This window comes from Strongylocentrotus purpuratus, unplaced genomic scaffold (genome assembly GCF_000002235.5).
Source record: "Strongylocentrotus purpuratus isolate Spur 01 unplaced genomic scaffold, Spur_5.0 spur5_scaffold_15, whole genome shotgun sequence".
Lineage (NCBI taxonomy): Eukaryota > Metazoa > Echinodermata > Echinoidea > Camarodonta > Strongylocentrotidae > Strongylocentrotus > Strongylocentrotus purpuratus.
The window spans coordinates 12366663-12510841 of record NW_022145600.1 but is presented as its reverse complement, the minus strand read 5'-3'; the positions used below and the strand labels follow the sequence as shown (position 1 = coordinate 12510841).

The window sequence follows — 144179 nt, the reverse complement described above, 5'->3', positions numbered from 1 at the left end:
ATCTTGAACCGAACAAGTTAATATCAGTGAAGCACAGTGGTCATGTGGATAAGACTTCGCTTCACAATGTAGATGTACTCGGTTCGATTCCCGGCTATGCCTTTCTACCTTGAGTTTTTTTTTTCATCTCTTTTTTTGTTTAGGAGACACCACTTCCTCCTCAACAAAGGAGTACAAGTAGTTCATCAGCATATTTTTTTTAGTCATTAACATCAGAAAGTCTTAACATCTTGAACCGAACAAGTTAATATCAGTGAAGCACAGTGGTCATGTGGATAAGACATCGCTCCACAATGCAGATGTACTCGGTTCGATTCCCGGCTATGCCTTTTACCTCGCGTTTTTTTTCATCTCTTTATTTGTTTAAGGGACACCCCCACCTCCTCAACAAAGGAGTACAAGTATAGTTCATCAGCATATTTTTTTTAGTCATTAACATCAGAAAGTCTTAACATCTTGAACCGAACAAGTTAATATCAGTGAAGGACAGTGGTCATGTGGATAAGACATCGCTTCACAATGTAGATGTACTCGGTTCGATTCCCGGCTATGCCTATCTACCTTGAGTTTTTTTTTTCATCTCTTTTTTTGTTGAGGAGACACCACCTCCTCCTCAACAAAGGAGTACAAGTAGTTCATCAGCATATTTTTTTTAGTCATTAACATCAGAAAGTCTTAACATCTTGAACCGAACAAGTTAATATCAGTGAAGCACAGTGGTCATGTGGATAAGACTTCGCTTCACAATGTAGATGTACTCGGTTCGATTCCGGGCTATGCCTTTCTACCTTGAGTTTTTTTTTCATCTCTTTTTTTGTTTAGGAGACACCACCTCCTCCTCAACAAAGGTGTACAAGTAGTTCATCAGCATATTTTTTTTAGTTATTAACATCAGAAAGTCTTAACATCTTGAACCGAACAAGTTAATATCAGTGAAGGACAGATGTCATGTGGATAAGATATCGCTTCACAATGCAGATGTACTCGGTTCGATTCCCGGCTATGCCTTTCTACCTCGTGTTTTTTAATAATTTTTTTTCCTTCATATTGATTGTCCTTTTCTTTTTTTGTTTAGGGGACACCCCCTCTTCCTCAACAAAGGAGTAAAATTAGTTCATCAGCATATTTGTTTTAGTTATTAACATCAGAAAGTCTTAACATCTTGAACCGAACAAGTTAATATCAGTGAAGGACAGTGGTCATGTGGATAAGACATCGCTTCACAATGTAGATGTACTCGGTTCGATTCCCGGCTATGCCTATCTACCTTGAGTTTTTTTTTTCATCTCTTTTTTTGTTGAGGAGACACCACCTCCTCCTCAACAAAGGAGTACAAGTAGTTCATCAGCATATTTTTTTTAGTCATTAACATCAGAAAGTCTTAACATCTTGAACCGAACAAGTTAATATCAGTGAAGGACAGTGGTCATGTGGATAAGACATCGCTTCACAATGTAGAATGATGTACTCGGTTCGATTCCCGGCTATGCCTATCTACCTTGAGTTTTTTTTTTCATCTCTTTTTTTGTTGAGGAGACACCACCTCCTCCTCAACAAAGGAGTACAAGTAGTTCATCAGCATATTTTTTTTAGTCATTAACATCAGAAAGTCTTAACATCTTGAACCGAACAAGTTAATATCAGTGAAGGACAGTGGTCATGTGGATAAGACATCGCTTCACAATGTAGATGTACTCGGTTCGATTCCCGGCTATGCCTATCTACCTTGAGTTTTTTTTTTCATCTCTTTTTTTGTTGAGGAGACACCACCTCCTCCTCAACAAAGGAGTACAAGTAGTTCATCAGCATATTTTTTTTAGTCATTAACATCAGAAAGTCTTAACATCTTGAACCGAACAAGTTAATATCAGTGAAGCACAGTGGTCATGTGGATAAGACTTCGCTTCACAATGTAGATGTACTCGGTTCGATTCCCGGCTATGCCTTTCTACCTTGAGTTTTTTTTTTCATCTCTTTTTTTGTTTAGGAGACACCACTTCCTCCTCAACAAAGGAGTACAAGTAGTTCATCAGCATATTTTTTTTAGTCATTAACATCAGAAAGTCTTAACATCTTGAACCGAACAAGTTAATATCAGTGAAGCACAGTGGTAATGTGGATAAGACATCGCTCCACAATGCAGATGTACTCGGTTCGATTCCCGGCTATGCCTTTTACCTCGCGTTTTTTTTCATCTCTTTATTTGTTTAAGGGACACCCCCACCTCCTCAACAAAGGAGTACAAGTATAGTTCATCAGCATATTTTTTTTAGTCATTAACATCAGAAAGTCTTAACATCTTGAACCGAACAAGTTAATATCAGTGAAGGACAGTGGTCATGTGGATAAGACATCGCTTCACAATGTAGATGTACTCGGTTCGATTCCCGGCTATGCCTATCTACCTTGAGTTTTTTTTTCATCTCTTTTTTTGTTGAGGAGACACCACCTCCTCCTCAACAAAGGAGTACAAGTAGTTCATCAGCATATTTTTTTTAGTCATTAACATCAGAAAGTCTTAACATCTTGAACCGAACAAGTTAATATCAGTGAAGCACAGTGGTCATGTGGATAAGACTTCGCTTCACAATGTAGATGTACTCGGTTCGATTCCGGGCTATGCCTTTCTACCTTGAGTTTTTTTTTCATCTCTTTTTTTGTTTAGGAGACACCACCTCCTCCTCAACAAAGGTGTACAAGTAGTTCATCAGCATATTTTTTTTAGTTATTAACATCAGAAAGTCTTAACATCTTGAACCGAACAAGTTAATATCAGTGAAGGACAGATGTCATGTGGATAAGATATCGCTTCACAATGCAGATGTACTCGGTTCGATTCCCGGCTATGCCTTTCTACCTCGTGTTTTTTAATCATTTTTTTCCTTCATATTGATTGTCCTTTTCTTTTTTTGTTTAGGGGACACCCCCTCTTCCTCAACAAAGGAGTAAAATTAGTTCATCAGCATATTTGTTTTAGTTATTAACATCAGAAAGTCTTAACATCTTGAACCGAACAAGTTAATATCAGTGAAGGACAGTGGTCATGTGGATAAGACATCGCTTCACAATGCAGATGTACTCGGTTCGATTCCCGGCTGTGCCTTTTTACCTCGCGTTTTTTTTTCCATCTCTTTTTTTGTTTAAGGGATACCCCCACCTCCTCAACAAAGGAGTACAAGTAGTTCATTAGCATATTTTTTATAGTCATTAACATCAGAAAGTGTTAACATCTTGAACCGAACAAGTTAATATCAGTGAAGCACAGTGGTCATGTGGATAAGACATCGCTTCACAATGTAGATGTAGTCGGTTCGATTCCCGGCTATGCCTTTTTACCTCGCGTTTTTTTTTTTCCATCTCTTTTTTGTTTAAGGGATACCCCCACCTCCTCAACAAAGGAGTACAAGTAGTTCATCAGCATATTTGTTTTAGTTATTAACATCAGAAAGTCTTAACATCTTGAACCGAACAATTAAATATCAGTGAAGCACAGTGGTCATGTGGATAAGATATCGCTTCACAATGCAGATGTACTCGGTTCGATTCCCGGCTATGCCTTTCTACCTCGTGTTTTTTAATCATTTTTTTCCTTCATATTGATTGTCCTTTTCTTTTTTTGTTTAGGGGACACCCCCTCTTCCTCAACAAAGGAGTAAAATTAGTTTATCAGCATATTTTTTAAAGTCATTAACATCAGAAAGTGTTAAGATCTTGAACCGAACAAGTTAATATCAGTGAAGCACAGTGGTCATGTGGATAAGACATCGCTTCACAATGTAGATGTACTCGGTTCGATTCCCGGCTATGCCTTTCTACCTTGAGTTTTTTTTTTTCATCTCTTTTTTTGTTTAGGAGACACTACCTCCTCCTCAACAAAGGAGTACAAGTAGTTCATCAGCATATTTTTTTTAGTCATTAACATCAGAAAGTCTTAACATCTTGTACCGAACAAGTTAATATCAGTGAAGCACAGTGATTATGTGGATAAGATATCGCTTCACAATGCAGATGTACTCGGTTCGATTCCCGGCTATGCCTTTTTACCTCGCGTTTTTTTTTTTTTAAGGGATACCCCCACCTCCTCAACAAAGGAGTACAAGTAGTTCATCAGCATATTTGTTTAAGTTATTAACATCAGAAAGTCTTAACATCTTGAACCGAACAAGTTAATATCAGTGAAGGACAGTGGTCATGTGGATAAGACATCGCTTCACAATGCAGATGTACTCGGTTCGATTCCCGGCTATGCCTTTCTACCTCGTGTTTTTTAAACATTTTTTTCCTTCATATTGATTGTCCTTTTCTTTTTTTTGTTTAGGGGACACACCCTCTTCCTCAACAAAGGAGTAAAATTAGTTCATCAGCATATTTTTTTTAGTCATTAACATCAGAAAGTGTTAACATCTTGAACCGAACAAGTTAATATCAGTGAAGCACAGTGGTCATGTGGATAAGACATCGCTTCACAATGCAGATATACTCGGTTCGATTCCCGGCTGTGCCTTTTTACCTCGCGTTTTGTTTTCATCTCTTTTTTGTTTAAGGGATACCCCCACCTCCTCAACAAAGGAGTACAAGTAGTTCATTAGCATATTTTTTATAGTCATTAACATCAGAAAGTGTTAACATCTTGAACCGAACAAGTTAATATCAGTGAAGCACAGTGGTCATGTGGATAAGACATCGCTTCACAATGTAGATGTAGTCGGTTCGATTCCCGGCTATGCCTTTTTACCTCGCGTTTTTTTTTTCCATCTCTTTTTTTGTTTAAGGGATACCCCCACCTCCTATTGGCGACAATAGTCAAATCACTGACTAATCGCCAATAACTCAAAACACAACAACAACAACAACAACAAAGGAGTACAAGTAGTTCATCAGCATATTTGTTTTAGTTATTAACATCAGAAAGTCTTAACATCTTGAACCGAACAATTAAATATCAGTGAAGCACAGTGGTCATGTGGATAAGATATCGCTTCACAATGCAGATGTACTCGGTTCGATTCCCGGCTATGCCTTTCTACCTCGTGTTTTTTAATCATTTTTTTCCTTCATATTGATTGTCCTTTTCTTTTTTTGTTTAGGGGACACCCCCTCTTCCTCAACAAAGGAGTAAAATTAGTTTATCAGCATATTTTTTAAAGTCATTAACATCAGAAAGTGTTAAGATCTTGAACCGAACAAGTTAATATCAGTGAAGCACAGTGATCATGTGGATAAGATATCGCTTCACAATGCAGATGTACTCGGTTCGATTCCCGGCTATGCCTTTTTACCTCGCGTTTTTTTTTTTTAAGGGATACCCCCACCTCCTCAACAAAGGAGTACAAGTAGTTCATCAGCATATTTGTTTAAGTTATTAACATCAGAAAGTCTTAACATCTTGAACCGAACAAGTTAATATCAGTGAAGGACAGTGGTCATGTGGATAAGACATCGCTTCACAATGCAGATGTACTCGGTTCGATTCCCGGCTATGCCTTTCTACCTCGTGTTTTTTAAACATTTTTTTCCTTCATATTGATTGTCCTTTTCTTTTTTTGTTTAGGGGACACACCCTCTTCCTCAACAAAGGAGTAAAATTAGTTCATCAGCATATTTTTTTTAGTCATTAACATCAGAAAGTGTTAACATCTTGAACCGAACAAGTTAATATCAGTGAAGCACAGTGGTCATGTGGATAAGACATCGCTTCACAATGCAGATATACTCGGTTCGATTCCCGGCTGTGCCTTTTTACCTCGCGTTTTTTTTTCATCTCTTTTTTTGTTTAAGGGATACCCCCACCTCCTCAACAAAGGAGTACAAGTAGTTCATTAGCATATTTTTTATAGTCATTAACATCAGAAAGTGTTAACATCTTGAACCGAACAAGTTATTATCAGTGAAGCACAGTGGTCATGTGGATAAGACATCGCTTCACAATGTAGATGTACTCGGTTCGATTCCCGGCTATGCCTTTCTACCTTGAGTTTTTTTTTTCATCTCTTTTTTTGTTTAGGAGACACCACTTCCTCCTCAACAAAGGAGTACAAGTAGTTCATCAGCATATTTTTTTTAGTCATTAACATCAGAAAGTCTTAACATCTTGAACCGAACAAGTTAATATCAGTGAAGCACAGTGGTCATGTGGATAAGACATCGCTCCACAATGCAGATGTACTCGGTTCGATTCCCGGCTATGCCTTTTACCTCGCGTTTTTTTCATCTCTTTATTTGTTTAAGGGACACCCCCACCTCCTCAACAAAGGAGTACAAGTATAGTTCATCAGCATATTTTTTTTAGTCATTAACATCAGAAAGTCTTAACATCTTGAACCGAACAAGTTAATATCAGTGAAGGACAGTGGTCATGTGGATAAGACATCGCTTCACAATGTAGATGTACTCGGTTCGATTCCCGGCTATGCCTATCTACCTTGAGTTTTTTTTTTCATCTCTTTTTTTGTTTAGGAGACACCACCTCCTCCTCAACAAAGGAGTACAAGTAGTTCATCAGCATATTTTGTTTAGTCATTAACATCAGAAAGTCTTAACATCTTGAACCGAACAAGTTAATATCAGTGAAGCACAGTGGTCATGTGGATAAGACTTCGCTTCACAATGTAGATGTACTCGGTTCGATTCCCGGCTATGCCTTTCTACCTTGAGTTTTTTTTTCATCTCTTTTTTTGTTTAGGAGACACCACCTCCTCCTCAACAAAGGTGTACAAGTAGTTCATCAGCATATTTTTTTTAGTTATTAACATCAGAAAGTCTTAACATCTTGAACCGAACAAGTTAATATCAGTGAAGGACAGATGTCATGTGGATAAGATATCGCTTCACAATGCAGATGTACTCGGTTCGATTCCCGGCTATGCCTTTCTACCTCGTGTTTTTTAATCATTTTTTTTCTTCATATTGATTGTCCCTTTCTTTTTTTGTTTAGGGGACACCCCCTCTTCCTCAACAAAGGAGTAAAATTAGTTCATCAGCATATTTTTTAAAGTCATTAACATCAGAAAGTGTTAAGATCTTGAACCGAACAAGTTAATATCAGTGAAGCACAGTGGTCATGTGGATAAGACATCGCTTCACAATGCAGATGTACTCGGTTCCATTCCCGGCTATGCCTTTTTACCTCGCGTTTTTTTTTTCATCTCTTTTTTTGTTTAAGGGATACCCCCACCTCCTCAACAAAGGAGTACAAGTAGTTCATCAGCATATTTTTTTAGTTATTAACATCAGAAAGTCTTAACATCTTGTACCGAACAAGTTAATATCAGTGAAGCACAGTGATCATGTGGATAAGATATCGCTTCACAATGCAGATGTACTCGGTTCGATTCCCGGCTATGCCTTTTTACCTCGCGTTTTTTTTTTTTTTAAGGGATACCCCCACCTCCTCAACAAAGGAGTACAAGTAGTTCATCAGCATATTTGTTTAAGTTATTAACATCAGAAAGTCTTAACATCTTGAACCGAACAAGTTAATATCAGTGAAGGACAGTGGTCATGTGGATAAGACATCGCTTCACAATGCAGATGTACTCGGTTCGATTCCCGGCTATGCCTTTCTACCTCGTGTTTTTTAAACATTTTTTTCCTTCATATTGATTGTCCTTTTCTTTTTTTGTTTAGGGGACACACCCTCTTCCTCAACAAAGGAGTAAAATTAGTTCATCAGCATATTTTTTTTAGTCATTAACATCAGAAAGTGTTAACATCTTGAACCGAACAAGTTAATATCAGTGAAGCACAGTGGTCATGTGGATAAGACATCGCTTCACAATGCAGATATACTCGGTTCGATTCCCGGCTGTGCCTTTTTACCTCGCGTTTTTTTTTCATCTCTTTTTTTGTTTAAGGGATACCCCCACCTCCTCAACAAAGGAGTACAAGTAGTTCATTAGCATATTTTTTATAGTCATTAACATCAGAAAGTGTTAACATCTTGAACCGAACAAGTTATTATCAGTGAAGCACAGTGGTCATGTGGATAAGACATCGCTTCACAATGTAGATGTACTCGGTTCGATTCCCGGCTATGCCTTTCTACCTTGAGTTTTTTTTTTCACCTCTTTTTTTGTTTAGGAGACACCACTTCCTCCTCAACAAAGGAGTACAAGTAGTTCATCAGCATATTTTTTTTAGTCATTAACATCAGAAAGTCTTAACATCTTGAACCGAACAAGTTAATATCAGTGAAGCACAGTGGTCATGTGGATAAGACATCGCTCCACAATGCAGATGTACTCGGTTCGATTCCCGGCTATGCCTTTTACCTCGCGTTTTTTTCATCTCTTTATTTGTTTAAGGGACACCCCCACCTCCTCAACAAAGGAGTACAAGTATAGTTCATCAGCATATTTTTTTTAGTCATTAACATCAGAAAGTCTTAACATCTTGAACCGAACAAGTTAATATCAGTGAAGGACAGTGGTCATGTGGATAAGACATCGCTTCACAATGTAGATGTACTCGGTTCGATTCCCGGCTATGCCTATCTACCTTGAGTTTTTTTTTTCATCTCTTTTTTTGTTGAGGAGACACCACCTCCTCCTCAACAAAGGAGTACAAGTAGTTCATCAGCATATTTTTTTTAGTCATTAACATCAGAAAGTCTTAACATCTTGAACCGAACAAGTTAATATCAGTGAAGCACAGTGGTCATGTGGATAAGACTTCGCTTCACAATGTAGATGTACTCGGTTCGATTCCCGGCTATGCCTTTCTACCTTGAGTTTTTTTTTTCATCTCTTTTTTTGTTTAGGAGACACCACTTCCTCCTCAACAAAGGAGTACAAGTAGTTCATCAGCATATTTTTTTTAGTCATTAACATCAGAAAGTCTTAACATCTTGAACCGAACAAGTTAATATCAGTGAAGCACAGTGGTCATGTGGATAAGACATCGCTCCACAATGCAGATGTACTCGGTTCGATTCCCGGCTATGCCTTTTACCTCGCGTTTTTTTCATCTCTTTATTTGTTTAAGGGACACCCCCACCTCCTCAACAAAGGAGTACAAGTATAGTTCATCAGCATATTTTTTTTAGTCATTAACATCAGAAAGTCTTAACATCTTGAACCGAACAAGTTAATATCAGTGAAGGACAGTGGTCATGTGGATAAGACATCGCTTCACAATGTAGATGTACTCGGTTCGATTCCCGGCTATGCCTATCTACCTTGAGTTTTTTTTTTCATCTCTTTTTTTGTTGAGGAGACACCACCTCCTCCTCAACAAAGGAGTACAAGTAGTTCATCAGCATATTTTTTTTAGTCATTAACATCAGAAAGTCTTAACATCTTGAACCGAACAAGTTAATATCAGTGAAGCACAGTGGTCATGTGGATAAGACTTCGCTTCACAATGTAGATGTACTCGGTTCGATTCCGGGCTATGCCTTTCTACCTTGAGTTTTTTTTTTCATCTCTTTTTTTGTTTAGGAGACACCACCTCCTCCTCAACAAAGGTGTACAAGTAGTTCATCAGCATATTTTTTTTAGTTATTAACATCAGAAAGTCTTAACATCTTGAACCGAACAAGTTAATATCAGTGAAGGACAGATGTCATGTGGATAAGATATCGCTTCACAATGCAGATGTACTCGGTTCGATTCCCGGCTATGCCTTTCTACCTCGTGTTTTTTAATAATTTTTTTCCTTCATATTGATTGTCCTTTTCTTTTTTTGTTTAGGGGACACCCCCTCTTCCTCAACAAAGGAGTAAAATTAGTTCATCAGCATATTTGTTTTAGTTATTAACATCAGAAAGTCTTAACATCTTGAACCGAACAAGTTAATATCAGTGAAGGACAGTGGTCATGTGGATAAGACATCGCTTCACAATGTAGATGTACTCGGTTCGATTCCCGGCTATGCCTATCTACCTTGAGTTTTTTTTTTCATCTCTTTTTTTGTTGAGGAGACACCACCTCCTCCTCAACAAAGGAGTACAAGTAGTTCATCAGCATATTTTTTTTAGTCATTAACATCAGAAAGTCTTAACATCTTGAACCGAACAAGTTAATATCAGTGAAGGACAGTGGTCATGTGGATAAGACATCGCTTCACAATGTAGAATGATGTACTCGGTTCGATTCCCGGCTATGCCTATCTACCTTGAGTTTTTTTTTTCATCTCTTTTTTTGTTGAGGAGACACCACCTCCTCCTCAACAAAGGAGTACAAGTAGTTCATCAGCATATTTTTTTTAGTCATTAACATCAGAAAGTCTTAACATCTTGAACCGAACAAGTTAATATCAGTGAAGGACAGTGGTCATGTGGATAAGACATCGCTTCACAATGTAGATGTACTCGGTTCGATTCCCGGCTATGCCTATCTACCTTGAGTTTTTTTTTTCATCTCTTTTTTTGTTGAGGAGACACCACCTCCTCCTCAACAAAGGAGTACAAGTAGTTCATCAGCATATTTTTTTTAGTCATTAACATCAGAAAGTCTTAACATCTTGAACCGAACAAGTTAATATCAGTGAAGCACAGTGGTCATGTGGATAAGACTTCGCTTCACAATGTAGATGTACTCGGTTCGATTCCCGGCTATGCCTTTCTACCTTGAGTTTTTTTTTTCATCTCTTTTTTTGTTTAGGAGACACCACTTCCTCCTCAACAAAGGAGTACAAGTAGTTCATCAGCATATTTTTTTTAGTCATTAACATCAGAAAGTCTTAACATCTTGAACCGAACAAGTTAATATCAGTGAAGCACAGTGGTAATGTGGATAAGACATCGCTCCACAATGCAGATGTACTCGGTTCGATTCCCGGCTATGCCTTTTACCTCGCGTTTTTTTTCATCTCTTTATTTGTTTAAGGGACACCCCCACCTCCTCAACAAAGGAGTACAAGTATAGTTCATCAGCATATTTTTTTTAGTCATTAACATCAGAAAGTCTTAACATCTTGAACCGAACAAGTTAATATCAGTGAAGGACAGTGGTCATGTGGATAAGACATCGCTTCACAATGTAGATGTACTCGGTTCGATTCCCGGCTATGCCTATCTACCTTGAGTTTTTTTTTTCATCTCTTTTTTTGTTGAGGAGACACCACCTCCTCCTCAACAAAGGAGTACAAGTAGTTCATCAGCATATTTTTTTTAGTCATTAACATCAGAAAGTCTTAACATCTTGAACCGAACAAGTTAATATCAGTGAAGCACAGTGGTCATGTGGATAAGACTTCGCTTCACAATGTAGATGTACTCGGTTCGATTCCGGGCTATGCCTTTCTACCTTGAGTTTTTTTTTCATCTCTTTTTTTGTTTAGGAGACACCACCTCCTCCTCAACAAAGGTGTACAAGTAGTTCATCAGCATATTTTTTTTAGTTATTAACATCAGAAAGTCTTAACATCTTGAACCGAACAAGTTAATATCAGTGAAGGACAGATGTCATGTGGATAAGATATCGCTTCACAATGCAGATGTACTCGGTTCGATTCCCGGCTATGCCTTTCTACCTCGTGTTTTTTAATCATTTTTTTCCTTCATATTGATTGTCCTTTTCTTTTTTTGTTTAGGGGACACCCCCTCTTCCTCAACAAAGGAGTAAAATTAGTTCATCAGCATATTTGTTTTAGTTATTAACATCAGAAAGTCTTAACATCTTGAACCGAACAAGTTAATATCAGTGAAGGACAGTGGTCATGTGGATAAGACATCGCTTCACAATGCAGATGTACTCGGTTCGATTCCCGGCTGTGCCTTTTTACCTCGCGTTTTTTTTTCCATCTCTTTTTTTGTTTAAGGGATACCCCCACCTCCTCAACAAAGGAGTACAAGTAGTTCATTAGCATATTTTTTATAGTCATTAACATCAGAAAGTGTTAACATCTTGAACCGAACAAGTTAATATCAGTGAAGCACAGTGGTCATGTGGATAAGACATCGCTTCACAATGTAGATGTAGTCGGTTCGATTCCCGGCTATGCCTTTTTACCTCGCGTTTTTTTTTTCCATCTCTTTTTTGTTTAAGGGATACCCCCACCTCCTCAACAAAGGAGTACAAGTAGTTCATCAGCATATTTGTTTTAGTTATTAACATCAGAAAGTCTTAACATCTTGAACCGAACAATTAAATATCAGTGAAGCACAGTGGTCATGTGGATAAGATATCGCTTCACAATGCAGATGTACTCGGTTCGATTCCCGGCTATGCCTTTCTACCTCGTGTTTTTTAATCATTTTTTTCCTTCATATTGATTGTCCTTTTCTTTTTTTGTTTAGGGGACACCCCCTCTTCCTCAACAAAGGAGTAAAATTAGTTTATCAGCATATTTTTTAAAGTCATTAACATCAGAAAGTGTTAAGATCTTGAACCGAACAAGTTAATATCAGTGAAGCACAGTGGTCATGTGGATAAGACATCGCTTCACAATGTAGATGTACTCGGTTCGATTCCCGGCTATGCCTTTCTACCTTGAGTTTTTTTTTTTCATCTCTTTTTTTGTTTAGGAGACACTACCTCCTCCTCAACAAAGGAGTACAAGTAGTTCATCAGCATATTTTTTTTAGTCATTAACATCAGAAAGTCTTAACATCTTGTACCGAACAAGTTAATATCAGTGAAGCACAGTGATTATGTGGATAAGATATCGCTTCACAATGCAGATGTACTCGGTTCGATTCCCGGCTATGCCTTTTTACCTCGCGTTTTTTTTTTTTTTAAGGGATACCCCCACCTCCTCAACAAAGGAGTACAAGTAGTTCATCAGCATATTTGTTTAAGTTATTAACATCAGAAAGTCTTAACATCTTGAACCGAACAAGTTAATATCAGTGAAGGACAGTGGTCATGTGGATAAGACATCGCTTCACAATGCAGATGTACTCGGTTCGATTCCCGGCTATGCCTTTCTACCTCGTGTTTTTTAAACATTTTTTTCCTTCATATTGATTGTCCTTTTCTTTTTTTTGTTTAGGGGACACACCCTCTTCCTCAACAAAGGAGTAAAATTAGTTCATCAGCATATTTTTTTTAGTCATTAACATCAGAAAGTGTTAACATCTTGAACCGAACAAGTTAATATCAGTGAAGCACAGTGGTCATGTGGATAAGACATCGCTTCACAATGCAGATATACTCGGTTCGATTCCCGGCTGTGCCTTTTTACCTCGCGTTTTGTTTTCATCTCTTTTTTTGTTTAAGGGATACCCCCACCTCCTCAACAAAGGAGTACAAGTAGTTCATTAGCATATTTTTTATAGTCATTAACATCAGAAAGTGTTAACATCTTGAACCGAACAAGTTAATATCAGTGAAGCACAGTGGTCATGTGGATAAGACATCGCTTCACAATGTAGATGTAGTCGGTTCGATTCCCGGCTATGCCTTTTTACCTCGCGTTTTTTTTTTCCATCTCTTTTTTTGTTTAAGGGATACCCCCACCTCCTATTGGCGACAATAGTCAAATCACTGACTAATCGCCAATAACTCAAAACACAACAACAACAACAACAACAAAGGAGTACAAGTAGTTCATCAGCATATTTGTTTTAGTTATTAACATCAGAAAGTCTTAACATCTTGAACCGAACAATTAAATATCAGTGAAGCACAGTGGTCATGTGGATAAGATATCGCTTCACAATGCAGATGTACTCGGTTCGATTCCCGGCTATGCCTTTCTACCTCGTGTTTTTTAATCATTTTTTTCCTTCATATTGATTGTCCTTTTCTTTTTTTGTTTAGGGGACACCCCCTCTTCCTCAACAAAGGAGTAAAATTAGTTTATCAGCATATTTTTTAAAGTCATTAACATCAGAAAGTGTTAAGATCTTGAACCGAACAAGTTAATATCAGTGAAGCACAGTGATCATGTGGATAAGATATCGCTTCACAATGCAGATGTACTCGGTTCGATTCCCGGCTATGCCTTTTTACCTCGCGTTTTTTTTTTTTAAGGGATACCCCCACCTCCTCAACAAAGGAGTACAAGTAGTTCATCAGCATATTTGTTTAAGTTATTAACATCAGAAAGTCTTAACATCTTGAACCGAACAAGTTAATATCAGTGAAGGACAGTGGTCATGTGGATAAGACATCGCTTCACAATGCAGATGTACTCGGTTCGATTCCCGGCTATGCCTTTCTACCTCGTGTTTTTTAAACATTTTTTTCCTTCATATTGATTGTCCTTTTCTTTTTTTGTTTAGGGGACACACCCTCTTCCTCAACAAAGGAGTAAAATTAGTTCATCAGCATATTTTTTTTAGTCATTAACATCAGAAAGTGTTAACATCTTGAACCGAACAAGTTAATATCAGTGAAGCACAGTGGTCATGTGGATAAGACATCGCTTCACAATGCAGATATACTCGGTTCGATTCCCGGCTGTGCCTTTTTACCTCGCGTTTTTTTTTCATCTCTTTTTTTGTTTAAGGGATACCCCCACCTCCTCAACAAAGGAGTACAAGTAGTTCATTAGCATATTTTTTATAGTCATTAACATCAGAAAGTGTTAACATCTTGAACCGAACAAGTTATTATCAGTGAAGCACAGTGGTCATGTGGATAAGACATCGCTTCACAATGTAGATGTACTCGGTTCGATTCCCGGCTATGCCTTTCTACCTTGAGTTTTTTTTTTCATCTCTTTTTTTGTTTAGGAGACACCACTTCCTCCTCAACAAAGGAGTACAAGTAGTTCATCAGCATATTTTTTTTAGTCATTAACATCAGAAAGTCTTAACATCTTGAACCGAACAAGTTAATATCAGTGAAGCACAGTGGTCATGTGGATAAGACATCGCTCCACAATGCAGATGTACTCGGTTCGATTCCCGGCTATGCCTTTTACCTCGCGTTTTTTTCATCTCTTTATTTGTTTAAGGGACACCCCCACCTCCTCAACAAAGGAGTACAAGTATAGTTCATCAGCATATTTTTTTTAGTCATTAACATCAGAAAGTCTTAACATCTTGAACCGAACAAGTTAATATCAGTGAAGGACAGTGGTCATGTGGATAAGACATCGCTTCACAATGTAGATGTACTCGGTTCGATTCCCGGCTATGCCTATCTACCTTGAGTTTTTTTTTTCATCTCTTTTTTTGTTTAGGAGACACCACCTCCTCCTCAACAAAGGAGTACAAGTAGTTCATCAGCATATTTTGTTTAGTCATTAACATCAGAAAGTCTTAACATCTTGAACCGAACAAGTTAATATCAGTGAAGCACAGTGGTCATGTGGATAAGACTTCGCTTCACAATGTAGATGTACTCGGTTCGATTCCCGGCTATGCCTTTCTACCTTGAGTTTTTTTTTCATCTCTTTTTTTGTTTAGGAGACACCACCTCCTCCTCAACAAAGGTGTACAAGTAGTTCATCAGCATATTTTTTTTAGTTATTAACATCAGAAAGTCTTAACATCTTGAACCGAACAAGTTAATATCAGTGAAGGACAGATGTCATGTGGATAAGATATCGCTTCACAATGCAGATGTACTCGGTTCGATTCCCGGCTATGCCTTTCTACCTCGTGTTTTTTAATCATTTTTTTTCTTCATATTGATTGTCCCTTTCTTTTTTTGTTTAGGGGACACCCCCTCTTCCTCAACAAAGGAGTAAAATTAGTTCATCAGCATATTTTTTAAAGTCATTAACATCAGAAAGTGTTAAGATCTTGAACCGAAAAAGTTAATATCAGTGAAGCACAGTGGTCATGTGGATAAGACATCGCTTCACAATGCAGATGTACTCGGTTCCATTCCCGGCTATGCCTTTTTACCTCGCGTTTTTTTTTTCATCTCTTTTTTTGTTTAAGGGATACCCCCACCTCCTCAACAAAGGAGTACAAGTAGTTCATCAGCATATTTGTTTTAGTTATTAACATCAGAAAGTCTTAACATCTTGTACCGAACAAGTTAATATCAGTGAAGCACAGTGATCATGTGGATAAGATATCGCTTCACAATGCAGATGTACTCGGTTCGATTCCCGGCTATGCCTTTTTACCTCGCGTTTTTTTTTTTTTAAGGGATACCCCCACCTCCTCAACAAAGGAGTACAAGTAGTTCATCAGCATATTTGTTTAAGTTATTAACATCAGAAAGTCTTAACATCTTGAACCGAACAAGTTAATATCAGTGAAGGACAGTGGTCATGTGGATAAGACATCGCTTCACAATGCAGATGTACTCGGTTCGATTCCCGGCTATGCCTTTCTACCTCGTGTTTTTTAAACATTTTTTTCCTTCATATTGATTGTCCTTTTCTTTTTTTGTTTAGGGGACACACCCTCTTCCTCAACAAAGGAGTAAAATTAGTTCATCAGCATATTTTTTTTAGTCATTAACATCAGAAAGTGTTAACATCTTGAACCGAACAAGTTAATATCAGTGAAGCACAGTGGTCATGTGGATAAGACATCGCTTCACAATGCAGATATACTCGGTTCGATTCCCGGCTGTGCCTTTTTACCTCGCGTTTTTTTTTCATCTCTTTTTTTGTTTAAGGGATACCCCCACCTCCTCAACAAAGGAGTACAAGTAGTTCATTAGCATATTTTTTATAGTCATTAACATCAGAAAGTGTTAACATCTTGAACCGAACAAGTTATTATCAGTGAAGCACAGTGGTCATGTGGATAAGACATCGCTTCACAATGTAGATGTACTCGGTTCGATTCCCGGCTATGCCTTTCTACCTTGAGTTTTTTTTTTCACCTCTTTTTTTGTTTAGGAGACACCACTTCCTCCTCAACAAAGGAGTACAAGTAGTTCATCAGCATATTTTTTTTAGTCATTAACATCAGAAAGTCTTAACATCTTGAACCGAACAAGTTAATATCAGTGAAGCACAGTGGTCATGTGGATAAGACATCGCTCCACAATGCAGATGTACTCGGTTCGATTCCCGGCTATGCCTTTTACCTCGCGTTTTTTTCATCTCTTTATTTGTTTAAGGGACACCCCCACCTCCTCAACAAAGGAGTACAAGTATAGTTCATCAGCATATTTTTTTTAGTCATTAACATCAGAAAGTCTTAACATCTTGAACCGAACAAGTTAATATCAGTGAAGGACAGTGGTCATGTGGATAAGACATCGCTTCACAATGTAGATGTACTCGGTTCGATTCCCGGCTATGCCTATCTACCTTGAGTTTTTTTTTTCATCTCTTTTTTTGTTGAGGAGACACCACCTCCTCCTCAACAAAGGAGTACAAGTAGTTCATCAGCATATTTTTTTTAGTCATTAACATCAGAAAGTCTTAACATCTTGAACCGAACAAGTTAATATCAGTGAAGCACAGTGGTCATGTGGATAAGACTTCGCTTCACAATGTAGATGTACTCGGTTCGATTCCCGGCTATGCCTTTCTACCTTGAGTTTTTTTTTCATCTCTTTTTTTGTTTAGGAGACACCACCTCCTCCTCAAGAAAGGTGTACAAGTAGTTCATCAGCATATTTTTTTTAGTTATTAACATCAGAAAGTCTTAACATCTTGAACCGAACAAGTTAATATCAGTGAAGGACAGATGTCATGTGGATAAGATATCGCTTCACAATGCAGATGTACTCGGTTCGATTCCCGGCTATGCCTTTCTACCTCGTGTTTTTTAATCATTTTTTTTCTTCATATTGATTGTCCCTTTCTTTTTTTGTTTAGGGGACACCCCCTCTTCCTCAACAAAGGAGTAAAATTAGTTCATCAGCATATTTTTTAAAGTCATTAACATCAGAAAGTGTTAAGATCTTGAACCGAACAAGTTAATATCAGTGAAGCACAGTGGTCATGTGGATAAGACATCGCTTCACAATGCAGATGTACTCGGTTCCATTCCCGGCTATGCCTTTTTACCTCGCGTTTTTTTTTTCATCTCTTTTTTTGTTTAAGGGATACCCCCACCTCCTCAACAAAGGAGTACAAGTAGTTCATCAGCATATTTGTTTTAGTTATTAACATCAGAAAGTCTTAACATCTTGAACCGAACAATTAAATATCAGTGAAGCACAGTGGTCATGTGGATAAGATATCGCTTCACAATGCAGATGTACTCGGTTCGATTCCCGGCTATGCCTTTCTACCTCGTGTTTTTTAATCATTTTTTTCCTTCATATTGATTGTCTTTTTCTTTTTTTGTTTAGGGGACACCCCCTCTTCCTCAACAAAGGAGTAAAATTAGTTTATCAGCATATTTTTTTTAGTCATTAACATCAGAAAGTCTTAACATCTTGTACCGAACAAGTTAATATCAGTGAAGCACAGTGGTCATGTGGATAAGATATCGCTTCACAATGCAGATGTACTCGGTTCGATTCCCCGCTATGCCTTTTTACCTCGCGTTTTTTTTTTTTAAGGGATACCCCCACCTCCTCAACAAAGGAGTACAAGTAGTTCATCAGCATATTTGTTTTAGTTATTAACATCAGAAAGTCTTAATATCTTGAACCGAACAAGTTAATATCAGTGAAGGACAGTGGTCATGTGGATAAGACATCGCTTCACAATGCAGATGTACTCGGTTCGATTCCCGGCTATGCCTTTCTACCTCGTGTTTTTTAATCATTTTTTTCCTTCATATTGATTGTCCTTTTCTTTTTATGTTTAGGGGACACCCCCTCTTCCTCAACAAAGGAGTAAAATTTGTTCATCAGCATATTTTTTTTAGTCATTAACATCAGAAAGTCTTAACATCTTGAACCGAACAAGTTAATATCAGTGAAGCACAGTGGTCATGTGGATAAGACATCGCTTCACAATGCAGATGTACTCGGTTCGATTCCCGGCTATGCCTTTTTACCTCGCGTTTTTTTTTCATCTCTTTTTTTGTTTAAGGGATACCCCCACCTCCTCAACAAAGGAGTACAAGTAGTTCATCAGCATATTTTTTTTAGTCATTAACATCAGAAAGTCTTAACATCTTGAACCGAACAAGTTAATATCAGTGAAGCACAGTGGTCATGTGGATAAGATATCGCTTCACAATGCAGATGTACTCGGTTCGATTCCCGGCTATGCCTTTTTACCTAGCGTTTTTTTTTTATCTCTTTTTTTGTTTAAGGGATACCCCCACCTCCTCAACAAAGGAGTACAAGTAGTTCATCGGCATATTTGTTTTAGTTATTAACATCAGAAAGTCTTAACATCTTGAACCGAACAAGTTAATATCAGTGAAGGACAGTGGTCATGTGGATAAGACATCGCTTCACAATGCAGATGTACTCGGTTCGATTCCCGGCTATGCCTTTCTACCTCGTGTTTTTTAATCATTTTTTTCCTTCATATTGATTGTCCTTTTCTTTTTTTGTTTAGGGGACACCCCCTCTTCCTCAACAAAGGAGTAAAATTAGTTTATCAGCATATTTTTTAAAGTCATTAACATCAGAAAGTGTTAAGATCTTTAACCGAACAAGTTAATATCAGTGAAGCACAGTGGTCATGTGGATAAGACATCGCTTCACAATGCAGATGTACTCGGTTCGATTCCCGGCTGTGCCTTTTTACCTCGCGTTTTGTTTTCATCTCTTTTTTTTGTTTAAGGGACCCCCCTCCTCCTCAACAAAGGAGTACAAGTAGTTCATTAGCATATTTTTTTATAGTCATTAACATCAGAAAGTCTTAACATCTTGAACCGAACAAGTTAATATCAGTGAAGGACAGTGGTCATGTGGATAAGACATCGCTTCACAATGCAGATGTACTCGGTTCGATTCCCGGCTATGCCTTTCTACCTCGTGTTTTTTAAACATTTTTTTCCTTCATATTGATTGTCCTTTTCTTTTTTTGTTTAGGGGACACACCCTCTTCCTCAACAAAGGAGTAAAATTAGTTCATCAGCATATTTTTTTTAGTCATTAACATCAGAAAGTGTTAACATCTTGAACCGAACAAGTTAATATCAGTGAAGCACAGTGGTCATGTGGATAAGACATCGCTTCACAATGCAGATATACTCGGTTCGATTCCCGGCTGTGCCTTTTTACCTCGCGTTTTTTTTTCATCTCTTTTTTTGTTTAAGGGATACCCCCACCTCCTCAACAAAGGAGTACAAGTAGTTCATTAGCATATTTTTTATAGTCATTAACATCAGAAAGTGTTAACATCTTGAACCGAACAAGTTATTATCAGTGAAGCACAGTGGTCATGTGGATAAGACATCGCTTCACAATGTAGATGTACTCGGTTCGATTCCCGGCTATGCCTTTCTACCTTGAGTTTTTTTTTTCATCTCTTTTTTTGTTTAGGAGACACCACTTCCTCCTCAACAAAGGAGTACAAGTAGTTCATCAGCATATTTTTTTTAGTCATTAACATCAGAAAGTCTTAACATCTTGAACCGAACAAGTTAATATCAGTGAAGCACAGTGGTCATGTGGATAAGACATCGCTCCACAATGCAGATGTACTCGGTTCGATTCCCGGCTATGCCTTTTACCTCGCGTTTTTTTCATCTCTTTATTTGTTTAAGGGACACCCCCACCTCCTCAACAAAGGAGTACAAGTATAGTTCATCAGCATATTTTTTTTTAGTCATTAACATCAGAAAGTCTTAACATCTTGAACCGAACAAGTTAATATCAGTGAAGGACAGTGGTCATGTGGATAAGACATCGCTTCACAATGTAGATGTACTCGGTTCGATTCCCGGCTATGCCTATCTACCTTGAGTTTTTTTTTTTCATCTCTTTTTTTGTTGAGGAGACACCACCTCCTCCTCAACAAAGGAGTACAAGTAGTTCATCAGCATATTTTTTTTAGTCATTAACATCAGAAAGTCTTAACATCTTGAACCGAACAAGTTAATATTAGTGAAGCACAGTGGTCATGTGGATAAGACTTCGCTTCACAATGTAGATGTACTCGGTTCGATTCCCGGCTATGCCTTTCTACCTTGAGTTTTTTTTTCATCTCTTTTTTTGTTTAGGAGACACCACCTCCTCCTCAACAAAGGTGTACAAGTAGTTCATCAGCATATTTTTTTTAGTTATTAACATCAGAAAGTCTTAACATCTTGAACCGAACAAGTTAATATCAGTGAAGGACAGATGTCATGTGGATAAGATATCGCTTCACAATGCAGATGTACTCGGTTCGATTCCCGGCTATGCCTTTCTACCTCGTGTTTTTTAATCATTTTTTTTCTTCATATTGATTGTCCCTTTCTTTTTTTGTTTAGGGGACACCCCCTCTTCCTCAACAAAGGAGTAAAATTAGTTCATCAGCATATTTTTTAAAGTCATTAACATCAGAAAGTGTTAAGATCTTGAACCGAACAAGTTAATATCAGTGAAGCACAGTGGTCATGTGGATAAGACATCGCTTCACAATGCAGATGTACTCGGTTCCATTCCCGGCTATGCCTTTTTACCTCGCGTTTTTTTTTTCATCTCTTTTTTTGTTTAAGGGATACCCCCACCTCCTCAACAAAGGAGTACAAGTAGTTCATCAGCATATTTGTTTTAGTTATTAACATCAGAAAGTCTTAACATCTTGAACCGAACAATTAAATATCAGTGAAGCACAGTGGTCATGTGGATAAGATATCGCTTCACAATGCAGATGTACTCGGTTCGATTCCCCGCTATGCCTTTTTACCTCGCGTTTTTTTTTTTTAAGGGATACCCCCACCTCCTCAACAAAGGAGTACAAGTAGTTCATCAGCATATTTGTTTTAGTTATTAACATCAGAAAGTCTTAATATCTTGAACCGAACAAGTTATTATCAGTGAAGCACAGTGGTCATGTGGATAAGACATCGCTTCACAATGTAGATGTACTCGGTTCGATTCCCGGCTATGCCTTTCTACCTTGAGTTTTTTTTTTCATCTCTTTTTTTGTTTAGGAGACACCACTTCCTCCTCAACAAAGGAGTACAAGTAGTTCATCAGCATATTTTTTTTAGTCATTAACATCAGAAAGTCTTAACATCTTGAACCGAACAAGTTAATATCAGTGAAGCACAGTGGTCATGTGGATAAGACATCGCTCCACAATGCAGATGTACTCGGTTCGATTCCCGGCTATGCCTTTTACCTCGCGTTTTTTTCATCTCTTTATTTGTTTAAGGGACACCCCCACCTCCTCAACAAAGGAGTACAAGTATAGTTCATCAGCATATTTTTTTTTAGTCATTAACATCAGAAAGTCTTAACATCTTGAACCGAACAAGTTAATATCAGTGAAGGACAGTGGTCATGTGGATAAGACATCGCTTCACAATGTAGATGTACTCGGTTCGATTCCCGGCTATGCCTATCTACCTTGAGTTTTTTTTTTTCATCTCTTTTTTTGTTGAGGAGACACCACCTCCTCCTCAACAAAGGAGTACAAGTAGTTCATCAGCATATTTTTTTTAGTCATTAACATCAGAAAGTCTTAACATCTTGAACCGAACAAGTTAATATTAGTGAAGCACAGTGGTCATGTGGATAAGACTTCGCTTCACAATGTAGATGTACTCGGTTCGATTCCCGGCTATGCCTTTCTACCTTGAGTTTTTTTTTCATCTCTTTTTTTGTTTAGGAGACACCACCTCCTCCTCAACAAAGGTGTACAAGTAGTTCATCAGCATATTTTTTTTAGTTATTAACATCAGAAAGTCTTAACATCTTGAACCGAACAAGTTAATATCAGTGAAGGACAGATGTCATGTGGATAAGATATCGCTTCACAATGCAGATGTACTCGGTTCGATTCCCGGCTATGCCTTTCTACCTCGTGTTTTTTAATCATTTTTTTTCTTCATATTGATTGTCCCTTTCTTTTTTTGTTTAGGGGACACCCCCTCTTCCTCAACAAAGGAGTAAAATTAGTTCATCAGCATATTTTTTAAAGTCATTAACATCAGAAAGTGTTAAGATCTTGAACCGAACAAGTTAATATCAGTGAAGCACAGTGGTCATGTGGATAAGACATCGCTTCACAATGCAGATGTACTCGGTTCCATTCCCGGCTATGCCTTTTTACCTCGCGTTTTTTTTTTCATCTCTTTTTTTGTTTAAGGGATACCCCCACCTCCTCAACAAAGGAGTACAAGTAGTTCATCAGCATATTTGTTTTAGTTATTAACATCAGAAAGTCTTAACATCTTGAACCGAACAATTAAATATCAGTGAAGCACAGTGGTCATGTGGATAAGATATCGCTTCACAATGCAGATGTACTCGGTTCGATTCCCGGCTATGCCTTTCTACCTCGTGTTTTTTAATCATTTTTTTCCTTCATATTGATTGTCCTTTTCTTTTTTTGTTTAGGGGACACCCCCTCTTCCTCAACAAAGGAGTAAAATTAGTTTATCAGCATATTTTTTTTAGTCATTAACATCAGAAAGTCTTAACATCTTGTACCGAACAAGTTAATATCAGTGAAGCACAGTGGTCATGTCGATAAGATATCGCTTCACAATGCAGATGTACTCGGTTCGATTCCCCGCTATGCCTTTTTACCTCGCGTTTTTTTTTTTTAAGGGATACCCCCACCTCCTCAACAAAGGAGTACAAGTAGTTCATCAGCATATTTGTTTTAGTTATTAACATCAGAAAGTCTTAATATCTTGAACCGAACAAGTTAATATCAGTGAAGGACAGTGGTCATGTGGATAAGACATCGCTTCACAATGCAGATGTACTCGGTTCGATTCCCGGCTATGCCTTTCTACCTCGTGTTTTTTAATCATTTTTTTCCTTCATATTGATTGTCCTTTTCTTTTTATGTTTAGGGGACACCCCCTCTTCCTCAACAAAGGAGTAAAATTTGTTCATCAGCATATTTTTTTTAGTCATTAACATCAGAAAGTCTTAACATCTTGAACCGAACAAGTTAATATCAGTGAAGCACAGTGGTCATGTGGATAAGACATCGCTTCACAATGCAGATGTACTCGGTTCGATTCCCGGCTATGCCTTTTTACCTCGCGTTTTTTTTTCATCTCTTTTTTTGTTTAAGGGATACCCCCACCTCCTCAACAAAGGAGTACAAGTAGTTCATCAGCATATTTTTTTTAGTCATTAACATCAGAAAGTCTTAACATCTTGAACCGAACAAGTTAATATCAGTGAAGCACAGTGGTCATGTGGATAAGATATCGCTTCACAATGCAGATGTACTCGGTTCGATTCCCGGCTATGCCTTTTTACCTAGCGTTTTTTTTTTATCTCTTTTTTTGTTTAAGGGATACCCCCACCTCCTCAACAAAGGAGTACAAGTAGTTCATCGGCATATTTGTTTTAGTTATTAACATCAGAAAGTCTTAACATCTTGAACCGAACAAGTTAATATCAGTGAAGGACAGTGGTCATGTGGATAAGACATCGCTTCACAATGCAGATGTACTCGGTTCGATTCCCGGCTATGCCTTTCTACCTCGTGTTTTTTAATCATTTTTTTCCTTCATATTGATTGTCCTTTTCTTTTTTTGTTTAGGGGACACCCCCTCTTCCTCAACAAAGGAGTAAAATTAGTTTATCAGCATATTTTTTAAAGTCATTAACATCAGAAAGTGTTAAGATCTTTAACCGAACAAGTTAATATCAGTGAAGCACAGTGGTCATGTGGATAAGACATCGCTTCACAATGCAGATGTACTCGGTTCGATTCCCGGCTGTGCCTTTTTACCTCGCGTTTTGTTTTCATCTCTTTTTTTTGTTTAAGGGACCCCCCTCCTCCTCAACAAAGGAGTACAAGTAGTTCATTAGCATATTTTTTTATAGTCATTAACATCAGAAAGTGTTAACATCTTGAACCGAACAAGTTAATATCAGTGAAGGACAGTGGTCATGTGGATAAGACATCGCTTCACAATGCAGATGTACTCGGTTCGATTCCCGGCTATGCCTTTCTACCTCGTGTTTTTTAATCATTTTTTTCCTTCATATTGATTGTCCTTTTCTTTTTTTGTTTAGGGGACACCCCCTCTTCCTCAACAAAGGAGTAAAATTAGTTTATCAGCATATTTTTTAAAGTCATTAACATCAGAAAGTGTTAAGATCTTGAACCGAACAAGTTAATATCAGTGAAGCACAGTGGTCATGTGGATAAGACATCGCCTCACAATGCAGATGTACTCGGTTCGATTCCCGGCTATGCCTTTTTACCTCGCGTTTTTTTCATCTCTTTTTTTGTTTAAGGGACACCCCCACCTCCTCAACAAAGGAGTACAAGTATAGTTCATCAGCATATTTTTTTTAGTCATTAACATCAGAAAGTGTTAACATCTTGAACCGAACAAGTTAATGTCATGATGTTCGATTAGACATGATATTGATATCGATGTAAACAACAATGTGATCGAGAGATAATGTAATGCATTGCATGTTGCAAGGTCAAGAGGTCAAATACGGCATGTTACATGTTGGTCAAGCCGGAGCGGAAAGGATACAATAAAGACTATGAGACTCGTAATACTTGTGTTGAATTCCATTTATTCTATATCCTGGTTAGGATATGACATTGGCGACGAGGATGAAAGTCATATAGGACAATTGTAGATCTGTTTGAGAAGGAAAATGGCGTTTGGAGGCGCAGATATCAAGGGACTTAGTCAGTTTGATCCGACCGGAGACGGCAGTGTTGTGAGTGAAAGATGGCAGCGCTGGTATGAGGAGTTTGATGCGTACGCAGATAGCCTCGGTGTGTTTGTCGACGGGGCAGAGCCGGCGCAGTTGACTCGACGTAGAGCCTTGATGATGTACTCGGCTGGAGCGGCTGTGCGGGAAGTTTTCAAGACCCTTGAGGATACTGGCACCAAGGCAGATTATGACAAGGCTGTGAACGCTTTGGAGAAGCATTTTGTTGTGCAGTCAAATTCTACCTTTCAACGTCATGTTTTCAGACAGATTACTCAGCAGGCGGATGAGACTGTGTCGCAGATGGTGACACGGCTTAAGAAGGCAGCAGAAGGCTGTGCTTTCAGAGATGATTTGGAGAACCAGATTCGTGATCAGGTCGTTCAAGGGTTGCGGTCGTCTAGACTGCGAAGGAAACTTTTGGAAAAGGGTACTGCACTCACCCTAACTGCAACCTTGGCGATAGCAGCGTCACTTGAGGCCGTGGAGGCCATGGATTCTCAATTCAGAATACTGTCATCGGTGGACGAGTTTCCTAACCCTAGTTCCCAGATCCGTCAGGTCAGTAATGAAACCCGTGAATGCTTTAATTGTGGGAGAACTGGGCACAGTTATAAGGACTCGACATGTCCAGCCAAGGGACGGATATGCCACACATGTGGGAAAAAGGGACACTTCGCCACAAAGTGCAGAGATGGTTCAGGGAAGAAGGAGCAGACAAGTGGACCAAACGTTAAACCTAGAGGAAAATGGGGACAGAAAAGGCAAGGTCACAAAGTGCGACAAGTGGATGAATGCACATGTCACTGTCAGAATAAGCAAGGTGATGAACAGAATCATAGTGATGATAGTGAGAGAGGATATGCATTCGCTATTGATACTGACAAGTGTGAAAAGGTGCCTGTTGTGATTGGAGGAGTACCAGTTGATATCATAGTAGATTCTGGAACCACCGCGAATATCATTGACAGAGCATTATGGGAGTTCCTGAAGACAGAGAAAATTACATGCTCATCCCGAAGGTGTAACAAAAAGATCTATCCGTATACTTCTGTAGAGCCACTCCAGACCATTGGATGTTTTAAAGCTGTGGTCACGGCAGGTGAGAGAAGTGTAGAAGCTGAATTTGTTGTCATTGCAGAGAAAGGCGAACCACTGATGAGTAGAAAAACGGCATTAGCCCTTGGTGTGCTACGGATCGGGATAGATGTGAACTCTGTGAAATCATATGTAGATATGAGAGAAGAATTCAAGCCAGTATTCCAAGGCGTTGGAAAACTGCGTGATCGACAAATCAAGCTGAAAGTTGATCCCGAGATTAGACCTGTAGCCCAGCCAGTTCGAAGAACACCATTCGGTTTGAGAGACAGAGTGAAGGAGAAGATCCAGGAACTAGTCGAGCAAGACATTATAGAGCCTGTGGAAGAACCTACACCGTGGGTTAGTCCTGTAGTCATAGTACCCAAGCCTAATGGAGATATCCGGATATGCATTGACATGAGGCGAGTCAATGAAGCCATTGTGAGGGAGAGACATCCGATACCGACAGTGGATGAAATACTCCAAGAGTTGTCAACAAGCAAGGTGTTCTCAAAAATTGATCTAAAATGGGGATATCATCAGTTGGAGTTAGATCCTGAATCCCGAAAGTTGACCACGTTTGTAACACATTGCGGACTATACCGTTACAAGAGATTGTTATTCGGTGTGAATGCAGCACCTGAGATCTATCAGCACGAGATCCACAAAGTGCTTCAAGGACTACCTGGTGTTGCAAACATTTCTGATGACATCATCATTCATGGTGCCACGCAGGAAGAGCATGATGAGAGGCTTCGACAGACCTTGACACGATTGAAAGACGCAGGATTAACGGCCAATGCAGAAAAGTGCCTGTTTGGTGTGTCCGAGTTAGTATTCAGGGGACACAAGTTGACCAAGGACGGCATCAATCCCACCAAGGCCAAGATTGAGGCTGTAGCAAACGCATGTGAGCCAATACGAAGTACGCTCTTACCAGCTGGTCCATGGGAGGATGTCGCAGTAGATTTTTTGGGACCACTACCATCTGGTGAATCAATTCTAGTGATCATTGACTATTACAGTAGATATTATGAATATATTGTGATGCGATCTACAACAGCAGAGAAGACAGTGGCAGCTCTAGCAGGGATCTTCGCAAGACATGGTTTGCCACTAACCCTGTATTCTGACAATGGGCCTCAATTTATCTCGCAAGTCTTTGCAGACTATATGAGGCTGACAGGTGTACACCACCATAGGGTTACACCCAAGTGGCCTCAGGCAAATGGTGAGGTTGAGCGACAGAACCAATCTCTCGAGAAGAGAATGAGAATTGCTCATTCAGAAGGCAAAGACTGGAAGGAGGCGCTTCTGTCATATGTTGCAGCATACAGGGCTACACCACATAGCACAACAGGTAAAAGCCCAGCTGAGCTACTCTTCGGACGGAAGATCAGGACAAAGTTACCTGTTATCAGTGAATCTCTAAATGACCAAGAGATCAGAGACCAGGACGCTGAGAGCAAAGGTGCATCGAAACTGTATGCAGACTCTAAGAGGGGTGCCAAACCATCTGATGTGGTGCCAGGAGATGAAGTTCTGGTGAGGAGGGAAGTGTCTAGCAAAATGGACACACCATTTCTACCACAACCATACACAGTTGTATCCAGAGAGGGCAACAAGCTGAACATTTGCTCACCAGAAGGTGTGATGTATGCTAGGAACACATCACATGTGAAGAAGTATCATCGACAGGGTATACTGCAGCCGGAAGCTGAGACTACAGAGGCCCAGGTTCCACTCTACCATGGTGTTGGTGCTGAATTGATAACACCGCAGTCTGATGTCGAGACTACTAGTGACATAGGAATACTGCAGCCGGAAGCTGAGACTACAGAGGCCCAGGTTCCACTCTACCATGGTGTTGGTGCTGAATTGATAACACCGCAGTCTGATGTCGAGACTACTAGTGATCAGAGCCAACATGAGGGGACTGAGCGTCAGATGGGAGTTCCGAAGACCGTACCATCACCGACCCAGACATCAATTTGGAGCAGACCAAAACGCCATCGTTTGAGGCCCAAGCGATTTTCTGATTATTTGTTGGAATGAAGGTTCGGTGGAAACAGCCATCTAGTATTGTGACGCGAAGTGTTCAACCAGTAAAAGTGACACAACAAAGTTTTTCAGTCATTTGAATGTTTGAGTGTTAAAATGTTTCACAAAGAGTTCAAGTGCTATTTTAGCAAGTACATAGGGTGTATGCCTGTACGCTGCCCTATATTTAACGGAATGTTCACTATATAAGGGTGTATGCCTGTACGATGCCCTATATTCAATGAAAAGTTCAGTAACCGGGTGTATGCTTGTACGCTGCCCTATTTGAAGAAGAAGAAAAAAGTTTGGGTGAATGCTTGTACGCTGCCCTATTTGAAGAAAAAAAAAAAGTAGTTTTGGGTGAATGCTTGTACGCTGCCCTGAGTTAAAGTGATTAATTAGTGAAATTTAAACCAAAAAAAAAATGAGAGAAGAAAAGGGTGCAAGCTAGTGCCAAGAGAAACGTGGGGATTCATCTCAAAGCAAACTCTCAAGTTGTTAGCTGACTTTGAAGCTCAAGTGAAAGACTAGCAGCTGAAGAAAGGACATTATAAGATTAATTATAATGAGAACTCTAAAATGTCTCATGACAGATCTGATCAACATCCAACCCAGAGATGAATATTGAGAACTCTAATGCATGCGTCTTATGAAAGACTCATATTATAAACAAACAGAGACTTTATAGTTAAAGCAGTTTGATATGTCAGTCAAGTAGTTAAATGAAGTGAGTTGATCATACACTGCATATATTGTAATGTCAAGTTGTTTGAATATTCATTTCATGATGTGTATGATGAGAAATGTATAAGTTCTGAATTGGGAGTTCATTGTTTTAAAAACAAAAAACAATGTGTGTTTGGTTGAAGTTCAAGTTCAATAGTTCGAAGTCAAGTAATACACGAGTCGTTATTAGTATGAAAACAAACAAACGATATTTGGATATCGATGTGGTCAATGGAAAAGTCACATACATGTATTATATTGATACAAACAGTTCAAAACTTATTGCATGCTAAAACAAGTTTTGAAATCAGGGTTCATGATTATTCATTGAAGTAAAATGGAAAAGATATCTTTTAATCTGATAAGGGAGGGATGTCATGATGTTCGATTAGACATGATATTGATATCGATGTAAACAACAATGTGATCGAGAGATAATGTAATGCATTGCATGTTGCAAGGTCAAGAGGTCAAATACGGCATGTTACATGTTGGTCAAGCCGGAGCGGAAAGGATACAATAAAGACTATGAGACTCGTAATACTTGTGTTGAATTCCATTTATTCTATATCCTGGTTAGGATATGACAGTTAATATCAGTGAAGCACAGTGGTCATGTGGATAAGACATCGCTTCACAATGTAGATGTACTCGGTTCGATTCCCGGCTATGCCTTTCTACCTTGAGTTTTTTTTTTCATCTCTTTTTTTGTTTAGGAGACACCACCTCCTCCTCAACAAAGGAGTACAAGTAGTTCATCAGCATATTTTTTTTAGTCATTAACATCAGAAAGTCTTAACATCTTGAACCGAACAAGTTAATATCAGTGAAGCACAGTGGTCATGTGGATAAGACATCGCTTCACAATGTAGATGTACTCGGTTCGATTCCCGGCTATGCCTTTCTACCTTGAGTTTTTTTTTTCATCTCTTTTTTTGTTTAGGAGACACTACCTCCTCCTCAACAAAGGAGTACAAGTAGTTCATCAGCATATTTTTTTTAGTTATTAACATCAGAAAGTGTTAAGATCTTGAACCGAACAAGTTAATATCAGTGAAGGACAGTGGTCATGTGGATAAGACATCGCTTCACAATGCAGATGTACTCGGTTCGATTCCCGGCTGTGCCTTTTTACCTCGCGTTTTGTTTTCATCTCTTTTTTTTTATTTAAGGGACCCCCCTCCTCCTCAACAAAGGAGTACAAGTATTTAATCAGCATATTTTTTAAAGTCATTAACATCAGAAATATTTACATCTTACATCTGCATTGTGAAGCGATGTCTTATCTACATGACCACATGTGCTTCACTGATATTTACTTGTTCGGTTCATAATGTAAACACTTTTTGATGTTAATGACTTTAAAAATTAAGCTGATAAACTACTTGTACTCCTTTGTTGAGGAGGAGGGGGTGTCCCCTAAACAATAAAAGAGAAAAACAATCAATATGAAGAAAAAAAATGATTAAAAAACACGAGGTAGAAAGGCGTAGCCGGGAATCGAACCGAGTACATCTGCATTGTGAAGCGATGTCTTATCCACAAGACCACTGTGCTTCACTGTTATTAACTTGTTCGGTTCAAGATGTAAACACTTTTTGATGTTAATGACTTTAAAAATTATGCTGATAAACTACTTGTACTCCTTTGTTGAGGAGGAGGGGGTGTCCCCTAAACAATAAAAGAGAAAAACAATCAATATGAAGAAAAAAAAAAGATTAACAAACACGAGGTAGAAAGGCATAGCAGGGAATCGAACCGAGTACATCTGCATTGTGAAGCGATGTCTTATTCACAAGACCACTGTCCTTAATTGTTATTAACTTGTTCGGTTCAAGATTTAACACTTTCTGATGTTAATGACTTTAACAAAATATTGAGCAGAATATATCATTGTAGTTTAAAGGGGCAACGTTTAGGATAAAAGAGGCACATTTTTTAATTAACATGACCTATTTGAAAGTATTGAAAATGAGCACATATATAATTATTTTGAAAGGGGACTTCGGGATTTATGAAATTTAAGGCTTTATGCGCCCGCCACCTCTATTATAGGTCATGGTGGACACTTATCGCAATTCGGAAACGGACACTATCGAAGGGCAGTTATTATGAAGGGAAAAAGGACACTAACAATGGGAGTTTATCATATTTTCAGAAAGGGGCACCTACAGAAAGGAAAAGGGACAAGTGTCAAGGTTAAAAGGGCAGTTATCAGGGTTAAAAGGGGGCACTTCTCCTACCCGGCTAGAAAGGGGCACTTAATACAAAGGAAAATAGGCACTTGTCAAAGCAAAAGGGTCACCTATCAGATTTCAATTGGAGGCACTTATGAGAGGTGAAAAGGGCATTTTCAGTGGGAGGTGAAAAGGGGTACTAAAAAGAAAAAGCGGTAGGAGAGTCAAAGAAAGTAGGGCACCTATCAGGTCTGAATATTGGCAGTTATGAGAAGGGGGAAGTGACATTCAGAAAGGAAAAAAGCCCTTATCTGTAGTAAAAAGGGGCACTTTAGTGGTACTTGAAAAGTGGAGTCACTGCACCCCTGGCCCTGAGTTATGTAGTTTTACCAGAAAACAAAATGTTGTGTGCATTAACTTGTTACGTAGGTTATGAGGAACGCCGTCCTTATTTAGTAGGGCTTGAATGGTATAGCAAGGTCACCTTGGAAGCTTATAGGCCGTCAGAATTAAATGCACCCTTATTGAGCTAGCTCGCGAGGCAATGTCTGTCTTTTTTTCTTCCCAATTTGACTTTTCGAAGACGCAATGCTGCTTGTTTTTCCTTCTGCTACGTCGAACTCGAAAACTGTGCCATGGCAAACGAATCTATTGTCAACGTTCGCTTTATTGATGAATTAAAGGTAATAATTGACATTTTATTTTTACTATTATTGCATCATCATCGTTATTGAATTCGAAATATTAGCTGTGTCATTAGTCATGACAGCGCATTGACATATTTATGGCTTATGTCCCATCTTCATCTGCGCGCCTTGGAGATACACACACAATTGCATACCTTTATGTGTAAGTAAGCGGAGCTCCGCGCTCGCTTGGAGGCGGAACTCAATTTTCGATACCAGTTATTTTTTGAGCGCTTGTTCAAGATTCAAGATTCAATATTTTATTGTCCATAATATAATACAGAATTTTTTTTTCCATTGGTATAACATGTAATACATAAAAACATAAGACAAAAACATGGTGTCGTGTGCTGAAAGCCAGAAGGGCGTCAAGACTATAACATAAAGTCTAGATCTAGAGTAGTGGCTCTGGTCTGCGGCCGATCGGCGGGAACTGCCGATCGGCGGGAACTGCCGATTCTATTTTTATTGGAATACTCACAGAATACTTCAATACCCTCAATAAAGAGTCCATATACTTACTTATTAAATAGAAGTCACAAATAACCTAACTGACCCACAGCGTGGTCAGCATTGACCACGTTTCGAAATGCTTCGAGTTCCCCGGTTTGCGGGCACGCATTACCGGTTTGCGGCACGCGTACGTCACAAAGCTTTATGCGCTACGTCACGATGAAAGCATGTACCAAATTACTACGGGTAACCCAAATTCTCATGTTTATCTGTTGCTACGGTAAATTTGTCAAGTTTTAAACAATTTCACCTTTTCCTCGAATGGATCATCCCATCCGGGGGTACGTACTACTAGAAACTATCGTGTCATAGCGGGTACACACATCAGCACACATACCATCATACACGATCCCGCATGTTATGTGTGTATTAACACCCCCCGCCGCAAACCAGAAAAAACACGTAATTACGTGCCGGTTTGCGGCCACCCCATGCAACTGGCCATGCGGTGGCACAATCAAAATATCTGCGATAGGAGACAGACCACAGCCATCATACTTCCACAAAAACATCAAATTTCACCTCCAATCGGACAAATATCGGACAAATAGAGCTACAATATTGATCTAGTCATGCCTCGATCTCTTAACTTAAAAGTTAGCACCTGCTGGAATTTTCATCGGCGACTGGTGCCGTAGATTTCCGACATCGCTGACGGATACTCCGTACCGACAGGAGCACCTGCTACGGACGTTTTCGGCAAAGCAGAACTTACCGTGGAATCCACGGTAGGTTTCAATGATTATTATCGAGTCATATTCATTTTATTTTTAAAACAAATACCCCTGGCCGCAAACCGGGCGATGCCGCAAACCGGAGACTCTACTCGATAGATAGGCACATTCATGGGGCACTAGAGGGCGCTTTGCGCGCGTACGAAAATCTGAATGGCCTTGCTGCGGTGGGTCGGCAATAATCAGCCCAAAACTTGGATATGGGAGGGTGGAAGGATATGTCTTTTTTATAATGTTATCTGGTCTTACCCTTAACCATCCTATGTTTAATCTATGTAGAAATAACATGCGAGTACGATAAGAGAAACATCGAGCCCATTACTGATGCAACTTTTAAAATATTAGCCTAGAAATGACCACCAAACGGAAAAAATTGACATTTTTTCCCGACAAATCTTCATAAAATCTGATTTATAAACAAGTCACATCTAGGTACACTAATACAAATACGATTTTCTGAAAATTCAGGTATTATTTTTTAAGTTTCTTTCAAGTATATTTCTGCGCATTGCAGCGCCAATGTTCTTCACTGCTTCAAAATCACCCTTGAAAATTTTTTTTTTGCAACAAATTTGTAACGAGGTCCGCGAGTGTTCCCCGTTCCTTGCGTGTTGAAAGTTTGGTAATACATAGTTTACATTGACTCGCGCACGAAAAAATGGTCGAAAACAAAATGTCAAATGAAGAAATAAACAAGCTTTTGTATAAGAGTTCTACCGAGGTTTCTTTGTCGATTTAATTTATTATATAGTCTCAATTAGAATTCAGAATTATCTCACTGAAAAGTTAAGAAACCGACGATGTTCTCGATCGTAGTTATTTTCATTTTGCCAGCAGCCAATCTAGCGTTGTTTGGGCAAAAAGCTAGGCCGCTGCCTTCCCATCGCAAACCTTTCCGAGTCCCGCTAAAATAGCGCGCTGCGGAGCTCCGAAGCTGCGTTGGTATCGCTGCAAACTCTCAGCCGGCTAGCTCCCCAAGACGGACCATTCGCGGTATGGCGAGATTGTGTGTGTGAGGTACGATTTTGGATTCGAGAACGCACGTAATGCAACCGTGCGCGTCATATTCAGCTGTCAAATGTCTACGACCAATTTTACATGTACGATTTTTAGTACAGATACTTGGTCAGTTTTCTTCTTATATCTTTGGTTTTACAACATTTAAAAATACAATTTCTTCAAATTTGCTCCTGACTCGGTTCAGACTAATTGTGTGATGTGTTTTCAAGTCAATTTTTTGAATATATTTTTTTGCATGAATTTGCCTAATCTAGAGAAAGCCTAACTTAGATCTAAGAAAAAGCCTAGATCTAGATCTATCCAAAATTTGACCGTAACCCCGGTGTGGAGATACCCTACTAAAACATACCCAAAATAAAGTAAATATTCATTAAATGTCCAAATAAAGATCAAGAGTTAAAAGTCGTTATGTTTATTACCTGTTTCGTGTGAATTTTCTAGACATTTTCCATTTTCAAAGCCAAATCTTGACACAAATCATATCTCATAAATATTGGATAAATAAATGTTTAAACTATCATAGACCTCTAAAATATATTATTTTATATAACTTTCTTGAAAAAAGTTAAGGGTCTTACTTGCAAATTTCTGTTCGCTTGTCGCCAAAGCAACCTCGAGTTTCATCAACTTTATACATTCGGACATATCAATAGTAACACATGTTTTCATGCGAATTGGAAGTTTGTGCTACTGGTCAGCCTACCACTAACTTAGACTTTTGCTTTTTTAACAAGTTTGAGTGAAATTAAGCCTCATAATCTTATTTGGTAATTTAGGATAAAATCTGACGGATCGTGGCAAGGACTATATATTTCTTCTAGCCGATAGTATAGAAATAATTAATTTGTCGCAGATCATGGTTTTGTGGTACGGTTTATCCACTTCCTGACATCTCCGTAGGTTATGACTGTCATGGAGTTAGTTACACCTAGCCATCTGAGTACTCAATGCCGTCCTATTCTGAGTCCTGTAAAAACATGCTGAAACATATTGGGTCACATGCTACTTTTTTTTCTAAATTCATTTAACTAGGGAAGAGGTCTGTTTGCTTCAAGAGACATAGCAGCGGGGACCGTACTTTTCGAAGAGAAGCCTCTCGTCTGTGCACAATTCTTATGGAACGAGTGCTACCACTATGAGGCATGTGAATACTGCATGAGGTCGATGGAAAATGCTGAAGAAATGGCCAGACGTCTATCGGCCAACCCTTCGCTGGTGCTTCCCTGTATGGAGTGCTGTAAGGCAGAGAAACAAAACTTTGTGCACTGCCCCCATTGTCGGGTAAGAGTTCTTCTTATTTTATCTGCTGTCTGGAGGGGGGGGAGGGTGACAGAAGAGTCGGGAGAGGAATTGGAACAAGATGATCAGAAATACCTGGAGAGGTTCATCGGTTTGGTGATGTAACTTTAGAGCTAGCTCTTCTTCTTCACTACCACCCAGAATAATTACCTATGCTTTTGGTAAGCTTTCATTATCGTACTGCATCAGCAATAGCGCCCCCTATGGCATGGTTCTGAAGAAGCTTGCAGCGCAAAAAGGGAAAGCTCACTGAAACAGGTACTTTTACTACTGATTGTGAAGAAAGATCTAATTCTCATTTAGAAATAGCATATCTGCCCTTCAGCAGGCTTGCCTGAACTTCAACAAATTGCCTGTACATAATTGGAAAGTTGTAATACGTGATTATTATTAGGGTGATTAAAGTTACTATGTGTGCATGGCAATATGATATGGTCAGAAGACAGAAAATGTTTTAGACTTGCTCTTAGTACTACTTGCCTTAAAATGAATTTGTCTTCCTGCTTTCAAATACCGGTACTGGAATATAGCAAAGATTAAAAAAAGATATAACTATGGCAACTTGCAAGTCAAGTTAGAAATATCTTTCAAATGAGATGCGGTAGCCAGTCTTACAAATGTTTTTGATACCATGTTTAAGTCCTGGTATTGCAGTAGTGAGTGTCAAGAGCTTTTGTTTATCAAAGAATTTCTTTGCTGTTTTAGGTTGCGTATTGCTGCAGTGAGTGTCGAGAGCAGGCGTGGAATCAATATCATCAAGTCCTCTGTTTATCTCAGCATCCTCCTGACCCAAATCACCCTCTAGTCATCCTTCAAGAAGTTTGGAAGTAAGTCAAGATGAAAGACCACGACCCATATTTACTAATCAGTAACCTGTGATTACGCGAGAAATTCAAGCAAAAATGGATTTATTTAGTGGGACTTCTTATCATTAGGTGTACATGGTTCCATGTAGCATCAAAGCTTTCCAAATGATTCCACTTTAACAAAATTTCTTTTCAATCAGTGCTGCGACACACTTATTATAGCAGGTTTATGGTGTTATTTGTTTGAATTTGCTTTTTTTTTAATGTCAACATAGTGTACATTAAAAGGGATTGGGTAACTTTGTCTCAGATTCTGAAACATAATCCTGGATTCAGCTCATGCTGCAATCATAATTATAAACCTTAAGGTCAGTCAGGAACCCAATGACTTTTACAAGCCGATTGCCTGTCTGATTATCAAGATATTAATGATTAGAAATCGAAATCAAATTTTGCGTTTTCCTAACGGTTTTTATAACACTTCAGTCTACTGGGGAAAATGAGTACGGTATGGTAAAACCGGTCACTCAAGGATTTCTACTTTTTGAAGCACTTCATGATCTTTTTGAAACGCAATTTTTTTAGGGCTTCAATATTACACCATATATCACAGAAACTAATAACACGTAGGCCCATGCATCTCAGATTTAACATTGTTAAACGATGCCTTTAAACTCCACTGTAGTTTCAAAGAATTCAAGATTTACATCCAATACATGTTATATATCTAATTTCATAGATATAAAAGCTAATAAACTATTTCTTTTTGTTTCTCTTGCTCCAGAACAATGCACTACCCTCCTGAGACTACCAGTATTATGTTGATTGCCAAAATGATTGCATCTATCAAACAGGTACAGTGAAACCTGTCTATAAAGACCACCCTATCAAGAAAAGTGGTCTTTATAGGCAGGTGGTCTTTATGTACAGGTTCCTCCTTTTTCAAAGGAAACAAAAAATTAGGTCTCTGTAGACAGGTGGTCTTTCTATACAGGTGGTTGCTAAAGCAGGTTTGACTGTATTTCCTTTCATCTTCTTTTTGGAGGTGCTGACTTTTTTCATTCAAAATATCTTCAATCTCGTAAGATAGCAAGTAATGAAGAGAATAGATATCTTAATTGTTCCATTTATAAGAATAAACTTTTATTTCGCATTTTAGTTGATATGGCCAAATGCCAATTTGTGAATCTTTTGTTTTTCAATAGCTATAAAGACACTGAGAGCTTTCAGGAAAATGACTCCAAAATAGTTATTCTGTTTTACTGAGACAGGGGATTAACTATTTTTGCCTTGAAGCCAAGTAACCCTGTTGCCTACTGGAACAGGATATTTCCTGTATGCAACGTATGGGGAAAATGAGAATAAAGTAAACTACAGGTTAAAGAGAAGATTGAGTTCTGGGAAGAGGTGAAAAATAATTTGTTTGCATTATCATTGTTATTATGCAAATGTGGAAAAATGTTCCCTGAAAAGCATCGCTCTTCAAATGCTTTAATATTCTAAATATGGCATGTAACAAGCATAAAAATCAGGACAGATTTTTATGCCACATGTTTGTGTAGTCCCATATACATATTTCTGTGTACAGTGCTTGTAAATTTACCAAGACTGGGCCAAATTTCTTATCTTTTTGATGATTCCAGAACCTTGCAGTACACATCAATACTTATATGCTAGATGGTCAACCTTTTCTGATCGATTCCACACCGTTTCTTTCACAATGCAATCGCATGACCAGAACTCCACTTTATCTTTAAGAAGTAAATGTAAGTTTCCATGAGAGAGATGTATGGAAATGTTTGGGTTGATTCCTTACCTCCAGGCCAAGTCAAAGGAAGAAATCTTAGCATCCTTCAACCAGTTCTGCCATGTGCCCCAGAATGAAGAGAGACAACTGTCACACAAACTGCTTGGGAAGCAATTTGAGGTATGAAGTTTGAATCATTGCATACCATACCAATCTTGAGGTATGAGATTTTGTGAAACTGAGCCCTGTCTAATGAAGAGTTGCCATTCATCCAAATTCTATCACAATCACTGTAACTGTTCAGTACAATAGCAAATGTTATTTGTATATAATTGATGTCAAACTCAACTTGAGTTGAGATTTAAAGGAGTCAATCAATAGCGATCAATCATATGTTGGGTCACTTCTCCAAATTAGTTTTGCATAACATTTTACTTTCTTTTTATTTCGAAAGATTTTTGTCAACCAGTTTCAGCTCAATTCAGTAAATATATTTCTGTGAGCATATAATCTTTGAACTGTATTTGCCAGAGTAAAGAGGATTAGTATCATGTACATAATTTTTGATGAGTGGACGGTGTAGTTAAAAGATGGGAAACTTTAAAGGAAAGTAATTAGAAGAAACGACTTTTAAATACCCAGTACAGTTGTTTTAACTCATATCCTGCCATAAGGCTGCATGCACGCTACCGTTATAGTGCTTTGTTCACACGAGCGTGCTATCGATTGGCATGCTTGCATTCGTATTAGCAGTTATAGTTCATGCTCATTGTACTGTGCTGAGTGCTTGCACCATCAGATTATCTCAAAATAAACTTGGCACAGGGGGGATTTGTGGCTTGGCACTATGGGGATTAGCCCTATGACACTGGGCTGTATTCATTATGGCAGGATAAGAGTTAATGGTAATATAAATTGATATATATTCATAATTATGGAATTATTATGAATTATTGTTATTTTGTTGTATTTGCAGGGTCAGTATGAAGCTCTTCAGCCTTTGTTACTCAATGCACTCCATGAAGAATCAGTTGCTCAGGTATTGTGCCATTTAAAGTCTTTAAAATGTTCTCATTTACTCACCATACTATTTATCTTAACAGAAAATTGATTAAAATATTTTTTTTGCACTTTCTGCTCTTGCACTATGCATATTAGTTGAAAATGTACCAACCTCCAAAAAGTATTTTTTTTTGTAAATTAGGGGTTCAATGTTGCTATGATATATTCCTAATAGACCTAGACCTCCTAGTTAGACTTTAAACCATTTGAGGCTAAAGTGATGACTCCAAAAGGAGACTCTGTACAATAAACAGTTCAATGTCTTTCATTTAGAGGTGTCGTGGTCGAGTGGATACGTCACCAGCCTGTTGATTACAAGGTCTGCGGTTCGAGTCCCCCCGCGGCACTAATGGGTACCTGGCAGGAATTTAATTCCTTGAAATGCTTTAGCGCCTTATCATGGCAGCTCAGCTACAGCCAGAGTAATGATATGATACCTTGTATTAAGCGCAGTAGAGTATATTCATATAGTAGCTGCGCTATATAAATTGACCAATTATTATTACTATTATTTCATTCTCTAATCTTGATTCCATGCTTCTCTCTCCATTCTAGTGGTTTACTCCAGGGGGCTTGAGATCTCCGTTTGCTCTTATTGGTATGAATGGACAAGGGGTCGGGTCTAGGTAATGTAACTACTCCAGAGGTCTTTAAAAAGCTCACAAAATATGTTCTATTTGGCTTCGTTGGCATGAATTAAAATAATCCTGAAATTCATGTCAACTGCAAATAACTACCATGAACATTTTCAATATTGTAGCTTAATATCTATGTTAGCTTACCATGAACTTGTATAGTCTAAAAAAAAGTAATCAAGAGTTTTTATAAGAAAGGAAATATAGAAAGTGGAAGAAAAAAGTTGTCTCTAGTGATTCTAAATTACTGCATAATTTTATAGCATTATTTTGCTGTTCAGAAATATCTTCATTACACATAATCTTAGTATCTCATGAGTGCATTTGGACAAGTGTTCTTTCTTGGGTATGTGGTGGCATAGCATTCATTGACAAAGAAAATATTTTTTAATTTGTTTAATTTTATTTATTTCAGTTCTCTTAGTGTATATGTACACAATTGTGATGAGCTTGATTTGGAAGCAGAGGAAAGACATAATCTAGACCAGTTTATTGACCAGCTTTATGTGGAAATGGAGAAAGGTATTGTAGACATCATGTTTGTACACTCAAAATAGCTGAGGATATTCCTTGTTTTAGTGATATTCCTTGTTTTAGTGACATTCCTTGCTTTAGTGATATTCCTTGTTTTAGTGATATTTCAGATATGCAGGGTAGTTCACAAACAAAAATCTAAATTGGAATGTGGAATAAGGAATAAGGACTATGAACTGATGTCTGTGAAGCACAAACTCCCATGAGGCTGGGTTCCGTTGCTTGCTTTAAAGTGACTCGGTAAAATTGCCTCAGATTCTGATACAAAATCCTGGATTTAGCTCATGCTGCGATGATAATTATAAACCTTTAGGTCAGTCAGGAACCCATGACTTATACCAGCCGATCGCCTGTCTGATTATCAAGATATTTATGATTGAAAATCGAAAGAAAATTTTACATTTTCCTGACAGTTTTCTTAACACTACAGTCTATTGGGGAAAATGAGTATGGTAAAGCCGGTCACTCAAAGATTTTTAATTTTTTTTGAGGCACTTCATGATCATTTTGAAGCGCAATTTTTTTAGGGCTTCAATATTGCACCATATCACAGACACTGATAACATGTAGGTCCATGCATCTCAGATTAAACATTGTTAAACAATGCCTTTAAGGCCCGGACCCCATGCGTGTTGCCAAAATGTCCTTTTCGTAACAAAAGAAAAAGGTCGACCCGTATTGACTTTACACACCGGACTTTTGCTGAAAAGGAGGGGTCGGTTGGAACATGCATACATGTATGCGTACCCTAAATAACACTGAGTGGGGGGGCCGGACTTTAAGGACTATGAACTCATGTCTGTGAAGCACAAAGTCCCATGTGAGGCTGGGTCTTATTGCTTGCTTCAAAGCTCTTGGGTTCTTACATGCACTCTGATGCAATCTGAGCGCCATTTGAAGCATTTCAAACAGTTTTTGTCTCCAATATTTCATGAATAATGTGGGTTGAGAATGAATATTAACTTGTTGCTGACTTTCGAACCTGTACAATTAAAATTTAAACCTAGAGCTGATTTTTAAATCTGTACAATCAAATTTCAAACCTGTTGCTGTTACATGTTTAAACCCCTTGCGGACCTAACTGAAGATGTATTTAACTATAACTGTGATTATAAAGAGTTTGCTTGTCTCGGGTAAGGATACATTGGTCCCTGTCAAACATTTTCTGTTTTAATTTTTTTAATTTTTTGATCATCCCTCCTCCTCTAACAAAATTCACTGACTTTTTTCTCTTTCTTATTTATCAATCCTTATCCATACACTAGATTTCTCAATTGATGATTAATGCCTAACCATAATTATGTTGGTAAGATTTTGTTGTATAAATATATTGACTGCTAGGAGAGGAAGCATGCCTCGGGGGGGGGGGGGGGGGGGGGGGGTTGGCTGCATACCTGCCAACCATCCCGAATAATCCGAAATATCCCGTTTTTCTGGATTTTTAGGACCCCAAAATGCGGGAGATTCCAGATTTTCAAAATTTCGATTTTTTTTTTTTGTTTTTTGTTTTTGTTGTTGTTGTTGTTGTTTTTTGTTGTTGTTGTGTTGCTTAAGCCAAATTAAGCTTGTTTTATCATATGCCGCGATGTGAGAGTTCACGTATTGCGTGCGTTGAAGGGCTGCACGATTGAGCAGCGAATTTGTATTCGCTTTTTTGCACAGATTTATCCCGTATTGCCAGTTACACTGCCGCTGCATGTGCGAACGCCTGTTAAGAGTAAGGATTTCTTATTTTCGAAGACATACCGTGCTAAAAATTCTTAATTCTCATTTTCAAATGTTGGCAGGTATGTAGCTGGATGTAACGTCCCCTTGAGCCTATAAAAACAAATATGCCTTGAATATTAAAGTCTTTATATCTTTTATATACCGAATTCACAAAAAAATCTACAAACAATTCTTACCTTATCCTTTTTTTGAAGATTTGAGTAAAGACTGGTTAAAACATCACAGAAAATCTGAGATACTGTCTGTAAATCTTCGCTGGAAAGTTGCCTGAATGTTACAATCATTTGCATGCACTGTATTTTGTATCCGCGCTCGCACAAAGAAACTGTTAACACGTAAACCAATGGGGATTTTACCAAAATTTGTTTATGCAGCCCGTTACCCGGGGCAGCTGGCATCTTTAAAAAAACTATTGATCGGTAGGCGGCATGGCTTAAATCACGACTCTCATTTCAAACAATTAGATGGCTAGATTTCTAAAAGAGAGGTATTAAATACATTTTATTTCATTTTGTCATTTCCTTAGAATCAGGAGCATTCCTGAATTGTGAGGGTTCAGCTCTCTATAAACTCCAAAGTTGCTGTAAGTACTCGGATGCTTCTTTACTTATTTATTTTAGCTAATGAATTTCCACATGAACCAAACTTCCATGGAATAATCAAGACTGAATGTATAATAATATGAATGTATAATACCTGCCAATGAGTAATGAGGATATAGGAAACTTCACAAAATCAACTCCAGATTTTATTCCTAGACCCCAAAGTACACCTAACCCTAACCCTAAAATTAATCGGTATGCTAACTCTAAGTCTAACTCTAGCCAAAATCCAAATTAGATTTGTAATCTTAGTCCTACATTTTTGGTGAAAGTTGCTTGATCAAATGTGGCATTCATTTACATTCTATTTATCCATTTGTGTATGCAGGTAATCACAGCTGTGTACCAAACGCAGAGATTAGTTTTCTTCACAATAACTCCACCCTTAGCCTTGTTGCTCTCACAGATATTACTGAGGGACAGGTAAGAATATTTTTTGTTCATTTATCAATGACAAGAATCAACGTGTATGATCCACATTTCCCTATTTCAAATTGGCAACACATATAGCTATATTTAATTTTTTTTTTTTAAACGTGTTAGCCCTCCATAGGCTATTTTATTGAGTCAGACAAACATTTTTACAATTCAATGAAATTAAATATTTCCTTAACTCAAACAAAACAGAATACTTTCACATTTCTCTCCTTGTTGTTCATACAAACAAATGTTGAAGTGCCTGCCATTTAGTAACAAATTTGTTATACATACCAGATATAGAATGAATATATCTCTCGTCTTCATAATATTGAATAATATTCTTCTTCAAAGAACTAAAATTTGGAATTTTGTTATTAAGCTTTTGAACAAATAATTGATGCTTAATCAAAGCTATATATAATGATATTCATTCCATAAAAGGCTGTTTATGTGTGGATGTTATAAGAAGTATGTTGGAAGAATATATTGCAAATCACACAACGAAAATCCAAATTTTAGATGAAAAGTCAAGATTAGGTGTTGCCATCAGTTTTGTCAACGGTGTTGTAAGCTATCTATAAACAAAACTGTTATGAGACTGGATTGTAATTTTTTTCGGAATATCAGCTACAATGCACAATTATGTTATATTCTGAATTACTTGATTACCATTACATGCATGTTTTATAGCTTTGAATTAAAGAACTTAACCCCCCATTCCTAAATTTGAAATCATTATTTTGAAACCAAAATCAGATCAAATGTTTTAAAACATACTCCAAATATGTTACTTTCTGTAACTTCATAAGATTCAAACTTGAATTTGATGTGACTTATAACTCTTTAGAAGTTATTGTTCAAAAGTATGAAATGTGTTTTACACCCGGTATATAATATATTCTTTCATATAGGAAGTATTAATCAGCTATCTGGATAAATGCTGTAAAGAAAGGAGCAGACATTCTAGACAAAAAGAGTTACGGTAAGTAGGCTTCTCAGCAAAAAAAAATTCTTCACATTTGGTCAAAATTGAAGGAAATGTTCCCTGTGGGCATGGTGGTTTGAGGGAGGTGGTTTGAGGGGATCAAAGAAACTTTAAAAGCTTTACTTAATTTTTTACCCTCGTCAGGCCCCCTCTTTGAGAGAATTTGCCCTTGGCATTGTTTTATATTGACTTGGAAGTCTCCCTGGTTTAGTATGTACCCTGAGGGTATTATTATGGATGGGCAAGGACTCTGTCAGTGAGTCTAACCCGCTTAATTAGAAGTGAATCTTAATGTAGCTTTTTGTAAATTTGAATGAAAAGGTTACAAACAGTCCCATTCAAGTAACTGAATAATTCCTTCTAATACATTTTCAGTGCAGCATTAAAACACCATGTGATCCAGCGATTGTACAACATATGGTCAAGTGATAATAGCTTACAGACAATTTGTGACAGTTATGATCAAAATCCTTACTTTAAAACCTGGACCCAAATCAATCTTTTCAATTCTTCAATCAGTTTCAATTGCTCAAAGTTGTTTATAGTTCAAATATATATTTTTTCTTCAAAAGGAAGCTTATCTTTGTTATTGAAAATTGTTTTTTAGGTATGATGAAGCTTAAAGCCACAAAATGATTTTTGTGTCAATTTAAAACATCAATTTGATTAAAAACTTTCCTTACCAATGTGTTTTATATGTGATATATTTAGGGGGAAATTTGTTATAGCCTATGTCTGAGGTTTGATATAAATTTGAAACTCAGAAGTTAGTATTATAATGATCAATATGTTTTTCAATTTTTTTCTCTGATCAGGGAGAACTACCTCTTTAGCTGTGACTGCTCAAAGTGCAGACTCCAGTGTGATGACCCTGATGTAACATCCAGTGAGGAGGAGGAGGAAGAGGAAGAGATGGAGGATGGAGAAGCATCACAGGCAAAGAACTAATATACAGTCAAACCTGCTTCAGTGACCACCTGTGTAGAAAGACCACCTGTCTACAGAGACCAAATTTGTTGTTTCCCTTGAAAAATGGGTTTCTCATTGAAACGTGTACTGAAGGAACCTGGATATAAAGACCACCTGCCTATGAAAACCACTCACTTTTCTCTTCTCCCTCGGGTGGTCTTTATAGACAGATTTCACTGTATAACGTTACAGGATAGCTGATAGAATACCTCTATTGGAACTTGAATGTGAGTGGTTTAGAGGGATTGTTTTACAACACTATGTTGCCAATTGCTTGCTTTACCGTATATGGAGATGTAAGTTGTTCAGATGGATTTATAGGATATTTCTGTATGAAATCTGCTTGCAAAACATGATTTTGGTGGCCTTGGGTTCACGAGTTTGCTCAATGTCAAACTACAAAAGCAAAGAAATAAAAAGATAATTCTTAGTTCGATCATAACTTTTTTATGATTTATGGTAAAAGATTAAAACTGTCAGGAAATGTTCTTGATACATGTTTCTAGAACATGGGCCACTATTAGGCTGACACCCATAGGGAAATATTTGGTTTACCGGTACTGCTGTTGAGTCTACAACCAGTTCGTCTACTGCCCAATTGGTTTATTCCTATATGGTCTACACCAAGCCCATGTACTATCAACATGTAAATTAATGTCTTGCTAAGGGACATTGGTGCCACTGCAGGGCTCGAACCCTGGGTCTAAAGGTTATGTTTTCAAAGTTTAGGTATTGAGCTACTTCTAAGTTAGTTTCCTGCAAAATAGTTTCCCTCAAAATAATTTCCCAAGATTTTGTAGAAACATTCCTCTTATAATAAATCGTAATTGATCTTTTTCAAATTTTTAGTAGTTTTGTATTGGTGCTCACCATTCTTGTGAATTCAGTTTCTCCCCCAAGTGCAGGAAACCAGGTAATGATCACTTAGTGCTTGGGTAATACTTCTGCTCTACCAATTTTCTACAGTTTTTGATTAAATCAGTCATTGAAGAGGTAGTAGCAGAAACTCTAGTTGCAGATTTTTACTAGTTGCACATATCCAAAACTTCAGTTATTTCATGTAACTGTTTTTTTTTCCACTTGTTATCATCTAGCATTGTATCATAATTCATATCACCAATCAGGCTACATTCATAGGCTAAATCTTCTGTTCTTTAGAGAGCTGATTCAAACAATTGGCATTAGGGAGTCTATACCAGATAACAATCAGCAATGGTTTTTACATTTGTACACTTGATTTCAATAATCAGCATTTGTTTCCAACTGATCATCCATTAAAGGGATAGTTGAGTTCTGTTTTCAGACCGCAAATGCCTTCAAAGTGCATGGTTATTGCTCTTATTCTTATCTATGACATTTATAGTGCCCTTTTAGAACCTAAAATTGTTATTAAGGTAATTTTAGACCCCAAAATGTGTGAAATTTAGCCAATACGATCATACCAATTCAGCTCCACTTTAAAAAAAAACATGGTGACCGTTACTTAATTATTTAATGAAAAAATACAATACATGAGCCGGCGAATTGTGGGTAATATAAGCAACATGAAAATGCCAACAAAAAGCCAACATCGGCATTGGCTGAAATACGACGTAAAAGGCATTATTTCGTTTTTTTCAACAGTTTTTTTCAAATTTGTCAAAATATCTAATGTTTGTGGTGGTACACAAGTATTAGAAATCGTTATATTTCAGCCGTCTCTGAACTGATTTTGATCAAACAAAGATGATTTTGCCATTTAAATATTATGTTCTTTCAAATTTGACACTCAGTTTTTCATTATCTCGCAAAAAAAATATTTTGTGTAGCGCCCTCTGCAACAGAACTCAACTATCCCTTTAAGTTGTTTCTAAACATGTAATTGATATCATTTCTCATATATACTGCAACACCTCCCTCTGTTATGTTTCTTTCTTTACATAAGAATGAATAAACATTACATGCATTTCCATTATCGTTGATTAGTTCATTTACTGTGTTTCACTCAACATTATTACATGAATATTTGACTGAGACGTGAATATATGGAGTTCTTTAATTTTCTTTGTGGGAGAAGCACAATATTCAAGCACAAAGTTTAATAATGAATGTACATGTAGTAGCTTGTTGAAAATGAGAACTACTGTGAAATGAAATATATTTTGTATTAAAACATAAACAATTATGATTCTGTATAGATATGTCTTTGGTGTTTATATTTCAATACTTATGAATTCTGGTGGCTCTAAAAGCGGTGTCTGTTAGAGATGTAGGATTTTTGTTAGTATTCTCATGCTGTGGTTCATCTTTATCTGGCAACTGTTTTGCTATTGGCTAGCCTGATCTAGGCTAAAGGACTCTTAGCTATGTATATGGATGATATAGATATGACATGCGCGTATAATCCTGCTCGGGCCTGTCCTTACAGGACATTGCAGACACAGTTCTTTCTGCCACTAGGGTTTGCTAAGTTTGTACAAATCTATTCCTTAAACAAGGAAGGAGATGTGTCATAGAAAAAAGGATGGGGAAAAGTGGAAAGAGAGAGAAAGTGAGAGATTTAGAGGATAAAGAGAAGGCATCAGAAATAAGAAAGAAAGAAGGAAAGGGATAGAGGGATCAAGAAAGATGGGAAAAGAAAGGTAGATTAGTAGGTGAAAGAGAAGAAGGAAAATGAAGGTATGAGAATTATGAACGGGATAAATTATGAGAAAGAAGGGAAGAGATTGGAAAGAAAGGGAGAGAAAGAGAGAGAGAGAGAATATACAGTATTTTTTTAACAATGGGGAGGGGGTCCTCCACTTATAGTTTATTATCAGATGATTATATTAATTATCAAAAAGGAAGAGAGGACTAATTGTATCAAAAAGATAAATGAGGGAGAAAGAAAAACAACAAATATATTTTATACAAAACGGAAACAAAGAAAAAGGGGGACAACAGGAGAGAATGGGAAATCGGGAAAAACATTTAGCCCTGTTTGTATTACAGCGTATCTTTAGATTTGCCATATTAGGAAGCCTTAGACGATTTTCAGACCGCCCTGAGCAACTTTACTTCCCGAGGTCTGCCATCGGCATGCACCGTGTCCGAAATGTGTCTGTCGCCATCTGCGACGTAATACAGATAACCACCTCTTGACCCGATTGCCTTCACTACAGGACGCTTCTGAATGAATGACCCTTGTTATTGAGCCTGGGAAAGCTGAAATTACACCTTAATCATCATGTATCATAAATCAAAATCAGTACATTTGAAGAGCTCTGCGTCGTTGAGATACAACAACCTTTCTGTTCTGTGCTCGCCGGAGCGGAATGTGACATGTTACGCTGTTGTTCACAAGGCGGTGGTGAATATCTCGAACTGTGCTAGCGAAGGAGCGGGGAGCGGTGTCAGCCCCAATGTCACACAGCGACAACTGCACTGCAAAGATGTGGCAGGCGTCACTCAGAATGCAGCCATCCTTGAGGTAGATTTATCTTGTCATGGAACCTTATTATCATTGAATTGATACTCATTTGATTTACCAAATGACTGACAATCTGACTTATGTTGTCTTGCTCTTCTTTTTATCTAGCTAGGTATAAATATACAATACAAATACAAAATGATCCACGAGGCATGAGCAAATTTTTAATTTTAAATTGAAGCCACAAAGCCCACAGGCACAAAAAGATACACTTATTATTAATATTACTTATAATAATTTTGTAAGAGAAATTGAAAGACTGTTAAACAGATTGATGACGTTGGTTTAATAGCGTTTTAAGTGCTTGCGTAATTGGGATGAGAGAGATGGAATCATTTTTGAATGTCAATGTTCATGTTGATGTCAATTGAAAGTGCTTAAAATAATGACGCGGATGAAACAAAAAGATCTTGGTCTAATTGCTCTAGATATCATGAATGTTAAGTGGTTCAGTTATTCTGGAGCAATGTGTATAACTTAGATTGAGCAGATCCACTAAACGAATTGGGCAAAACTATAGACAATATGTTTCTTTGTTTTTGTATGTTGCAGGCCAAATTCTGTGAGTTGCCATCAAGAACTCTAATGGTGGTATGCTGTCAGAAAGGTGTACAGGTGAGAAAACACTATCAATAAACCAATACGTTGGGTCCTCTCTAATATAACAACAAGTTGTGATTGATTCAAATAAAATCAATCACAAGTTGATAATTGATATCAATAAAAAATATGTAATAAAATGAGTTTGTAAATGTGTGTGATCGAATTATAGAGGATCATCCATCACAATTTTGTTATATGACAGGTCAACATATTTTTGTTTACTAAGCCAAACGTACAAGTTGGCTAAATATTTTATCTCAGCCTAAATATCAATTAAATTAAATTAAATTAAATTCATATTTATTGATCATGCACAAAAAAAACATGTGAGCAAAATATTAAGTTGGTCAAAATATTCATATTTCTGATGTATTTAATTGAAGTATTCAATTAAATACTTGCTTGTACATGTACATGTATGTCTGAATATAAATGCCTTTTCAGTGCAGATATGGGCTGATGCAGAGAAAGTGAGAAACTAATCTAAAGAATTTTGGAAGTGCATCAAGGCAATTGCACATTATTCTGTACATGACTCGTGTGTAACGCAGGAAAGAAGGAATGAAATATCATTAATTGATGATCATAGGTAAGGAGTGTGTGTACATGCAGATACATGTATATTTGAATGTATTGAATCTATTTTCTGTTTCACTAATGGTTTGTTTGTTTGATTTTTTATCCTTCTAGATGTTTGAACCAGATAGCTCAGCATTGGTCTTTTGGCATGCTCTATTCAACTCTGATGGCAACGATGGTAAATTAAATATACTTCATAAAATATCTTTAATTCATAAACCTAGCTCATCGAATACATAGCAACTAAAAAATAATTTCTGAAATCTACATCAATAAGTTTTCTTTTTGAAATATGCAAAATGTGATTATTTCATTGCTATGTATTCTTTTTTATCAAAAATGTACATTGGAACTAAATAATGATGTACTATGCAGTGTCGACAAAAATAGTACGCCCTCTAACAGATAGTGGAATCCGAGCGTTTGGCACTTGGATAACCCGTCACACGTGGGAAGATTTGTATCAAATCATTGACCCGTCGGATATGTGTCATTTATTTTATAATGTTGTGCGAGAACATATTGATCAGTCCCTACCTACTAAGACTATCAAATTTCATGAAAGTGATAAACCTTGGATATCTAGTGAGATAAAATCGTTAATTAAACGAAGACAGCAAGCTTGGCACTCTTGTAATAAAGAGCTGTGGAAATATTTTAGAGACAAAGTTATAGATGCAATAATATTAGCTAAGGACTCATTTTATAATAAAAGAATTCATACACTTAAAATAAATAATCCCGCTGATTGGTATCGTCATATAAAACTCATAACTCAAGGACCTCAAGATCAACCATCCATTGACATACCAGGTATTGCAACTGATCAGCCTGAACATTTTAAGGAAGCAGCCGATTGCATTTACGATAAGTTTTTATCTGTGGCAGCAGACCTACCGAAACTTGATAAAACAAAGTTACCAGCATATTTACCTTCACCTGTGGATTGCCCAATAATAGAATCGAAAGAAGTGTATGATCTGTTACGTAAACTTAATTTACAAAAATCGACTATTTTAGGCGACTTACCTGTCCGAATATTACGTGAATTTGCTTATGAGTTATCTTTTCCATTATGTTATATTCTTAATTTTACATTTAAGCAAGGGGTGTTTCCACAAGTATGGAAGTATGCTGAGATAGTACCAGTACCCAAATCATATCCACCAACTCTACTTGAATTACGGCCCATAGCCCTAACTTCTTACTTTGCTAAAATAGCTGAAACTTTCATTACTAAATGGTTGTGTGAGGATATTGGTGATATTATTGATAAAAACCAGTATGGAAATCGTCGTGGTCTTTCTACTTGCCATTATTTAATTGCAATGTTACATAATTTATACAAAAATGCAGATAAACAAAAAACAATTTCAACAATAGTTTTAACCGATTTTTCTAAAGCGTTTGACCGGATTGATCATAATATTTTAATTTGTAAACTTGTTAAATTGGATGTACGACCATGTGTCATTTCATTAATAGTAGATTTTTTAGAATGCCGCCAACAAGTAGTAAGGTATAAAGGTCGTATTTCAAATGTAAAAAATAACAATGTAGGAGTCCCTCAAGGTACAAAATTGGGGCCTATATTATTTTTAATTATGGTTAACGATGCGTGTCATGATTGTTTACTCCCTTTTTATAAGTATGTGGATGATTTAACTATAGTAGAAAGCCGGACTTGTACACAAATATCAAAATTGCAATCGGAATTATTGTTATTAGAAAATTGGTCTTTACTCAATAATATGAAACTTAACCCAACTAAATGCATTGCTATGACAGTCTCTTTTATGAAAAATCAAACTCACCAACTGTTGTATATTGATGAGACACTTTTAAATGAAGAAAATGTAATCAAAGTTCTTGGAGTTTATATTCAATGTGATTTAAAATGGAATACTCAAGTAAAGGAAATGTTAAAGAAGTGCAATAGAAAGTTATATATGTTACGTACCTTGAAACGTTTTAATTTACCTATTATTGATCTCGTTATTGTTTATACTGGATACATAAGACCAATTTTAGAGTATTGTGCACCACTTTTTCATTCCAACCTAACACGTATACAAACAGATAATATTGAACGAATACAAAAACGGGCATGTAGAATTATTTTGGGACTTAATTATGAAACATATAATCATGCTCTAGAACTGTGCAATTTGTTAACGTTGGAAGAACGTAGGAATAAACTTTGTTTTGATTTCGCCATTAAATTAGAAAAGCATGATTTGTGTTCGTTATGGCTACCAAGTCAAAGAAGTGTTAAAGTTAATTTACGAAATGTACAGAAATATTCTCAATTTATTTGTAAAACTAGTCGCTTTAATAACAGCTCTATTCCCTATTTTGTTCGTATCTTAAACGATTATTATTCAAAAAAGTAAGCTTCATATATTTTTGTATATGTTTATGTTTAATGGTGTTGCCTATTATGTGTATAAATGTGTCCAGTATTTTTATCCTTTTATATGTCATTAATTTTATTTTATGTCAACATGTATAATGCTCAGTGTATTTTAAATATCATGATGTTTTTACCTTGTACAAATGATCTGCAATTCAGCTTTGGCTGCCAGAACATCATACGAATAAACCCTTATTGAATTGAATTGAATTGACTTATATTTGATATATTTCTCTAAATTGAAGGTTTATATATTTGCTTATTTGCCCAAATAGACTATTTTGAAAGTTTGTAAAAACTTGACTGCTGATATCCAATTCATTGGGCCATTGTGGGAGCTTTTGTACCTGAAGAACTTTAACCTATAATGATGGTATCTATACGTAATGATACATTATACTATTCTTGCTATTTTGCAGGCTTTCTATTTACCAGAGGGATAGCATCTGTGCTAGATAGCTTCATTGCAGTTGGTAAGGTTCTAGCTTCCTCTCTTCTTTAAAGCCCCACTGTACTACTTATACATATAGCTATTTGCGCCCTCTATATAGCAAATAATGCCTAATCGGTGCATGTTGGTCCCCCATGATCCTCTTTTTCTTATGTTAATTGAGAGCTGATTTGATGAGATAACCACCTTTCAGTGACCTGGCAGGGAGGTAATCCCCCTGGCCAAACTAGTGCAGATGGGCTTTAATAGTTGATGATACAGTATTTAGATTGTATTTGTTTGAGATAGATCTATGTAGTACAGTACCGGGCAAATGTACAAACTGATACAGCGAAACTTGTATATAAAGACCGCTCTCGAGGGAGGCAAAAAAGGTGATCTTTATATAAAGCAGGAGCTCTTTACATGTATGTACATGTCCCCTTTATTCAAGTACCTTTGTACAGGTATCAATGAGAAACTTTTTTTCTTCTTAAGGGAAACAAAGAATATAGCGATCTTTATATACAGGTTGTCATTTGAAAGGCAGGTTTGACTATTTAGAGGATTTGCATACATGAAGGTAGCTTTTGTAATCATGATTGATTTAATATGGATATAATCAGTGTGGATTTATAACACTTTTGCATGCTATCATGTACATTCTAAACTATCTTGGGTGTAGTTATAGTTGTTGCTGTAGTTGCTCGCAAACAAGGTACAGACCATGTTCAACTTTATTTATTTACCTAGATTCTCTCCTACATTACTTTCAAACACCATCTACTCTTGTGTGCAAAATGTAAATTTACAGAATTCATTGTTCTTTTTATGTCTTGCCCTCCATTCTTTAGGGGGTGCCATTGTACTTGCATTCCTATACCGGTAATTCTCCGGACAAATTTTATATCAAAACCTAAAAAATGATAAATTTGATAATTTTTGCATATATATTTCATTTATTAAAGACGAGGAAATTATGCTTTAATTCTCTGGTTATTTGATGTGTGTCAAGTTGAGAACATTATTGATATTAACGTATATATACTCCTTGAACTGTTAGGAACAAAACCTTTAGATTGGGGAAAATTTGTCTTGAATATAGTACAAGTTTGCACAGTGAATAGAATAGCACAAGTCAATCTGAATGGAATTTTCTTCCTTCCACTCAATTAACTGCGTTCAGGGGCTGCATTCGTTCGTGATCCCGAATCGCCAGGTTCGGTATTTGTGACTACTGAGAACAATTTTTGTCAGCACGGATTGCAGTTATACTTTTTGCACACCATTTTATTTACCGTATATTGTTTTTTTGTTATCAAAACACCTACAGGAGATAGGTTTTGTAGGATTGTACCAGTGTATATGTATGTTTTGCAGGGTTGTTTTATTTCTTAGGATCCCTAAACTTATGGCCTTTACTGAGAGGCACCCATGACACATGGGTTGCCAAATTCTAACTTAGGACCCCCTCGATTTCACAATTTTTGTTGGGGGCTTAACCCGGCTTACTGACTGTAACATTTTCAATCTACCCCTCCCCCCCCCCCCCCCTCAAAAAAAAAAAAAAAAAAAAATTGAATTCCAGTTACTATGATAGAGGTGGAGGAATATAAAGATTTTAAAGACAAATTGTTACAAAAGAGAGGAAAGCATAAACAGACATAGACTATTGAAATTGAATACTCTACTACATAACACTACCACCGTGACTACTACTATTACTACTTCGGTCTCTACCACTACTTCTATCACAGCAGCTGCTTCCACTGCAGATGGCGGGTTCTATACGTAGTTACCTTATAATAAATGTACGGTAACTAAGAAACGTATGATGGTAGCAAAGAAAATAATTTAAAGATATGACCCAAGTCCTATACTGCACATTATGTTCTCCTGTTTACCTCTGTATACCTCACTTTCTATGTTTTATCATTTCAACTTTGTGGCATGGGCTCACATGTATGAACAGTGTTTCGTCTATTTGATGCATGTCTTGCTTACCGTATTTGTATTTTTCCCTTTCTTTACCTTTTAAGTTCTTTTGGGATGAATTTGATAGAACACTGTAAAATTAATATGTACATTGAATATGAGAACTTCCTGTCATGCAGAACATATAATGCATTGATATAGAAAAGAGTAACCATTGAAAATATTAAAATAAAATGATATAATTCTTTCACGTAGTAACATTACAATCACGTTGTGTCTAGTTTAGTGTTCGTAGTAGTAGTAGTAGTAGTAGTAGTAGCAGTGGTAGTAGTAGTAATAGTAGTTTTTGTTGTATTAGTCGTAGTACATGTAGTATAGTAGTAGTATAGTAACAGTAATACAAGTTTTAATAGTAGTAGTATTACTAGTAATGATAGAAATTTTGTATTTTTGTAGTCTTTTAGTTTCATTATCATTTTAATCATGTAAATCCTTTGTACTCTTTATATTTTAAAATTCATCTTTAGGTACATCCATTGGTTCTGTACTGGTATTTTCCATCCCATCTCGAGGAACCAATGTCCAGCTAAGTGAGACACTGAGCGGTCACTCTTATCCCATCAGCGCAGTAGCCGGTGCAGGGGACTTGATGGCTAGCGGTGATGATAGTGGTTGCATCATGGTCTGGCAGGCTGGACCTAAGTTCTATCAGTTGACCAGGATCAACGGCGGAGGGTCAGTTTCTCTAATATCACTTGAATAAATACTATAAACCCTAATGGGCCTGTTTTCATCAGTTCTCAAGCTCCAGTTTGCCAAATAACCCGCTATTTTAACTATTCAGATCGCAAATTATCCAGCTAATTTGCGTTTTCATCAGCCCGCAGTTGCAATTGGTGGTATATTTGGTCAAGAAAATATCCTGAGAAATCTTGGTCTTGTTTTGAAAATATCCCGCTATTTGGGAAATAGTTGGCTAATTTGTGCTCGTCTGAGCAAGTTTGTGATGAGCGTTTCGGCCTGGTGAAGACGCAATTTCGAGCTTCGGGATAATGTAAACTTGAGCTGATGAAGACAGGCCTACTGAGACCGAGTATGATAGAAATTTATGAGGATTGTGAAACGTAGTATAGGGACCCAGCATTTTGTAATGAATACGGGTATAAGCCCCAAAAGTTTCATATCCATATCCAGAGTACCAATCAACCCAAAATGTAATTTTGTTTTGTCCGTTAGTAGATCCATGTTGCATTACTATACCGGTGTTCAGAATACCGGTTTGAGCTTCAAATAATTGTGTTTCTTTGTTTATTTTGCTTTGCAGGGCTACATGTTCATCTCTGTGCCTGTATAAGAACCTGGTAATAGGAGGCTATGGGACCGGTCATATTCGTATCTTTGACACACAGAAGGGAAACCTCATGACTGAAATATGTGCACATGCCAAGTGGATTCATGCTATGGATCTAGCCCCCTCTGTTGGCCTGGTCAGTAATTTCATTTCATTTCATTTATTTATTTCCACCTCAAGATAAAAACACTGAAATTATATAATCTTCAAAATACAAAAATATTTAATAAGATATCTGAAGTGGGAGGAATGTAGTGTTTTTATATCAGATTTTTGGGTCAAAATTCATGTATTTATTAAATGAAAGTATATTTGAAATTGAAGTCTGCCAATAATGAAAAGTAGGCAATTAAACATGTAAAAAGATTTTACAAATGAATGTGAAATGATGTTAAGGAATTTGAATTAACTTGAAATCTACATTATTTTTCGTTAAAGCTCACCTCCCCCCCCCCCCCTGAAAAGTGTGATGTAGCCTTTTAATTATTTCAGATCACATTATTGCTGTATTAATGAATCCTGAAAGTGGAAGCTAACTTGCTAATGTTGCATGTATTCATAAGATCAATGATTTTTTTTTTATATAAATGTGCTTTTCCAGGTTTTTAAGAACTTTTGTACCTTTTGATTTTGTTTTCCAGTTATTGTCCACATCCGAAGACACCATGTTGAGAGTATGGTCATTGAAAGCTGATGACAACCAAGCAAAGGTAAACACATTAATTATAAATGGATGTCTTGCCAAGGGGTATAGAGTGCTGAAGTTTGAACTTTAACCTCTGACCATGTGATCCACAGTCTGGTGACTTATCCTCTAGATAGTAACACCTATAACAGCTAAAGACCAAGTGAGTGTCAATATGAAATTGTAACATAAATGAATACATCATTTGCCTTGGATTGGGTAGACAAGGTGCTATAGGACATGAGATGATCCAGGTCAATTTAGGTTGACTACTTATCTGAGACCTGTACAACCTTGCAGCAACCAATGCTTGCAAAATAATACTCTTAAACAGTAAAGGGTCCATTACTTGGATGCCTCCCTGTGATGACATGTAAAACACTGAAAAAACATAGCGGGAAATGAACATTAAATTAGAATGCATAATTGAAGTGCTCTATAGTTGACAGATTTGCCCCCTGTTTCATCTAACTCACCCTCTGCCCATCCTCTCCTGGGCCCCGCCTTATAAAGAGTTACGATCGATTTGGATCAATCCAATTCCTCCAATCAATCTTAAGTTTGCAGTCTTCATCTCTTATGTACATAGTTGCGATTAATATCAACACTTTATAAGACGGGGGCCCTGGTATCCATGTTGTTGTAATTTGTCTTACTTCTCCTCAATCTCTCTCTTTTAATTGTACATGAAGGTATCACTTGCGCACCAAGAATGCATCACGGACGTACAGCTATGCGGAGCTAAATTCCTTGACAAGGAAGGCCATTCCTTCTGCGTGAGTGGATACGATGCGCCAGAAGTCGTGTGTTTCACTAAAGGTTAAAGGTCATCATACGTGATAGATGATGTTGTTTTAATCTATATTCCACTAATTTATTTAAAACTTGATCCTAGATCTAAGATCACATTTAACGAAGGAGATTTTGACCGTAGACCAATCTTTTTTGTTAAACCTGATGTTAAACAAAAGCTCAAGACCAGTGCCTGGTTTATATTTGAGTAGATTACGGGTTGGTGAGTTGAGAGGTTTACTGAACAGGGTTAATGCAAAAACAAGAGTCTTATAAAGTGGTGGTCGGGTACTGGTAAGAGAAAAATTGTGATGACGAGCATTCTATCAAATCTTAACTTCATATAAAAACAAGAATCCCATTTGGAAACGTGTTCTGTTTGTTAGGCGTCTCAAGACAACTCAGATTTGGCACAAACTTAAAGTAAATGAAACATGTGATTTCAGGTAATTAGTCCAGTGGGTTGCTTGTCTTGTGCTGATTTGAATTCATGTATGGCGTGTACATTTACAGTGAATGAGTTGTTCATCCTAGTGTATTGTACATAGAGCCTGAAGTTGTGACAATCATTGATTTGCTTAGCTCACTGAGCAACTCAAATGGCTATTGGAAGAATCACAGTAAGCATTGATTAGCTTGAAGTCTGCACAAAATGTGAACATCTTGTATTTTTTGTACAATTATGTTGCACATTACTGTTTTCATTGTATGAAACAAAAATACGAATGGATTCATCACGTTTTGATCATTGCAGTGTATTTGTCCTTACCAGAACTCATCTATCATTCAAATTAAATTATTACAAGAGTTGGATTGCCCTTTGAGTATGTAAAGGAATACATACTTGCAAGCTCTTGCCAATAACCTTGGCAAATTGATTAGCACCATGATGCGAACAAATTAGTGTACATTTCTCGTATTCCTAAGGCCAGGTAAGGATTAGTTGAGGTTAAAGGTCAGGTGGAGCTGAGTGCTCGGCAGTGAAAGGCACCAAACCCTACATGTAGTCCCAATAATGTGAGTTTATGTGATTGAATGTACTGTATTGACAATGTCCGCTAAAGTTCATCCCTCAGTGTGCTGTATAAGCACAGTGTAAAACTTGTTATTTTCATATTAGGTAACTTTAAAGAATATGGTATTTAAAATTGTGAAATCTGTTGGAAGTTATATTCAGTAATGTTCTGCAACATTAGTGGCGTATTAAGAATATTGGATATGATACATAAGATGATACTCATTGAGCTATAACCACTTTAGCGAATACATTGTCCTGTTTCAGTCGGATCAAAGAACTTGCCACAAGCAGATTAAGAGGTAAACTACTAAATAATCATTTCAGATAATGTTGAATGTCACTCATTGATATATTAATCATTGAGTGTCATATATTGAAGGCTAAATGTCTATGATGCAGGGACGTCATTTTAAGACCATAACCTGATTTCAGACTTTTTTCAGGCAACTTAATTTACAGCACATATTGGACTACAACATGTCAGTCTCTTTTCAGGCCCATTGGGGTGAAACCAACTGGTATCCCTGACAATGCAACATCTACAAAAAGAAAAACCATTTACAAGAAATGAAATGTAGATGAACAAATGATAGTTTTGTGCCTTTATGCTCATTATTTCATTATTAGATTCTTAGAATTCAGAAGTGTACCAAGAATTTAGCAGTTTGTTTTGTGCTTTGAGTGAAAAATTGTATGCGCTGTATAAATACTGATAGATATCAACTATATTGTGCTTCTGCATTGGTATGAATATTAGCTGTATTTGCCATTCCCTTTACTATCTAGTTATGTTGAAATTATGTTAATTGTATTCAGTACATGTACATCACAAACTTTTAGTACTATAATTGTTACTTTGTACTCGCATCGTATTTAAATTTGTCAACATCACCTTGAAATATTGTGGATATTGTAATTATTCAAAGTGAAATTATATTTAGATGAGTTATTCTTGCAGCTATGGCCATTTTTATGAAGCCAAGTATATGTATATTAGGATTTTATGTTTCATGTGGATTGTGGAGTATGTGTAGATGCAGCAATGCAAAAGAAATGTTTGGAAATAACGTTGTGGATGATGATATGTACTAGAAATTGTTCTCAAATAGATGAAGTTTCATAAGTATGCACATGTTTGCTCTAGATTTAGATATTGCCAAATTGCAACCCCAGTGGAATAGGACAGGGATCGAGTCACTTAGGTTTGCAAAGTTCAGCCAATATATTCATAGAGCTACGTATTTTATTTTGTGACTGTCTTTTGGTTTATATTACTTGGGCCAATCTTAATTAATTAAGAATTTGAAAGTATACAAATATATGTCTGAGTGCCATATATAATTGATGTATCCCCCTCCCTCTCCATGTATTGCATACATATTTGCCATCACCCCTTTTAATGTACATTTAATTGTTCCCGTTTTTGTGCAGATTGAAATGGAAGTGAACCTTCATGTTAGCTTAGTTTTATTACCACAATAAAACAGAAAATATGAGAAACAGATCAGTGAATTCAAATATCATGCCTTTCCAGTATCAGATTTTCTGCAAACTTTCATCGAAACCCTGCCCCCTTGCTTTTATCAAAGCCAACTGGATGTTTGGGTTGACTTCCCTTTAACAATTACATTCCTTATGCTTGTAAATTTAATGACAAAGATTTTATGCAGTGTACTAGTATAGAAATTGTCACTTGTTTTTTTTTCTCCATTATGACACTAGATTGATTAGATGTTTTGTAGTATTTCTTATGGAGGTGCAATCTATGGTATTTACCATTTTATGACAGAAATAACGTATTATTGAATGTTTGTACATTTCTTTTGCTTATTTTATGTTTGTTTTTTCAATATATGAAAGTTTTCTTTTTGTAATTCATATTAGTTGAAAAGTTATTGTATGCCACCTTGGTTGAAGGAAAAAGGCAATCACAAGACAACTATTATGTGGCCATAAGATGTGGAATAGGTGAGCAGAGATTGTTATCATACAAGTAAGTTTGTTTTTACGACAGACTAGTGGAATTGTCATGCAAGCTATTTTTGCATCACCCCATTTTATATATCCATGGCATATCATATTAAGAACAAAATGTATTGTTCATGTGGTAAATGCACTTCAACTGTCACAAAGTTACAGAAAAAATATCCTATTCACCAGGTAGTGCTTGTACAATGTATGTATGTGGTCTCATATTGTATTAAAGTAAACAAACATACTTGATGTTTCTTTTGATTGTGTTCTAATGAATGATTGCTGTAATAGAGGCAACAGTGAGTCTAGTATTTGAGGTATAGAATGAGGTTTGGGAAATTAGATGTAAACAACACATAGGCAATGAGGAATCATCTGTATGTTTAAAATCTGGCTAGGAATATAAAAAAAATGTGAGAAATTATTTTGTGGAAAATTACTTACTTGGTAGAAAGAATATGAGGAAAATTTCCTTTTAAAAGAGGGTTAAAAAAACGGTGTGATCAAGGGAGAGTTCGATAAGAGAAAGATATAAAGAGGAAATTGATTTTGTTCTTCAAGATAAAGAAATAAGGGATGAAGATGATGAGAGTAAAGATGGGGGGAAAGAAGATATGGGGAGAAAGAAGAGATGAGGAAAAAAGTCTGAAAAGATGAAAAACAGATTTATTTAAGTCCATCTTCTGTGCCTACAGAATCACTTGATATACAATGTAATCTAATTCAAGCAAATGGGAGAGAAAAAGCAAAGACACAAATTTTAGCTTATTGAAGTGCACCAATATATTTATGTGGGTGGAGCTTTGGCAGAAGAACAAATACACATAAAAACAATGAAATACTTTTGCAGTGAATTTCACTGATTTCCTTAAGATGTTTTATTGATATATTTTTTCAATATTTTGATTTGCACACATGGTAACTTAATAATGCTGAATAGCTGGAAAGATCTGAACAGCCTCTTGATTAATACAACATGGTACCAGAGTAAAATATTTTCACAAAATTAATACACACTAACAAAATGTTACAAACCAGTGTAAAATATCAAGAGACAAAAAGAGAAAAGGCACAGAGATAAAGAGACAGACGGAAAGAGAGAGAAAGGGAAATAGAGATATAAAGACAGAAAGAGAGAGAAGAAGAATGCAGAATGTGTCATGTATTCTAAGGTTAAATTGAAGATATGATGCAGGAATTGAAAAGTCCAGATATAAAAATACAGATATACAGAGAGTGTTGTTCATCTGGAAACAACTTGCCTCCACGAGGCACAATATTTTAAATCTTCCTAAATTGTTAAGGCTCCCACAAGAATGCATGCACATTAAATTCACCTTCCAAACACCAGGTATTCACATCTACAACACAGATGGAAGTAAAGTTAGAATTTACAAATAAATATAATAATACATATTTGGTTTACAGAGAAATTTGAATACACCTAGTACTTTGGAAGCACATGTAGTTGAACACACTTCACAATAATACAATATTAAGAAAGACCAAGGTATGAAGAAGTCTATATAACAATAATAAATGAACGAGTACTGTAACTAATGATAAATAAATACATGAAAAATGCTTTGATTGGAAGCCAAACAAGAGGAAATAATTAGCGAAATCTTGACCACTATAAAAAGAAATGAAAGAAAAAAAGGTAGATACTTGGATTACGTTACAAATTTCTAATTTGTTCAAAGTTAATTCAGAAAAAGGTGTAAAGTTGTAACATATGAAAATGTATGAATTTAGTTTTGATAGCTCTCCTCTCGTAATACACCAAGTAACTCAGCTAGCCTCTTTAAAAAATCTGCAAGGCATGACAAATACTTTTTTCCCTTAAAGGTACTTGTTAACATTGTTCAGATGAGAGAAAATGGTGCTAAGGTAGTGACTTCAATGCTTGATGTACATTTAAAGATAATCTGAAAGTTTGAGCGAAAACCATTACTAATGATAAAAATTGGGGAAAAACCGATCTCATCGATTTTTGAATTCTCCCAACTATATTATTATAATTGAATTAAATTGTAGGTGAATGTAAATTGTCACAAGGTAATGAATTGGCTCCATATACCATTCCAAACATTTAAATGTTAGAGGGTGTCGCACAGTGACGCTTACAAAAAACCATAAATATCTTTGTGGTTTTGTTAAACATTTATAACTTTCATTATTTTCATCATTTTTCACTGCGAAATAATCATGACCTTGTTGTTATGAAAAGAAGGTCAGTATTACTTTGTGATATTTGTGTCTTCATGTCCTTGTTGACCATTAACATTGAAAAAATGCAATTAAAGCTAACAAAAAAGTGAAAGCAACTGTCCATGAATAGAATTTTACAGAAAGGCTTGACAGCATATTTCATAATATTTAGAAATATCCTGTCACAAAGAATAAGTATTAATATAAATATAAAACATAGCCTGACAAGTAGAATTAATTACATCTTAAGAAAAATCAGCATTAGAGCCCAATGAAATAAGTACACACGTCAGTACAGGTGAACATATTGTTACAAGCACATAATGCCAATATACGATGAAATAAATTCATCTTATGAGTTGAGAAGTTAACTTGATGATGTTATAAATGCTTATTTATCACTGTTGCAATATGAATGTAATAAATATGGTGAAATTAAATAAACAGTCAGCGTATTGAATTAAAATTAAATATTGCGTTCTTCAGCAATTTCAGCCCCCTATCTATTTCTTTTCTTTACTTTAAAATTCAAAATCTGTCTTCTATAGTGAATTACGATGGCATCATGCACAATTTGATCGACAGGATATGTTTTTTTGTTGTTATCATGCAATTTTGCCAAATCACTTTGAAAATATACTTTATATTATTTACAATGGCCCAGAAGGCCCAGTGGTTTAGTTTGGCACAATGATCTGTGGAACAGCAGATCCCAGGTTCAAAACCCAGTCAGGAATGTAGTACTCTATTTCAAGGTATCAATCCTCCATATCCTAGTCCCTCAGATAGGAATAAAAACTGAAGGTCCCATGACTGCCAACAAATAAGAACAAAGTTGCTTTCTTAGCATCCATCCTAACAAAAATATCAAACAATAATAGCACAATCCAAAAGCAAACGGTTCTCGGTATAGTTGTGTACAGCCTCTGTGTCTCCTTAGAATAAATGAATCAAAGTTATCAGAACAGGAAATAAAAGTATAAACACCAATTCCTTATTAGGCAAGCAAAGTATTAATTAACATTTAAATACCTGTATTTAGTCTGTTTGAAAATTGAGAAAGACAACCATGCACACAAAAATATGTTGGAGTATTAAAACCTGGTGTTAGAAAATCTCCAGTGTTCATATAATTCACCAAACTCACAAATGAGATAATCAAATGAAAATAATCCTTCTTAGGAAACACTTTGGGGAAGGTGAATCTGATCTATTTTCTCCAAATATTGAAGATTTCTGGAGCATCCTGGAAGCATCAAGGTTGCCATATTTCTTACAATTGAGTTACTTAAAATAAATAATCCTTCTAGGAAACACTTTGGGGCAAGTGAATCCGATCTATTTTCCCAACTGTTGAAGTTTTCTGGAGCATCCTGGAAGACTGTTCTCACTCAAGGGTCACCATATTTCTTCATGGTGGCCTCTAGATCTTGAGTACGTCTGGCTAACATCTTGGTGACCAACCGCTGGTGAGCTAAGGCTTCACTCTTGTCATTCAGCTGAATCAAGAAGAAGAAAAGTACAAGCAAAGTCGTTGGTGAGGTTTATTTTTCAAAACTATTTATCTATTTGTTTTATTTAAGCAGGGTAACTATATCAGTATTAAAGAATGTCTGCACTAGGAGGGATTAGACCAACCAGTGTGGTCACTGACAGGTGGTTATCTCATCAACTCAGCTCTCAATTAACATAACAAAAAGGGGATCATGGGGGACCAACAGGTACCGCTTAGGCATTGTTTGCTATATAGAGGGCGCAAGTAGCTACAAGTAGTGCAGTCCCACTTTAAACAGGGTAACTCTATCAGTATTAAAGCTGTTATCCTGAGAGGCCATGTACAAATTATAGCTTACAAATACGGAGGAAGTTGAACAAAGTTTAAATACATACATACCATATCATGGATTTTGTAATTTTATTTTTTGTTTTTTGTACACCACCGATATAAAGACAAAAAAAGTAAATGTGTAAAAACATTTATCATTTCCAGCAAATATAAGCAATAAGCACATAATCTGTCATATCAATTGACTGATAAGGCTAAATAGATAGAACAATTGTCTTGGAAACAAGTTCTATAACACAGGTGCCAGCCATAATTGCTTCATTGTTGATTTCCGACACTTACTGAATTCTTAAAGTAGTCACCCAAAGAATCAAAAGTGTTTTGAATCGATGCAAAATTCATATCATTGCGACCTAAAACCCAAAATGAAATGTAAAGACTTAATCTATATCCTTGATGACATAAAGCCTGGAGCATATATGGATAGAGAGAATGTCAGAGATATTATACAAAAGGGAGAGGGAGGGAAGGAGAGAGAGAGAGAGAGAGAGAGAGAGAGAGAGAGAGCAAGAGAATGAAAGTTAGGTCCCCATCTGAAGAAAACAATAATGAAGTTTTATTAATTGAGTGGAAGATTGACTCCCCATACACAGGGACAAGCACAGAAAATCACAGATGCCTACCAGTTCTGCCATGTTCCTAATCAGATCGGGCATTGGCTGAGAGACTTGAATCCCCACACTCCTTGACCCTTCGTGGTGGACCTCGTCCAATTCCCTGACCAGCAGAGCCTGTATGTCCATCGTCTCTGCTAGCAGCTGACCAACATCCTCTCTTTGGCAATGTCCTAGATTAGATTTGTTTGAACAATTATGTCAATATACATGAAGTAATGAACAGACTTAAATAAATCAACACCATTTGAGAAAATAGTTTGCTTTTGTTTTGCTACATCAACTTTTACCAACACTGTAATACTTTTAAGTGATGGCCTACGTTTATGAACGGTTTATATAAAAAATGTAGACCTAAATCAAAACAAGCAAGTCATTTTTACAACTGATTCAATAGTGATAAAGAATAATATGGGAGTAATTTGGATGTATTTTTAATTTGTTGTTGTTACAGGGGACGGGGAGGGGGGGGGGGGGGTATGGACCTGATAGACTCTGTGTACAGTTGCATTACAAGTTTAACTGCACTGACAAAAAAAAATTGCATTCAAGGGGTAATAGCCCTGGCAAAGTATGCCAGATGGAGATTTCTGACCAAAAAGACTATTGCATTAAATCCAGTCTGCACTAGTTTTTCCAGGGGGATTAGACCCCCCTGCAAGGTCACTGACAGGTGGTCATCTCATCAAATCAGCTCTCAATTAACATAAGAAAAAGGGGATCATGGGGGACCAACAAGCATTGATTAGGCATTTTTGCTATATAGAGGCCGCAAGTATAGTGCAGTGGGGTTTTAAACTTAACATCTCTGGTACCAAGAGATTGTTCTTTGTTGTTGATACACCCATATAGAATATTGTAGATACCGTTCTTTGGCTGTGCTTTCTTCATCCATGGTAGCTGGAGTGGTCTTCGTCTCATCCCGTTCTTCTCACCATCCTTCATGGTAGGATGCTGAGGGGTGCTGGCTAGATCTCTGCTCATCATGGAATTGCGGTTGAGCTGTTCTTCAAAGGCTTTCCGGAAGGCATCGGCAACAAGGTATGCTTCCTGGAGGTGCTCATTTAACTTGAAATTCTGGATTTTCAAATAATAATAATAATATTCCACTTTTATATTAATATAGCGCACAATACATCAACGATGTCTCTAAGGGCTTTACAGACATATTATTACCCCGGTCATCGAATTCAGGCTTACCCGCACACAATATATGCACATTCTCCACTCCCTGGGGAGCATTCCAGCCAGTCGCCATTTACAAGAGCACACTTGTTCATCCAACCACATTAACATTCGCATTCTACCGGGTACCCATTTAACACCTGGTTGGAGAGTGGCAAATGAAAATTAACTTCTTGCCAAAGGACATTAGTACCGTGGCAGCTAGGACTCGAACCCCGTACTTTGTGATCTGCAGTCGGGTGACTTATCCCCTAGACCAGAATACCTCTACAAAATTGAAACAGCACGAGAGGTGAATGTAGAGTAAGATAGCACGATGAGAAAGAAAAAAAGAGAAAGGAAAAGGATGGCAGATAAAGGGGTATGGAAAAATAGAGCCAGGGAGAGATAGAGAGAGATATACAGAACTGGGTTCGAGCTTTACAATTTGTACATTTTTAATTACAAAGTTTGGACAAAATTTATAGAAGATATAGAAGATATCTGTATAAATTCAATAATTTGTATGATATACAATAATAACGTAAAAAAATGAAATAAAGCGGCTTTAAGGCACTGAATGGATACAAAATATAATAACATTCAAAGCGAGAACATTCAAGAAATGAAAAAGTCTTTTATTTTTTGTAAAATATGAACAGGAGGAAAGTAATATTCCCTCAATGTCCTTCACATTGTCTTTGAATACATTTACTTTAATTATTTCTTACCTCATCCTTAAGAACACTGTTATCTTTCTTGAGTAAGGCAGCTGTCTTTGCACATCGGCAAGGCTCTGGTTTGTTACCCCGACATAAGCATGACCCAAGAACGGCCATTTGCTATAAAGGAATATGAAAGACAAGGTTGACATGGTCAAACAAAATCATGTTACAGTGCATATAAAAAAAATGTACCCAACTTTGGTATCTAGGCTTTCACAGAACCTTCTTTCTTTCAATCCCTAGGATAACCTTTGATTATTTTGAACAGCCTACTAACTTCTTGTCTCTAGATATCTAAGTTCTCTCTGCTCACTTGTCAGCTGTGCCATTTTACACGCGTAAGGAGCATAAGGTGTTGATATCAAACAGCGAATGAAAACTCAAAGGTTACTAAACCAACATATAAGAAAAAACATGTATGATGATAATTATCAAAGAATTTGACAGTAGACTTTCATAAAGAAGAGTATGTCCCAAATAAATTGTATCCATTTTGTTTCACTCAATTAGAAGGGTTACCTTAAACAAGGGATGCGACTGAATTCAAGATTGTAATCATCATAACGAAGAGAATATCATAAGTTTTGTTTCTAATAAGGATTTCTTTGAGCTAAAGTTGATATTAACACCTTTAATCTTCAAATGCCTAATAGTCAACATTAATAAGTGAGCTATTGTTTATGTAATGAGATAACCACACATAATGGCTTTTGACCCACATTCGTTGCTTCAGCCCAAACTTGGTACAAGTTGATTTTGACAATACTTTTTGAAAAGCATGTCTCTTAGTGATCCGTGGCTGCACAATTATATATATGGCATCATTAGACAGGGTATTAGTTACCATTTAACAAGAAATATGATTCAAGGTCACATAAGTTATATATATTTTTCTATTAAAAGCTATCAAAGTTTGGAACACTTTTTTGCAGTCTCTCACTATCATCCTCAAGCAGTTCATCCCTTCCTTCCTACCTCATATTCCCTCCATCATCTACTCTTCTTTTCATCTTCCTTCTTCAATCGTTCTATCAACCTACCTCAGATACCGAGTTGTTCATGCAGGCATCATTCTTAGAGGACCAATGTCTATCATATTGAAGTCTCCCGTTCCCTCCATCATCTACTCTTCCTTTCATCTCCCTTCATTCCCTCAACCTACCTCAGATACTGAGTTGTTCATGCAGGCATCATTCTTAGAGGACCAATGTCTCTCATATTGAAGTCTCTCGTTCCTTCCATCATCTACTCTTCCTTTCATCTTCCTTCTTCAATCATTCTATCAACCTACCTCAGATACTGAGTTGTTCATGCAGGCATCATTCTTAGAGGACCAATGTCTATCATATTGAAGTCTCTCGTTAGCATCCATCATGGCAAGAAGTTCATCCCTCTCCCTCTTCAGAGCTGTAAAAGAATATCATCTTAACTAGATATTATTTCCTTAAATATTCAAGCAAAATAAACTGCAAGGAGGACCCTATTTCTATCGAGGTATCACATCGTAACAAAATGCACTAGGCTGAATTCCATATAAAGTTTCTTAAAGAGGGGGAATGACTCAAACTGGACCAACAGAAATATTTGTCTGACTAAACAAAGTTGATCACGAAATATACAAACAAAATATAGAAATGAAGATGTAATTATATGAGATGATGAAATGAGCATCTGTAATTGTCACTCATTAGCTATTGTACCACTGTACTTTTTGAATGAAATTATAGAGCAACATACTTGTATCTTACGTTGACCGAAATGCTCCCTTAATAATACCAATTAAGCTTTTCACAACTCACCTGTTTTGTCGGCATGTAAGCGTCTGACCTCATCTGACCTGGCCTGAAGCGTTGCCATGAGGGCAGTATTCTCTATGCTCAACCTGACAATATATCACATAATGAAATCAATTTCTTCGTAAAACATTTCTACAAGATCTTTAAGCTAATCTCTTATGAAACTATTAAGATTTGATACATCTTCCCAGAATAATGTTATCTAACCATTTTTCCTGAGCACAATAACGCAATTTGGTTCTCAATATCATCACATTTTGTTTCTAACTACCGTAGACAAGACCAACTCAATTTTGCTCCTTTCCATCAAACCCAAATCACTGAATCATTAGCCCGAATTCACAAAGGAGGTTTGTCTCAGATTCTGAAACAAAATCCTGGATTTAGCTCATGCCGCAATGATAATTATAAACCGTTAGGTCAGTCAGGAACCCCATGACTTTTACAAGCCGATTGCTTGTCTGATTATTAAGATATTTATGATTGGAAATCAAAATCAAACTTTGTGTTTTCCCAACGGTTTTCATAACACTACAGTCTATGGGGGAAAACAAGTACGGTATGGTAAAACCGGTCATTCAAAGATTTTACTTTTTTGAGGCACTTCATGATCATTTTGAAGCGCAATTTTTTTAGGGCTACCATATCAAAGACACTGATAACACTTAGGGCCGTGCATCTCAGATTTAACATTGTTAAACGATGCCTTTAAGCACAATTTTGGTAAACATATATGACTAAATGTATGATGATCATCGTCTCACCTGTCAAATCTCTGAGCCCATGTTTGTTCACTGAACATGAATGAACTTGACTTGGCATCCAGCTCAAACTGTAACGCATTCACCTCCTACAAGACATTGCGATAGATACAGTGATGGAAAAAGATAATCAGAGATATGAGAAGGGGTGTTATCAGGACGTTTTAAGTTTCAGTTTAAATTGTTTCATATTTCACATACATTTAAAATTTGCAATGATTTCACAAAGTAAATAGTACAAATAAATGTGGATTCTATTAACAGAGACAAAAACAGGAAAGTTAGTACCTCATATCAATTGTTGTAATACATTACATTAAAAGACTGAACAACAACGAAGAGTGAAATATGGAGGGATCTATGGTGAAAGTTATGCCTGCGAGTTATATAATGTAGGGTTCGTATAGGGTAGTTAATTTTATAATAGTCTTTACAAAAATAGAGGGAACAAGCAATTAATGTCAATCACAGAAAAGAATTTGTATTCCAAAAAATGGGCAATGTCAAAGTCACTTTCATTTTGATAAAATATCTAACTTTTGGAACAAAACAAAGCATGTAATTAATTAAATGTGCTTTCTAAATCTTATACAAGAGTAATCTCTGTAGTTTTAGGAAGACATACAGTAAAATAGACATGCATGCACTTATACAGCACAACAAAGTTATTTTACTGTGTTACTAGTAATTCAATCTTTATTAAAAAGAGTGGCTGGTAGAGGAAATGACACATACTGGTCACATTGAGATGAATGATAAATGGCAATAATGTACAAGTAGTCAATGATTTATGATACTGATAAAACATGAAGATAGCAGAGAAAATGAGAGATAGAATGAGAGCGAGAGAGGGAGAGCAAGAGAGAGGGAGGGAGAGGGAGAGGGGAAGGAGAGAGAGAGAGAGAGAGAGAGAGAGAGAGAGAGAGGGAAGGAGAGAGAGAGAGGGGAAGGAGAGAGAGAGGGAGAGAGGGAGAGAGAGAGAGAGAGAGAGAGAGAGAGAGAGAGACAGGCAATAAGAGCTGTTGTAAATATGTATCTTTACCTTTTGAAGAACTTTAGCTTGGTCTTGTACTGTATTGATATTTCTTTGTTTTTCCGCATTCAATGCAGCCACCTAAAAGCAGAGAACGAGATCAAAATTAATGATATTATAACTGTTGGTATACCCATCTTTAAACAAATATTTTGTCCTATTTCAACTGGCTGCAAAACTGTTCTCTTCAAATAATATTCACTTACATGATATTTTTACTATAATAGCAACAATTTTGTTTATTTATCCATTTTCATCACTTTTTTTTATATAAAATGGACTGCAATATATATGTGCAATAATTTAATAAATATCTGTTTGGGTTGCAAACACTGTATGTTGATGAATTCAATAGTTTTTTTTTGTTTATAACTAGATAGAATAGAAGCGCAGCAATATGGTTGTAGAAGAAGTACAATCACATATACATGTACATAATGCAGATATGTACGGATTACAGAAAAAAATGCTCAATGAGAATACATTTATTAATACAAATATCTATAAATACTTTTTTTGCCAATGATCATTATGATGAGTTACTTAGGCCATAAGCAAATTAGGCAAATAAGGTCATAAACTAAATTATCCATACCCTTATCAAGTTTTGTCAAGTTTTAAGTACACTGTATGTTAAAATTGATTTCTCCAGATCTATGTTTCTTGTGAATGTGACGAATTAAAGCTTACATCTAAAAGTATTTATCAAAGACACTAATTCAACCGATTCACCTTTCATGCTTGAGTTTAGAAAAACACAAAAAACATCACATTTGTAAGGGGTATTAATAATTCAGTTGTTCCTATATTAAAAAAAAAATGCACCATACATAGAATACATTTAAAGGTAATACAAAGTTTTGGGAAATTTTGAAAATTGGGTGGATAGTGATTCTTTACAATTTTGATATATTTGGATGCCCCTGTGGATGTATTATAAGCATGAGAAAATTTAGCCCCTAAAACACTGCTGCTTTCGAGAAAAATTGAATATAAAAATTTACCGGTGCTCCCAGTAAATTTTGATCAATTTCAAATAGCGCCTACAATGGTAGCTGCGACCATGAAAATCTCAGAATATGTAGTTGTAATATATAATTTCCAAACGGGAATAACTAATTGGTCGATTTTAGTCAAGAACATTGTTTTATAGCTTAATTAATATCTTGGCCTTGAGAGGGAGCTATACAACATAACGATCACTGAATGTGGTAGGATAGCATATGCTTCCAATATGTTAATTTGAACCAAATTCATGACCCCGTACCAAAACTTTGTATTACCTTTAAACTGGAGGGGTTTATGTACATGCATGCTGAGCAATAGAAAGGGACAATTGTTAATCCCCAAATAGACACTCATCCAATATCATCCTGGGGAGGGTATTCTGAAAATGATGTTATCTTTTATGTCAATAGTCATAACAAACCAAATTTTGAACAAGTCATTAGTTAATTAATAATGTTTGTGCACAGCTGGCCATGTTCACAACAATTTAAGAGAAGAGAGAGACATTCGTGCAAGCACCAATTTTAAGTGTAAATCTTAAATTCGCAAAACATTGTTTGAAGAATGTGGTATGGTTAAATGATAAGATATGGTTACATGAAATGCACATTTACAACAATTGTGCTGATTAAATTCAAGATACAAAACACACGACTTATTTTCCCCCCTCCAAGTTAAATACCAGAAATGGATAATGGAAAGAAAATATGCAACGGGTGTGATAAAAACAAGAAAACATGAAATGAGCGAAACCAAAAAAATGTAGCAAATGTAGACTATTTAAAGGATAACTTCAAAAGAAAAGGAGTGGGCACTTTACACATTTCTTTAAGATAGCATTTTTAACAAACAACCAAGAAACATCATTTCAAAACACAGTAAAGGCAGGCTAATGAGGCTATACATTATCATTAACAGGAATTAAAACATGTAATTTACATTCACTAAGTAAATCAGGATCTAATTAGTACAAGAAAAAGAAATAAAGAGGGATCCCTGATGCCCCACACGACTTGAAGAACTGAATGTTTACTATTCACAAACAGGCAGCAGAATAAGTTAAACAGTGGGACCCTAGAGTAAATAGTATTGCATGCCTAACTTATTTGAAATGTAGTGCAATATGTAATGCACATGTACATGTATACAAACCACTTGACATCAAACATCTGCTTATCTTTAAATACCTCTCAGTATTCTGATAATAATTTTTCCAGCTACAAATGTATAAGTTAATATCATAGATTCTTGAATTAAAACAGGCTGATCCTGACTTGTTTCAATTACATTTATTGTAATGATTAATGCTAAGAATCTGCAGAATCTATAAGGTATGAGAAATATGTAGATGATATTGAACACTAATAATCGGGAGCGCCAGGAGGGTCAAATCTGACTGACATTAGCTCTATACAAGAACCCACTATTATTATTATTATTATTAATAGTTTTTTATGCGATGAAATATATTTGATTAAGATTACTAAATGTATGACACTATGATTTTTTTTCTTCTTTATTTTATCTAAATGTTAAATTGAATGAAAAGAATCACACAAAATAAATGATGAGATAATACTTACATGTGAAAACTGTTGACAAGTCATAAGAGGGAAATTTGCCAGCATTATAAAGAAGGGAAACACAGACAAATTACTACAAAAAATACTTACCCAGCTTAGTAGAGTGTTAAAAATACATGTACTTTGAGTGTTATAAACTTTAAAAATATCAGCAAAAAAGCCCATATCAGAGACAGAACATTTTGTATTGTATTTGGTTCATATATAGAGGGCAGTTGCTTGGGACACATTGTCGCCCACATTGAACCCCCCCCCCCCCCCCTACAAAAAAAATAAAAATAAATTAGTGAGTGTAGAGCCCTGGAGAATTTAAAAAAAATTGGAGTAATCATAAGAACAATAGTTTGAGATTCAAGCACAATCGGTTCTGAAAAACAACTCAAAACCTGGAAAATTGTAGATGAGAGCAATTTTCATGACAGGAAAATTTCAGAAATTGCAAAAACTTGGTGTTGTATCGGTTGTGATTCATTATTTCAAGGCTTGAAACTTTGTGCATCCGAACCACTCGAGGAAATTCACAAACATTTCTGGTTTTATGGTAGCTCTAGCTCTGAGTATTACCTGACTCTGTAGAATGCGTATTGCCCTGTACTTGCTATCCAGTTGAGATTGGGAAGCTTCTAGTTCACTTTGTAGTACGATAACTTCCTACAATTTCAAACAAACGAAGAAGGCATTTCATGAAATGATAACTAATACTGATTCAAAGTAGCTCCCCCATGGAAGAAAGTGCACTAAATAAGAGTTGAGTTTGTAAGCAAGTCTTTTGAAAACTTAAAATAGTTGTAGAGGTGTAATTATTGTCATAGTTGAGCAACAAGCAATTAACTATTCAGTTAGCTATTTAGTTTGACTGAAGATGCGATACTTCTCTATTGTTGATATCGGGCACCCATGATTTAAATTTCATTGAATATTAATACTGAAATCAAATCTTAACAGAACGTATAATGGACACTGAATGTGACTGATCAATTTGAAATATTGAACATTTCAACTTACCACATACATCCCAATGTCTAACATAATAGCGTAATATGAAGGAGAGGATGGGGAGGGGGGGGGGGGGGAGGTAGAGGGGAAATGAAGAAGAAAAATGGGGAAAAGGGATTGGGAAGGAGAGTTAGAGGAAGGGGACTCTGGGGGAGAGACAGAAAGACTGGGAGACTCTGAGAGAAGGAAGGAGGGAGGGAGAGAAAGAGAGACAAAGACAGAGACAGAGATAGAGATATAGATAGAGAGAGAGAGAGAGAGATAGAGAGAGAGAGAGAGAGAGAGAGAGAGAGAGAGAGAGAGAGAGAGAGAGAGAGAGAGAGAGGGGGGGGGGGCAATAGAGAGAAGAGAGAGAGGGGGGAGTTTAATAGTTTAATGTGGTACTGTAGACTTGTGTGTCATGATGTGTGAAAATTTTAAGAGTATGAGAAGGTCGAACTCTATAAAAACCCTTTACGAGACCATACTGATCAACACCAGATGACAGATGTCCCCCTCCACTATTATTAAACAAAAGCCCCAAACTTGTCCCATATTGATTCATTTGATTGATTTCAAACACTTGAAACCTAAATAAACATCATGCATCCTAATTCCCTTGGACAATATTTTAAACAAAATCTTTGCTTCGTTTTTCAATTACTATTTTGGTTTTTCATTTGCATATACTTGTGTGATGCGTATTCCATGAGTGAACTACATGTATTTGTTATGTGTATACAATAACTGGACACCCATCACATCATTATACTGTGCATGTACCGTACATACATTTTTGTTACAGATAGGGTTCTATTTCACTAAGTGTATGTACATGTACAATGAAAGTACCAGTATATATATATATGATACAAAACGATCATTTAAAGATGAGGTTGAGTAATTCTGGTCATGCGATTGATTTGTGAAAGAAACGGTGTGGTATTGACCAGAAAAGGTTGATCAACTAGCATATAAGAATTTGTGTGTATTGCAAGGTTCTGGAATCATCAAAATAATAAGAAATTTAGCCAAGTCTTGGTAAAGTTACAAACACTGTACAGAGAAAGATGTATATGGGACTACACGAACATGTGGCAAAAAAATCTGTCCCCGATTTGTATGATGTTACATGCTATATTAAGAACATTAAGGCATTTGAAGAGCCATGCTTTTCAGGGAACATTTTTTACCTAATGTTCTTCCACACTTGCATAATAAGAATGATAACGCTCACAAATTATTTTTCACCTCTTTCCAGAACTCAACCTTCTGTTTAAACAGTGGTTCTTTGTTTAGTTTTGATCTTACATGGTCATTTTTAAAAGTGGTGAAAATTCATGATTTACAATACCCCCCAAATCATTATAAACCTACTTTTTGAATGTATAATGTGCACTGTACTGTATCAATAAGGATGGCAACTAGATTTTTATTTGATCTGATATTTAAGGGTAAATTTACTTGATTCATACATGGCGAAAACATTTCCGTTGACAAATTACTGCAAACTTGAAGTCCTTGGTTCTTTTTAAAAATTTTGTTATGCTTTATGGATAAACTTATAGGTTTTAAGTTTTCAGCAAGTTTGATCTGACATCCCCACCTTAACCAATTCAAAATGGTCTAGTGATGACAGAATTATGCTGAAGGCATATATTGATAACACCAACAGGTCCATACATATCACAGGCTACGTGTAAAATCTTAGTGTTTGGTCATTAGAGCATTTAGGCCAAATAACAAAAATAATGTGTTTCTCGTCCAGACTTTAAAAAAAAAAGAGGAGGCAGGGGATTACTATTTACTATTTTGCAATTTTTTTCCAAGATGGCTGCCATGCTAATTATAGCTGGCCAAGCCTATTTATTATTCACATATATTGTGCTATGTGAGTATACTGATGCGATGCATGACAAACAAAATGATTTGTATCACTTTAGAAGCTATTTAAACAAAATGTATATCACAGGGTTTTGTCTTCTGAATAATAAACAGTAAAAAAAAAAGAAACAATTAATTTTTGTTATTTTGCCTTACATGTATTAGAGTGATTTCTATACAAATTTGAGATTTCCAGTAAAAGCAAATTTATTCTCTTGGAAGTTTTCCTGGTGCTTTCCTTGAGCTTTCCACCCCCAGAACTCCAGAGTCCTACATATTTTCACTGCTCATTTAGTAAATGGTAGCTTGGGAAAAAGAAATCATATACCTATAGAAAACTGACTTACATTCGAGGCTCCCTGGAGTCGGTCAACAATAGCTTGCTGAACAGCAAAGAATGAGGCAGGAATAGCTGACCCTGTCAACAAAAACATCAAGAACAAGTAGGTTAAAGGTAAAGACCAGTATTAAAACGCCCCAATTTCAAAAAATGAAATGGAAGCTCTCATTACCAATCATGTGAAAGAATATGTTTTGACTAATACATGATGATAACAAATTTGCCGGGAAACCGCCTACTAATTCATATATTTGGTAAATTTGTTTCTCTCATGGTCTGTGAGAGATATAGGGTAGTCCCATATACATCTTTCTGTGTATAGTGCTTGTAACTTTTACGAAGAATGGGCCAAATTTCTTATCATTTTGATGATTCCAGAACCTTGCAGATGCTAGATGCTAGATGAACAACCTTTTCTGATCGATTCCACAACGTTTCTTTCACAATGCAATCGCATGACCATAACTGGTCTTTACCTTTAACAACATGACAAATATTGTATTTCTCTCCCTCTATAAAGTATATCTAGCAAAATCACAAACTATGCCTCTTTTTCATCCAATATAAAATTGTCTAACATCTACCGGTATGTCAACAGGGAAATTGATCCTGTTATCAGTAGGGAGAGTACCGGTAGTGAAAAATGCTGCATAAGATAATTGTATGTACTCGTAGCAGTCATATACTGTTAAAAGAAAGGTTTTAGCAATTATCAATCTTTTATCAATTTACAATATACACAAAAATTAATTCTACCTTATCATTGGTAAAACATTTTCTTGTACTGTTGTAAAAAGAGAGAAAAAAAACCCCGTTTTGAATAGCTTAATATAGATACACGTAATCATACTAACAAAGGTATCAATAGTTTTTTAATACACTTTATTTTAAATTCAGTCTACATTAGCTTGGGAGTTGGGACCAAAGAAATTACCATGTTATATCAGGGTAAAAAACCAAAAGAATATAAAGAGCTGGGACCAGCAAAACCCCCTTGTTATAACAAATATCTTGTTATATCAGAGATCTTTATTTAGGTTCCACTGTACAGAACCTTGATTTATTTTGGTAATCAATGCATTAGTTGATGTTTCTTTTCTTTTGTTACTGTAATGTACTTCATTTTCTTGTATTCTTTGTTAATGACATTTTTTATTGTTACACTCCTTTTGTGTTCCTGGAAATGAAATAAAATAAGATTGAATAAAATTATCCACAAATTCACAGTTGGAAGTTCAATATTCTTAAGATGAAATTTAAAAATGTGCTTATCAATTTAAGAAAAAAAAAGTAATGTACCTTTAATATCAGCTGCAAAGCTCAACTGGTCCTTCCTCTTTAGAAAGTCTTTCATGTTCTGAGAGTAGAGCACTTTCTGTTGTCTGAGAGATGTTCCCATTGGCACACCTGCGTACATGGGTATCTCCTCCTGTTCGTTCCCACCTTTTCTAAGGTCTGTTTTGACTGCTGACCCAAGACTATTGCTCCTTTTAAGTCTCCTGGTTGAGCCTCCATGCTGGCTCCTTCTTACACCTAACTCTGCTCCATGTTCTCTTGACTCGGATGAGCTTCGCAGGACTCGTTGCCTTGGCGATAGGTCTACATCTTCATTAGATGTAGATATTGCTCCAGGTTTCAATCCTCTGCCAAACCCAAGGTCTCCTTCCTCCATGGTTGTTTTTTCAATGTTGCTAGAGCATCCTTTGCAAAAACTAGCATTCAGTTAAGGGACGGCTTTTACTCAGCACTACCAGTATGTCAATTCCTCTTCTGAAAATGTACACAACTCCACAGCAGTTCCAACTTTATAAGTGTCCAAATTGGTCCTGTGATCCTGAAGTTACGATCCCAACATCAAACTGCATCTTATTAAAAAAAAGAACATTACTTTAGAAAAGTCATTGATAATTAAGTTCAACAACTAAATTATTCATACCCCTTGAAATTTTATTTTTTCTTTTTTGTTTCTTTACTCACGAATGAAAGGAGGACTGGTCCAATTAGGGCTTTTATTTAACCCCGGTGGGGTCACTCCCCTGCAAAGAGTGACACGTATGAACGTTACCACCAATGCATATAACCCCCTTTTGCGGTCAATTTCAAGGACATTTTATGAAATTTAACCCCCTTTTTTACGTCAAAACAAGGACAAAATCCTACTTTGGAATACCCCTATTTATAAGATTGTAAGGACACTTTCGCAATTTTACCCCTATTTTACCATATTTAAAGGACAAGACTCGGCTCCGAGAATTTTTCTTCCCGGTTTTCTCTTTTCCCTTCCCGGTTTTCTCTTTTCCCTTTTCCTGACCCCTATTTATCAATTTCGGGGACACCTGTGCACCCCTATTTTCTTTATTTCGAGGAATATTTTGTCCGCGGACATTGCTTGAAATTGACCCCTTTTTCTGCGATTTTGGTAACGGTCATGCGGTCCGGAAGTCACATTGAGTGACCCCACCGGGTATTTAACACTTTTAGATGAAAGCTTTAATCAGTTTAATGTGTCACATTCTCAAGAAACATAATAATGAATAAAGACAAATAAATTTTTTGCATACTTAAAAGCTTGGTAAAGGTACAAATAATTTAGTTGTTTCCCATACATGTATTATAATTACAACACCTTTGAACAGCAGGTTGTTTTAGATAGAGAGGTCCAGACAGCATACATGCATGATGCAGTACAACTCTAGACCGAAAATTTCTGTTATTGCATGGCCTTCCCAGCTCAGCACGCTCCCAGTCCCAGGCCAGGTTTGCTCAACAAATGTGAAGTGACACCGACACTGCAGCTCAGATTCATTCATATTCTAAAATGACTTGAAGTTGAAAGTTGAATCTGGATTCTGGACTACACAAATCACAATCCCCATCTCATGGTCCCACAAATTAAGTCAATAAACTATTAAAATCATGAAAATGGAAAGACAGTATTGAGATTAGAGTCTAAACCTGTACCATGAAAAGTGGTAATGAGCACTAGGAACACTCAATGCCAAGGTCTACCGTAGCTGTAGCATATGGATATACGATCCCCGTCTGTTCGTGTGCTGTTGCCGCCGCGCCCCCATCCCACTCCGTATACAGTGTCCCCGCTACTCACCCTGGCCCTGCCTGCTCCGACCCGTGCACGAAGACTCGGAGCTAGAGATGCGAGAGCAACCCAACGAACCTAGCCGTATTTACGTATACTGAAAACAACAAGAACCCGGAAGTGTTACGTTTTGTAATAAATTCATTTTCAAATACTTATTTATAGCTAGTAGATACTATTTTATTATTAAAAATAATATTTAAAGACCTACAATTATTTTAAAATACATAATTATTAATTTTTAAAAGTTTTTTTATAAATCGAATTCACAAATAGGATACATTTTATGATCGGCAACTACCCTAAAAAAGAAGAAGAAGAAGCTAGCTATACTCAATCTATGACGTGACTCATATCAATGCAGTGCAGTGGGCGCAGCGCAGTGAAATGACGTGTCGCCAGTACAAATACAAAATAATGTGTTCATTTCTCTACCGTTGCTGCTTCATGTAAATCAGTACCTCCATCCCAAGAATACATGGAAGCAAGTTCCGGGTGCTGGTGATCTAGTTTTGCAAGAAGAAGGCTGATGTGACTTTTCAGCGTTGTTTCCAGAACTGGAGTCCGACTCGATCTAACTATAAACTTCTCAGAGTAGGCTAGAGAGAGCTGCTGGAGGTCGACAGTCTGGCAGGGCAGTGTAGATGAAGTGAGTCTGACTCTGTGTGTGTATACTGTGCAGCTAGCTGTGACTGACTGAAATGACAGAATTCTACTTTGACTTGAGTCTGACTCAGAGTCTGAGTGACTGAGTCTGGTTTGACTGGGCCTGGGGTCTGACGCACATCTCTGAGTTTTCGGAGACTCGGACTGAGAGTGTAAATTGTCTGCGCGTGCGTTGACTCGGGCAACTGATTCTGAATCTGAAAGTGAAAATAATATGGCTAAACATTCCTGGTGAGAGTGGTGAAGTATAATGAGTAGGACTGAAGAGTGAAGTGGATCTGTGGGAAATCAAAATCTCAGCTAACGTGAACTAATTTAATTGGAATTCTTGTGAAATATGCTCCTGCTCATGCAATTTTCTTTTCTATCTAGATCTAGATCTAGACCCTATTGAGTAATTGAGTAATTTAAGATAGGTCTAAATCTGATGGATCATGATGACTGTTTTTTAGCTGAGCTGATAGAATGATAGTGATTATAAATTTTGTGAAGTTGTCAATTTGTCATGGTTTTGTGCTTGTTGGCTTCATGACATCTCCATTGATAGCGGACAAATATATGACTCTCATGGAGTCGGTTTTGTGAAACAACCCCTGGATTATAAACACACAATTTGTTCCATATCATGAATCCACATTCTTCTCTTTACAGGTTTACGTAAACACTAAACAAGAGGTGACGTCTAGAAGGAACGGCAGCATCAGAGGCCTTCTTTCTGATCTTGATCCTTACTCTTTCGGCCATTGGATAGATGATATAAACAAGAAGGAACTATCTTCTAACATTCAGAGGTCCCAGTCCCGTTTCACTCTTAGTCCAAAGTTCCAACTCCCATCATCACCATGAAGTTATTCAGTATCATGGTACTCTATAAAGGTGCCACGAAAGTGACCATACTGAAGTCAGCAAGCGATTTGTCTTCTTTCGGTTACTTCCAGAGATCAAGGTATTTATTCATCATGCAATGCGTGTGTTTATTGTTGTTGTTGTTGATGATGTTTAGCTTATAACTATGGAAACAAAGGGTGCAGCACATCAATGGATTTTAAAGGAATATCTTAATCTTTGTTTGTATTATTGTATATAATCATTAATTGTTTGTAAAGTGAATATACAAGTGATAGATATATTGTATTATAAATTAATTTTGTATATGTTAGTATATATCCCTGTAGATGAATTTGATTAGAATGGCAACTGAAATCTAGATGGCAAGTCGCTTTGACCTTTGTACAAAATCCTTGGAATGTCGACAGCCTTGAAACATAATATTAGTGATCAAAAACGTGTGGTATTCACTTCCCGTAATTCATGTCTCTTCCCTACTTACCCCCACCCCTCCCCATTCTTGTGTTTCAGTGTTCAAGAATTTATGAACTTCACAAGCAAAATTGTTGTAGAAAGAACACAACAGAAGTTGCGGTCGTCTGTGAAAGAGAAAGGTATGTTTGACTAATAGTCTGATACAGCTGTAATTTGTAGCGTGTATAGTAGTATCACTAAGATCCAAAATGTATACCATTCAATAGTTTGAACATGCAAGAAAGAAGCCATTCTTGCTTGTGATATCAACAACCAGATGAAGTCAGGGAATACTGTACATATTACTTTTACATTGTGTTTTTCAGTGATTATACATTTTTAATTTTAAAGTGCATTGAGAGGGCCTATGGTCTTGAAATGCATTATAGAAAAACATATACTATTATCAATACTGTCGGTCTAGTTAGGTCTCATCTGTGTGAGTAAGGGCTTTAATACACTGATGAGGGTTCATTTAACCTACCCCCCCCCCCTCTCTCTCTCTCTCTCTCTCTCTCTCTCTCTCTCTCCTGTTTTCCTATCTCTCTGAATCTTTGTCATCTCTCTTTCTTTTTTAACTAAAAAAATGCCCTTCATAACTATGTAGATTGTAGTGTGATATCTCTTGAAATGTATACTTGTACTTTTCATCAATTTATTCATGTGCAATTCAGTTACTTGTAACTATGATATCTCTTGAAATATATACTTGTCTTTTCAATCAATGTTTTATTCATGTGCAATTCAGTAACTAGTAACTGTGATACATAGATATGAATTAACAAATATCATTTATCTATCTATCTATTGAGCAAGTTTGTTTTTGTTGTTTCTTTGACAGATTACATTTTCCATGTGATGTGTAGAGAGAGCAACCTGGCAGGAGTGATCATCTCAGATTCAGATTATCCACCACGCGTCTCATTCACACTGTTGAATAAGGTGAGGGTGACTGACACATAGGATATGTATGGCACTTTATTTGTAACAAGGTTCTGGGGCCAACCATAGGTTGTATTCAAACTGTTAAAGGTACAATGTCCCTTTTGCAGCCAACATCAAATTATGTAGAACTTTGCAGGAATTATGAATATGCCAGGTATGTCCTATCTATGAAATTTAAACGTTAGCAGTGTCCTTATATTGAAATTATGCCAGGAAACCTGTTTACTTGCTAGAATTCACTGTCAGACACTATTGAGTGACTGACTGGCTTTTTTTCTTCTTTGGTAATAACATACATGTACATAAAATGAGCTGTAAAGGGTACATGAGCATTTGTCTACATCAATAACCCACTTCTTGTAATGGCTAAAATTAAACTGATTGAATCTTTGCCCAGCATTCCGTACAATGGTCTGAAAATCAGACTATTATTTATTGGCTCTATAGCTCTTACGTAGATGCGACAACGAATAGTCATTATTTTCCCACTTAAAGACATTTTCAAGCCCCCCCCCCTTTTCTTTTTTAGGGAAGTTCTAAATTAGTTTTATCTTTCAAATGCTGTTGGAATTTAACCTTTTCATTTTTTTGGCTTGCAAATGGGACATAGGTTGAAACAGGATACATGCCATTTTATACACCACCTATGACGGTTTTAGGTTAATGATTAATCAACAGACTGGGCATAAAATTTCCCAAGGACTGCTGGGCAGTAAATCATTCCAACTTGAGCTCCTCTGTGATCTCCAGACTGCACCCTACCCTTTAAATCTTCTCAAGTTCCTCAAGACAGTTTCAAGATCATTTTGTGCAATAGTTTTAGCCATGCCCAACAATGTAGTTAATATTTGTTTACTAATAACCCTGGGAGAATGAATTACTTCATTGAATATGGGACACAGAGTTGTGGCACTCCATGGTCGCCAACGTCTCAGGATATGGCACGTAGAGAGAGAGAATAATCCTGTGTCAACGATTTTGAGTGTTTGCATTTTGTGAGCAGCCTTACAAACTCACATGCACATAACTATAAAGAATAAAAAACAATCAATCTCATTATTTTTATTCTGCAGGTACTAGAGGAGTTTTCAAATGCTGTGTCACCATCAACTTGGCCAACACTCTCAGAAAATTCCGCAGGTTATCAAGGACTTGAACCATATCTAGTAAAATATCAGGTATGGAAATATTTATATCTTGCTACATTCAAACTGTAGGCAAAATGGTGCTTTGACGACAGTTGAACGGTTTACTAACATATTTAAATTGTATGCATACTGTTTAAAGAAAGGTCATTCTTGACAACCTGAAAGCTTGCCCGGTGCTTGCCCAACATAGCAACAAATAATGTATGCAGACTGGATTCCAGGTATTGTGGTTCATTCATTAAAGATGAAGTTGAGTTCTGGTCATGCGATTGCATTGTGAAAGAAACGGTGTGGAACCGACCAGAAAAGGTTGATCATCTAGCATATAAGAATTTGTGTGTATTGCAAGGTTCTGGAATCATCAAAATGATAAGAAATGTTGCCAAGTCTTGGTAAAGTTACAAACACTTGCACAGAAAGATGTATATGGGACTACACGAACACGTGGCGTAAAAAGCCGGCCCCCCGATTTTTACGATGTTACATGCATATTAAGAATATGAAGGCATTTGAAGAGCCATGCTTTTCAGGGAACATGTCTTAACTGATGTTCTTCCACACTTGCATAATAAGAATGAGTAATGCTCACAAATTATTTTTCACCTCTTCCCAGAACTCAACCTTCTCTTTAATAGCTGGTTAAAGCCCTTCTAGTCTGTGGGAGCCCCAAATTCCCCAAATACTTGATGGCAAAAACTATTGTTGTGTTCTTTTCTTTTTAATATGTGTTTGTACTCTAATGGATTTCATTGAATTATTAATGATTTTTATGATTTGCTATTAACGTATTTGTTTCATGACTCTAAATGGTAAGTTCTGCTGTAATTCAGCTGTGAAAGTGATTTTAGTACAATTAAATACCTTTTCACTTGCAATTATAGTTTCCAAACTCTTTTTATCTTTCAAACAGAATCCATCAGAATCAGATCCAATGATGAGGATTCAAAAGGACCTAGATGAAACCAAATTTATAATGGTAAGGCTTATCTTTCATTAAAAAAAAAACTAATAACAATAATAATAGCTACGAGTGGATATGTCATTGGACTGTGGATCACAAGGTCCGCAGTTAGAGTCCCGCCACAGCATTAATGTCTTTTGGCAAGACTTTAATCTACATTTGCCACATTCCACCCAGGTGAGGGAAATAGGTATCTGGTAGGATTATTCCTTGAAATGCACTGTGGGCTGGTAACGGCTGCCGGAGCTAGAGTGAGGGTAATAATTTCTAAAAGCTTTTTGGAAAAGCATAGGTACGTTATAATGTGAAATTCGCTATACATTATTTACATTAATCTTGCGCACATATCCATCCCAGGGGATGCCCAAGGTGCATAAGAGTACTATTATTACCCTAGCTTTAGCAGGGATGTCCAAGGTGCTAAAAGCTTTCAAGGAATAAATTTCTACCGGTTACATATGGGCAATTCCACGGTAACGGAAGGACACTCAGACAAGATTTTTGAACTTCAGGTTCATACTAAAAGAACTGTTTTATTAGTATAAGATGTGAAACAGTACAGATATAATACCTATATAAGTGCCTTTAATTCTCCCCCAAAAAATTGTCATTATAGTTAAGTAGTTTAAGAATGTGCATATTAATTATCTCGGTAACAGAAGGACATAAAAATGGACAGGGTTTTTCCAGTTAATTAGTGTTTATCCAAACTTTGTGAAGTTGATGAAGCTTTCCACTTGACTGAAACACATTTTGTTCCCCATAGTTTAATACATACTAATAAAACATTTCTTTTAGTATGAACCTGAAGTTCAAAAATCTTGTCTGAGTGTCCTTCCGTTACCGTGGAATTGCCCATATTTACTACACCTGGGTGTAGAGTGGCAATAGGTGTATAAATACTGACCAGCAGCACAGTTTGAAAGGGTTAGTTGACCAAGATATAGTACAATAAGTGCAAAGAAGTTTACATTAACAGTACAAACAGAAAGAAATACACAAATAACGGATAAACAAAATGGAAAATACAAAGAATTATGGATTACATCAATTTATTTCAAAGAAATAAGGAGGGAGAGATAAATGTAAATAGTAAAGTAAGTGAAAAAAAGGGACAGAGAAAAAAATAGAGAGAAGGGGGGGGGGGTGGGTAGGGAACAAGCTGAAACGATAACAACAATTACAGAAGTGTTCACTTTTGCCCATCTCCCAATATACAATTTTTTAACAGCAATCCTGCATTGTAATAAATAATACAATACTATTCTGGAGACCAAATTTAGGATACTGGTAAAGTGATAAATGACTTTGTAAATATGTAATTATCTTGTAAAGTAACCATCTCAGTTTATAAACCAATTATTTTTCTTAAATTCACATTTGATATTTATGTGGCCTTGACTGCTTCCCTGACAACATAACTGTTTGTTATTGAGCAATTATTGTACTCTGATTTTTGTTGTCTTGCCAGCACGATACGATAGAATCGATGTTAAACCGAGGAGAGAAGCTAGATGATCTTGTAGCAAAGTCAGATGACCTGAGCGCCCAATCAAAAACATTCTACAAGACGGTAAGTACCCAGCAGCTTGACATATAGGCGTACTTAAACACCACTAGTCATCTTTCACTTGTAATATTCAGCACAACATGAATGTATTGCTTGTAATCTGTAATCAAAAGCTATGCTCCTTGGGTTTTGAAGTTGAATGAAGGATAAAGAAGAGTAACATTTTTACCAAGAATTCTTACCTTATCCTTTTCTTGAGTAAAGATTGGTTAAAACATCACAGAAAATCTGTGACACTGTCAGTTAATCTTAGCTGGAAAGATGACTGAATGTTACAATCATTTGGAAATCACAGAAAAAAAGCACTCTATGGTAGCCACGCTCGCACCAAGTAAGTGTTAAAATGTAAACCAATGGGGATCGCAGCAAATGTTTTACTAATTTCCCGGTACCCGGAATCTTGCGGGAATCGAACTATTAACCGGTACTGGAACTGTTTTGTTCTTTATGGGAATGGCTAAAATCACAACTCCAATTTCGACCAATCAGATGGCTAGATTTCTAAAGAGAGGTATATAATAGAATATATGGCATGCATATATCCTTGATAAAAACATCGGATGATTTACTATATAACCTTTTAAGCAATCAGTTAACACGCCATTTAAAAGGTTCAGTTCTATCATCAATACTACATGAGAAAGGCAAGAGTCAACATCATTTTTCTTCTTTTCTTTTTCACAGGCACGGAAAACAAACTCCTGCTGTGTTTTACAGTAAAGAATATATCTCTGTCATCTGCACCTTGTAAGCACTCATCGTAATGGATTTTGGACTTATTCAGCCATGTAGTAAAAAGCATGAGTTGTATCCCTATCGTCGGGTTCTGAATGTGACGGCAGAAATAATGAATGGACGTTAATCAAGAAAAATGAAACTGTTGATGATGATGATCTCGGGCGGAGCGCTTGATGAGAGAATCGGATGATAGTAATGAAAATGCGTTCTTACCTGACTTTTGTGAAAGCAAGTACATTCTTGTACAGTTTAGATAAGCAGCCAGTGGACCTACAGCTTTAACGTCCCATCTGAGAGACTTGTAAGACTAGGATTAATGTCCTACCAGATGGCAGCAGTAGCACATTGACCCTCGACCTCCCGGTATCAACACCACAGCTCAAGCACCGAGGTTTAACACCAAAATCAAAATCTTGTAAAATGAAGAATACCTTGTATTAAGCAACGGGAGGAACATTGTCTTCTTCTGGCCAGGATGTACACTAAGGAATTTGAGACTGTGTTCACACGAGAATGGTCATTATAATTCTAATCCCATTTGCTACATCCATCCGAGGTGGGATATCTGTGTGATAAAGCTTGGCTATCCAAAATGGAGTCATATTATTGTTATCTTTATTATCTCTCTCACATGGTGCACCCACAAGCCTACTGTATATCTTTATTATTGTTGCAAATTCAATGCATGAACGTGGAGAAAATTTATCATTGCTGTGGATATCAGTGTTTGTAATGCAATTAATGATAACTCCTGGAATAGCCTATGTGAAGTAAATTTCATGTGTTAATGCAATGAAAATGTGTTGGACCTTGAGAAAAGGGTTTTATCACAGTGAGTGGTTCACTTTTTATTGTGTCAGGGAACATTAAACCACCAGAGCCAGAAAGGCATTCCTCTTTTTATTGTAAAGTTATGAAGTTAATACTCATCTTTCTCTCGGCAAGCGATATGTTAGAAAGCGATGGCCAGCGGTCGGATTGTTTATTTTGTCTGTTTGGAGTCAGAATGGCGTTAACCCTTTATGAAATGAGGAGTTAATGCCCTTCTGGCTCCAAACAGACATATTGATAACAGTATGGGGCTATTGAAGGGCTGCAGCATACAGCTTTGCATTGATATAATTTCAGAATGCCAATCATGAAAGGGAAATAAACAATTGAAATAGGCAAATATGATGTTATCATGATCAATAGGGCCCCATAAAAATTGTGCGAGATCAACCGGAAAGTTGCAATTGAATTGCCTGATTAATATCAAACTAAAGTTGAATAGCGATGTATTTAGATTAATGACCATGTCCAAAGCAATACACTATGATGTTGAATGTCCAATTTGCTGAAGATCTGGGCACCATTTCACCAAACCTTGTAAGTACAAGTTCACCAATATCACCAATGTGGATAAATCCCGGCCCACCTATTCCGTGAACGGAGGGATACCATGCGTGTTCCCAAACTCTCCAGCTCGTAACAAAAGAAAAAGATCTACCCATATTGACTTAACACACCAGACTTTTGCTGAAAATGGGGGACGCTGGGAACACGCATATGCGTACCCTAAATAACACTGAGTGGGGGGCCGGGGGATAAACTTTTACTTACGACGGGTTTATGAAACGCTGCCCTTGGTTACTATTATCAAGCTGATATCACTTTGTGTGACCTGAAATGCCTCATTCCTTGTGTAGGTTATCTGATGGTATTTAGATTTGTTGCAACCGTACAAGATAGTAAAATACAATCTTGATGCTGAATTAGATATGTGGCTAGTTAGAATCATTATCACCATGACAGTTGTTATAATCTTGAATTTACACTGTTGGTACACTAAGTTTGTATGATGTGTTACAGCTATCACATGTGTTTGGGTACCGATACTTGGTTTACACTGTTTCATATAGTTTCAGAGCAGTTTAGTGTTAAATCATTTTTTTTTCTCTGTTATATGAAAATGGTAGATTGTGTTTGCTCCTCCTTTCACCCATAAAATGCTTTGCATTAAGAAAATTGGAGTTCAAAACTAATTTTGAAGTGTCAAGTTTTTCTGCAACGAAAAGTTTGACTGGACATGTCTCCTTGTTATGCAGAAACATACTCAGAATTCAGACAGATAGTTAAGAGTTTAAAGTTTACCAATCACCTAAAAAATATAATTTTTGTATAAGTAGAATGTATAAAGTCAACCCCCCCCCCCCCCCCCCATAAAAAAAAAAAAAAAAAAAATTGCCTGGCATTGGATGGATAAAGGAGAGAAGAAAATAAAGAATAACACAACACCCTGCGTATAGGTCTTGCACAGAACCCATGTCAGACTTGGGTTCCGAGCGCACCCTCTATTCTTTCTATGCGAGTGCGTAGGTGTGCATTAACTAGTTTAATCAACAAGACATTTAGAGTGTATTTAAACTGCAATATCTTTTTGTAGAAGTAATATTTGAAGCTTATATTTTGACTACAGTCTAGCAACATAGAACACCTAACATCAAGACCGTGATATATTTTGGAGATGAAAATGAATAAGAACATCTAACTGTACCCAGTACCTCTGATTTTTTGTGGATGTACTTTAAATCACAAATTTGATTCCCCATCATCATTTTGTTTATACATGTACTTGTAAGAAAATAAATATATGTACAGTATAAAAGAAAGTTGTAAAAATATATATTGCGTATGCTTCATCCGTCTATTTTCATTTGACATTTAATGTATTTTTGGATATTTACTCCTGTTTCTATGTTTTTTTTAAATTGGGGAGTAATCATTTACTTGAAAAATTCTTCAATTTTGAAAAAGAAATGGTATTTTTTACTTACCACGCTTTGATGTTGCTCATACTCCTTTTCATTCCATGTAAATATGGCATGTGATGAATTTATGTTTTGATTTCAATAGTGAATAAATGGTCCAGTCTACTAAAACTTTTACAAATTCTTCTGCATTAGGACTTGCCATTGATATCCTTGTTTGTGAGATGCTTGCGTGACATTGCATCAAATGTGCATGCAAGCTAAATTTCATCCACACAGGTGCTGTCACATAAAAATGGGGTTCTATTAAATATACATTCTGAATATAATAGTAAACTGGTCCATGTAATTTAAACCATTTGAGGATTATGTTAATTTATATTAGTATTTTTTTCATCGTTGGTAAAAATAGAACTTTATGTTTTTCCATATGTCACACCATGTTCAGGTTTTGATTGTGTAGCACAGCAAATTGCACATATTCAAAGGTATTTATCTCATAAATTTGGAATTAAGGAGCACATTCTAGACTCACATCCATGTATTACTTTTGTAAACATTACATAACAAATTCTAAATTAATGTAGTATGGAATTCTTTTCTGGTGCTTTCATGTCTTCCCCCAAATAGCATGAATTACTTCTACAGGTAGACTGAAATTATCCCCTAATTAGAGCTCAACAGAACATTAGTATCCTATTTTTCAGGATTCTGTCAATCTCTTGAAGGAGAAACACACTTCCTGTACTGTCCTTTGTATTTGTATGCTTGCTTGCTTCAACCAGACATGTATGTGGGCAGTGCAGTTATGGTGATCTGACGTTTGCTCTGGGCTTTATTTCATAAGAAGTATAGGGTTAGGGTTGCAATAGGGTTTTATATTAGGTTTAGGGTTGGGATCGGTATAGGGTTAGGGTAAGCTGTAGCACTGGGTCAAGGGTTGAAGTAAAGACTTCATTTAGTGTAGCAAGGTACTGAAGGGCAGTTGCTGCTGGAGCATATGTCGTATAACCACCCTTTTATTGTTCTATGGAATATTCTGTGCTCTTTTATTACCTACATGTATTGATTAAACATGAGCAAGGAATAATGAGTCAATGATTTTAAGATGAAAGCAATTGTCAAATGAACCAATCTGTGAAGTCTGAATAAATATATATGTCAATATATGAAATTGTATCACGAGTCCCAGTGTGCCATTTTATTTTCAATGTTTGTTGTTGATGAATTCATTCAAGCACTCACTTCCTGGATATTAACATATAATGAATAAATTCTGCATTTATTTCTTTAAGATCAATGATAAATTGGGCTATGGCTGCTAAATCATTCCAGTATTTGATGTGTAGATGAAGTGCATACTGAGATGCATGAAGTACTCCATAACTAAACTTTTCATCTTAACATTACGGGGAATAAAAATTAGACCACAAATCACAGACTTAAGATGAGGCAATGACTTACATTGTACTGGAAAATTTATTTACATTTGTACAAACTCTATACAGATCACAGTCTAGTGCATTAAAACATATTTACCCATAATTGGAGCAGTCCTACAGCATATGAGATATATATGAGAAAAAAAAGTGATGTTAAAGATTCACTTGTTTTCAGAAGCTTTTGAATATTTTTTGGGTTGTGTGTCTGTAAAGTAGCACTGTGAGTATTGTTTTTCATCACAGTGTAGTAGAGTATATTTATATATTGGTCCGGTTATTATTATTAATATCCCACAAGATTAGAAATTTAGTCACATTTAGGGCACTTTTAGGACACTGCACTCAGAAAGTGATTAACGAGTTTTAATAAGTGCTGCCTCCATACTAGACCTATTAATAGCCATAAGTTTAAGTTGTGTAATGTTTCACATATTTAATGTTCATAAAGCGATTATTTACTCACTATTTCACACCTTCCTCTCAAATAAATTTCATAATTGGCAATTAAAAGCATGGATGCCAAATTTCAGAGGAGTACCTTTCAAAATTAAGGGCATCTGCCATCTTAATTCAGCTGATTGTTGACAAACTGAATTTATGTCTCATCACAAATATATGACATTGAAAACTTTCTTTGTCATTACCTTTTTATGTTTGGTCCTTACATGAAACAACAAGTTATTTATACATGCATCAACAGATTATGGAACTGTACACAGACAAATAAACTTATTCATTTACACATAATTAAGTTTAGATACAGAAATCATCATACCATTTTGAATTTACTAAGGATGCAGATAAAATATGAAATCAAGCCATTATCTCTGGATAAAGCCAATGGTAATTGAATCGAAGATACTTGGAAGTGGGCTCTGATAGAGAATTTGACACCATTCACAGGTGTTGTCCATCACAGGGATTAGCCGGGATTGCCATGATTTATGACCAACAGGGTAACAGGCCTTAGCAAAGTTCTGCATATTATACCCGTTCCCCTATATGGTAAAGTCATTATCTTACATATCCCTCACCCAAAGTATCTCCGAAAGAATAGGGGGTCTTTCTGGATGGGACAATGGGTATGCTGTGTGCAGACTTGTACACCCATAAGTGGTATCCACACTGAGTAAACTTTCTTGTTTGCAGCTATTACTTCTTACCCTCTCTTGCAATCATTTACATACCAGTATATCATAGATATTCAGAATAATTTCTTTACAAATTATTCGATAACTATGTTGTGAAGAAGAACATTTTAGACAGAAAAGAATAAAAAATTAAAAAAAATCAGTCTGCAAAAGCACTTTGCTCCATGCTGGCTATTTGCAGGTCCTGGATTGAAAATTGTAGGATCTGTGTGCATGGGGGCCCCTGTTAATAACAAATTTTGGGGGGTTCAGAGTTGAAATTTTTGGGGCCCACGTGCACCACATCCCTGTTAAAAATGCTGAGGCCTAGGCTACAGATAACATGGTATAGACTTGAAGTTTATCTGTTATTCTAAGGTTGCTAGAAGCATTTAGAAGATTAGATGCCATCTCAACTCTTTGGTTTGGTCTCTTGGTCTGATACTTTCCTGATGAAGACTGCGTCCTCTGGGTGCTCTATATCTCCTTCCTCGTATGTGTAAGACGATGCAATGGCAAGTATAGAGCCATCATTACTGTAGAAAACAAGGATCGAAGATTAAATTGCAAGTTTTAATACCACATTCTCATTAAAAAACAAACAATACATTAATTAATTAATGAAGTACTTACGATTGTCAATTACATGTTGTTCCTGTGAAATTACTGTGAAGCAAGATTGTAAATGTAAATATGAACAATTATCCTCTATGGACATAATAAAGAAATGAAATGAAATGAAATGAAATATAAAATGTGCAAAAGAAAATGTGTTTGTAGTCATTACACTGCATAGTGATTATGAAGAATCATCAAAAGTGAAATACAAGATGTGTTTCAAGGAAAAAGAATTTCCTCAAGAATTGAGTGAGTGAGCTGGGTTTCTAAAAAAAGTCAAGTTTAACAAATAAACTATAATAACAAAGGGTTCAGTAGTTTCATTCAAAGAGCAAAAAGGGGATTTGTACAAACCTGAATGCCAGAGAGCTGATACTTGTAGGATAGCAATGGAACTGACACAAGCGTTTCTTATTGAAACCATCCCAGATGTTGACGAACCCATCACAGCCTCCTGAAGCGAATGTGTTGTGTCGATTGTGGAAGGCGATGGCATTGACTGGATAAATCTGCTCCACTCCGTCATTCTAGGTAAGCATGCGATGGAAGGAAAGGGGGGGGGGTGGGAGGAGATGAAAACATGAAAGTTAAAAATGGCAACTATATTTTTTTAGGTTCAAGTGTGAACAATAGTTGTGATCGTTTGAAAGTCTGATGATCAAGATGATGTACAAACAAGGCACGGTCTAATTGTGGCAATATCACTGTAAGTACTGGATCCTCTGGCACACAATTCCAAGATCAAACACATTCTTAATACCCAATCCTGGGCCTGTTGCACATAACTTACCATTGATGGTAACTTTACCATCAGTAGTAACTACCATGGAAACCTTGATTTTGATTGGCTGTTTAGCCCTGTTATCATGGTAGTTGCCATTGATGGCAAGGTTAGCATCAATGGTAAATTTTATGCAACGGGCCCTGGTGGGTTGGAAGTCAAGTTTCACTAAATTTTGTCATAAAGGGCACTACCATTATAACAAGGGTGTAAGGACTAACCATTTTTCTTTTTTTGTTGTTATTAACCCAAACCACATATGTCCACAACTATCCTAAATTGGACTATTGGCTTCTATTTTGTGGTGGTGACATCATTCACAAACGAAGGCTCACCTTTAACCTGTGACACTTGAAGGCGTATTTCTTCTTCTGGACCTCTGGGCTTGGGTCAAGGTATTCCACGGCCACTCGACCCTCGATGCTACTCAGCACATAGCCCTGACCATTGGGGAAGGATCTGATGCATCTGGTCTGGTACTTGAGACTGGACTCGCGCCTCTGCTGGACATAGCCCATGTTGCGGAGGTCCCAGACGAGGACCTTGCGTCCGGCGGTACCCACCACCAAGCGGTCACCTGTGACTGCCATTGTGTAGACCTGGCATTACATAAAAAAAAGAAGAACAAATTATAGGGTGGTTACAATACCTTCTCTGGGGTTGAAATGGGTAGTAAGGAGGTTAATAAAAACGGTGCTTATAAAGCGCTTACCACCAAAGTCTCTAAGCGCTATAACTAACAAAATACAATGATAAACAATTACATATAAAACAAAACAAACAATTACAAATAAAGCTATAAATTACAATACATATGAAATATACATCAATAGAAATACATTGTCTTTAGTTGAACTCCATTTTAAATTTCATGTTTTAGCATGTGATTCATTTCTTTATTTTTCCTTTTTGGAATACTTGATAAAACTTTGAGAGTCCTTCTGCATTCCTGAATGTCACTTTCTTTTGGCTCTTAGAGACTAGTACTATGAATAGTAATATACAAACTCATTGCACACTAGAAATTAGGAAAAAATGATGCAAGACAATTCATCATAATATTGTTTATTGAAATAAAATCCAGACATGAGCGGAATCTTATTAAAATTTTGATACAATTATTTGAGTTTGGTATAACGTGCATTTCCATAGTATCTGATCCAGCCAGAGTTAAAACTCAAGCTTAAAGATAAAGTTGAGTTATGGTCATGCGATTGCATTGTAAAAAAAACATTGTGGAATGGATCAGAAAAGGTTGATCATCTAGCATATAAGTATTGGTGTGTACTGCAAGGGTCTAGAATCATCAAATTGATAAGAAATTTGGCCCAGTCTTGGTAAAGTTACAAGCACTGTACACAATAAGATGTATATGAGACTACACGAACATGTGGCATAAAAATCTGTCCCCGATTTGTATGATGTTACATGCTATATTAAGAATATTAAGGCATTTGAAGAGCCATGCTTTTCAGGGAACATTTTTTACCTAATGTTCTTCCACACCTGCATAATAACAATGATAACGCTCACATATTACTTTTCACCTCTTCCCAGAACTCAACCTTCTCTTTAATATTCAAGTGGATAAATAAAGAACACCGCAGGAGAGAGAACCTAGCAAAGTAGATTCTTTGGAATATGAACTAAAACTGACCTTGTCCGGTTGTGAGAATGACCCTGTTGACCTTCCTATCCTAGGATCCCATAGCTTGACCGTCTGATCCCAGCTACCTGTTACCACCACATTAACCTCTGGGCAGAACTCAACACACTTGATAGCATCCTCATGATTTCCAAGTACATTCTCTGTAAATTTGTTTTAAAAAGAGGTCAGAAAATTGATAAAGTGTATAGGTACTCTGCAAACTTGTTGCCTCTAAGAATCAATGCTATTCATTCAAACATACAAAGAATTCACAACTGGGCAGAACTCAACATATTTTAGGATTACTAAAAAATAGAATTGATCAGGAATAGCTAGCTACCTACCTGTACTTGTGTTGATATCATACAGCTTCAGCATATTGTCTAATCCTCCGCTGTAAGTATGTGTTTGATCCTGAGACAAAAACATACAAAAATTTGATTGATTTCAGGACTAATTTAATTGTCACAATAGACATAACACACAAAGAAAATATTTGAGTAATTACTAGGGCTGGGACTCAGTAATGCGTATCCAGGTCCCGCATAAATTTTGGCGGGTACCCGAAAAAAAAGATACCCAAAGTTCCCAGCCCTAGTAATGACTGCACTTCATTTTCTAACATCAAATATATCATAATTACAAATAATTAATGGACAAATTATCAAAAAGTAATTCAAAAATTCACTACAAAAAGAGTTACTTCTGACACAAATTGTCACAAAATGTTGTAATTCATGGACAATACATGAGTATCCCAGGCCTATCATAATAGTAAATTAGTAACATTAAATAGTATTAATAATAATGTTTCTAAGTGTTGCACTATTATAAAAGCATCAAGTACTAGAATGTGCATTACCGGTACTACATTGTACATTGCAACAGACAACTGCATGCACATTACTTCACTTTTCCATTTCTACTTTGTAATTTCTCTGTCGAAACAAAAATACTTAATTAAGAAAAACAAATTCTGTAAAACGATTTCTTACACAAAAGCAGCAATCTAGCACAGGTCTGTCATGCTTGTACTTGGCCCTGAGCTGATTGGCCTGGACATCATAGAGTCTCACCGTCTCATCCCACGATGACACCAACAAGAACTGAGAGGAATTGGGTCCAAACTTGACGGCTGAGATGCCATCTTCTGGAGGTTGGTCCAGCTTGAATTCATTCACAGATTCGCCCATGATGTAACAAGTAAATGAGATAATCTAGCTGTCGATGAGGGAAAAGAAAAAAGAAGATAACAATTTACATACTGTACACACAACACACATTATTCAACTTATTATGTAATATTAATAGCAAACATTAAAGGGAAATCCAACCTTGATAGCAAGCCACACTAGAGGAAAGCAGAAATCAGAGAAGTATAGACTGATGAAAGTCTGAATGAAATCTGACAAAAGATGAGAATGTTATGATTTTTTAAAATTTGTAATCAATAAAGGTATGGGTTCTTCAAATTGGCTTAGAAAAACTGTGACTTTTGTTTTTGTCCTCTTTGTTGATAGGACTGTGCATGTTTAAATTGTTAGTGTTACTGAATCTTAATATATATAAAAGCCAATTATTGAATTAGATCTAAATTGACTCGATCAGTTCACTGTCTACTTTTATGGGTTGTCCATCTTCCTGAGAATTTATCGCTCATAACTAGTGCTGTAACATCACGGATATCTCCAATTCCGTTTAACCGCCAGTCAAAACCGGACGGTTTTCGGTTAAACGATTTAAAAAAAAAAAAAAAAAAAATTAAAAAAAAAAAAAAAAAAAAAAAAAACGTTTTTTTTTTTTTTTTTTTTTTTTTTTACCGACTCTGTCGGCAACTTTCATTTAACTGCGAGGTGCATTTAAAGGGGCCGATTTGTGCTTGTGAACTTGTCACAAATAATAGTAACAATGTTGTTTTTAGAAGAATGTGTAAGATCATTAATGTAAATTAAAAACAGTAGAGGACCTAGGACAGAACCTTGTGTAAAAGTTGGATGAATTATTATTATAAACTACATATTGAGATGATGAGATCTATTACAAAGATTACTTTCAAACCAAGATGACAGACAAATTAGAGTGTTGTTCTAGTTTTGGAGTGGTGAGTCAACACACAGATTACTGAGCTGGGAGACATTGCCAGGCATAGTGCCAGGTGGAGGGGCATAAATCGAAACTTAAAAAAAAAAAAAAAACAAAATTATAAAAAAATAAAAAAAAATATTAAAAAAAAAAAAAAAAAAAAAAAAAAAAAAAAAAAAAATCGGGAAAACGAAACCGTCCAATTGAAAACGGAATCCGCCATGGGCGGTCGGATACCGGACGGTTAAACGTTTGACTACAGCGTGAAAGTCTCTGTCTGTAAAAAGTCAATGTGAAATGCATCAAGAAAATCATTGCAGAATCCGTTTTTCGCATCACAAACTCGAAATAAGAAATGTCCGTGAAAATGCGGACCATCCGTATTTTTGCAAACGTGTTTGTCGACGTTTACAAACGATCGATCCTCATTCTCGGACCAGCGCCTAGCTCTTTACTGTCAATTTATATGAAAAATTATCACATGAGACTCTGTGTGCGTGCATATAATGAATAGATTAGCATGTGACGTATAGTTTTCTTTTGAGCCAATCAAATTTAGCGCTAGTTTACTGTGCGTCGACCGTCTAGCTAGGACTAGGTCAAAAGAAGACGCCGCTCGGCTCTCCCATGAAAGCTAGCTGGAGCGCCGCCGCGCGCTCCGCCTCCCGATCGATCCCGGTGTGCTACTGCTACTCGTGACAAGTCAGGTTAATCACCGACTTATATTATCAACAATGATACAACAAAATACTCGTATTTCTAATTATTCCTTGAAAAATTAACCCTCTAAATTGTATTCACAATATAATAGGGAAACTCTAAAATACTACTTAATTTAAAAAATCAATCTATTCCGCCAAAAAAGAGAAACATACCGAGATATTTCGGCATTCGCCTTCAGCTTTCAAATTCCCTGCACAATTCAAATGGAAACTGATTTATGGTATCTCTCATAGCTCAAGTCCAGAAGAAAATTATGATGAAATCTTCTCTTCTTCTTCTTCTTCGTCGTACCTGTTCCTTTTCAGTTCTGAGTTACAGTGAAAAAAGGCTGCAAAAACACTCGTTATTCTTGATTAGTATATATTCCAGCATCTGGTGTATTTTCGCACTGGTTTGGCGGGTCTGGTATGGTGTGTGTACAGTGCTATTATATAGACCCCATGTGGAGCTATTACAAAACAAAACAAAAACCCTAAGCTTCTCAGTACACCGCATGCATGAGAATCACAATAAAGAACAAATCCGAAGGGATCACGGTATTTACAGTAACCAACTCAATTATTCATGCCCTTACCAAGTTTTGTAATTTATGAAGTATGTTACAAGTCTTTAACATTATTTAAAAGAAAATTGAAGCAACATATGATATAAAATATCAGTGATTCTTCATTTCTTGTACCATATTATACAGCACTGTTTTCAAGCTTATGATTTTTTAATGATTATTTCCATTTGTATTACCTGCCATAATGAAAGATGTCCCTGTCTTGTTTTGTCAAGTATGATTCTTTTTTAGTTTTGTTTGTATATGTAAATCTCTTAAAGGTAATACAAAGTTTTGGGAAATTTTGAAAATTCAGGGTGAATAGCGATTCTTTACAATTTTGAAATATTTGGATGCCCCTGTGGATGTATTATAAGCACTAGAAAATTTAGCCCCTGCTACGTACTTCTAATTTCGAGAAAAATTGAATATAAAAATTTACCGGTGCTCCCGGTAAATTTTGATAAATTTCAAATAGCGCCTACGGCTGTTCAATGGTAGCTACGATCATGAAAATCTCACAATTATGTAGTTGTGATATATAATTTTCTAACGGGAATAGCTATTCGGTCGATTTTAGTCACATTGTTTTATATTTTTTTTTTTTTTGTACTGAGCGAGGCGGGAAGATTCGCCGGCAATTCGCTCGAAGATGTCGTTGACGAAGCTGTTCATGATGACCATGGCCCGACTGGAGATGCGACTGTTTTATAGCTTAATTAATATCTTGGCCTTGAGAGGGAGCTATACAACATAAAGAGTTTATTATTTACAATTTCATAACTTCAGACTCAATTTCAACCGCGACAACGATCACTGAATATTGTAGGATGTGCTTCCAATAATGTTCATTTGACCCCATACCAAAACGTTGTAATACCTTTAACTACTACTGTTCGGGGAACTATGCCCCCCGCAATTACCTAGGACATTTGGCCTTATTTTCTCATATATTGCAAATGATCATTGTATATATCTTTGCATCGTTTTTATTGAAAATGGAAATGAATAAAACGAATTGAATTGAATCGAATTAAATGTTAAAATTTGATTTGTCCGGAAACTACCGATTAATGTTTATTGAGACTGTCATTAACATAAGCTCTAATATATAGAGCTTCATGCATCCGATCCTAGCTAATTCAAGTATTCAACCACGGTCTATGTTTCATTTTTTAGTTACGAAAATCACAAAAACATCAGTTTCCCAAGGAGTAGGCCTACGAATAATATCGAGTTTTTAGTGTTAAATGTATATAGGATGCACCGAGGATGCAGTGAATTAAGATTAAAATGTAAACTAAGCGTCTGAGAAGACCAATCGTGTGTAGCTCATATCGTCTTTTTGTTGCTCAGAAGCCCAATCTCAACCATTTATCTGTAAATCCTAAACCCCCAAATGTAAGTATTAAATAATATTTGCACTACTAAAATGAGTTAAAAAGCAAGAGTAATTACGAGGTTGTCATAGATTTGTTGCATAAAGGTATTATCCATCGACCTTGCATATCCTACGATTAAAAAAGATTTCGCACGCGGGCCGCGAATTTACATTGCCTTCCTACGATATAAATATTCGGATTGATATTCGCGTCAGCCATGATAGCCAAAGACCATTTGTGTAAGGACAATGTACTCTGACTTATTTTCGTAGTACGCATGGCAGGCGAAGATTTCCTGTATAAAGTGACTCGAAAATTTACGTTTGCCTCTATTATGTGAAAGCATTCTCTCCTTTTTCTTGATATTTTATATCTTAATTATGTCTGAAATGTGTTGTTGTATCCCCTACTGTTAGGTCATATTAAGGAATAATTAAGTTTAAATACTTCAGTTAAGGGAGGGTCATGAGAGAGAAGCTAGAATCAGAAGAAGATGAAGAAGAAGAAGAAGAGGAAGAAGAACTTGAAGAAGAAGAAGAAGAAGAAGAAGAAGAAGAAGAAGAAGAAGAAGAAGCCAAGAAGAAGAAGAAGAAGAAGAAGAAGAAGAAGAAGAAGAAGAAGAAGAAGAAGTAGAAGAAGTGAAAATGAGAAGAAGAATAATTAGTAGAAGAATAAGATTGAAGATAAGAAGATTAAGAAGAAGTGAATTAAGAAAGAAAGTAAAAAGTATATCAGTCATCGTGCCAGTATATCAGAAGTGACGACGGTTGAACAAAATTCAGACACATATGATTGTCCAACTTGTTCCTGTGAAATAGTACTGTGAATTGTAAATGTAAATTATAATATGAACAATATTATTATCCTCTATGCCAATGAAATGAAATCAGAGCAAGGATATCTTGCCAATACATTGACTATGCATGCTTTTGAAAGTCAGATAATCGACTTGATCGCTTAGCTGCCACATCTTATAGGTTTCCAAACTGATCAAGTTACACAAAATTTGATGATGTGGACATTTTAGACTTTGGGAAAAATCCAAAATCAAAATATATTAAGGCAGCCCCTCATAAATTTTGAGACTGACTGCATGTAGTTTTGAAATTGCCGTCGCCATATATTATAGCTAAGTACTATGAGTAGTAAAATATGATTCCCATTTTACTTGAAATTATGTACGACTCACTTTAAAAATTCAAAGACCTTAATAGATATTATTGAGGCTCAAAAATTCCAATAGACGACGCATAAGTCCCAGAAAAAAGAGGCCAGATGCTTTTGTTTATATACCAGTTTTTTCTGTTACTATAATAGACATAATATATATACCCAGGGGCGGCGATTTCTGTTAATGACCGGGGGGGGGGACGAAATGCGAATTTTTTTACGAGAATGTTATGCGAGGGAGCGTAGCGACCGAGCGAGATTTTTTTTGCAATTTTATTAGTCTAAACGCTGCACTCTTGGGCCTTCCAGAGCCTAAAAGTGTGTTGCAGTCATTATTCAGTATATGCTATACAATTTGTTTTGCACTTTTTCAAATTTCCAGGGGGGGACGATCCCCCCCCCCCCCCCCCCCCCCCCGCGTCCCCGATCGGCGCCCCTAGCTTTGTTACGAACGTTATATACGTGCTCCGGCCGCTTCACTGCTTGCACATGTACGTACTGTACTACTACAATATGTTCGCGTGCTTAGTTTCGGCAGTAACCACTCACAGCTAGTGTACTGTTTAGCAGGAGCGCTTGCACGTTTGACCGGTCTGCTGCTGAGAAATCTGAACAAAATGTCAAAAAGACGTTTAGATATTGATGATTCATACAGTAAAAGGAAGGGAGAGTCAGACTATAGGTAATGATAATGATGAAATATTTAATTGATTGCGTTTTGTAATGTATAAATACTTATTTTATCTTGATTTCACGTGTTGCTGATCGGTGGTGTTGCTGCATTTATTTTACATTGACTATTGTATTGTAACCCGTACCCCTCATCTCACGCACGTTATTCATTCGATCTACGTGAATGGCCAATGCAGTGGCACTGGCAGTGGCATGCAGCATGAGTGATGAGTAGAATGATCATGATGATGGATTGAGAATTTGAGGTTCGACCCTTGAATGATGCTGCCATGCCATGGCTGTTGAGTGTTGAAACACTATTTTTTCATCTCCAAGTTTGTTATTGAAAATTGCAAAATTATAAGATGGACAGGGAAATGAAAGCCTAGATCTAGATCTAGGGCGCTAGGATTCTGTAGGAAAGATTGAAAAAGGAGGAAATATGGCAAATGTCTATTTTGGAAAGAGAGACAGAGAGACAGAGAGAAAGACTCAGAGAGAGAGAGAGAGAGAGAGACTGAGAGATTAGGAGAAAAACAAAAGAGAAAAGAGCAGAACTAGAAAAAGAACTTCCGATTGGAAAGATAGAATTAGAAAGAGGAGAGGCCACAACAAAAAATGAAACAAATAAGTGGCATAATGGCATTATTGTCCCGTCATTTGGCATGTGATAAAGAGAAGAGCAAGGCATATTACAAGAGTTTATAAATGGGGAAAGGAAGAAAGAGAAGAGGGGAGCTGTATTGTTAAAAATAGGAAATTGGGCACAGACAAAAAAGCAAATAAATGAAAAAATGAAATTAAAACGAGAGATAAAATTAAGAATATTCATATTAGAATAGGAGACATTGAGAAAAGATGAAATTTGGAAAAAAAGAAACATACTGGGCTAATGGGATATGGGATGGGTAAGATGGACAAAAATATAGAGTTATAGATGGAAAGAGAAACAGAAAAAAGCTTGCACAGGAGAAAATTATAAAAGATGACGGGAGTCAATAAATATGTAGGAATAAGATAAAAAAGGAAAATCATATTACTAACTCAATATTCATTTTGTGGGGATACACCTGTAGGTCACTGTATACGTGCCATTGATATGCTGTGCTCAGTTAAAATCCAAATGAAACAGACTGGTCTGTAAGTGTCTTGCTTGTTCCTTTACCAGAGACAGGGATCGAGACAGGGAAAAGAGGGACAGAGATGACGATAGAGGGGACCGGGATCGTGACAGAAGAGATCGTGACAGAGATAAAACGCGATGGGAGTCTGCGGGGGTCACGAGTGCCCCCATGTCCATCCCAACGTCTACCGTGGCCATCAATCCCTTGAGCCTCACACCTTACTCACAAAGATACTTCACCATTCTAGCCAAGAGGAAAACACTGCCAGTATGGGAGTACAAAGACAAGTTTATGCAAATGCTGGAAGAACAGAAGATTATTGTGCTTGTAGGAGAGACTGGGTCTGGTAAAACAACACAAGTAAGATATAGTGTAGAAAAGCATGTCATTTATGTGCAAGAATTTCTGTGCATTATCAAAATAAGTTTTGTGTTTATGTATGGTTCAGTATTGTAAAGTGTCAGGGTGGTCCACAGACAAAAATTCAATCATGTAAAATCGGAACATGGAAGGAGTATGACCTGGGAGTCTGGGACCCGTTTCACAATGCCTTTTTTTAATGACAAATGACAAAAATCAGTGACAAATCTGCTGATAATCAATCAGAAGCAATGATTTCACTAGCTTAAAACACAAACTGTGAAATAGGGGCCCAGGAGATATAATAATACTGTAAATTTATCCAAGCTACACAGAGTAGATTGCCATTGGTAAGATTTCAGCTCATTTAAACCAAGCTAATAATGTGTATATCAGCTTGCCAGGGAACATTTAAAGATGAAGTTGAGTTCTGGTCATGCGATTGCATTGTGAAAGAAACGGTGTGGAACCGACCAGAAAAGGTTGATCATCTAGCATATAAGAATTTGTGTGTATTGCAAGGTTCTGGAATCATCAAAATGATAAGAAATTTGGCCAAGTCTTGGTAAAATTACAAACACTTGCACAGAAAAATGTATATGGGACTACACGAACATGTGGCGTAAAAAGCTGCCCCCCCCCCTCCCGATTTTTACGATGTTACATGCATATTTAGAATATGAAGGCATTTGAAGAGCCATGCTTTTCAGGGAACATGTCTTAACTGATGTTCTTCCACACTTGCATAATAAGAATGAGTAATGCTCACAAATTATTTTTCACCTCTTCCCAGAACTCAACCTTCTCTTTAAAGCTTATCAGTACTAGTTTACAGGAGGGATTAGACCGCCCTGCAAGGTCACTAGACAGGTGGTTATCTCATCAATTCAGCTCTAATTTAACATAAGAAAAAGAGGATCATGGGGGACCAATGGTCACCGATTAGGCATTGTTTAATAAAGAGAGGGCGCAAGTAGCTACATGTAGTGCAGTGGGCCTTTAATTGGCTTTTGGTAGATATTTCAGGTATCTTTAGGTAAGATCAAACTTGTTTCTTTGTTCTGTTTGTGTTTTGTAATGGTAAAGAAGAAAAAATTCTAAAAATAGATTTTTGATGACGTCACACTTCACCACTCTATATCTCCTCAACTTTTTTTTATCATGATTTGGTTGACAGATCCCTCAATGGTGCATGGAGTATGTGAGGAAGAAGTTCCCTGTGAATTCTATGAAGATTGTTGCTTGCACCCAACCGAGGAGAGTGGCTGCTATGAGTGTAGCCCAGCGTGTAGCCGATGAGGTCGATGTCGTCCTGGGTCAAGAGGTCGGATACAGCATCAGGTTTGAAGACTGCACATCGAACAAGACGCTGGTCAAGTAAGTTTGTTTTTCTTCATATTTAAAACAAAAATGAAATTGTTGATAAAATTGTTTTCAAACAATTAAATTCTGCCATTCTTTTTTAAGTAGAAGGAGATAAAAAAAAGTTAAGGTCATTGTCTTATTGAGCAAATTTATTGTTGACAATTTTTGTTTGAAAATATTTCATGGCATGTACGCCTACCTTTCAGGCCTGCACATTTAGTAAGGAAAAAACTTTGAACCATTATTCCTTGAATACTTTACTAAGAGGCTACTGTGATAGTTTAAATATTGTGAAATATTTTAGAAAACCACTTGAAACTCATTTTTAGATCCTAAACAAAATTAACATAGCTTCTTAGAAATGATGTTAGTTTGTTATGTAGTTGATTGCATGATTATGCTTTTGGAAGATCAGATGTAAATATTTGTACATTTGCCTCACAAATGTAAAATTCTGATTGTTGAGAAAATTACAAAGGGTACAGTTTTATCGCCAGAAATAACAATGTCTGTAAACAATGTTGCCTTACAGATACATGACTGACGGTATGTTGCTGAGGGAAGGTATGACTGATCCCTTGTTGGAGAGGTATGGGGTGATCCTGCTCGATGAGGCCCATGAACGTACCGTAGCTACAGACATCCTGATGGGTCTGCTTAAAGAGGTGGAGAAACAGAGATCAGATCTCAAACTCGTTGTCATGAGTGCTACCCTTGATGCCGGAAAATTCCAGGTACCCAGTCAAATATATTACAAAACCTTTCTGTTACGTGTACTTCCTGTGATGAGGAATGGCTGTCCACCCCCCCCCCCTCCATCCCCCTCTTACCAGGATTGCTACATTTCTAGTTGTCTTTTCATTTTTGAAATATAAAGAGAAGCCTGTCCACATTGGGGTTATTTGAAATTAAGGAAAGGAAAATATGTTGTGCTTGATGAAACAGCTATGCAGAAATGAGAGGCTACTGCTTTGTTGAAACTGGTTTTACCTGCAACCTGAATTCATTTTAACAAGACAAAACTCCCTGTATGAAACAATGAATGAATGGATGAAATGGTTGTCAACCAGTATTGCTTTCTTATGCATTATTAGTTACTTGCATATGCAACATCATGCAAACAATTGTGTTGTTTTGCCTGCCTCGACATATCGTCTGTTTGGAGCCAGAAGGGAATTAACTCATATATGTTAACACAACGTTAATGCCCTCCTAGTTATGTTCTTATTAATGATTTTTGAAATCTTCTGTTATCTCTTGCAGCATTATTTTGACAATGCCCCTCTGATGACCGTCCCTGGACGTACCCATCCTGTAGAGATCTTCTACACCCCAGAGCCCGAGAGAGACTACCTGGAGGCGGCTATACGTACCGTCGTTCAGATTCACATGTGTGAGGAGGTGGAGGGAGATGTCCTTCTCTTCTTGACTGGCCAGGAGGTAAGAAATAGTGTAGCACTGTCATATCCATGGCGTAGTAGGGTTGAGAGTCGTGACTTAGTTCACCACCAAAACCTATCATGTAGTAGTAATAGTGGTGGTTATTTTACCCGACTGCTTAGAAAGCATAAATGCTTGTTAGTAAGCAACCAGACGGCCGACGGCTTTAGGTCCTCCCAAGAAACCTGGTAATGAGGATTAATGCCTACCAAAGGGCACCAGCGCATGGCCCTGGTTTCGAACCCGGGTCACCAGATTACGAGACCACTGCTCTACCGACTGAGCGATCGCCCCTCCTTATGAAATTAGCAGTATTCTTTCTGTTGTGTATTTTGGTAGAGTCTGGACTCAATATTGATACCAGGATAGGATATAACATCCCTTCTAGTTTAGGATATAACATCACTTTTAGCTTAGCATATCATTTAGTCAAGTTTTTATGGGGGGGGGGCAGGCTTGTTTTGGCTGATACTGCAGTTGATTTGCATCTAAAAAATGAATGAAAATGGAAGTTATATTCAATCATCAACATTGTTGTCATATCTACAGGAAATAGAAGAGGCGTGTAAACGTATCAAACGAGAGGTAGACAACCTGGGTCCTGAGGTAGGGGACCTGAAAACCATCCCTCTCTACTCCACCCTCCCCCCTGCCATGCAGCAGAGGATCTTTGAGCATGCCCCGCCCAATAAGGCCAACGGAGCCATCGGTCGCAAGGTGGTGGTCTCCACCAACATTGCTGAGACATCACTGACCATCGATGGCGTTGTGTTTGTGATTGATCCTGGATTTGCAAAGCAAAAGGTAGGAATGGTGATACAGTCAAACCTGCTTTAGTGACCACCTGTATATAAAGACCACCTGTCTACAAAGACTACAATTTTTGTTTCCCTTGGAAATGGTTTCTCATTGAAACATGTACTAAAGAAACCTGTACTTAAAGACCACCTTCCTATCAAGACCACTTTTCTTGTCTTCATTTGGTGGTCTTTATAGACAGGTTCCACTGTATTATGACTTTGAACCTCCTATTTCTATAAAAAGACCTTGTCATTTTGTGAAACCCAACTCCATGACAGTCATATCTTTGGCCGCGACCTTACACCAACTGTTTGAAAATCTAAGACAGTGGTAGCACAAATGATACAAACTTCCAATTTGCATGAAAACGTGTTACTAATGACAATATGACATCAAAGAATTAATAATAATTGATGATTTTGCAAAATTTACACGTTTTGGGTCCAATCGTGAAGGACACTATTCAAATTTGATTTGATATCTGTGGCAAAGGAAAGATTGATTTAATGGTTATTTGATATTTTGGTAGGTGTACAACCCTCGTATCAGGGTGGAGTCTCTGCTGGTGTCGCCCATCAGTAAAGCCAGCGCCCAGCAGAGGGCTGGACGTGCTGGCCGTACGCGTCCAGGCAAGTGTTTCCGCCTCTACACCGAGAAGGCCTATGATAGCGAGATGCAGGACAACACATATCCAGAGATCTTGAGATCCAATCTGGGTACCGTGGTGCTGCAGCTCAAGAAGCTGGGTATCGATGATCTGGTTCATTTTGACTTCATGGACCCTCCAGGTAAGTTCAACTCTGTCTGTCTGTCTATCTTTCTTTCTTTTTCTCTGTCTGTATCTCATCCTCTCTTTGTCTGTTTGTATGTATGTCTGTCTCTCTCTCTCTCTCTCTCTCTGTATCATCTCTCTTGCTGTCTTCCTTTGTCTCCTCATCTTGCTCCATCTCTAATTTTACTGTCAATGTGATTCTGTGCTTGTCTTAATTCTTCATTCAAATTGAAGCCACTTTTAATAGTTTTTAGGTTGATTTAAAGGTACAAAGCATTACAAACTGGAAGATAATCATGAAACACTATCAGATTAGTATGATTAGTGATTTATCTTCAAATTGTTTTTCTTTCTTCTTTTGTATTCTCAAAGAGAAAGATGGGTTGTGGGAAGAGGTGACAAATAATTTGTGAGCATTATCATATTATCATTGTATTATGCAAGTGTGGAAGAACATCAGATAAAACATGTTCCCTGAAAAGCATGGCTCTTCAAATGCCTCAATATTCTAAATATGGCATGTAACATCAAAAACCGGGACAGATTTTTATGCCACATGACTGTGTAGTCCCATATACATCTTTATGTGTATAGTCCTTATAACTTTACCAAGACTGGGTCAAATTTCTTATCATTTTGATGATTCCAGAACCTTGCAGAGTTGCAGTACACTCATTTTATCTTTAACAATGAAAAAAAAATTAAAAATGATCATATCTCTCTTTCCACCAGCCCCTGAGACTTTGATGCGAGCCCTGGAGCTTCTCAACTACCTGGGTGCCCTGGATGACAGTGGTGACCTTACCCGTCTGGGGTCAATGATGGCCGAGTTCCCTCTCGATCCTCAGCTGGCCAAGATGGTCATCGCCAGCACTGACTACAGCTGCTCCAATGAGATCCTCTCTGTCACAGCTATGTTATCAGGTAATGCATCGAGTGTCCCGTCTGAGTGAGTCCATCTGGTCTCTGTGTGTCTATCTGGTCTGAGTGTGTCTATCTGGTGCCATGTACAGTATGTTCAGTATTGTTCTCCTTTTGTTAGACAGGTTTAAAGATCATTGTCACTATTCCAGGTACTCATTTTCTCAAAATGCCATGTGATATAAATCATACTTTGACTGATTGACTGACTGACTTAGTCATCACTGGTCAAATATAGGATACATGTTCAATATTGCACACAGCTGGCATGACGGGAGCTGAATTTTTTTATAACGATGATACAAATGCAAGCAGATTATGAATGTTTGATATTAGCTGAATTTGTTATATAGATAGAAAATAGTTTATGGATGAACTTTACACTTTTAACCCATTGAATACAAAGCATGAGATAGCTCTAGCTGGGGCCTCTGGGAAATATGTGTCATTTCTAATAAAATCTCATCCAGCAGATAATGAATATCAGTTCTCAAATTGATTCTAAACAGGAGTGTGAATTGTGTAAGATTGTAGCTGCATTCAGTGACAATAGTAATGCAATTCCTTCTTCCCTTCATTATCACCATTATCAAAAAACAAGGGAATATGTTGATTGTATAAAGTGTTATTTAATCCATCCCCACCCTCCCTCCCCCTTACTGTTGCGATGCTTTGCTGCAGTAGTCTAAACAGTGTGGGGAATCGGCCGGCGGCCCCCGATTTCTAATTTTGTTTAGTCCCACAGTGCTTCCTGCGACCGAACGAGGCCAAGAAGCTCGCTGACGAGGCTAAGATGAGGTTCGCTCATATTGACGGCGATCACCTGACGCTACTCAACGTCTACCATGCCTTCAAGCAGAGTAAGTCATTCAAATCTGGGCAGCGTTTCATGAAACCGTCATAAGTACAAGTTCACCGACATCCCATTGAAACTTGTGTTATACTTAATACACACATTTCAATGGGAAGTTGGTGAACTTGTACTTATGACGGTTTTGTGAGACGCTGCCCAGTATCATATCATTAATTTTGAATATGGATGAATGGCTTGATGCAATATTTCTGGGGTTGAATACAAAAAAGCAACTAGCAACAAATCTCCCATGTGTAATCACTGTGCTATGCAGTATAAGAACAAAAGGTGAAGTGCATTATGCTTATTTCATCAAGTTCTAACCCATGATTTTTGTTTTTTCATTAAGATATCTCTGAATGAGCCGTTAAAAATGTGTGAATTTTAAAATAAGCAAACAGATACGTATTACACATTCATCATGGCCAACAACAACAAAAATTTTAAGAGAGTATGAAGCATTACATTTTAGTATACACTTTATAGATTGCTGGAGAGACTTTGTCCATATCATCTGTTTTAAGTATGTGAAAAGTCAGTTAAAAAATGAAATTCTCATGTAAATAGAGGGTGACCAAGATGTTCATTTTGATTTTCTTGTAATATCTGTAGATCCAAAAATCACTTTTCCCATCTTTTTTTGTTATTAATAAAATAAAAACAATACAAAAAATGTATATAGCGCTTGTGACATAAAGTTTCAAAGCGCTGTACACAAATCAAGATTACTTCGAGAAAATGAATATTGCATATTCCTTACTTACTTACATTGGTCTTTCTATTTTCTCATTTATCTCCCATTGCCATCACCTAGACAATGAGGACCCTCAGTGGTGCTACGATAACTTCATCCAGTACCGATCCCTGAAGTCAGCGGACAGTGTACGGCAGCAGCTGGCTAGGATCATGGACCGCTTCGCTCTACAAAGGACCAGCACAAACTTCAACAGCAAGGACTACTACCTGAACATCCGCAAGGCTCTAGTCAATGGATTCTTCATGCAGGTAACGGGCTTTGGATATCCTGTAATCTTGTTTTGGTTTTGTCTTTAATGTTTGTTCAGATTGGGGTGAGTTGGCACTTCTCTAATTGCTCTTGATCAGCCAACAAGTCATGTCATTAAAAGCTTTTCTTGTGTAGAAAAATAAAAAAATAATTGATGTTATGACCTCATTAGGGTTTCCTTTAAAATTTCCCTCCAAGGAAATCATAATCTATTCTTTAGACACCACGTGACAACAGATGGTTTAAACCATCAATTTGATTAGATAACATGTTATGATAAAAGCAAATATTAGCATCCATTTTCAGAGCAATCAACGTTTTTCACCATGTACAGTTAAATAGTTTTGACTCTGCAGGTCACATATATGTATAAGAGTTGAATGTTTATGTGAATAAAAAAGTAACGTTTGTCTCTTGTTCCTTGTGGTGCTTCATTGCAGGTTGCTCACTTGGAAAGGACTGGTCACTATCTGACGGTCAAGGATAACCAGGTTGTCCAGCTTCATCCATCCACCTGTCTTGACCATAAGCCTGAATGGGTTCTCTACAATGAGTTTGTACTGACCACTAAGAACTATGTCCGAACAGTCACAGATATCAAGGCAGACTGGTAAGTGATTCTTTGTTGGCTTACATTATTCAAAAATTAATTTCTATACCCATTAATGACTGTAAATCATGCAAATTTAAAGTGCTGTATGACAATACGTAAGACTTCCTTTAATGTATGACAGGTTTGATTGAAATATTCAGTCAACATGTGATTCTGAGGGCGTCCCTTTTTATGAAATGAGAGTGGATAACATAAATCATGTATAATATGAATGGGGCAACTTTTAAATTGACTTGAATTGAAAGTCAAAGTGCATGTACACAGCCTGCTCGAAATGTACTTTGTTCAGATTTTATCTATAAAGTTTGAAACTTGTATTAAAAATGAACATCAAGTGTTGTATTATTTATAAAAAAAAGTTTTATCTTCAAGAAACTGAAGTTTTGAAGAAGATGGAATAAAGTTTGTCATGAATATCACTTTCAAACTGACCTATTTTCGCAAAGACAATTTAAATCGCAGTTGAATCTGCATAGTAAGACCAATAATTAATAACCTATTTGTTATGAAAAGTCCAACTATATTATGTGAAATCTGAATGTGTTTTTCTGTATTTCTGCCTCACATATAGGTTGATGCGTCTCGCTCCGCAATACTATGACATGCCCAACTTCCCCCAGTGCGAAGCCAAGAGGATATTGGAGAAAATCGCCATGAAGATACAAGGATGCTAGGATAAACAGTAATGTCACCTGATTGGATCATGTGATCGGTCACGTGACTGATCATGTGACCTGTTGCAGTCTGATGTAAATTACATGGAGATCCAAGAGACTTATTTTCTGCGAATGACTCGCGAGTAGTGTAGCACAAAGTATGTGTGATGTCGATGTCTATGTAAAATTGTGTTTTGATACCATGCAGGCATTTCAATTAAGGCTGTGCACAACATTGTAATGAGGTACCCGAGTACACTCCCAGGCTTACAAGCGAATACTCAAATATTCGGACGCCATGTTTTTTTATAATTTTTTTGAATTTTTTTGAATTTTTTTGATTTTTTTGATTTTTTTTTTTTTTTTGCCACCACCATACCTTTGGAGCAGTATCCCAGTTCTGTCGCCGAAAAACGCATGCAATTTTACTTCGAGTTGCAGTTGAAGGCGCCGATTTAATAATAATAATAACAGTAAACAATGCTGTTTTAAAAAACCAAAAATGGCAGAATAATCCATTTTCCTTCAAGTCCAAACAGAAATCCAGACATTTGGTCCCAGTTTCTGAGTGGTGAGTTTGACAGTGCTTGAGTTGGGAAACATTTTTACCGACGGCACAATGCCAGCAGCCGCCGCTCACCCAGGCATGGGTAAGCGTCGGCCTGGACAGATTTTTTTGTTTCTTTTTTTTTTTTGCGGTCGAATATTTGGGTAAGAGAAATCGTACCCGAGTAGTTGTCAACCGTGTGGGTACTCGAGCATTCGACTACACGTCGCAGCCCTAATTTCAATGTCGTTGGCGTGTGCTGGAGGCTCTTGCTTTTAGCTTTAAAGTTGCTCATGCATGGGTATATAGAGGGCAGCACACGGATGTACGCACAGGAGCGTAATACCCATTGGCTCAATGTTATGTAGTGATCACCAACTTGACTACTTCACGACCGACTATATACCCATGCTTAAACATCTTTAACAGCTTATGGTAGCTACTCCCTTTTAATCACCATTATGAGTAAAAACAATGTAAAGGAAGTGATATTTAGAACAACATACATGCTTGTCTATAACACACTCTCCATTGTTTATGTATTTGTATGAATTATCATGGAATATTTACATCTAATTATCCTGACAATCCCCTGAAAACAAATTGCTATGAATGAAATGAAAGAAGGGTGTTCAAACTTTTGTAATTTGTCAGAGTTGCTGCCCTTCTGACAATATATTCAATACCTATACAGTATAGGTATTGAATATACTGTCCCAACTTTCTCTTTAAACTTGTATAAGGCTATTACATAACCTCATTTTATAGTAAAAAATGTTAATCACCTCTCTATTGATCAACATATCATTTTTCCGTCAGCTATTAAGAGATTACATTTGTGATTGTATTTCTGTACACCACCAAAGTTGAATTATTATACATCTGACATTTGCATTGACATCGCATGTGTATTCTAATTATACCTCCCTCCCACTAACTACATGTGGTATGCAACTTCTAGCAACAGAACATGTGTGCCATGTCTATGTATATATAATCTGAACTGGAAATCTTGTATTGAATACTAAAAATCAACATTTCAACCATAGCTTATACTGTGTATGGTTGATAATAAATTACTTGTCAAGCACAATGTTGCTTATTTCTTGTTCGCGACTTGACTTGGGACGAGACTCGACTGGGACGATACATTATGTTTTACTTGTTATTATTTTTGTTGTTAATAAACTCAAACTCTAACTCAAACTCAAAACTCATATGTTTATCATGCCTGAGGCAAAAGAAATCATTTTCTATGGCATTACATTTTTTCTTCTTCTGTAGTTGACATGGTAGCAACAATTCAGTTATATTTATGTGTCATATAGATGCTATCTGTAGTAGGGTTTCAGGATTGTTTACCGGCTTGTAGATGGTTAGAGAATGGGACTCATTAATTAATCAAATCCCATTGAAATTCTATGTACAGTCATTTTGTCGGGGGGGGGGGGGGGGGGGGAGTGTTCATGAGGCCAAAGAGGTGGAGAACCACATTTCTATTCCATATTTTTATTACAAAGTGGAAAATGAGTGAACGTATAAGAGTAAAATTTGTACAAATGAATTCTCAAACCAGTATTTTGTACTTCTTGTACAACCTTTAAATGCAACATGCAGATTGTTCTGTTATTGTGTTCAGATGAGAGGGCCTCTATTTGATTTACATTAAGGCTGTATCAATAGGAAGGTATCTTTACCAATTAACAGTTCAGTTTGATGAAATCATCCTGGGTTTTGTCTGTTGTCGCTAGTCATAATACTGTTAATAGAAAGATGTGTCTGTTGCAGTGTATGTAGAAATGGGCACCGGTTTTCTCATGTCTTTAAATGGAAATGTACAATGCACATGATTCATGTAATTTGTCCACAAAATGTTTGCTCTTGATTTGCTTTCTTCTTTACATAGATCTGAAAGAATCATAAAATGAAAACACCTCATTTTCAGAGTGATTGTTTTAATATCTGTATTTTATATTCATAATTAAAATGATTATTACACAGTAAATGTTGCAACATACAGTGCATATCAACATGCTAACTGCAAGATAAAAATAGAAATGTACTTGATGTTCATATCAATTTCCATAATTACATTTAGGTTGATGTCTGTTGTCATTTTGACAAAATTATGTAGCATGAGGAGGTATTGTACAACTAATGTATGTATGGATATGTACATAGTTCATGCTTTAGGAGCATTTCTTTGTTGCTTTTTATGTTTTCTATGTTTATTTCCTTTTTACGTTTACTATGTACATGCTGTCTAAGAATCTTGTGGCATTATTATGCTTCGTGTGAAAATTAGTAGAAAACAAAATAAACACCTGGAAACAACATTTTTGTCCGTTCATGATTGTGTGTCTTTATTTTCATCGGAATTAAGTGATATCCTACAAAAATATCTAGGAATTATTAAATTAAGAGAGGAAAGTAGCACATAATATTGCAAATTTAATAAGAATTTGTATTTTTAAAAAAGGTGAAGCTTTTAAAAAATTAAAAGAATATGGCTACAAATAGAATCAGAGGAACAAACTCAAAGTCCACAAATGAAAATGAAACAGAAATTGACATAGAACAATTCTGCTTTATGTTCAGGCATGCTAATTTCAGTTTTTGTATGGTAAACATATGGAGATGGGACATAATTAAACTTCATGATGAAAAAAGCAGACAATGCATATTTCAATTTCTTTCTTTGCACTGCTTGATGACCTCATGTTCTTGTCATCCAGTTAAACTTTACAAAAAGCCATAAAACCAACTTTTGAGTTGGTAAAAAGTGAGACACGATTTCCAACAGCTGGAAATAGTTAAATTTTGTTAACACATGTACTGAGTCAAGTGTAAGCTAGGGCTTAGCAATAATTTACAAAGCCCATTTGCATACCAATAATCAAGAAGTAGTATATCTCCAACTTCTGTAAAATCTTTAAAAGTTAATAGATGTTGAGTAAATAATGTTTATTACCTACGTAAAATACAGTAGCACACTGGGTTGTGCATGTAACACGACACTTAAGCCTAAAGAAGAGGTTCTAACAGAGCTGCCAACCTTGTGCGACCAAAAAAGGAATCAAGATGGCAAAAAAAAGGAATTTCAAGCAAAAAAAAGGAATTCATACAAACGAAACTTACAACCACGCGCTGCACACTTCCAATGCAGGTTTTGGTTATTTTGGTATTATTGGCATTTCATTCTTTTTGAGAATATTTTTCTCTTCAAGTATGTTTTAAAATTAGTTTTCTATTGAATTTGTGATCAAATCACCATTTAGGGTAGTTGTTTGACGTGTGGTATGTAAAAAAATTTAAAAATTAATTAAAAAAAAAAAAAATTATAAAAAAAAACGTATTTTATGAAGAAAAAACGTAATACCATGATTTGGAGGAAAAAACGAAGTAATTCCGGCAAAAATGGAATGGTTGGCAGCTCTGTTCTAAGACATGATGTATGGCAATATTGCTCCATGGTCACTTGATATTCCCACAGTAGCTGAATTCCTAACTTTAACCCTGGACCAAACACTTGCTATACCTAACCTAAAATCCAATTACAACCATAATCTACCTCTATGTCTTAAAGCGGGACTGCACTACTTGTAGCTACTTGCGCCCTCTACATAGCAAACAATGTCTAAGTGGTACTCGTTGATTCCCCCCCCCCCCCAATAGTTCCCTTTTTCTTATTTTAATTGAGAGCTGATTTGATGAGACAACCACCTGCCTGTAACCATGCAGGGAGGTCTAATCCCTCCTGGCTAAACTAGTGCAGATAGGCTTTAAACTAAATAAAAGAAAGGGAGGAAATGTCTCCATACTTGATATTAAGTCATCTAAGGGGATACAAGGATTGATTAGAGTAAAAAAATCAATGGTCAATTAGGAAATCATAACAGAAAGGAAAAAAGCAAGGCATTTGGCATGATGCAATTAGCACTGTCAAAGGGAACAGATGGAAAATGTGATATCTTACACTTTTAAGACCAATATGTACTGGTAATCTCCCCTCTTGGTAAATTAACCTACATGAGCATCATTTAACATCAGGAATTTCAGAGCAAGATAAAAAGAAATGTTTTTGTCAGTTGAATGCTGTAATATGACCTCCTTTTCTTTTCAAAAGTAGCGCATCAAAGTGTGAAGAGAAAGAGGTGCACACCTTCCAAGATGGCAACAACCGTGTGGCATCCAAGAAATTTCTTCAAAGCATTTTCTAAGAAAAAAGGAGTAATCTGTCTATGATCTATTGATTGTCTTTCTATCAGTCGCATCACACAGCAAACACTTCTTGTATCTCTGTGAGGATATTGTTCATTTTGCTTGCAGGTACAACCATGACGACTCGGAAGGTTTTCATTTCTGCGTCGTCTTCTTCCCACTTCCCACCCACTGCTCCAGCCTGGTCCATTTGGCTGGGGTAGTGCAGGTTAAGACAAGACTCCTGCAGTCAATACACAGATCATTGATAGAGAATTACCAATATGAACAGAGGAACATTAATTCGTTTGTACAACTACTGTACTACATAGACCCTGCAAAACCTTAGCTGAATAATTAAACTTTGATACACATCTTTTTGCTAAATAGTTATATCTTTTATTTTGTAGACTATTTGTGCCTTTTTGTGCAGTTTGTAACCACCGATTCAAATAATGTACCTCTTTTGGCCTCAAAAGGCTTATTTTCTTCATGAAATTCATAAAGGGCTCATGAATTTGGATGTTTGATAGACAGTGAATGAGGGGAAAGGGAACCACATTCTAAATTTGTCTTGTAGAATCTAGTTGTGATACAAATCAGCAAATATTTCAATGTTTATTAATTGTATTAGTATTTCTTAGTATTCTTAACCATTTGCATTGATATTTCACCCTAGCATGCAAAAAATACATTATTTAGTTCTGTATTTTCTTTGTGGGATTTCATTATAAAATTTCTTAGAAGGCTAAATTACGTCGTCTCACCTTGAGAAAGATTTCATCTTCAGCATTGGTGAAAATCCAGTCTATGCTGTCTTCGTCTTGAGTCTTTTTCTTCTTGGATGGGAGTTTGGGCTGCTGATACGCTCTGCTCATTAGGAGATAGTAGTCAAACTTCAGATGAGGGTTTTTAGCTCCTGCTCTTCTGATGTCACTCCTGAAAGATACAATAATAATAATAGAAGTGAACATTGGGAATGCGCCATGTCTGTCCAAATTGACACTCCTGGGGGTGTTTCACAAAGATCTTAAGTCAAACTCAAAGGGGAAGTCCACCTTGAAATTAAGTTAGTTTTAATAGGAGTAGAAAAATGAGAGAAACAAGTCAGTGAAAGTTTGAGCAAATTCCGATTAAAAATAAGGAAGTTAGGATTTTTGAAGTTGTGATCAATCAAACACAAATTGGCAACTCTATGACGTATCATGCGAGCTCAACTTCCATTTGCTCAGTACTAAAAAAATCTAAAATTTTCATTTTCCCTCAAGAAAAATTTCAACCATACATGCACCCTAAATATAATAATTGCAAATATGTTTCTATACTCCCCCTGCAAGGAACAAATATATATGCACAAAGCAAATGAAGGAGAGCTCGTATAATAAGTCACAGAGTTGCCAATTTGTATTTGATTGATCACAACTTCAATAATTCATAACTTTCTTATTTTCATTCAGAATTTGCTCAAACTTTCACTCACCTGATTTTCTTATTATTCTGCCTCTATCGAAACAACTTATTTTGGGGGTGGACTTTCCCTTTAAACTCAAAGTTGGACATAAAAATTATGGAGTGCCATTTGTAGCCTTAAAATAAATTATATTCTTAAGCAAAATTTCAAGTATTTTAGACTTTTCATAAACTCCACATCCGGAACATGATATCTCCTTGATGACAGAAAATATGAATGATTTGAATCAACATTTTATGCCTTTTAAAATAAATTTTACAAAAATATTTTCAAAGATGCCAACGGCTTTCCATAATCGTTAAGTCCACCTTAGAGATAAGTTCAACTTAGGATCTTTGTGTCCTTGTGAGAAAGTGGTATAATTGTGGGCTTACATCTATAAAGTAATTCAAGAAAAAGAATACCCCCAATTAATAAAAAAGAGCCAAAATGAATGGGGAAATAACTTGAAGAATGGAAAAGGCATTATTTCAACCATTTTTAGTTTTCTCCTCATGCTATTCTTTGTCATTCTCACATATTCTAATGACTCCATCTATTCATGTTCCTTCATCTTCTTCTGCTGCATTCATTATCTTCCCAAATGTTTTCCTCCTGTATTTATTAAATCCTTCTTTGACATCACACATGGTTGGACCACTAATTAGAGAATTCCCCCCCCCCCCCAATCAATACTGATCTATTTTTTGTTCTTGACGACTCATCACATTTTAATTTATTGATTTTGTCTTTCATATGTATGTTTTTAAAATGACTTTTCTGCCTTTGGGTCATGTGAATGTGAGTGCAATTACAAGCGTATCAAGTATTTAGAGAGTACCTGAAACTGCAATTTCTTTGAACAGAAGCAAAAAAAGCTGTATATTGACCCCCCCCCCCCCCCCCAAAAAAAAGAGCAAAACATCGTATTGTGATCGATCATTTACAAATCTCTGAAAGGCATCGTTTAACAATGTTAAATCTGAGCTACATGGCCCTACATGGTATCAGTGTCTGTGATATATGGTGTAATATTGAAGCCCTAAAAAAAATTGCGCTTCAAATGATCATAAAGTGCCTCAAAAAAGTAAATATCTTTGAGTGACCTGTTTTAACATACTCATTTTCCCCAATAGACTGTAGTGTTGTAAAAATTGTTAGGAAAACTTTTGAAATTTCGATTTCCAATCATAAATATCTTGATAATTAGACAGGCGATCAGCTTGTAAAAGTCATGGGGTTCCTGACTGACCTAAAGGTTTATAATTATCATTGCAGCATGAGCTAAATCCAGGATTTTGTTTCAGAATCTGAGACAAAATTATACAATCCCTTTAAATCAAACAATTACTCTTGGAACAATCTGATTCAATTCCTGAGATGATACTCACTGGAGACTATTGTGAAGAGGAGGAGCGAGCTGATGAGGTATGTTAACAAAGCGCTCACACAGCAGAAGACCGACATTGTGTGACTCGTCCCCAAGAATCCTGGACAGTTCGTCGACCTGTGCAGCTGAGTTGCAGGCTGAACATTTATCCACTATAAGCTTGTGGATTTCTTGGATGCATTCAGTGTTCTGAGGAGATTGATGTGAAAGATTTTATTCTAAAAGATGCATTGCTGGGGTTGGGGGGGGGGGGGGAGAGGTTGTGATAGATCATTTCCCTTATTCAAATACTATTGTAAACTTTTGAATTTTCAAGCCTTGTCAACTAATTGCAAACATTGACGACTTTCTTTCTCAGTTGTAGAAATTTGGTCTCAAACCCTACTCCATTACAAATGGTCTACTGATGCCAGTTTACTTTAAAAGAACAGCACAGAACCTGGAAGATTATATTGTCTGTTTGGAGCCAGAAGGGGGTTAACTCATATACTTTAGTATAGAGTTGACGCTCTTCAGTCTCTCAATAGACAAAATATTCAATATATTGTATGATTCTTCAGCATGAAATTAATATAGTCAAGCGACCGCCCAAGGGAAACACAAAAAGTGGTCTTTGTAGACAGGTTCCGTAAGTACCTGTTTCAATGAGAAACTATTTTCAAGGAAAACAAAAGATTTGGTCTTTGTAGACAGGTGGTCACTAAAGCAGGTTTGACTGTAGTTGTATTTACCTTCTTCTCAATAATGTTCAGCACTGTGGTAAATCCAAATACATCATCATCATCGTTATCATCAGAGTCACTCTCTTCTGCAAGCTGAGCATCACTTTGCTGTAAAGAAACAAAATGAGTGAAGATAATGGTCATAGCACCGTGCGCTGATAACGGCTGCCGGAGCTAAAGCTAGGGTAATAATTTCCAAAGCTCTTTTGAAGCGCAAAGAGATGTTATTTCATAACGTACTGTGCGCTATACAAGAACTGAAGTATTATTATTATTAAAGCAATGGCTTTCTCTACGCATTTCCGTCATGCACATACACAAGATGAACTTTTTACAAATATTAATAAATAATAATCATCATACTAACACAAAAAATGATTGCTTCCATTTGGCCTTAATTTGTTCATGTAGGCAAGTTTAAGAGAAATATGGTAAAGTGAGAAAATAAGGAAGGCCTTTTTAACTTGACAAATCATGAGGGAGAGGAATGACAGCAGATTACAAACACAAAGTACAACTGATATCTTATAGAAAGTCATTCATAAAGTCAGATTAACACTTTCCACACTTGTTTTATAGCTGAGCATGCCACATATTAGTATTAAAGATATGCTTGAAGAGCGACATTACCTTTAATACACAACCAACATGATTCTGGGATAGTATCAGATCAGTAAGTTGACTGGTATTCACTTTGGTCTTTGAAAAAAGCTGTAAAACAGAAAGAGAAAAAAATTAAAATAACAATTAAATACAGCCTCTTTCAATGATATTTTCTGCTGCATCCGATTCAATAATCTTACTCTACATCAACACTCAAGTTTAAAAGACTGCCAAAATATAAATTATAAGCTTAAGTTTGTTGTGTTTCAATTTCCTTCACCTGTTAGGATTTGTTTTTGGTTTTGTTGATAGACTAAGAAGCTACTTATTCATCAAAATTTCCTTCCATTGAAATAAACTAACTTTCCAGATGTATTAAAAAAATAGCTGTTTGGAGGAAGATGGGCATTAAATGAAATTCTTAATTCATATATGTAATACTCTTCTAACTTCGAACAAAATTAAAGGTAATTATGGAAATTCAAAGCAGTTCTTGAGACGAGAAATGGAATTGAAATGGAATAAAGAATGATCCATTCTTACATGCTGCAACAGTCGCTTGATGCCATGAAAGTCATTATCTTGAGGAGGAAACGCTTCAAATTCTATCTGAACTTCCTGTGTTCAGAAAAGGGAAAAAATGGGAGAGAAAATAATGTTCCAAAATACAGAGAAAGATGTGGGAAGGGAAGAAGGGAAAGAGGGGGAGAGAGAGAGAAAAGAGAGAGGGGGGGGGGGGGAGTAAAACAGTCTCCAGTGTATGATTTACGTTAACTAAACTTTAAAAAAATATATGATTGTCCATCTTGACCACTCACATTGTCGGGCACTGGAAATGGATTCCGTGTAATAAATACCCCCAATTTCACTGTCTACTTTTACGGGTTGCCCGTCTTCCCGAGGATTTATCGCTCATAACGTGAAAGTCTCTGTACAAAGTACAAATGCAAAGTTAATGTGAAATGCATCAAGAAAATCATTGTGGAATCCGTTTTTCGCATCGCCAACGCACGGATCAGAAATAAGAATCCTCCGCAAAGATGTGGACGGTCATTTTGGAGGACGCAGGAGGCGCCCCTACTGAATACTGGTTTAGTGAAACAAGAGGTATAATCTTTCTTTGTATGAGTATACTATCAGGCTGTGTATGAGTGCCTCTATAATATGATTATGACTATGTCTATGAATGAATTTCAGTGCCAGCTGGATGGGCAAGAAAACTATACATAAATATACGCTCGTGGGACCAATCACAATTAATAGTGACTCTCACTCTCAGCTCAGTGCCTTTCATACAAATCGCCCTCAAATCAAATTTACCTCATTTATTTCTTCATCAGAAGAATCACAATCTTCATCTTTATCATCTCCAATGTCATCATTTTCCATTTCGTCGTTATCATCACTGGAATCGGACTCCTTTTCCTCCAAGTCAACACGTTTTTTCTTTGAGTAAGTCGCCATCTTGTGCAATAGTTTGTCTCGTTCATCAATTTAAATAATTGTTCTTATCTTTACTCTATCTTTGTAAATTCTCATGAATAAATTTAAGAAAATATATCATATTTATTTGTAACACATTTATTAAATGAATATAAATTAACTAATTTGGAGAAAAATAATTCAAATAAGCAAAATAACAAACATATCCTGCACTGCCTGTATATGCTGTAGCAGACGACATCATACGTAAAATGTAAAATCTACATGTACACAGTGCACAGTGCAGAGCTCATTCTTCTTCTTCTTCATGAAAGTGCAGCTGCAGGCTACATTATTACTAATAACATTACACGTATATTGTACAATATATTGTACGGTGATGTAGCTGTAATCTTACTCTAACTTCTTAAGACTAAAAGTAAGACTTAATTCATAATTAGCCTAGATATTACTTGTTCTTCTGCAATTCTGGAACTTCAGCTCAGTGGACGTCCTTATTCAATTCAACTTTCAACTCAAGGTCCCACTCCAAAAGCCCATAGCCGCGGCAAAGGCAAAGAAATCAAGTAAGTAAGTATGAGGATTAGCATGATTAGGAATTGGGAATAAAATGATGTGAATTGTGTATGCGACTGAGTGATATTGATAGAGAATTTAGAGATATAAATATGGAAATCTAGCCTATAGGCTAGATGTAGGGTGTCTGATCGCGCACCCGATGTTGTGTGCTAAAATTCTTCCCATAGAGATTACACGCATCCCTATGCAGTCTATTTTTTTTTTTCAATTCGAGATTCAAACCTTTATCTGTTGTGATCCTGAAGGTGATAACCAATAAATGAGGTGTCATATGAAAGAGCAGGTGAATTCCAATATTTCCAAAGGGGCGTAGCCCCCGAAATTCTAAAAATATCTTGGTCAAAACAGCAATTGAAACATTGTGTCCTGGCTAACTCTGAGGTTTGTCACTTTTGAGATATGACGCCCCGATCGATAAGTAGTCGCAGTCTAATTCTATGTGCTTATTTTTTCGCTAGCCCCCAGGGATCACAACTGATAACAGTTTAAAAATACCCTTCTCGCTATTTGGTGGATCAGCTAATTAGGGGGCGTGCGCTCCGCTCAGTCCAAACCATGGTTACATCGCGTAACATCTCTGCGTACGAACGAAACCCCAAACTCAAATTCAAGTATGGGTGGCCATACACGTTATAGTCAATGGCAATATCGCGGAGACATCTCCGCGATATTGCCATTGACTATAACGTGCATTCACTTCCGGGTTTTTTGTGCGACGAACGCCAACCATACTAGTCAATGGCACATGTCGCGGAGACAGCGTAGCTCAAGCTGCAAGTCGCGGATTGGCTTAGCAGCATGCGTACGATATGCATACGCTTGCATATCGCGCGATACAGCTGTTTGGCTAAATTTAGCAAAACAACATCACTCTGCGTGGACGTCTTTATCGTCGATTTTGACCAAAATGATATGAATATACCAGCGTTTTGGAGGGGCTGTAACTTTTGATAGAAACATCGGTGAGACTTGAAATTTGAAATGTATTATTCTGATAACATTTTTTATTCAAATATCAAACAAAAATGGTGAAAAACGATCCCAAATTGAAAATTGAAAAATCGTTCAGACACCCTACTAGATGTCTAATGTATGAACTGATGAAAATGATGGTTATTGACCATGCCCATGGCCTAGCCAAAGCCAAGGGCAAGGGCAAGACAAAGTTTGCCATGAAGCGGTCTCTAAATAATAATGTCGTGCCTTGGTGATGATGTCTGATCCTGTCTGATAATGGTATGTTGTAGGTGGTGATGATTGTCTTGATCATAATTATGATGATGATGATAAAAAAAACAATGATGATCATGATGATGATAACATCAGAAATGGTGATGAGGGGGATCATAAAGAAAGTTTGTGTTTCTCTGGTTCTGATTCTGGATTTTACTCCGACAAAGCGGGATCCCGCATCGCGTCAGAGGGCTGACCTGGGGGTTGACCTGGTGGAATTATTTCTGATTGGTGTTTGTGAAAAAATCGCAGAGCCTTTTCTTAAAAATATCTATGTTTCGGGCGTCGTAATGAGGCAGGTCGTTCCAATATTTAGCAGTCCATGGGAAGAAGCTATTTGAGTAAATTGTTGAAACTAAAAAAAAACTTGTTAAAACTCAAATTGTCAAAATGGGTTCATGTCATGAAGATTAATGTCATCGTCATTCATCATTACTTAGCATCTATTTCCTCATGATGTGGGGTTCATTTTCCTTTTATAGCCCTTCTTGAAGCCTTTGGGGGAGTATTTCATAAAGACTAAGATCGACTTACATAGTTGGACTTCAACTATTGTTCATGCCGCTGGTTGTTCTCACCATTCCTGGCATCAGTCTCCCAAGGGATATAAATCGTGGTCACAAATTGACAGAATTTAACATTATTTTTATTGTTCAATATTGAAGGAAAAAACAATATATAAAGATCATAATTTCTAAGTTTTTTTCTCTCTACATCTGGTTCTAGACTTTTAAGGGCATAAATTGCCTACTGTATGTTACTATATGCGATATCTGAATATCCGGTATACGTCATAGTTGAATAAATAACATGTCTACCAACATACTAGACTGCCGACTCTATTATTATCCTGAGTTATCTATCTTAGGGCGCGTTCATGCTTGATTTTGACGGCCAGAATCAGGCATCTGTTATGCGTTTAGTTTAAAACACGATTGCGTTCATGCTCACTTTTGTAGAATCACTGAAAAAACGGCGATCACGATCGCCGATCGTAAACTCACAAAAAGATGCGTTTACAATTTGTAAACGCGTTTAAATGGGGTCAATGCACTGACCTCTAGTGGATCTACGTAGCATGCGCACACAGGTTTGCGAATCCAGCTGAAGGCCACCCAAGGAGAATTGCCTGGAGAAGTGAGCATGAACAGTGCACCGTGGAACTGCGATTACGATGAGCGTTTACGATGAGCGTTACAAATCGCTCATTCTGCCTTCAAAATCAAGCATGAACGCGCCGATACTAAGACCCTCAAACTCATCACCATCATATAAGTCCAAGTCTTAAAGGTAGGCGTTACTACTGCAGCTAGAAGGGATTAGACCACACAGCGAGCCAACGAGGTCACTGTGACAGGTGGCTATCTCATTAACTCAGCTCTCATTTAACATAAGAAAAAGAGGATCATGGGGGACCAACGGGCACCAATTTGGGAAGTTTTCTATATAGAGGGAGCAAGTAGCTACAAGTAGGACAGTGTGCCTTTAAAATGTACAATTTAGGCCCATTAAAAGTAATATTTTTTCTTCAACAATTTACTATATTTCTGTAGATTTGTGACGTCCCTTGAGAGACAAATGCAACCAGCAGTGGCATGAATGGCCTGCCATAGTTCAAGTCCAACTTAATTCGATCTTAGTCTTTGTGAAACACCTCCCTGGTCTTCATATGAAAATATCAGTATAGAACTCTGAAATCAAGATAAACAGTGGCAAGGAAAAAGAAAAACAATATATGAAAATAGTATTTAACTAAGCCTCATTATACATTGATACTTGATACATAAAGTCCCCTATCATATAAGGCTATCAAGATCATCCTTAATCATGGTTCTCATGAATTCTTTATCTGTTTCATTTCAAAGGAGTTCTTTGCCAAGATGAACACTTTACTGCTGAGGTCTGCACAGGAAAATGATACAAAGGACAAGTACCAAGAGGTAAACAAAAATCTCTGCATCTAGCATTAACTTAACAACTTTTCACTTGTGATGACATGATACAAAATATTAGATATATTATTATGGGACTAAATGTAAAAAATTCAGGCATCGTGTTAGAAATGAAAATGATATTTTATTTTGAAGGTATGGAATGAACCACCCTTTTATTTTCTATATCCTACTTCAATGCTTTCTCTTACTTTGTCAGTCACATTGCATATGGTCGTATAATTCATTAAAAAAAAAATTAAGTTAAAAATTACCGGTAAGACAAATGTAACAAAACAATATCCAATGGTTCTATCAGAGTTGTGAGACTATTTAACAGTGCAAGGAAATGAACTTGACAGTTGTATTCTTAAGTGAACAGGAGGGTGTTTCACAAAGACTAAGATCTACGTTCAGTTGGACTTAACTATGGCAGGCCATTCATGCCATTGTTTGCTCTCACCGTTTACTGGCATTGGTCTCTCAAGGGACATACAAATCATAGTCACAAATCTACAAAATTTATATATTTTGATAATTCATTATTGAAAGAAAAAATATTATCTAAAGATCATAATAGTGAGAGCAACCAGTGGCATGAATGGCCTGCCATAGTTAAGTCCAACTTAAAGTCGATCTTAGTCTTTGTGAAACACCCCCCTGGTCTTCTTCCGTAGATAAGTTGAGTTACCTTTCCATTGTATCATTTCATCCTTTACAGGCATTTCAAGAAGCAGATGTAGACTGCGTCTCTCTGTCACCCATTGGCTTTGAGTTCATTGACCTCGAGACCCTGTATGCTCATATCTCCCATCCTGAAGACCATTCTGGACTCATCTTCTCAAGCCCCAGGACCGTCCAATCGGTTGCTCTCTGTCTTGAGAGGCATGATAAGAATTATGGTAAGCAGGAATAAGGCTTTTCCCACCCGGGGGGGGGGGGGGGGGGGGGGGGGGGGGGGGGGGGGGGGGGGGGAACTCAGATTTGGTTTGGCCGGGGGTGTGCCGCTTAAGCCTCGAAACCCCTACCCATTTGAAAGGGTCATTTAGGGGGATTTTTTCTTGAAGTAAAGCCCATTTTTCACAATATCGGTGTTAGCCATTTTTTTGAAAAAAATGGACCCATGTTTAGGGATTTTTTGTGAAAAATAGACCCATTAGAGTGGCACACCCCCGTTTGTCTTAATATGTGAGTACCCCCCCCCCCCCCCCACCCCCCACCCCCTCCCAAGGCTTTCACACACTAGGAAAATGTGAGAGTTACAAATCATATTTCACCATTTTTTTGCACTGTGGGATTATTCATGTGTAAGATATTAAGTTTCTTCTCTCATTTATGTAAGACAGAAAGATCCTCTGAATTCTGAATATCCACTATGAATGGAATTGTAGATTGGGAGATGAATGGGATAATGCACCATCAACAGATAATCTAATTTTACTCTATCAGTTTTATTACAGGTGTCATAGTTTAGTGGTTAAAAGACTTGATTGGAAATGGCATAGGTCATGGGTTAGAGATTCAGCACAGCTAGCTCTAGGTGTCCTTTGGCAACACATTGATCTACATTTTCCTCTCTCCACCCAGGTGTTAAATGGGTACCTGGTAGGATGCAATGTTAGTATGGTTGACTTGGTATGTGTGTGTTTGTTACATGGTGCCTGGCCAAACACTCACTAAGGAATGGAGTGTGAGCATTATTATGTCTGGATTAGCAGTGGAATCCAATGACCGGGGTAATAATGATTACATTATAAAGTGCTTATAAACATAGTAATGATACGTAAATTTGGCTATTATTATTATCATTACACTATAGAATGGAATAGCAGATTGAGGGATGAATGGAGTAAGCTACCTGCCTTCAGTGTAGGTACATCAACAGGGGAGTAGTGAGGAAACTAGGACTACATCCCATGGGAGAAGACTCAGGCAATGCTGAAAATCTCTGTAAAATCATCTTAGAAGGTAAATTAACCCCACATGTACCACACAACGTATGGGGTTCGATTCTCTATCCCAGCACTTATGTCCTTCGGCAAGGAACTAATCTACATTTGCCTCACTCCATCCAGGTGAGGTAAAAGGGTACCTGGCAAAAACATAAGTTCCTTTAAAGCCTGTCTGCACTAGTTTGGCGAGGGGGATTAGACCTCTCTGCAAGGTGTCTGACAGGTGGTTATCTCATCAAATCAGCTCTCAATTAACATAAGATAAAGAGGATCATGGGGGACAAACAGGCAACGGTTAGGCATTGTTTGCTGTATAGAGGGTGCAAGTAGCTAGTAGTGTAGTGGGGCTTTAAGATGCATAAGCACTGTAATGGCAGGCGTGCTAAAGCCGGGGTAATAATAATGGAGCGCCAGGAGTGGCAATGTGCCAGACACAAGCGCTATATAAGACTCCACTTTTATTGTTCTTTTTATCACTAGGCTATTTATCACACATGTGATTAATTCATCATAAATGAAATTTGAAGAGGATTCAAGGAGCCTGAGTAAATAGAAAAAGAAACTGCATCAATCGGTATAGTGTGTTCCAGTCTGTATCAAGTTGATGTTGAAAAATAAATCTAGATCAAAATGAAAATATTCACAGATTGGTAAATCTTTCATAATCCACAACTACATCCTCAGCCTTTGGATACTACTTATTTATCTCCCTCTCACCGTACCCCCCCCCCCAACCCCTGCACTCTCCTTTTGCCTGTTATAATAATAATAATAATAATAATACATGAGATTTATATAGCGCCATTATCCATTTTAATTAAATACTGTTCTTATTGTAAGAATGTTCTAAAAATGATTAGGTTAAATCTCAAATTACAAGTAAATGTAACTTAGATGGTGTGAACATTTTGGATCAGGATGTGAATAGAGCTAAGTATACATTGTACTGCTATCTAATGAACTCTTAAAGATGTTATAAGTTGATAATAATTTATTCCGGGAATATCATTGTATAACATTCTTCATTTTGTAATTTTTCAGCTGTCAAGCCTGGATCTAAGCCACTACTCTATCCTTGCGGTACGATGAGAAGAGAAACAATTCCAAAGACATTGCAGAAGGAAGGTGAGCCCTGAGTGTCATAGAGTGTATTAACCCCATGCCTACTAGAACATGTTTCCTGTGTTTAATCTACGGGCAATGTGACAATTCAGTAGTCAGTGGGCTAAGATATCTGGACCCTCATGTGGGACCGAATTCCTTTTGCTACTTGGTGTAGGCCCTTTCTAATGTACAATTATAAACTGATCCAAATTGATCATACATTTATTTTAATTTCATACTCTGCGCTACAGAGATAGAAGGGGGAAAAGGAAGTTATCTTTTATTTTAGGGAAAATGATGTTAATTTCTTTTAATTACTAACATAAAATATAACATCATTTCAGAACACCACCCCAGATTTGTATGTTCATGATAAATTTATGAAATTGCAATCAATTCATATAAATTGCAACTATTAATAAGACAGTAGTTAGATTAATTTTTTTAAACAACATTTGAAAAGATGCGGGACAAAATTACAGATTAATGATCTGTAACAAAAAAAATCAAACATCAGAGAATTTGAACAAATATAATTTCTTCAGGTAATAATGTAATGTCTTTATATTGTGTTCCCTATAAAAAAGAAATGTTTGGTAAAACTAAAGGATCAAATGTCTTTATTTTTCAAGTAACAAAATTGAAAAGGGATGGGAAGAAAGATATTGTTAGCTTCATTTTCATAGTCCTGCAGCCTCAAGTCTATATTTTGCATGATAGAAATGTCGCCCTCTAAAGGAATTTATCTGTTACTTTTTTGTATGTGCTGCCTGAAATCAATGTTATTGCAAATTATTGTAATAGACATGATGATCACCATTTATTGTAACATTTCCTTTGTTTGGATTGTTTTTACAATCATCTTCTTTAAGACTTAGTTATATTGCATCTCTTATTGGAATATTGAACATGCAATATTTTTTTTTTCACCGCATTTTAGCAATGTAATATTTGATCACTTGATGTAATTTAAGTTCAACAAAATTGTCAAAGCTATGTATCTTTTTCTGCATGATTTATATTTTAGAGAAATTTTATCGGACCGAACAGAATAGAATTTGTTTCACTTTACTTTTGATTGGTAATTAGTGTGGTATACCAATATTGCACTTTTAGGGTTAAATATGCAATTTTAACTTTACAGGTACATGTCATTGTTTCTTTTTCTTTCTCAGGAATTCTTTTTAAAGAAGATGTAGCCTATCAAACAGTTCCCAACCCGGATCTAGAACAAGAGCTAGCCAAATACCTGCAAGAAAAGGTAAAAGGATGTGTTAAAATGTGGAATTTCTATTTTATGGATACCGTCTAAAAAATAATTTTAAATATTTAGCTATTTAGTAAATTTGAATACTCATATTTTGTTAGTCAAATATGTATTCATATTTTTATATTTTCCCTAGATATCATTGGGGTTCTGTAAATTTTTACACAAGTACACAAGATTATCTTTAACAGAAGAATGGGGGTTGAAGCATTGCTAGTCGATGAATGGAATTGTGAACGGGTAGATTCAGGTAAAGTCAAACCTGTCTATTGAGGCCACCCAAATGAAATAGAAAAAGTGGCCACTGTAGACAGGTAGCCTTTCTAGACAGGTTCTACAACACACATTGCTCTCTTGAGGGTGACAAAATGCACGGCCACTATAATAGACAGGTGGCCTCTATAAAGAGGTGACCACTTAAGACAGGTTCAACTGAAATTGGTAAAGGAAAGGAGAGCAGATGGTTTGGGCAGACAAGTAGATTGTTTAAGTTGTTTATCATGTCAAATAACATTTTAAGTTTATTTGTCTTCAATTATGAATCTAATACAATTTAACAAATTTATAACATGTGACAAAAATAAAAGGAACAATTATAAGGAACAAGTTTATATGCATTTTAGTGAAATAGAAAAACAAGGAGACCTTAAAGCCCCACTGCACTACTTATAGCTACTTGCGCCCTCTATATAGCAAACAATGCCTTATCGATGCCTGTTGGTCCCCCATGATCCTCTTTTTCTTATGTTAATTGAGAGCCGAGTTGATGAGATAAACACCCGTCAGTGACCTAGCAGGGAGGTCTAATCCCTTCTGGCCAAACTAGTACAAACTGGCTTTAAGAAAAGCTTAGCTTATAGATAAATAATACTCATAGCATGTCATTTCTTCTCCTCCTAGGGGGCACCTTTCTGCATAGTTTTCTTCAGTCCGTCTGGGGTCCAGTATTCCAAAGAGGTGTTTGACAAGTTCAAAGCAGATCTACACAGTACAAAGGTATGTGTAAACAGTTATTGCCTGGGGGGGGGGGGGGGGGGGGGGGTCATCAGAACCCCTTTATGGGAGGGGGGGGACATTAGACTTGGTGTTTTACATGAATTTGATAAATATGGAAGCCAAAAGGGCATTAGCTTTGTGTCAAATGCTATAGGATGTCACCCTTTCTGGCTCTCATCCTATAATGGTGCTATTCACATGATGCAAAGCTTGTATTCTCAACTTTTGTATCGAAACGCACTAGCTCTGCAAGCATTTGGTTAATCTTGGGTCATTTGGAGGTCAGGTGTCAGGTGTGTGAGTGACCTACCGGTACTTTTTTCTTGTAGGAAGATAACGCAAGTTAAATGTTTGCATGTATGATGTACATGTATCTTTAATTGAAATTTTTTATATGTGGGCTTACCCTCTAAACCAAGTCCTTGTTATAATTGGGCCCATCAACATATCTTTAAAAAAAAAATGTTTATATTAAATCTCCTACTTCTTTCTATTTCTCTTTCTTTCTTGATTTCTCTCTCCCTCTCTCTCTCTCTCTCTCTCCTACCTCCTCTATGTCTCTCCCTTTCATCCTCCTACCTCTATAATTCATCACTGTCTATGATGTATTTATTGCTCTTTCTCTCTAGCTCTCGCCTCTCCATCCCTCTGTCATTACATCCCCATTTTCCCACCTTAAGTATCTTTTGATTCTTGCTTTGTGAGTAAATCTGTCATTAGGCACTGTCCAGGAGAGGAGCTTCCCTCATCAATCAAACATATACCCCACATCAAAGATAGAATATATCATCTGTAAAGAGCCAGTAGGACGATACCTCTGTGTTAAAAATGAATGAGTTAATAACCTTCTGGCTCTCTGGAGAAAATATCTTTAAGTAAAAATCAGATGTTTGGTAGTTGTCATGTGATTTTAGTCCATATATTTATTTCTTTGACCACTGCGAATAACTGTATATATAATAAATTTGGTATTTCAAGTATGCCCACTTTTTTGTCCATTGGTGTTATTTTTAGACTACCTGGAGATAGTATATATCTCACATTTTATATAATGTAACCAGCATTCCAATTTTAGTGTTATTGTCAAAGCATTGATATTTCAAAATATTGTTAAACTCTCTTGTTTTAAGCTAACAGTATATGATAGCCTCAAATGTGTTGCAGACATTATTTTCCCTCTCTCAGCTTTTTAGTCAGACGCCCTCAGTTGTCAATATAAAGCTCCATGTTAGGTACCACATCACTCTCTTTTGTTCAAAATAACACCTATATCTCATTTATTGCCATATAATTGATATTTGTGAGATGTTGATTATTCAGGTGCCCATATATTATATTTGAACTATGTATCGTATTACAACTGTATCTTTTTGGGTTTATCTATTATGCCCTGCTTTTGTAAATCCATTGCCCTGGACTATAATTGCTATTTTGTGATTTGTATGTAATCCATTTGTACCCTTGGCTATGTTGATTATGACATACATCCTGATATTATTATAAAAAAGGGAAACTAGTAATAGTACTAGTACTAGTCATCTAGTAATTCATTATAATCATTTTCCCTGTAGCTCTTGGCTATTGGTGGGACTACACGCGCCGCAATGCAGGAGCATGGGTATGTGGTAGCCGGTGTAGCAGAGAAGCCCAACCCAACAGCACTGCTTCAAGCAATACAACAATGTCAGGGAGGAACAGATGGATGAAGGATAGAAGGAAATATGGCACATCTGAGCCCTGTTTCACAAAACTTGTCATCAGCAACAAATGACAGTTTTTGTTATAAGCTAGTGAAATCCTTGCTTCTGATTGGTTATCAGCAGATTTTTCACTGATTTTTGTCATTTGTCATTGAACAAATGCTTTGTGAAACGGGTCCCTGGTGTTACCTGGACTCTGATGTCCACCTAAAAACTGAAATGCAACCTTTCAACAACAACAACAACAAAGTTATTAATTGTTTTTTTCTTCCATTTCATCATGAACTTTCAAATTCTTTTATTTTATATTTTATATATATATTTATGCTTCCACTCAGTCTAACTGTGTATTCTATCAAGTTTGAATCCTTCTATATGATTTATATATTTGTTTTTTCATACAGGAAGATAGAAAATAAAAATTGTCTATATCGTCTTAAAATATTTTAATTATACATCCTAGGTTTGTGATTATACTAATGAGGGTACAGTCTAGCTTCAGCTTTTAGATGTAAGATTTTTGCAATACATGCAATACATCTTATCAAAATGATTTGTTAAACAGCTCATATATCTGCCTATATAGTATGCTCTCTATATATCCATGATAACTATTATTGTAATAAAATATTGTGTTATTTATACAGGGTATCCATATTGTTATCAATACTACTTTTTGCAACCTCTGCAATTCTTGTAACCTTGGATACCCATTTAATGCACAATCAATCGTACATACCTCCTTCCACCAATTATAACTTTGATGGCAGCCAGATTGGAGATACAAATAGATTTATGCAATTGGTAGTCAGTCAAGTTTGATATTACAGGGCCCAGGGGGGTGTTTCATAAAGCTGTGCGTAAAGTTACGAATGACTTTAAAAATGATTGGAATATGAAGAGCCAATTGGGATACCCAAAGTTTTTCCTGACATTACCGGTATAACAAAATGTGACTGTATTTCCCATAATCTCAATTAAATTGTAGCCCAAAATACACTTTGCATTAAAAAAGTTTTGTTAATAATGATAAGGTTAATCTACATCTGTGTATTTCAACTTTAGCTTATGCAATTAAAAGGATTTGAGAATCCCATTTAGCTCCTCATATTCAAGTCATTCGTAAAGTCATGCATAACTTTACGAACAGCTTTATGAAACATCCCCCCCCCCCCTGGTTCGAGAGGGACAATGTGGGCAAAGCACTTTGTCCAAGTATGTAAGAACCGAGCCAGGATCGATCCAAGGACCTCTTGTATGAGATGCTAGAGCCTTCACCAATGTACCACAGTACTTATGGGGTACATTGATGATTTTAAAGTGATCGGCCCGTATTCTGAAGTCGTGTCTAACTTAGCCACGTCTAAAGTTAAACAACTGTTTAGTTAGACACGACTTAGACAGGACTTAGACGCGAGGTCGTGTCTAAGTCCTGTTTAACTAAATTTCGTATTCTGAAGTCGTGTCTAAGTCTCGTCTAACTAAACAACTGTTTAAGTCCTGTCTAAGTGGTGTTTAACTAAACAACTGTTTATGTTCTGCGCAAGTCGTGTTTAACTCTTAGTCACGACTTCTGGGCATGCCCAGTAGGCGTTAATTCTGACGAAAGACCCAATGCGCATGCGTGCGCGCACCGGATAAATAAATTAACGCGCACAGCTAGCTGTGCGCGTGCTGGTACCATGGTGATGTGATCGTGACGTAATGACTAGACTGCATGTACTTTGTGTACGTACGTACGTAGTACACGTACTGTACACTGAGATTGACAAACACTACTTATCGGTGCCTCAGTGCTCGGAAGAACCACAAAAGAAACTTCTCCAACAGAATGGTTAGTTTATTATAGATTATGGAATTTCCAAGATGTCACCAGTAGATAAGAATAGTTGATATTATCGAGAAAAAAAATTAGGCTACACGAGAAAAAATCCTGCAAAACGTATTTGAAATTTTGGAGAATGCACGTACCATCGTTCTCCCCCGCAAGTTCGGGGTCAGCAAGTACAGTGTACCGTCGACGTTGAAAAGCAGCAGAATCGCGCCCTTAAACAGGACTTAAACAACCCCTTGCAGTTGTCTAAAGTTAAACAGGACTTAGACAGGACTTCGTGTTTAACTTTATTTAAACACGACTTCAGAATACCAAAAAAGTTAGACACGACTTCGTGTCTAAAGTTAGACGGGACTTAGACAAGACTTAGACAACTGTTTAGTTAAACAGGAGTTAGACACGACTTCAGAATACGGGCCATCATGTTTATAATGTTGAGGAGGTTTGAACTTGGATAAACTTGCTTATTTTCTTTTGGAAGGATATTCTTTGATCAGAAAAAATGACTTTTGATTCATTGACTTCAAGGTTCATTGTTCATTACCGGTAATCAAAAACACTTTGGAGTAATAACCTTTTAATTATTTGTAAATCTGAAAACTCTTGGTTGAGCATAATGACCGATGTTCCTAACAAATTTGAATGAAGCGGTATATACTGAATATAGATATATGTATATGTATTTTAATTAAACATTATTCTCTTACATAATCAAGCTTTCCCTTTCACTAATTTATAGTCTGTTTAGTGGAAAATCGTGAGTACTTCTTCTTTTAATTTTTGGGAAGAAGATAAGTTGAAGAGTTCTTCCTTGATTTACTTTTGATTCTTACAAAAGAATTTTCATATATTTTTATGCAATGACAGGAATCAAAAGAAAAAGTTTATTGGCAGATAATGCACTTCTGATAGTGAAACATAAAAAATTGAAGTACAAGCGTTTGATAGTTAGTGAGTGGTGGCTAAAGAAAAGGGGACGGGAGGGAGAGTAATGGACAGAAATTGGCGTGGAAGTTGTGAGGAAATGATGTGAATGGGAGGGGCAGAGTAATGAGAGAGAGAGAGAGAGAGAGAGAGAGAGAGAGAGAGAGAGAGAGAGAGAGAGAGAGAGAGAAGGTGGAGGGAATTAGAGAGAAAGAAGGGGGCGGGGGTGAGAGAGACAGAGAGCGAGAGAAAGTCAGAGGCGGAGAAAGACAGATGATAAAGGGGAGAGAGGAAAAAAGGTTGAAGGGTATTCCGAGGGTGAGAATGAGGGATAAATAAAGAGAGGGAGTGTATATCAAGAGGATAAGTAGGCTAAGGATGAGAAAGAGAGAGGGAAACTATAAAGAGGAGGGTATATCAAGAGAGGGAGGGGAGAGGGGGGCGGAGATTGGTAGTGAAAACTAGAAATAAAGACATGCTTATATAAAATGCTTGATTCCTGTTCATTGCAGCTCCAAGTCGACAGTTTGAAATTTTTTTCAAAAATGGAGAAGATCCTATCATAATGTTGTCAAGCCGCCGGAAGGACTTATCCACTCTAAAGAAGACTTATTTTGTATGACTAAAGACATGGAAACCTTTTGAAGTCGCCGCGTCACGTCAAGATGACATCTAACCACACACCACAGGAACATGTGATGCTTCAACATGTCTTAAAAATAGCATGAAATCGACCCGGTGTATGTGTATGTAGAGATCACAATCATGTGTTATGTTTACAGAAGAAGTATAATCGCTCACACATACAATTCATGTGCCCAAAATAGATGTTGGACAACTGTATTTTGGGATAATCAAGATGACTTTAGTTGAACACCTTTATTTCATAATCCGGCTCAATTCTTTCATTGACACCTGTGAAATCTAACGATACTTCGATATAATCACATTCGGTTTCATTTTATCACTTCAATTAGCAGAGGCGTAGCTCTTTGGAGGATTCCGCCCCTTTTTTAAACTCGAGTTTTGGATAAGCCAATGATATTGCCAAACCACTATAGCATTATGTTCTAGCTGTGTCTACATGGTTATATGAATATGAGTATTAATGGTGTTCGATAACCATACAAATAAAGAAAACGGCACAAAGAATTTAAAGATAAATGTAATTCCCTTCCAATTAAAAGAAAAGAGTTTTTCTTTCCAGTCGTTAATAAAGAAATTGCGTCGAATCTTCCTCACTTTTGGTTGCAACAATTACAAAACTAACCAGGAAGTATACCGTTACCCCGCATCGTTCGACTGTCTGTGTATACCCCTGTACCCCCTACATACTGCCGCTATACCTACTTTCATCCCTGCCATTGCACATGATTCCTCTAATTCTTCTCTTAACGTATTCCATTCATTTATTTGTTTATTTGAAGAAGAAAAATGGAGAGGGGGTTTAATATTTTGCAATACTCACTTTTTTCTCTTTTTTGGTTGTTGTTAGCTATTTTGTAGTTTCAATAATCACTTTCTATCAATCTCTTTTTCATTACTCCAAGCATGTTCATATCAACGAAATAGAGTTAACGGTCTGATGATGTAAGTCAGGCCTTAAAAGAAACGATGTTGTATTGCCCTTTGCGACCGACCCAAAAATCTTGAAATCTACGGTCGGTTTTTAAATAATAAACAAAAATTGTAACCGTTTTTAGAGAAAGAAAAAAATATTAAAGCATTTCAAAAGTGAAAAATATCAGCCCAAAGAGGGGGGAAAAAAAGAAGAAAAAAAGAAGATAAAAAAAAATTCCGACCGACTGACCCATGTTTTGGCACCTTAAGGGCAATACAACATCTTTTTTTCAAAGGCCTCATTAGGGTTATCTTGAGTAAATCGACAGCCCTAGAGGCCGACGGCCCACGAGACCAACAAAACCAGAAATACATAGGGAGATTAAAAATATCTGACATTCTGGGCTGTCGGTCTCAAGGGTCGTTGTTGTATAGGGAATCATTAAAATAATTGGTTGGCAGGCCTAAGAGACCGACATTGCCTATCTATATAGAAGGTTATCCGTCTAGTGAATTTGGCAAGAGTCGAGTCTTAAACAGATGCAGAAGATGGTTTTGTAAGCCGCGGAGCCAACTTATTTTTAGAGATGTTTTGAAACTCTTTTGTTCCCTTTTCATTTATGTCCTTCGCGGGGGTAAGGTACCAGACAATTAATATCATTATTGGACGTCCATCCATGTCAATAATTTATCATGTGACTTTATGTTGACAGGTGGACAATTTTTTTTTATGTAAAGCCACCTTATTCTCTCTATTTCCAATTTTCACAATGATCAGCCAAATCTATTTATGTGGGTAAATCTTTTACATCAACATGATGGGGTGAAAATCTATACAGGAACAATGTTCTATGGTTGTGTTAGATTGATTCCTGCATGTAAAGATAAAAGAGAGAAGTGACATCGAGCAATTGATCTGTAGGCTCAACAATTCACGGGCGTGTTTCTTCCAGCGGATGGAGGATTATGTGAAACATAGAGGGATTCTCGAGAAATCGATTATACTGATGAGTTAATACTCACTGGCGTATCCAGCAAGGGGTCAATCCGGTGTACGCCCCTCCCGCGTTCGATAGCCTATACAGTGCGTCCTTGAAAAAACGAAACCGAAAATTATCGATGTTTTATCATATTTTGTAAGGCTTAGATCCTCTTTCATTTGATGCAACTCATATATGATGCATATTTCACGCATGAGTGATTAAAATGAATTTGAAGATTTGATTAAACGAATTCGTTTTCACTGGCTGCCTGCCGTAGCAACAAACGGGATTAACAAAAGACTTATCTCCGTTTCGTTGACAATCAGCCGTAGACGAAAGACTTCATGCATGGCTGATTGTCAACAAAACGGAGTTAAGTCTTTTGTCAATTCTGCTTGTTGCTACGGCAAGGAGCCAGTGAAAACGAAATCGTTTGATAAAATTATGGAAATGCAAGTACTACTTTAAACAACCAGAACTTTAAACAAACAGAACTTTGTTATTTCAGCTTATTTTTCCTGACTGAGGTGTCATGTGAAAGGGCAGAAACTCAACTTTCTAGAAATGTGATTTTCCCTTTGAAATTCAGATACCGTCCGCCAAATGACTTTTGGTTTCCTCTCTTCAAATTCATTTTAATCACTCATGCGTGAAATATGCATTATACGATTTGCATCAAATGAAAGAGGATCTAAGCCGTACAAATACGTGTCATTTATCAATTATAATCGTGATTAAGTTATGATAAAACATCGATAATTCTCAGTTTCGTTTTTTCTGTGACGCACTGTATAGAGAAGAAAAAAGACAGAGGGAGAGAAAACAAAATCAATCAAACTTGCAGTTGGTAGAGATAGGGCTACGGCATGCGGGTCTGCCGAAGTAAATTTCAGCCTCCCCATCACGAGCAGAAAAGGATCCCCCATATTCATATTTTTGGATACGCCCCTGCTATTCATGGAGAGCATTAACCATTCGAATAGTTGAACACATTTGGGACCTTATAGGTGAAACCAAAATAGACGAGACTGGAGTGTCGTAAAGTCAAGAAACTCCTATGAAATAAAGAAGAAGACACTACGGACCACCAACGAAATGATCACCAGTGATTCTAATTCAAGTACTATTCCCCCTCCCCCCCCCCCCTTTAAGCAAATTCTGTTAGAGGAAGAAAAAGGAGGGTCAATGATCCGTGTTTTAATCATGTGCCTTCCTTAATCTCAGGGGAGATTACCTCCTGGAAAGTTTTAATGAAAAGGTGTAATGATATTCATTCATGGGATTATGCCGAGCATTTCATGCCCCAAAAGTCTCTCGCCTTCGTTTCCGACATGATTTTCAATAAGTGTATATATATACAGGGGGAGGGGAAGGGGGTCACTTAAGGGACAAGACAGTGCCTTCATCCAAAATGGTAGAAATGATTATATAACAACAAACATATCCCAGAAGAGATAGGGAAATCGAAAGTAGAAGGAGCAGGATGAAAAGATGGCGCGATTATTTTCAACAAAGTATTTTTTAATATTATTGATATCAATCTATAAATAATAATTTATAATATAGTGTCGGACCAAAGTGAAGAGAAATGAAAACCAAAAAACAGATTTGATGATGATTAAGACGAGGTGGGAAAAGGGAAGAGAAAAATTCAACATTATGAAAATAAAGGTCTCCATTGCTCCCTCCCCTCCCCCACCTGTTTTCTCCCTCTCCCCCTCCCCTCTCCCCTCCCCCTCTCATCTCACCCTCTCCCTCTCTCCTCCCTCTCCCCCTCTCCCCCGCCTTCTCTCCCCCTTTCTCTCTCTCTCTCTCTCTCTCTCTCTCTCTCTCTCTATCTATCTTACTTTCACATTGCCTTAACCGTTTCAGTTGGCCTTTATTTTCTCATTGACGTGCACCTTTTCAAGGAGTCAATTATTTGTTTCCACTTTGGGACTGAGGAGCCCTCGACTCTATCCTCCAGGGAGCTGATGTTTTACTTTCTATTCAATACAAGTGTTGCATCCTTGTCAGACGAACACAAAGCGAGAGGCAGAGATAATCCGCAGGGAACTGATACAAACAGAAACCATCTCTATTGTGCTCTGTTCCACCAGTTATCCGCACATGAGGTGCATCAGTTTATCCATGCATGATGTACCCAACAGCCGCCCCCTTGCCCCTTCCAAATCCAATATGACACTCCTTGAGTAGGCCCTACACACAAATGCATTTTTTTTTTTTGCATACCAGGAATTTTGCGAATTATGCCTACCCCCCTTTTCCCCCTCCCGAATCATGGATCCGCATCTTTAACAGGTAGCAAGGTACATACGATATTTTCACACTTCTGGATAATATAGCTTTTAATCTCTTTGCAATTCTTTTCTCATATCCTTTAATTTCCTGTCTGAAAACCCGGGTCGGTTACCACAATAACTAAGTTAAGGCTGGGTCGAAGAAAACTGGGCTGGTCAAGGCAGACCAACTTGATTAGTTTGTGCCCGATTGTGTTATACTTTCTATACTCTCTCTCTCTCTCTCTCTCTCTTTCTCTTTCTCTATCTCTCTCTCTCTCTCTCTCTCTCTCTCTCTCTCTCTCTCTCTCTCTCTCTCTATATATATATATATATTTATATCGCTTTCTCTTCCTCCCTCTCTCCTCTCCTTTTATGTTCACAATTAATTAATAATTTTGGATGGGGTACGTACCCCCGTTACCCCGTAGATACGTCACTGACACCTCCAAGGTCGAACCCGCGGCCTTGCGAAACTCCCCTTTCATCCAATCAAAACGCGAGTAATAACGTGCTTGATTCTAATTGGTTAAAAGTCAAGTTGCGTTCGATTATGGAATGCATTTAATTGGAAACTGTTTAGCAATTAAGATACTTTTGAAACTTCTAAACTACGTAAACGAGAAACCCGATCGATATCCAAGCTACTAATTAAAAAAAAAAAAATTGACATTCAACATTCAGTTACCCCCCCCCCTCCTCCCCCACCACCCCATCCCTTCTCTCTCTCTCTCTCTCTCTCTCTCTCTCTCTCTCTCTCTCTCTCTCTCTCTCTCTCGCTCTCTCTCTCTCTCTCTCTCTCTCTCTCTCGCTCTCTCTCTCTCTCTCTCTCATCCTTTACAGTATGTCTTCTGGAAAGATTGTGCATACAAGACATGCATTATAATGGATACAATGGGAAGGAAAGAAAAGAGGAATAAAGGCGTATCTTTTCAAAACTGCTTGCAATGTTCAAGTTACTTCCTTAACAAGTCATGTAATCAGTATCTATTTTCACCGACAGGAAATTAAAAGCATGATAATTATAAACAAGAGCCTCACTCTGTACGTCACAATGCTAAGGCAATGTTGTCGTTTTAGGGAATATTTTGAGTAGGGAATGTTTTTAGCTGACCGGAAATTTCAGGAGAACATTATTATCAATATCCTTGTGAATTTAGTCGTTTAAAATGCTATTCTCGGTGCTTCCGTTTCTGTCTAAAAGACTTACTGAATAATCTGAACTGTTCTGAAAGAATGTTGTTCAGAGGTGTCGCATGAGGAGGATAAATCATTGGTGGGGGCGACAATTTCTTGTCACTTGGACCAGGGTCCGGGGGTGGGGGGCACATCCGACGAATCGTATAGACAGCAAAATATACAGTGAGAAGACTTATTCAATTGAGTATAAATGAATTATCTGAACTGTGAAGGAATTTTGTTGGATCTGAATTCCTTTTGCTATTTTCGTCTCACTGCCCTTATTTTTAGATCAAGTAAGTTCATTTCTTGGTAATACATGGTCATTGTTAATATAAAAATAACACACCGCTGATCTACGATGCTTCCGTCTCAGAGATCTCAAGATTTATATAATGGTACAAGAGAAAGATATATATATATATATATATAAAATGTAAAGAGAGAGAGAGAGAGAGAGATGGATATTTACATACATACATATATTGATTGATAGATAGATAGATATGGAGAGAGAGAGAGAGAGAGAGAGAGAGAGGGGGGAGAGAGGGGGGGGGGGGAGAGGGGGGGGGGGAGGGGAGAGGGAGAGAAAGAAAGAAAGAAAGAGGAATCTCGAATATCAGTGAACATTAAGTTGTTGTCGTTTTGTTATCCCTTTGAAAATATTTAATTTTTTTTTGTGCAGTTAAGTGTCGTGAGTATTTTACGACTTTATCTATTTGGCAGCTTTTGATGCATGCCCCTCCCAGATTTTTCTAAAATATTTTACTTAGGTGCCCATTATGGGATGAACTTAATTCTCTCATGATGAAAATAAAATTGCCCGACAAAGAAATGAAATTTTAAGCGGCTGTGATTAGAAAGCATTCTAGAAAAGACCAATATTAATTAAAAATTTAATAACTTTCGGGCGAGGGCGAAGCTTTTCATTATATAGAGGAACTTGCAAAATTACTTTTTTAAAGTAAAAGTAATTATGACATACATCCTGTAGGACAACTACCTCCCGGCTAACTATCCTAGGGGGTAGTTGTCTGGGGTAGTTGTCCGGGGTAGTTGTCCTAAGGGGTAGTTGTCCGGGGAGTAGTTTTCCTGGGTGGTAGTCGTCCTAGAGGGTGGTTGCCCTAGGGGGTAGTTGTCCTAGGGGGTAGTTAACTTGGGGTTGTTATCCGGTGGCGGGGTGGATGTCCAGGGGGTAGGTGTACGGATACGGTTTAATGAATGTCACTTTCAAGGCGCGTCGCTAGATCATTTTCTTTAGAGAGGGTTCAAAAAAAGATTGGGGGGGGGGGGACACATTTCTAACCCCTTGGGTACACAAGTTATCTTTTTAGTTTTGTTTGCCTTGATTGGATTTAATTCATGGTTCTTTAAGGCTTTTTGGTATATCTCTTCATTTACAAAAATGGTGGGCAGCTATGTCGGATTTGTCGACAGTGTTTCTTCTTTAGGCAGTTTTGCACCCCAGAACACCCCTCCACCTTAACTTCAGTGGAGGCTATATCCCTGGTTGTACCACTTTCATCAGTCCATGGAATCTATTTGCATGAATAAAGACTCTAAGACCAAACCACACATTTAAATAAGTATACCGAAAACCGAATTTAATCGCATCGAGTGTTTGTTCGTACTGTTTATTTTGTGGGATTTTCGCACCACGACAAGTTTTTATGATCGAAATAAGTAAAAGGAGCGTAACATCACATGACTCTTCGAGATTCAGAAGGGGGTAGATAAAAGCAGAGAGGTTGCAAGCTGATAAGGGGTTCAGGTGAGAGTGGAAGACATTTCTAGGGGATCTATCTACTGAAGCAAAACGGTGGAGGGGTGAAAAGAGCGCTACTATCACAATGAATCGGTGTTCAAAAGAAGGATTGATGAAGTGGGATCGTGGTAGACGAAAGTGTGACGAAATTGGAGTGAAAAAAAGAACGACATCTAAAGAATGATAGATGTCTTTGCGAGGCCTTGGAAGACTAATTCAGTGCCATGCCTGCATTGTCCCCTTCCCCTTCTAGCCTACTATTTGGGTGGCTAAGATGTATTGTATCTTGCACGAGGAGGCATTCATCGGGTCCCTTCATCAATAATACCTGGAGATCTGGATACTCAGTTGGACTTCTACGATCGTGCTATGAATGATATCGGACTTCTTTCCTTATAAGAAGATGTTCAGCTCCTAATAATCACCTCATTTATTGCCTGGGACAGCGAGGAATAGAGCAAGTTGATCTGGATAAATTGGTCTAACTGTCGAGTTAGGTCTCAGATGAAATATACTGTATTCGACGTCAGTTTGTGAGCGTTTTCATCTTTGTATCATTTGAGGACAAATTGAAGAAAACAAATCTTGGACGAGTTTGTGATTGGTCAGCTGGAAGTTAGGTAAGTCGATTAAGCAAAGTACTTTATTTTTATTACTGTTTTCATATTAGCGTGATCAAGTTCTTATAATATATGTAGGGATTTCATAAAATTATGTGCACTAGTAACTGTTAACGATGGACAAATGTTCATAAAAATATATTTCATTTTGTATTTGCCTTTGATTAGGCAACTAGATATTGGC

General features: G+C 36.8%; 9 protein-coding genes across 13 annotated transcripts; 6 read left to right on the top strand and 3 right to left on the bottom strand.

The window, feature by feature from the left end:
• The first annotated feature begins 25192 nt into the window (after positions 1-25192).
• LOC115924028 (uncharacterized protein K02A2.6-like) lies at positions 25193-29910 on the top strand. Its single transcript, XM_030985604.1, has 2 exons — positions 25193-28946; positions 28998-29910. The coding sequence occupies exon 1, from the start codon at positions 25464-25466 to the stop codon at positions 28656-28658; it is 3195 nt and encodes a 1064-aa protein (XP_030841464.1). The 5' UTR covers positions 25193-25463; the 3' UTR covers positions 28659-28946; positions 28998-29910.
• A 2196-nt stretch (positions 29911-32106) lies between these two features.
• On the top strand, positions 32107-45336 carry LOC115924134 (SET and MYND domain-containing protein 5-like). Its single transcript, XM_030985953.1, has 13 exons — positions 32107-32229; positions 35532-35780; positions 36504-36625; positions 37389-37458; positions 38427-38531; positions 39328-39390; positions 39969-40039; positions 40464-40604; positions 41702-41715; positions 42837-42893; positions 43241-43335; positions 44244-44314; positions 45133-45336. The coding sequence occupies exons 1-13, from the start codon at positions 32182-32184 to the stop codon at positions 45263-45265; spliced, it is 1239 nt and encodes a 412-aa protein (XP_030841813.1). The 5' UTR covers positions 32107-32181; the 3' UTR covers positions 45266-45336.
• Positions 45337-48382: 3046 nt separating this feature from the next.
• On the top strand, positions 48383-60386 carry LOC574691 (WD repeat-containing protein 54). The gene is made up of 8 exons (XM_775056.5): positions 48383-48734; positions 49287-49349; positions 50028-50094; positions 52749-52802; positions 55222-55429; positions 56019-56181; positions 56687-56755; positions 57423-60386. Exons 1-8 carry the CDS (start codon positions 48492-48494, stop codon positions 57552-57554), a joined length of 999 nt encoding a protein of 332 aa, XP_780149.3. The 5' UTR covers positions 48383-48491; the 3' UTR covers positions 57555-60386.
• Positions 60387-62615: 2229 nt separating this feature from the next.
• LOC593723 (coiled-coil domain-containing protein 125) lies at positions 62616-79644 on the bottom strand. Of its 4 annotated transcripts, none has more exons than XM_030985602.1 (13): positions 79561-79644; positions 77754-78313; positions 76462-76532; positions 73820-73906; positions 73256-73264; positions 70674-70745; positions 69635-69720; positions 68874-68956; positions 68366-68481; positions 67081-67191; positions 66052-66262; positions 65195-65358; positions 62616-64224 (listed from the first exon to the last, which is right to left on the bottom strand). In XM_030985602.1, the coding sequence occupies exons 2-13, from the start codon at positions 78124-78126 to the stop codon at positions 64117-64119; spliced, it is 1491 nt and encodes a 496-aa protein (XP_030841462.1). In that variant the 5' UTR covers positions 78127-78313; positions 79561-79644; the 3' UTR covers positions 62616-64116. The 4 variants fall into 4 exon arrangements, with proteins under 4 accessions (XP_030841462.1, XP_030841463.1, XP_030841461.1 ...); XM_030985603.1 differs by lacking the exon at positions 79561-79644 and adding an exon at positions 79416-79548 and having other exon boundaries at positions 77754-78319; XM_030985601.1 differs by lacking the exon at positions 79561-79644 and adding an exon at positions 79416-79548.
• A 269-nt stretch (positions 79645-79913) lies between these two features.
• LOC115918632 (synaptobrevin homolog YKT6-like) lies at positions 79914-89532 on the top strand. The gene is made up of 8 exons (XM_030985600.1): positions 79914-80200; positions 80869-81163; positions 81577-81659; positions 82361-82461; positions 83538-83642; positions 84523-84588; positions 86045-86146; positions 86828-89532. Exons 2-8 carry the CDS (start codon positions 81060-81062, stop codon positions 86861-86863), a joined length of 597 nt encoding a protein of 198 aa, XP_030841460.1. The 5' UTR covers positions 79914-80200; positions 80869-81059; the 3' UTR covers positions 86864-89532.
• A 1559-nt stretch (positions 89533-91091) lies between these two features.
• On the bottom strand, positions 91092-98319 carry LOC577412 (mitotic checkpoint protein BUB3). 2 transcript variants are annotated; one of them, XM_030985599.1, is made up of 7 exons: positions 98208-98319; positions 96246-96467; positions 95595-95664; positions 95260-95411; positions 93938-94201; positions 93176-93348; positions 91092-92739 (listed from the first exon to the last, which is right to left on the bottom strand). In XM_030985599.1, the coding sequence occupies exons 2-7, from the start codon at positions 96441-96443 to the stop codon at positions 92616-92618; spliced, it is 981 nt and encodes a 326-aa protein (XP_030841459.1). In that variant the 5' UTR covers positions 96444-96467; positions 98208-98319; the 3' UTR covers positions 91092-92615. The 2 variants fall into 2 exon arrangements, with proteins under 2 accessions (XP_030841459.1, XP_780636.1); XM_775543.5 differs by having other exon boundaries at positions 96246-96471; positions 98208-98284.
• Positions 98320-101758: 3439 nt separating this feature from the next.
• Positions 101759-112358, top strand: PRP1 (RNA-dependent ATPase-like). The gene is given in 12 exon segments (NM_001123499.1): positions 101759-101833; positions 102992-103307; positions 104485-104684; positions 105205-105406; positions 105936-106112; positions 106662-106916; positions 107443-107701; positions 108418-108609; positions 109344-109466; positions 110274-110464; positions 110906-111075; positions 111650-112358. Coding segments are annotated over 12 exon segments (2253 nt in total). The 5' UTR covers positions 101759-101768; the 3' UTR covers positions 111753-112358.
• Positions 112359-115986: 3628 nt separating this feature from the next.
• Positions 115987-122123, bottom strand: LOC586387 (BRCA2 and CDKN1A-interacting protein). Its single transcript, XM_011666723.2, has 7 exons — positions 121967-122123; positions 121190-121264; positions 120674-120754; positions 120053-120151; positions 119323-119510; positions 117249-117420; positions 115987-116725 (listed from the first exon to the last, which is right to left on the bottom strand). Exons 1-7 carry the CDS (start codon positions 122108-122110, stop codon positions 116555-116557), a joined length of 930 nt encoding a protein of 309 aa, XP_011665025.2. The 5' UTR covers positions 122111-122123; the 3' UTR covers positions 115987-116554.
• A 3615-nt stretch (positions 122124-125738) lies between these two features.
• Positions 125739-132961, top strand: LOC115918631 (uroporphyrinogen-III synthase-like). Its single transcript, XM_030985598.1, is given in 8 exon segments — positions 125739-125841; positions 126554-126734; positions 127652-127719; positions 127722-127800; positions 128826-128909; positions 130064-130149; positions 131056-131151; positions 132723-132961. Coding segments are annotated over 8 exon segments (789 nt in total). The 5' UTR covers positions 125739-125781; the 3' UTR covers positions 132858-132961.
• The last annotated feature ends 11218 nt before the right edge of the window (positions 132962-144179 follow it).

Bases quoted from the DNA above. Each gene is read 5' to 3' on its own strand.
- LOC115918632 (XM_030985600.1), top strand. From the start codon at position 81,060: ATGAAGTTATTCAGTATCATGGTACTCTATAAAGGTGCCACGAAAGTG. The intron at 84,589-86,044 runs GTAAGGCTTATC...TTGTCTTGCCAG, and splicing joins ATGAAACCAAATTTATAATG to CACGATACGATAGAATCGAT. The intron at 86,147-86,827 runs GTAAGTACCCAG...TCTTTTTCACAG, and splicing joins CAAAAACATTCTACAAGACG to GCACGGAAAACAAACTCCTG.
- LOC574691 (XM_775056.5), top strand. From the start codon at position 48,492: ATGTATCATAAATCAAAATCAGTACATTTGAAGAGCTCTGCGTCGTTG. The intron at 55,430-56,018 runs GTCAGTTTCTCT...TTTGCTTTGCAG, and splicing joins ACCAGGATCAACGGCGGAGG to GGCTACATGTTCATCTCTGT. The intron at 56,182-56,686 runs GTCAGTAATTTC...TTTGTTTTCCAG, and splicing joins TAGCCCCCTCTGTTGGCCTG to TTATTGTCCACATCCGAAGA.
- LOC593723 (XM_030985602.1), bottom strand. From the start codon at position 78,126: ATGGAGGAAGGAGACCTTGGGTTTGGCAGAGGATTGAAACCTGGAGCA. The intron at 66,263-67,080 runs GTAAGAAATAAT...TTGAAAATCCAG, and splicing joins ACAGTGTTCTTAAGGATGAG to AATTTCAAGTTAAATGAGCA. The intron at 65,359-66,051 runs GTATCTACAATA...AATCTAATCTAG, and splicing joins GAAAGCACAGCCAAAGAACG to GACATTGCCAAAGAGAGGAT.
- LOC115924134 (XM_030985953.1), top strand. From the start codon at position 32,182: ATGGCAAACGAATCTATTGTCAACGTTCGCTTTATTGATGAATTAAAG. The intron at 37,459-38,426 runs GTACAGTGAAAC...CCTTACCTCCAG, and splicing joins TGATTGCATCTATCAAACAG to GCCAAGTCAAAGGAAGAAAT. The intron at 44,315-45,132 runs GTAAGTAGGCTT...TTCTCTGATCAG, and splicing joins TCTAGACAAAAAGAGTTACG to GGAGAACTACCTCTTTAGCT.
- LOC586387 (XM_011666723.2), bottom strand. From the start codon at position 122,110: ATGGCGACTTACTCAAAGAAAAAACGTGTTGACTTGGAGGAAAAGGAG. The intron at 117,421-119,322 runs GTGAGTATCATC...TGTATCTTTCAG, and splicing joins CCTCTTCACAATAGTCTCCA to GAGTGACATCAGAAGAGCAG. The intron at 116,726-117,248 runs GTGAGACGACGT...TATTGACTGCAG, and splicing joins AAGATGAAATCTTTCTCAAG to GAGTCTTGTCTTAACCTGCA.
- LOC577412 (XM_030985599.1), bottom strand. From the start codon at position 96,443: ATGGGCGAATCTGTGAATGAATTCAAGCTGGACCAACCTCCAGAAGAT. The intron at 95,412-95,594 runs GTAGGTAGCTAG...ACAAATTTACAG, and splicing joins TGATATCAACACAAGTACAG to AGAATGTACTTGGAAATCAT. The intron at 93,349-93,937 runs GTGAGCCTTCGT...ATGCTTACCTAG, and splicing joins TCAAGTGTCACAGGTTAAAG to AATGACGGAGTGGAGCAGAT.
- LOC115924028 (XM_030985604.1), top strand. From the start codon at position 25,464: ATGGCGTTTGGAGGCGCAGATATCAAGGGACTTAGTCAGTTTGATCCG.